This window comes from Ostrea edulis, chromosome 4 (genome assembly GCF_947568905.1).
Source record: "Ostrea edulis chromosome 4, xbOstEdul1.1, whole genome shotgun sequence".
NCBI lineage: Eukaryota > Metazoa > Mollusca > Bivalvia > Ostreida > Ostreidae > Ostrea > Ostrea edulis.
In genome coordinates this window covers 35,553,996-35,693,134 of record NC_079167.1, presented here as the reverse complement: position 1 = coordinate 35,693,134, position 139,139 = coordinate 35,553,996, and the positions used below count along the sequence as shown (strand labels likewise).

At 35.4% G+C, this 139,139-nt stretch overlaps 3 protein-coding genes and 2 long non-coding RNA genes across 13 annotated transcripts; 3 read left to right on the top strand and 2 right to left on the bottom strand.

Moving 5' to 3' along the window:
- Positions 1–5,015: 5,015 nt before the first annotated feature.
- LOC125671119 (transcription factor SOX-11-like) lies at positions 5,016–8,970 on the top strand. Its single transcript, XM_048906592.2, has one exon. The coding sequence runs from the start codon at positions 7,017–7,019 to the stop codon at positions 8,034–8,036; it is 1,020 nt and encodes a 339-aa protein (XP_048762549.1). The 5' UTR covers positions 5,016–7,016; the 3' UTR covers positions 8,037–8,970.
- Positions 8,971–20,453: 11,483 nt separating this feature from the next.
- On the top strand, positions 20,454–115,015 carry LOC125669810 (hormonally up-regulated neu tumor-associated kinase homolog A-like). 9 transcript variants are annotated; one of them, XM_048904614.2, is made up of 18 exons: positions 20,635–21,391; positions 22,021–22,149; positions 41,537–41,703; positions 76,231–76,289; positions 79,816–79,945; positions 80,765–80,910; positions 81,183–81,337; positions 81,795–81,824; positions 83,173–83,302; positions 84,358–84,420; positions 85,484–85,537; positions 88,485–88,696; positions 98,517–100,027; positions 100,137–100,252; positions 100,825–100,943; positions 106,828–107,110; positions 111,343–111,521; positions 111,665–115,015. In XM_048904614.2, exons 1-18 carry the CDS (start codon positions 21,281–21,283, stop codon positions 111,788–111,790), a joined length of 3,720 nt encoding a protein of 1,239 aa, XP_048760571.2. In that variant the 5' UTR covers positions 20,635–21,280; the 3' UTR covers positions 111,791–115,015. The 9 variants fall into 9 exon arrangements, with proteins under 9 accessions (XP_048760564.2, XP_048760571.2, XP_048760565.2 ...); XM_048904607.2 differs by lacking the exons at positions 81,795–81,824; positions 85,484–85,537 and having other exon boundaries at positions 20,454–21,391; XM_048904608.2 differs by lacking the exons at positions 81,795–81,824; positions 85,484–85,537 and having other exon boundaries at positions 20,714–21,391; positions 111,668–115,015.
- LOC130054086 (uncharacterized) lies at positions 23,029–35,824 on the bottom strand. Its single transcript, XR_008802352.1, has 3 exons — positions 35,441–35,824; positions 35,203–35,297; positions 23,029–23,304 (listed from the first exon to the last, which is right to left on the bottom strand). It is a non-coding gene; the product is annotated as an uncharacterized LOC130054086 (long non-coding RNA).
- On the bottom strand, positions 79,861–85,841 carry LOC125669812 (uncharacterized). Its single transcript, XR_007368027.2, has 3 exons — positions 85,734–85,841; positions 85,526–85,599; positions 79,861–79,943 (listed from the first exon to the last, which is right to left on the bottom strand). It is a non-coding gene; the product is annotated as an uncharacterized LOC125669812 (long non-coding RNA).
- A 3,161-nt stretch (positions 115,016–118,176) lies between the features above and the next one.
- Positions 118,177–134,253, top strand: LOC125668685 (vitellogenin-1-like). Its single transcript, XM_048903027.2, has 30 exons — positions 118,177–118,433; positions 118,934–118,954; positions 120,866–121,011; positions 121,228–121,376; positions 121,708–121,903; positions 122,133–122,309; positions 122,424–122,569; positions 122,783–123,005; positions 123,223–123,392; positions 123,889–124,054; positions 124,791–125,060; positions 125,301–125,492; positions 125,723–125,940; positions 126,025–126,116; positions 126,230–126,354; positions 126,440–126,607; positions 126,746–126,866; positions 126,973–127,231; positions 127,374–127,536; positions 127,653–127,784; positions 127,909–128,520; positions 128,661–131,237; positions 131,344–131,538; positions 131,741–131,896; positions 132,100–132,259; positions 132,361–132,521; positions 132,614–132,753; positions 132,848–132,956; positions 133,318–133,519; positions 133,731–134,253. Exons 1-30 carry the CDS (start codon positions 118,391–118,393, stop codon positions 134,009–134,011), a joined length of 7,770 nt encoding a protein of 2,589 aa, XP_048758984.2. The 5' UTR covers positions 118,177–118,390; the 3' UTR covers positions 134,012–134,253.
- The last annotated feature ends 4,886 nt before the right edge of the window (positions 134,254–139,139 follow it).

Below are 139,139 nucleotides of genomic sequence, written 5' to 3'. Positions count from 1 at the left end.
TTTTCCAAGTTTCGTAGAATTTCTTAGAAAATATTGCGCAAACAGTTTTCAATGAAGCCATGTCAAGGACTACCCTTTCTTATCAGATGTTATGACCTAAGTAAGGATTTTAATTTGATTACTTAGTGAAAATCTGTATTTAATCATATAGACTTTATATCTCTTTAACACGTTCATAATTATAATTTAATTTCATATCCATGTTTTCACGTGGTTATAGGTAAATGGAATCTTTTTTGCATTAACATTAAGTTAAAACTTATGGACTGACAAATGGATATATAATTTTCGTTTTATTTCCTGTTTAATATGGAAATTTAATTTCAAACAATGAGTAAATTGTGCAAATAAACATATATTTTTCAATGTTTTGCACCATAATTATTTTGTCACTTAAGGATTGTTAATTTGTAATTCTCTGTACTTTCGACGACGGAAAAACAGAGGACGGTTTTAGAACTTCGTCACTGCATGCATGAAATTGTATTTTTGTTTATTTATATAAACTGAAATCATTTATAAGCGCATAATTAATTGGTTCCCGAGAATTGGTTGAATGCTGATGCATTGTACATGTATTTATTTTGTTCGTGATAAGAATTATCGAACGTCATTCATAGAGGCATAGATCTTTTATCCGATATCAATGCTTGTAGCGCTAAGTTTTTGATCTTGAATACACTATATATCTATCTATCAAGAAAGATACTGCCATCGATCTGAATATTCCAGTGAGTTATAATGGGAACGTTGACTGGAGGAAGGGTAGTACGTCACGACTTTTTTATTATTGCATTTTCCCGATAAAGGTTTTCGGAGAACATTGACCTACAATCCCCTATTAACTGATCCGGAATGGGTCGGACGTTACCTTTCCGTATTCACTGGATTCGACATTCGCGTGAATGTCAACATTTATCGATATACCAGAAGACGCTGACAATTTCTTGGCAAATATATCTACTTTTAGGATCGTCATGTACCATCTTTCTATATGTAATTGGTGTGTATTGATTGTGTTAAAGATTTTAATGATCTCGTCATAAGGTTGAAATCCGCAAAGCACATTGCCCATAGCCCAATGGTACAGAGCGGCGTATTGGGTGACGCGGGTGTGGATTGTAGTGTAATTTCTGTTTTAAACACGCGTACTATTGTTCGGGATCAGCTTAGAACGTTAGAATAAGAGAAGTTAAATATTGACAAGAAGTCCTTCAATCTAAAATTTCCAATAAGGTTAGTTCTTCTGTAGAGCATTAACCTCTCCGATCATGCATTTGGAACATTCAAAACACAACAACGTCCGTTTCGTCGTTCTACATCCTAGAAGTTTGAAATATCAAAATAGCATGCGACTCGTTCAAATTCATTTGAGAAATCTAGCATTGTACTCGAAGTCTTGCCGTGAAGCGCGTAAAAATTCACACTATCAGCGATTTATTACATAGTTTATCAATATCATACTGAGTCAAAAATCCAGATCCTTGTCAATCATTCGATGACGAACAAACACAAGCATTTTCAAATTCATCCAGGTGCATGGGCAGGTGCCCCTTATATATGTCAGAAGAATTCGCGTTTGGGGGCCTTATTTACGCGTGCGTGTGTGTATTGTGTAGGACTATTATTCTAATAAATATATCGGACTGTGTAATTGTCCGAATATGATTTACAATTGTCACATGCGGTGGTCCTTGGTACAAAAGAAGGTGTACCTTTACCATGCATTGTCCTCATTATCGTGTGAAACTTAATACTTCATTGATAATTGATAAATCGATGGCTACAAAAAGCATCTTTGATTACAAAACGTTTCTAGGTTTTTTTCCTCAATTTTCTGCAAGTTATCTTAACGGCAGATGGTTTCGTTCCTCATTGCAAACGAGTTTCATTTACAAATAGCCCATTGGTAGCAGTCCATCTGATCGGGTTCAAACCACTGGAGATCAGGAATAAACCTTTATCCACTGGTCAACATTTTTGTTAAAATGTTTAGGAAGAAAATGGAGTAAAGAATTTTATTGCCATTTGGTGTGCAGAATCATAAGATACCATCAGAGTCTAAAGCTCTGTTGAGACAAAACACATCTGGTTCAACCAGCTTTATTTTCAAGGTGACCAGAATCGTTTTTAGGGTTTGTTAAATTAAACGAATAGTTTTCCCTTGAACTGTTGCGAATCGTGGAAATCTGAATAGGTTGATACCGTGGTAGAAAATACACTGACTTACTGTGAGGTCTTTGGTAAACCGGGACTTAGACGCGTTCTGTCTGTCTAACCCTAACATTTTCACCAGGCATTAACTTTGCACCAAATATAATATCAAATGAAGCAAGAATATTGCATGGACGCGACAGAGAGCACTTAACTCCAGAGATTTATAGCTGAACAGTTGCTTAAGCGTTAGCCGTCACGAAAACTGTGAGACTGTACAGCTCAAGGCAAATCCTAAAATCGTGTTTAAAAGGACAAATATGCACTTTGTCAAAGATGCAGTTATTACACGTATTAAATGGAGTTTATATGCAATAATTAAAGACAAATGACCGTATTGTTCTCAATCATACGACACCCCTAGTTTGAAATCCTGGAATAGACACAGAATCGCCTTCAGCAAGCGTTAACATTTGTTCCACCAGAAGCTTTAGAACTTCAAAAATCGCTGTGTATTCAACGTGTCATTAATATGCGAAACTTTGCAGTTTCGTCTCCTGCTGGGCAAAAACTCTCAAAAAACAGGCAATGTCAGCAAGAATTTCTCGCCGAACTCGAACACGGAAATCTATCTCTCACAGGGTCATGTGTCGAGAGGAAATGCGGGTTTGTTTAAAAGAAAACTTATTTAAAACAGCTGTCACCAGAATTTCTGACAACTTTTCGGAACTGTTACTTTTCAAAATAATTAATGTTCTTATCTTTCTGTAAAATGGGGTATTTCCTCTTTGGCGCATGGTACCATGGAAAAACGACACGTGCCCGAGGCCACGCTGCAGACGTTTGAAGCAGGGCGTAATTCGTCGTTTTTAATTTCAAGAGATTATTTCAATGTGTTATGGTATAGATTAGAACGTTGGCTAATGGGAAAGTGTGCAAATCTACGTACATAACACGCACATGTAGACAAGATGTCCGATTTTCAAGTAGATTCGGAACTCGGGGTAAAAAGATATTATGGCGACAAAGATACTCAGGGGTATATTCATATCAAACGTGTACATGTTTCACATTGGATTCTTGTTATTTTGATATCGATGTAAAAGATTTTATTTAATCTGATATTACCATGATTACGCTGCGCAAAGGCCTGGGGGTGCCGATCGGCTCACGCCAGCTGAAGGGACGCGTGAATTTCCGATACTTTCGATAATCAGATTTTATAGCCATTGATACGTAATTTGAGCTCCGGGTCTGTCTCATATCAAAGGGTGCTCGTGAGTGTTAAAACATCAATGACGGTATTCAATTTACATTGTTTGAAATACAGTATATGCACCGCAGTTAATCCGGTATTACTAAGTGCCCCCCAGTCGTGCCCACCCCAGGTATATACTGTAACACGTTGATACTATTTTAATTTCGTGCAAAGCGACCGACTCATTTGAATAATTATATTCTTTTCACTCTATACATCCTTAATCATTTTGATAGTATTAGTATGGCATAACGCTGTGCATGTCCGTTCGTCCGTCTGTGAGCACCTTGTAGATAAAAACAGCACATCAAATTTGGTGCACATTCCCAATGATTAGGGGTCGGTTGGTTTTATATTGTTTACTGTCCCGCTCGAGAATTTTTCACTCATATGGAGACGTCACCATTGCCGGCGAAAAGCTGCATTTAGGCCTATGCTCAGCGCTTATGGTTTTTTAGCAGGGAGGGATCTTTATCGTGCCACACCTGCTGTAACACGGGACCTGTCCTCGGTTTTTGCGGTGTCATCCGAAGGACCGCCCCATTTAGTCGCCTCTTTCGACAAACAAGGTGTACTGAGAATGTATTCTAACCCGGATCCCACTGATGATTAGGGGAAGAAGCCTATTATTTTTCAAGGTTAAAATTCAAGGAACCTGGGAAATTGTATCGGCACAAAACAAACTAAAGAGTACGAATAAAGCTAGAATAATTAAACTTGATACACATGTCATACACATACATCAGATCGCTACATAATATTACCGGAGCGGATCAAAGATCTGACTGTAATCAGTTCGTACTTACTCAACAACCACCATAGATATAATATATGGTGCAGTGTATCTTCTATCGTCCATTAGCACCTTGTGGGTGAGGTAAAAATAGTATTAAAAAGGATAGAATAATCAACCCTGGTGCACATATCCCTCGTGGATGGGTAATCATAAAGGAAAAATAGTACACTGTACTAATAAGGCTAGGGTCATCAAACTTAATGCACATGTCCCCAATAGTGTTAGTGCATAGTATATTTTGAAAAGTTATGATAAGCTTCAAAAGTTTTACTTTGTTTAACAACGTCATCGTCGTGTAGTCAACATTTTATTGATACTCTGCTATATTAACGAAAGTGTGGAAGGAAAACTCTCGGGGCCATTTTTTGACCAATGAAAGGTTAATTTGGTTTGATTATTTCTGCATAGCGTCGAATCGTTGACTACCAAATTATGGAATTTTAATGCAATTTTAATTCTAATGTAAATTTGTGTCCAGATTATGAAAAGAGATCGATTTTTATTTTGGACCAAATAACACCCTACCTGCCTATGCACTACTTCAATGATGGGTCTTGTTACAGCAACTAAACATTTTTTGAGGATGACTTAATGAACATTATTTAATAAAGTGTCTGTCAAGCTGAACAAATTCATGATTGTGTTGAAGGTGTTAGTTGGCAACTGCAGGCTTTGACATCGAAATGTATTGTCATCTACCCGGGTATTGCTGACACGTGGCAATTCGCCCTGCGACTCCGCTAATCATGCTTAATTCGTAATAAACATTTTTGCAAAAGCTATACCCAGAGTTTCTTACGAAACCCCAGAATCAAATTTAGGCGACAGATTGTTTTTTGCAGATCGGTGGCGCCCGGCCGGGAGGGAGAGCTTTTTGTGAATCCGATAATATTTGTATATAGAAACCGCGGCAGATGGCACGCGGACACAATCACCAACAAATTGTTGTCATTTCTGCTCTGCAAACATCTCAAAAAGGGGCAGGTGTTCCCAGGCCGCTTATGTCAAAATCTGTAGGTACCGTTACCTGGTTTTTAAGATATAAACACTTATATGCTAATATTTCAAGGTGTCGCGTGCCTTTTAGAGTACATCAAAGGAAAATTTAATAATCTGAAGTTGATGTAAGCGTACGCACGTCTCACCTGCCATCAGCGCTAATTGCCTGATCTCAGGAATGTTTTCCTTTGAATTTATTTTGAAATTTTCATCTCAGCATTTTTAAAACGATCTAGACCACTTTTGATTTGTTTTAGTCGTAAGATGCTGTATTTGATAAATGCATCTTTTAACTTTTTCGTTAAGTATACCAATTGCATGTAGTCTTTTTCATGCATTTCCGTGGATGGTATTGATAAACCAATTAGAAGTATGACTGAGAAATTGATCATTAAGGCAGATTTATAATTTTAGAAAGACTTATCGATGCAAAATATGGCGGACCGATTCGGCACATTGTCCTTGTATCACTCCATCAACATGTATCAGACATTCGCTGTCATTAATAATTGATCAAGTACTTCCATTTACCATTTTAAATTTTATACGGGTTCCCGAATTTGTCGCTTAAAAGTCATTGAAATAATGTGTATTTTCATTGGCTCCTTCGGTTGCCAGCTGCCACCGTCGCGTGCCCAACACAGATCAGTTTTGATTGACACAATACACCTTTTGCCTAGATAGCACCTGCCTGTGACGTCACTCTCACCCAAGTTCAAAGACTTTTTAGGCAAAATTGTTTCTTTTCAAAAGAAAATGTGAGAATTTTAATTCAATGCTATTCTTTCTTTTTTTTTTATGGAAAAATGTTCCAGAATCGGCTCTTAAATTTTGTAATGCTGTAGAGATTTGGGGTAGATGTGATTTTTAATCAAGAGATAATGAAAATTGGGAACATGGGTCGATATTTCTATTTGAAAGGAAATCCCCCCATTGGCTATAAACTTTGGTACAGATCTATCAAATTCGAAGACTGCGCGTGTATTAGACTTTGTCGCGTGCTCCGTCAGCGACGCGAATGAGGACGCTGCACGTGTCGAATCGATCTTTCGGTATCTGATAATTAAATCTGTTCATGCTCAAAAGTAAATTGCAAATTTTGGGAAAGAATAGCCACCAGTTTAATTCCCACGATGAGAGAGAGAGAGAGGGAGAGATCTAATATTTTACAAATATAGTATTTACTTTGGTTTTAATTTTAATTTGCATTTTCTTAGAACATTTTAATAGTTATTTGAAAGCAGTTTGTAATTCAACAAATTCTAAAAACGTTTTATTGAAAATCAAGTGAAAGATACCTTTAATTATGAAATTAAAAAAAATTAAATTCTTTTGTTTTGGGAATAGGATTAAACGATTAGAAATTCATGACTTATAACTTGACTTAAAATCACCACTTCCTTCTTACAGAATAAAACGGAAACATTTCGTTTTTTATTCGTGAAATCCTTAGCCTCAATATGTAGTTTAAAATCAAAATACAGCTTTGTCATAGCTAACAACTTCCCATTGACAGTTGACCTGGTTTGTAAAATAGGCCCCTCCCACTGGCGGGGCTAACCTAGCTGAGTGTTATTAAGAAACTCTAGATACTACAAGATCATTGGTTGAATATCCCGAGAGCTCACGTGACTAGAATCAGCGTGGGTAAATAAAACCGATTTCTCGCATGTGGTATGATTAGATGAGCTATCGAAGTAAAAGTGAACAGTTATAACGAACTCGTGCCTTCATTCGAAGGAACTGTGTATTTGGGATTAAACCTCCAAAGACTATATATTTGTGTATCCAATGTTTTAACTGGAAATAATGGTGCCTCAAAATAACACGATGTTTGGATCGCAGTCTATAGATCCAAACACACACACGCCATACACGGACGCCACTCAGTGCAAAAAGCAGAGTAACCACGTCAAGCGGCCAATGAATGCTTTCATGGTGTGGTCCCAGCTTGAACGTCGAAAGATTTCCGAAGTTTCACCCGACATGCACAATGCCGAGATTAGTAAACGACTGGGAAAACGCTGGAAAACATTAAATGACACCGATCGCCAGCCCTTCATCGAGGAGGCAGAACGCCTGAGACTCTTACACATGCAGGAATATCCCGATTACAAATACCGTCCCCGCAAGAAGGCCAAACCCGTGACAAAGTCTGATTCCAAAGTGTCAAAACCCACCAGTAAAACTCGCACCGATCGCATGAAACAGAAAGCTGCTGTCAGAAACTTTCTGGATGGGGCTAGTGAACCTGACCACTGTGTAGGTACTCCATACAACGGTCGTCTGAAACTCAAACTGACCGTTGACAAAAAATTTAAAGACAGTATTAAGGCCAGTAGACACGTTCCCGTGTCATCTTGTCAGTTGACTCCACCCGCCAAAGTGCCGTCCAGCCCTTCCGTGTACTCGCCCCCCAGTCCGGAATCCACCAGCTTCTATCCCGAAGAAATATATGATACTCCGGCTGCCTCACCCGAGGACATGAAGTGTCACCCCAGCAATATCACAACTCAGGGTAATCAAACTCAACAGGGAGATGGGTCTTCATTGGCGGATCTCGATAACCTCACCGACGTGCTTCAAATGCCCAACAACTGGCAGTTAGAGTTAGGGAACTTGGACTTAAGTAAACTCGCTGACACGTGTGATTTCCCCAACTTCGACCTGCATAATAACAATTCGAATGTGTCTAGTGCTTGCTCCACATCTAGCAATGGATCGCATTTTGAATTCCCGGATTATTCCACGCCTGAAGTTTCCGAAATTATTGGACTGGAATCTGAATGGCTAGACATTTCCGTTCTTGGCTCAATTGCTGCTCATTGAACGTTTCTCATTCAGTTCATTTCCTCGTTTCTCTTTTGTATGTGTGTGTTCTTGTTATGACTGATTGTTGATTATTCTGAAGGGACATGTGCAAATAATACATTAATCCAAACGAGCATTTTTCGGGAGGACCTTTCTGTCGGTATTGCGGACCACGTGGAAAGTCAGGACCCGAGGCGCGGATCAAAGATCCGTCGTGTCGTGGCAGAGACTGGTATAGTTGTGATGTATAAATATATTTATGAGAGATTTATATTCTATATAGACTGTGAGAACGAACTGATCCATATCAAGTATATATTTGCTGTGTGTAATATTCTCAGTATTGTAACGTAGAAGTGACTGTCTCCTAATATATCTTAGTATCAGTGAATGGATGTTTCTATCATTCTTCCATATTTGCATCAGTGTGTAATTTATCATACTTTGTGTCTTATTCCATAAATATGATCTGCAGGGATATTTTTTCATACAAAGAAATGTAGATATTTTTTACTATATTCTTTGAGAAAAAAGTACGTAAAAAGGTCACAGTGAAATCTCAATATTTTGCAATGAAACAGAATGGATTTTTTTTTATACAAGAACTGAAACCCTTTTCTATTTATATCGTTCTTTGCAATGATGTAAATCTCTTGTATGTACATTTGTTATAGTTAACAAAAAAAATGATGGGAGTCTATTTATATTGTGCTATTATCATTTTTGTTGTTGGAACAAAATATTCCCCCATCTTGAATTTGTGAGTATATATATTTTGATACGTGCGCATTAATCCAACGAACAATTTGTCAGGCGAAACAGGTGAAGCCAAATGTACATATGACATTTTATTATTATTATTATATTATACATGGCATGTGCAAATGATATTTGTACGATCGTTAATCTTAAGTTGTAGTCAAATACAACAAAAATTCTACAAAACTAAAAACTGTGTCGTTTGTTTATGTTGTGAAGTGATTCACGTGTTGAAAACACCGCCCACATATGTAAAGTTCATCTGGTTGAATGTCAATCAACATGAGAACTGCGTATGTGTATATATTAAATGTCCGTCCTATTCATAATCAAAACAATATTCATACATAGGTGTGTAAGGCTGCATTGTCCATGACACATAAATTGGGTCTGGCTTCCCTTTTGAGACGAACCCCCGTTGTTTTCCTCCATGGGGGTGCATTGTTTATGTACCTCTAATTTACACAGGATTGTGTAATGTGCTAATAGTGGATTGGAAAATTCGGCAGGACGTGTGTTAAATCACGGCACTAGCAGAGGGTTAATGAATGTACGGTTAAACCGAGAAATTTTCATACAAGTTATCTCGCTTTGCATATAATTGGAAATAACCTATAGTTGCCCGAGGAAATGTTGAAAAAAATAAATACATTGACTAACACTTCTAGGTGTAAACTGCGTAATTACGTGTCTTTCACTAATACTTTTTTTATACACACACCGGATGAACTTCCAAATATATTAGAAGTGTGAATTTGGGTCGAGGTTCGTTCTCACCTCAAGCGAAAACGGAAATTGTGGTTTACATTGAACTCCTTGATACCCATAGAGTGTCAAGCCAAAAGTTTGTTCAACACACCCAGAAATAGACTGCAGTTGTCTGCAATCGCCACGCTTGACCTACATTTTCTTCTTTAAGTTGGTATTAAGTACTCGTATCACTGATAAACATTGGTGATAGGAGGCATGGACATATCCCAACCAAGTCAAAATATGAGGATGTCATGTTAAAATTGTGGACTGTTCGTATAAGTCCGAAACGCAGAGATAGATATATTATATATAAGTTCTAAAGTCGCACCTTGCTGTGAAAGAACGCGCGACACAATAACCTAAGAGGGTAAATGCGTATAGAAAAGTCTCATCTTTTAGTGACATAATTATACAGTCTAGGGGTTATTAAATAGCAAGTCTGCTTTTTATATGTTAATCAGGCTTTTTAAACGTTTTTTTTTATAGGTACGGGGTCATTTCGCTGTTGTATAATTATCATGTAGAGAAATTAAGTAATTTTATCGGTACAATAGGGCAGCATACTTTCAGTTATTCCCGAAATGGGACACGTAGTCCCAACAATTTTAATATTTGACAAGCCCTAGTTTATGACGGCTTCGACTTAAACTGCTCAAAATCTATTATCCGCAATCACATGGTTTGACACAATTAATAGTTGTTACGGCCAAATTGTTAACATTACGCAACTTTCAAGAAAACAAAGTTTTACATGTTGTGTTAGCGTTTAGCGGATGCCAACGCACCACTGTACAAACAGACGGACGTCTGAAACCCTCCACCTGGCGATTTTTTTTTTTTCGGCAGATTTTAATCACTGCTCTGTGATCACGCCGCTGTTACCTATCCATGGCAAATCGTGTGCGTTAAACCCCCTTTGATTTCTACAAACAAAGCCATGTGTTCGATATTTTGAGATAACATTTTCCTTAATTATTCCTAATTTTCACCAATTGTTATCAAACTTTTAATAATTCAATAGCGTAATTATCAGAATTACTTAATCATGTATATTTAGCCCAACGAATTCAATAATGACAATTGATTTATTGGACACTGCCTCCGGATATACACATTAATAAAACACAGAAACTTGTACAGATATATATATTCGAATGGTTTCTCGTTGTAAATGTCAACTCTGTTACATTCTAAAAATCATGTCCACGAGGAATGATAAGATTTTCTGCTCAAGGTGTCGTCCCGAGTAGTCGTACTGGTATTGAGTAATTATCCAACCAATTTAATTCTTTTGACTTAGATGTCAAACAGCACCACTGGCGAATTTTGAATCTCACCAATTAAGTTAATTCTTTTGAGTTAGGTGTCAAATAGCAGCTCCAGCGAACTCAGACAGTGGGGGACAGAAGGGGGGGGGGTATCCAATGCATGTATGAACCGGTTTCCATGTGTACATAGTATGAATTAATTTATATTGAATGATTAAGATTAAACTGGAAAATTTCTTCCCGCTCATTAATGGCAGTTTATAGGGAGATTCCAAGCATCCTGCTAAGAAAGGACAAAAACTTATATTTAAGAATGATGCAAGTTAAGATGCAAACTTGTCGTCCAATTTTGAACATAAATAGTTACAAGGTGACAATTTATCATTAAGCAAAATTGTCTACCGAATCCTATGGTAAATTGATATAAATGATTAAAATCAGATTTTGTATAATCTATTTTGGTAATTATGATTCGATTGAATCTATCAGTGAAATGATATTCTCTCTCTTTCTCTCTCTCTCTCTCTCTCTCTCTCTCTCTCTCTCTCTCTCTCTCTCTCTCTCTCTCTCTCTCTCTCTCATCTGCTCAAATTCCAATGGGTGTTACTTTTTGCTAAAATCAGCACAATTTTTTTCCTCAGAAAATTGAAGAACCCGTCAAAATCCTTACATTTAAATAATCGGATAAAGAACGATTAATGTAATCCTATGTCCATTCGTCTTAGCTAGACAGAGACCTCGGTTGCAGTACTCCTCCTAGGCACCTGATCCCACCTCTGGTATATCCAGGGTCCGTGTTTGTCCAACTGTCTAATTTGTTTTCCTTATAGGAGTTATGAGATTGATCACTGTCGTTATCTTCACCTTTCACCCTAGCTTATCTGCAGAACTGTAGCTCTATGAGTCCCCCCCCCCCCCCCCCCCCCCCCCCCCCCCCCCCCCCCCTTCTGAGAGCTACAGTTTTGCAGCTATATCTAACAGATTGTAGTAGATCTTTATCATAAGTACTGTTCAAGGGCTCCGAGTAACATGGAACCGATCTAAAATATCCATTCAAGGGCCCCGAATTAAGAGCCCTATCCAGGTGATCCGAGTGCCATGGATCCGAATTCAGATTGCTAACCAAGGACCTCGAGTGTAGTAGATACTAACCAAGATCGCTAACCATGGACCTCGAATATAGCAGATCCTGACCAAGATTGCCAGCTCAGGACTCCCAATGTCGTGGGTCCGAACCCAGGTCGCTAGGCAGGGGTCCCAGGTGTGATGAATACAAACCCAGGTCCTTAGGCAAAGACCTCGAGTATAGCAGATCGCTAACCAAGATCGCTAGCGAAGTGTCCCGAGTTTTGTGAATCCGAAACCAAATCGATATATAGCCAAGGTCTCCGAGTACAGCAGATTCTAACCAAGATCGCTAGCCAGGGGCTCCGAATGTCGTGTCGCTAACCAATGACCTCAAATGTCGTGGATTTGTACCCATATTGCTACACAAGGGATTGTATGTACTTGATCCACACCCGGAATGTCCGAGTTGTTAGCTAAAGACTTCGAGTGCCATGGATCCGTACCCAGATCGTAAGCCAGGGGCCTTAGGTGCCATGGATCCGTACCCAGATCGTTAGCCAGGGGCCTTAGGTGACAGAAATCCGTACCCAGATCGGTAGCCAGGGGCCTTAGGTGCCAGAGATCCGTACCCATATTGTAAGCCAGGGGCCTTAGGTGCCAGAGATCCGTACCCATATTGTAAGCCAGGGGCCTTAGGTGCCAGAGATCCGTACCCAGATCGTTAGCCAGGGGCCTTAGGTGCCAGAGATCCGTACCCATATTGTAAGCCAGGGGCCTTAGGTGCCAGAGATCCGTACCCAGATCGTTAGCCAGGGGCCTTTGGTGCCAGAGATCCGTAACCAGATCGTTAGCCAAGGGCCTTGAGTGCCAGAGATCCGTACCCATATTGTAAACCAGGGGCCTTAGGTGCCATGGATCCGTACCCAGACTGTAAGCCAGGGGCCTTAGGTGCCAGGGATCCGTACCCAGATCGTTAGCCAGGGGTCTTTGGTGCCAGAGATCCGTAACCAGATCGTTAGCCAAGGGCCTTGAGTGCCAGAGATCCGTACCCATATTGTAAACCAGGGGCCTTAGGTGCCATGGATCCGTACCCAGACTGTAAGCCAGGGGCCTTAGGTGCCAGGGATCCGTACCCAGATCGTTAGCCAGAGGCCTTAGGTACCAGGGATCCGTACCCAGATCCAAATGTAACAGGGAGGAAGAAAATGCAACGGATAAGACCAGACTTTGAATCCGGGCCCCCTAGATCTCTTCAGGTGCTCTGCCAACTGATATATCTGGCCATCGGCGATCGAACCCGTCTGACCGCCTCATTCCTCACCTTGAAGACATAAATCTGACCGCCACGTTCCTCCTTCCTTATATATCAAGCCATCGGGATCTTTAGCCCCAGGCAGGCATTTTCACCTGTCAGTTCCAGGGGCTGGTCTCGGCACCAAATGTAACACGAAGGGAGGAAATGCAACAAACCAGCCCGGGTTAGAATCCCGGTCACTGCTGGTCCATTGCATTGTAGTAGATCGTGACCCAGATCGCTAGCCGTGGGCCCCAGGTGCAGTGAATCCAAGCCTAGGTCACTAGCGAAGGACCTCAAGTGTGGAAGATCCTAGTCAAGGTCACTAGCCAGGAGCCCCGAGTATAGTGGATTTGAACCATGATCGCAAGTCAAAAGTTTGAAGATGAAAGGGAAACTAAAGATGATGTCCACGCTGAAACCACTGCTATATTTATTACAGGCCGTGTTACAGGGTGTCGCTCTACAAGAAGTCAAGCAGTGTCCATATCAGATATTTCCTCACAATCATAATGCAGGAATTTGTGCTTCAAGGCGGGGCTATACGAACGAAGTATTACATTAGTTAAAAACAAATCAATGGTTTCATAATCTGTATCATTTTAAAGCAAAATTTCCCTTTTAAAATATGCAAATTTCTCGTGATCCTACCTGGAACTCAAAGAAGTTATGCTCTCAAGGCCTCTTTAATATTTTCTACGCCCAACTAACACAATATCTTGCATCCGCCCCTGATCACGTTATGATTAGCCACAATTTCAAGAAAGTAAGTACATCCTTTCAAACGCATGCCTGTTGTTCATTATTATCACATTTTAAACTGAAACGATTTGCGGATTTATAAGAAGTGCTGGTTTTATTGCATCTGAATTGGACCACCTTCCTCTTAGCAATGGCGGATTTAGATAAGCCTCCCTCCCCCTTTTGTGTTTTTTGGAGGGGACCAAACCAATTATTTGTTGTTATTAATTGATTTTATATTATGTAAAGTATAGCTAAAATAACCCATAAAAATAACATAAAAAGCCTTTTAAAAAACGGAGCTTCTTCGCCCCCGGGTCCCCCCTAAGGTTTTGCCCTAGACCACTGGGGGTCTTTTAAAAAGCGCCACCCAACCCCTACACCCCAAATCTCAGCTTATTGACCCTCTTTGCTCTAACAAATCCTGGATCCGCCACTGTTTAGCTTCAAAATTTAATAAAGTTACGAACAGGGGTATAGAAAAAGGTTACAGTCCAGACACCCACCGGAAAAGATTTTTTTAAGGTGGTAAAAGCAACAAAGTCTGAATGTTTTCGTTAACGAACTTCTACACGCGATGGATGGAAACATGGAACTTCCCGGAAAAGACGATCCAAGAATGACAACTTTCAGTATACTCCGGGACAATAGAATGCATCCCATCAATTTTTCAGCACACAGGTATCTTGTCGTGCTAGTACGTACAGACACGTGTAGCTAGATTTAGTTTACTGTGTTGCTATAACTCTAACATTATCAACATCAACTAATTTTTCAAGCAAACTATTTTTATGTAGATGTCCACAAATTCTACAAATTATTACCTACAGGAGAACTCGAACTCTCGTTTTTATTACAACGTATATTGAAAAGCATATTGCTAATCATTTTACTGTCTAATTCCAAAACAAGATATCTCTGGAAATTGCAATGATATTTCTTATTTTACATAGATATTTTATTTACAAAGATATCACTCCTCATACAAAAGATTTTTTTTCCCCCAGAAGATATCCCTCTCAGTGAAACAGATGTGTATCTTAAGTCTTTCTAAGTCGAAAGGATAAATTTCGTGATGATAAAGACATCTCTTTAAATTATGGAGATATCTTACTTTGAAAGAGGAGTATATATAAATATCTCACTTAGAGAGGTAGTACCTCTTTCAAATCTTTGATACGAATGACCGAATGAAAATATCTCCCATGACGTTCTACGAAATATTTTCCACATGAAAAGAATATAGACAAAATATGACTGAAATACATAAAGTTTCTGCACACACTAGCACACGGTGTGAATAAATCACACACACAGTTCCCCACTTAATTTTTTATGACCGTTTTTTGTTTATTTACATAGAAAATCCAATCTCTCCCGATCACCCCGGTAGTGTACAGTTCTACGCTATATAACCTCTCAGGCTCCTAAAATATCCGTTGTCTGTTCTCTCTCTCTCCGTAAATGAAGATAAATTTAACTGGCTGTAGGCCTATGTATTGCATTACTAAGTACAATATTTTCCACAATCTGGGTTTCATTGTTTATAGTAAAATAAAATGATCTTTTAAAATTGACCAGTCTACTTCTTAAAACATCGCATTTCATAGATAAACTCAATTCTGACAAAGAAACTCTCTCTCTCTCTCTCTCTCTCTCTCTCTCTCTCTCTCTCTCTCTCTCTCACGTGTGTGTGTACAGTGTAGGCTGTTTCGTCAATAAGAGAAAAGGTACATTGAATTTAGAAAGAGTGTTTTTAGTGGCATGCGTTTGTAATCATATATTCGATCTGCAAATGTCTGAATAGATTTATAGATTTACTTTCGGTTTTAGCATTTAGTTTGTTTCATATTTTAAGAAATATATGTACATGAAGTAATATTTTTTAACTTCGATATATTTACCAGTTGAAATGATAGCCATTTCCTTATGATTGTGGACAATATGCATATGGGTGTTGATAAATATAGTACGACTACTTTAACGGCTGGGAATATTACGATAAAATGAAAGTAAAATGTGTGAAAATAATTTTTTTTAATGAAGTGCAACGCTTCAGCCCAGCTTACTTTTCATGAAGAACTGCTTCTACTTCTATCAGCTTTTCATCTTTCCGTTGTCTGCCGTTGGCGTCGTAAACTTTTTCACAATTTCATCCTCTTTTTTTTCAGACCTACTTGGCCAATTTCAACTAAACTTGGCACAAATCCCCCTTGGGTGAAAGGGATTCAAGATTGTTGAAATGAAGGGATATGCCCCCATTCAAAGTGAGGATAATCGCAAAAATAGGGTGGGACCATTTAAAAATACTCTCAAGAATACTGGACCAGAAAGGTTCAAATTTACAAGGAAGCTTCCTGACATAGTGCAGATTCAAGTTTATTAAAATTATGGCCTCTGGTGGTAGGTTGGGGTCAAAATAGGGAATCAAAGTTTTACATATAAATATGTCGGAAAAAACTTTTAAAATCTTCATATCAAGAACCACTGGGCCAGACAAGTTAAAATTTTCACGGCAGCTTTCTGAAACAGTGGACTTCCGATTTAACTTTATTAAAATAATGACCCTGGGGGTAGGATGGGGACACAATAGGATATCAAAGTTTTACATGCAAATACATTGAGAAAATCTTTTAAAACCCTTCTTCTCAAGGACCACTGGGTTAGAAAGGCATCCTGATATAGTGCAGATTCAATTTTTTTTTTTAAATCGTGGCCCCGTGGGTAGGTTGGAATCAAAAGTTTTACATGCGTATAGGGAAAATCTCGAAAAATCTTCTCAAGGACCACTGAGCCAGAAAAGCTAAAATTTACATGGCGACTTCCAGACATAGTGCAGATTCAAGTTTCTTAAAATAATGGCCCACGGGGGTAGATTGGAGTTACAACAAGGGATCAACGTCTTACATGCAAATATATAGGGAAAATCTTTGAATAAGGACCAAGGTGACTTAGGTGAGCGACATGGCCCTCTGATTTTTTTCTTCTTCTGTGGAATTAACATGACCAGTTTTCACCATGCAAGGTCTAGGTCAACCCCCCCCCCCCCCCCCCCCCCCCCAGAAAATATATGTTCAGGCCATATAAGAGATCGTCCGTTTTGATTTCTAAAAAGAGAAAATGGCATAATCTTGTTATTCGATCCGCGGACATTACGATAGCATTTATTCCGTAAATGTGACTTTTAAAAACCGAATAAATAACATGATCAGTTCACATGTGTAAAAATATAAAAGTATTAGTATCTACTTAGTCCGTGTTCCGACTATCTATAATTATACATCTTTATACATATAACCATGATTACGATATTGTTAAGTACGCGGATCGAATAACATGGTTATGCCGAGAAAATAAAGAAGGGGAAAAAAAAAACAACAACAACCAAAAACTGATAGTTTTGATAAATGCTCTATTGTAAGTTATGATGATGACCATTTAAGGGCCGTGGGTCGTATGCATTTCTGGCTGAAGTATCATTTAGGGTTTCCTTAATAATACGCATACCGTTGAAAATGTAATAAAACTTCTGCCGACTAGGCACATATCATTAGAGTGAACCGTGAACTTTACAGGAGATTAACGATTTAAGCAAGAATAGCCCTTGACATATCAGATAATATTCGATAATGAAGTATTAAACACACAGTAATTTATGATATAACAATTCACACGAGGTCCTCAAAATTTGTAGTAGCCCCATTGTCAGGAGGACTTAGAGAAACGTGCTTCGTCGTGAAAGCGTGGTGTGCCCTGTAGGCAGAGATAATTGGTATACCGGTTATGCAATAGAACCTGATTATAAACCATATTGCGAGTTTTTGACAGGTGTAAAACTACGGAAGCTGGAAGGTGCCAGGATAAAAACTGGCGGCCACCACTTCATTTATGTGCGGTCGCCACCTATTTCACTGGCGACTACCACTAATTTAACTGTCTGACATAACAATTTCAATCGTTGATATTTACCAGAATAGGTAGTTAAATTTCCAAAGGACTGTTTCTACAAGTCCTTGAGATTTTCCACTGTGATTAATTTAAGTTCCCTCTATGACATCTAAGAAGGTCGATGTCAAGATGCATAATTCAGGGTCGCAAATGCATATATTGTATGGAGTGGTTTCCAGATTCTTGGAGAGGTGAAATTGATATTCATTATCTACCCTGGCACCTACCGGCTTCCGTATGAAATTTGGTTGATGGGGATTTCATGAATATCTATATCCAAGATATAATGCATTTCAATGATTGTTTTGGGGATTTGGAACCTATCTTCAGAATTAATCCCCCACCTAAAAAAAACAACTCATCGATGTATGGTATAGAAATAATGTAATTTCAATTTTTAACTTTTTATCTATTATCGTGATCTGGTGTTCGTCGTATATGCACTGATCGGTGCCTGTCAACAATTATATTTCAGTCTTCTCTAAAAATGTTTGCATACCCAGTCACCAATTTCCGATAGTGGTCCATCAATAATGTTCCAGTATGACCATCGACGCTTTTTAATTGGCTGAGACTACCCACAGAACGAATGCACTCTACGTCATCGTCATCGTCGCCATATCCGGTACAAATATTGCTCCAGTGGTCTCTAACAAATAGTATTACCTTTTGTTAAAGTTGTATGACCCGATGTTCATGTATTATTTTTGTACATAATTACTTTAAACCAAATTACGTTATAAAGTTATTAACGTTCCCTTAATTACATGCTTGAAAACATCTGCATGTAAAAGAAAACAGTGCGAATATTATTTAGAAAGTAAATATAGTGGGTACATATATAAATCATCCCATAATAGACCCATGCGCGTCAGGGGAATCCCAACATGATGTATTAGCTCGTACGCAACTGTCTAGTTTTAAAGCTGAAAGAGCGTAAAACAACGAATTACTAAGAGGTATTTGATATTTTTATTTCTATCAAACTTATGGTACGGTACTGTTATAACAAAATACACAGCTTTACACAGATAAGACCACCGATGATCTGAAAGTTTGAACTGGTCACGTGACTGTCACTTGAAATGGCAGCGTGATGCGGTTATTTGTAAACATCGATTTAAAATTCAAATAATTTGGGTTAAAACAGGTGAAATAATTTATAATATGTCGTACAGCCTCATAACTACATACGTGCGGTGATTTAATAGCGTTTTTACGAGATGGAAAAAAATATTGTAATTCGGACCATACAGCTTTAAGGGGTCCAACTACAATCTTGACAGAGACAAAATCTACATCTTTTAAAGAATATTTTCATGTCACTATACCTGCTATGAATATCGCTGTACCTTTTCATAAGAAGTGTTCTTACTTTCCCAAATGATCGGAATACTATAGTATATAGTCTCTCTCTCACCTTTGCACGCCAAGTTGTCAATTCAACGCAGGTGAGGCTCATGAAGTTAGAAAACGCCGGAGTGGAGCTTTACCAGCAAGACGCATCTAACTGTGAGTGTACCATATTAGTAGAAGTACTTCACAAACAATGGAGGACCCTATCTACTGAAACACTCACTGTACTTTGCAAGAGAGTAGATTATCTTAAATCTGTATTAAAGCTGTCGTGCCAAAAGTGCAAATGTGAAGCTGCAATACCGTTTGGTTTAATATTGCCAGCCTGCCTTTAAATACAGCACTGCATGCTGCATATAGCAAACTGCCAAGGAGACAATTAAATCCATGTGAACCTTCACCTAGAGTGAATGGGATTACACAGGACGACTAAGTAAAGGCGAAACCACAAACTACATCACCGACTCAAGTTATCGACGTTGGTCCTATGACAGTATACTCCATTTCTTGAACCCACATTGACCGCCCCAGCCAACGGGAAGACATCGTGTTGCATACCCCCACACCCACCCTTTAATCTGTTTAAAACAAGCTTATTGTCATACATAGATGTAATTGTTCACGAAGAATGGAAGTAGACACGGCTAAGGGGTATGCATCGTGTAGTGGAACCATTGCAACGTCACATAGCTACCCTGTATGATTAATATTACACAAAATAAAAGGACAAGCAAAACTTGTAAGGGACAAGTGATTATTGCATAAAGTTCAAAGTTGGTGATAGGAGAGACTGGTGTTTCTGGAATATCCCTTATGAAGCTCACCTGAGACATTTTCGCCCACTTGCTACAACTTTAAGATAAAGGAAGCAAACAACAAGTGAAGTGTATGTCCTGCTATGAATCGTCAAAAACTAAAAGCAAAGAGCTCTGGAACGTTACAACTGTTGTCCCAAAATTCCGAACACGCGAGCTAAATGAACATTTGTCGGCTGACATTTAAAGTAACGAACGTGGGAATATCAGCAAAAAGACAAAATTGCACGTCCGGTAAACCTCGCGTTCTTTTAGTGAGATGCGCGAAAGGAGGCGTGATGTTGTAATATGAATACAATCTGAGCCTCGTTGCCGAGAACCAGACAACGGTCAATGCAATGTAACGAAACAGCTTTATGACTTTAAACAGGTTTATCCCTTATTCTACTCTCGAGCTTTCGGCTCATCAATAATCCATGCGCTCTGTTGTATCAGATGTTGTACCCAAGGTATTGTGACACGTGTTAAAAATGTCGCCTGCTCTCAGCTTCGGTACCGAGTAGTCTCGCTTGGGGTACAGATGCTGGAACTATTGAATATTCATGCAACAGTAGACGTACAATGCAATATGTGGCGATAGAAAAAAATCGAACAAGTCCGATTGATGCTCTGTTGTCATGGCTTCGCAATTCCATCTACCATATTATCATATTAAATGCAGATAAAATTTTCATGAATTGCCGAGTCACATGACCATGCAGTAAAGCAATGTTCGTGAACATGCAAAAAATGGTCGAGAAGGATGCAGATTTTGTAACAAGTGGTTCGAAAGTCCTTCGTGTAGATGGGAAGCATCAACATTATTTTTTTGCGCAGGAAATCGAATTCTGATTCAAGAATAGTGTTAGTTCGCTATTGATCCGAAAAGTCCGTGGTATGCTGCATTCAACAAGCACACATTATTCGATATTGACGCGCAAAACGTCATGCGAACTGCTGGAATTTTGTGTGTGTTCGGAGTATTTATATGAATAAATGTGAAATGGAACAAAGTGATTCAAAAATATTTTTTCACGGGAATTCACTTCTGTAATCTGCGTTGGTTTCAGTTGGGTTTAGTATATCGTCACATCGTGGCCGGACCACTTAAACTAATGTAAAGTTCGCTCCTTGTGCATTGTACAAACAGAAAATAAAAGTAGCTGATTATGTCCTTTTATACGAATATACTAAGGCCATCGTATAAAAACAAGGAGGGATTTTTCGATTTTGATCAGGATTTATTTCAGGTATGGAATATAAGCTATCAGTGAGGAAGTCATGGGAAAGAAAATTCAGTGTTTGGGGCGGTACGTTATGGACTGCCAGACTTTGGGCAAGGGCAGCTTCGCCCGTGTAGAGTTGGCGACCCACGGTGTTACAGGATGCAAGGTGTGTACTCTTGTTACTGCAAAAGAATGCATGATAATTTCCATAATAACGAAGCGACAACGTGTTCGAAAATTTAATGGAGTATATAGTAACTGTTAAAGTATATTTCTATGTCGTAAATTGATGCTATTTATTCGTATATATACGATATATTGTAATCACACCATTGTGGACTTGATGGCGTACTGAACCCACCATATTTGAATTGCACTCGACCCCCATTTTATCATCAATTATGATATATGGGCCTATGGAATTGTGCCCATTGTGAAAATTACTAACTATTATAAGAGTATTTTGTGACGGAGTGCTACTTGCTTTTACTATAAGCCATTATCCTATATGATTAGGTCGGCTATACATTTCCTATACAGTATTAAGGTACAGGATCAATTTCTAGGAAATTTCTCTACAAAGCTTTCAGTTCTACATTGCATACATTTTGTTTTGACGTGGAGATATTTAATATTTCCATTGATCAACTAATTGACAAGATGTTACCATTTTTGAACATATTTATACTATATATTAAGTATTGTGCAGAAATGTGCACAACTTTTGCGTGATCCATTACGATGTAACCTCATGTTTCCTGCTGATCATGGAGGCCTTTTGTTGTATTTTATTAGGTTGCAATTAAGATAATTGATACCCGTAAAATTAAGGATGAATATTGCCGCCAGAATCTGCACAGAGAGGCCAGAATTTTAGCCCAGCTCCGTCACCCTAACATTATTCGCCTGTATGAAACGTTGAAGGTAAGAGACCGGGATCACTTCAGGAAGACTTGTCGTTTTGTTTTTCATTATTATCATCTTTTCTTTTTTTTTAAATTTAAAAAAATTTACTTGGACTGTACAAAATATTTTGGTGTACAAAGACGTATCAATGTCATACTAAGACTTGTGGTGTACCTGCTAAATTAGGTTAGAGTTGTGTGCTTTCTTCTTTTAATTAAATGCATCAGGTCAGAATATTGAATATACAAGGAACATACATGTACATTTTTAATTTTGCATGTATATGTATTTATGTGAAGATGATAGATTATCTATACCAAAGCAGGAGTTTCGGTGCTGAAAAAATGCTTTGTTTTTAACTTGGGGTTTAAAAGGCAACAGATTCACTTGCAGGCACATAACAGAAAGAAAAAAACCACAACTCTGGCCTCAAAAATTCCTTTTTCAGACCAAAGAAAATGGTGCAGTAACTGACAAATGATGTTAATATTTAATAAGGTTACAGAACGTTTAACATTCTGCAACCACAATTGAAGAGTGATTGATTTGAGATATATTATTTTAATATTAAGTTCAAAACATTATTTCATTTAAAAAAAAATTGGGTAAGCATATAGCTCAGCTAGAAGTTCTGCATAAGAATTAAAGAAGTGCCTGTGAATAGCTTGATTTTATCACTACATTCAATAATTGCAGTACTATAGCACCCTAGATTGAAGACTGCGAGTCACAGGCCTGTCCAAATTTTTCAGACGAGGGAGCTTACATTTTCTGCTATTCTTCTGTTGCCTTGAAAAATGAAGCACTTAGAAATGTCTCCAAAGAATCCGTTATTGGGAATCCTACATAAAAAAACCCAAACCCAACCCAAAACACACAAACACTAACTCCACAGAACAAAATGTACAGTTACTACAATGCCTACATTATTAGCAGACAATAAATTATGCATTCACACTACCAACCAAATGGATGATAGAAAGTGACACTTGACTGGAAGTATATAATGTAAGTCACAATTTAAAAACCAAGAAAATATCAGTGGGATGTGTTATTTTGTATGACAATCAATACCAAACTCCTGCTCTGATTTGGGAGGGAAAGAGGCCGATGACCGCAGATGAATAGTGCTCTATCAGGATGTACACTGGGTCTGGCAGTGCAATTTGGTTCCTGAAAAAAGGAGATGTAATCTTGTATAATTAAACAAAGTAGATTTATTGATTTTATAAAATAGCCAATTTATATAAAAGGTATAATGTAATGAAAATTATTTTTCATAAATATATGTCATATTAAGAAGGTCCAAAATGTATGCAAGAGAAAAAAATCATAGCTGTTACTGTGCTACATTCTAATATAGGTAGATACACTATATTGTATATGGTGTACTGGAACATGCAAATAATAAACTAATCATGTATAAAATAAATTCTCAATTTTCATATTAAGCAAGATATTTCATCTTCTCTCTCTCCATCCATTTATTTCTCTCTCCATCCATTTATTTCTCCCTCCATCTGTTTATTTATCTATGATATATATTATTGTGCTTACTGTTAATACATTCCACACCTTACTATTTTCGCATAGAGCATGAACCGCCCCATTTAGTTGCCTCTTACGACAAGTAAGGGGGACTGAGGACCCATTCCAACACGGATCCCCACGGCAACCAAAACAGTATTCTGACAGGGTTTTGACAAATAGTGCAATTTACTTTGGGTCATGTACAATTAGTCTTAGACTAAATCCCGACTAACTAGTTTGGCACGGTATACTCAGAATGTAACGCTATTATATAAATATATATATTCTCTCAAAAAAACTGAAGATTGATTTTGGAAATTTTGATAAATATTTATGGTCAGTGGTATAGTAATAAATAATAAAGTTAGAAAAATCATTTGAAATTATGGGAAACAATAGAACCAGCCGTGGTAGCTTAGTGGTAGAGCTTCGTGATCGGGAGGTCGTGAGTTCGAGCCCTGCTTGAAGCTATGGCCACGTCAAACCAAAGACATAAACATATGTATTGATTGCTCTTTCGCCAAACACTTGGAATTTAGAAATAAGAATCACAGGTCTTATAGATATAACCCTAAAAATGTTGCAGCAGGTGTTGGCATGTTAAATAACCCTCACTAGGACCATGAGCACTAAGCATAGGTCTTAATTTGTGGTACTTCACTTGCAACTGGTGATGCCTCAATATGAGTGAAAAACTCTCGAAGGGAAATAAAACAAAGAAAAACAAACATAAAACCATAGAAAACAAAAGACATTCTCTGACAATGGGAATGACAAAAGAAGACGAGATCAAGACATTGATACAACTATGCATTGTAAAGTTTCCAGCTGTATGATGTTCTGATGGATGATGTCATGGCTGTGCTTGGTTGTTTTTTTTTTGATTTTGAGAGAATCAGTACTTTATACATGCCACTTAAATGTACAAAAATGTTTACAAATTGTACAAATGCATACACATGCATACACATATACACATAAATGTATACATAAACTAATACGAGAGAGAGAGAATAAAAGGGATGGAGAGAGAAAAAGACTGGTGGAGATAGAAAGAAGGGTGGTGGGAGAGAAAGAGGAAAAGTAATGTGATATAATTTGATACAGGTATATTAGTATCGTAATATCAATCATATCTAGGTTGTGTTAATATAAAAATGCGAGATCAAATGTAAAATATAGATAAGAATAAGTGTAATTGCCAATCATTAACTACAAATTCATTCTTATTTGAAATATGGAAAGTAGACACCAAATTATGTTGTTTACGCAAAAGTAGTGAAGAAACAATTATTCAGCTGCATTGGGATTGTCCAAAAGTACAGGAGCTTCTAAGATCTATCATAACGTTATGAACTACAAAAGGTATCAATATTGCATTAGATAAAAAAACCTTTTATTTTTGGAATCAGTAGTTCTTAGAAATAAGCATTATTCTGTTAATTATAAATCATATATATACAGGAAAAGATGTCAGCAACAAAGCCTATCAATGCAGTAACTGCTGACTGATCTTACTAGTAAAACACATATAACTACACTGAAGTATACTGCAAATACAATGAATTTATGGAATACCTGGCTTCTTCACTTGGACAGTCCCTGAAGGGGTATTCTTGTTTGTATGGTATTTTCATCCCATTTGAGAATTTTTCACTCGTGTAGAGATCTTGCTAGCTGTATAGGTGAAATGCCACAAATTTTGATCTGTGCATGGTGCTCTTTTTCATGTCATTGCCTTACCATGACATGGGAACCCCATTTCTAAGGTCATATCTGATAGACCCGTGGGTTTCACATCTAATGCTGGGCGCTTGGCGAAGAAGCAATCACTACCTATGTTAGGGTCATTGATTTGATCCTGTGATGGGATTGAGAATTGAACCCTTTATGTCTCCTGTTTGTGAAGTGAGCACCTTAAACCACTCATTGATTTGACCCTGTGATGGGATTGAGAATTGAACCCTCTGCGTCTCCTGTTTGTGAAGTGAGCACCTTAAACCACTCATTGATTTGACCCTGTGATGGGATTGAGAATTGAACCCTCTGCGTCTCCTGTTTGTGAAGTGAGCATCTTAAACCACTATGACCTGTCACATGTCTATGTAAGTTGGGCTATTTCACATAGGAGAAAATTACACAAGAGAAAGAGTACCAAACCTGAATGTTTGGGAAATTCTTTAACTTAAATCTGCCTCAATCTGATGAATGAGCAGAAACATGCTATACTTTATGCATGGTGTGCCCTTGAGCATTTCTGCTCCTGTGGAGATGTCATTTGCATGCTGCAACAAACCTTGAATACACTGTATTACATTTATTCTGAAGATTCATTATTCTAGAATAAGCAACTGTTACATTCATACAATCTTTTCTCTTATATTTCTTTTGAAATTTTGAAATTGACTTTGCTTTCATCTGCAACAATGAATACTTGTTTGTTGCAAACTAGTTTGATCTGGTTTTTAGTACCACCTGTCTGCATAATCATTACCAAATATGGAGCCTCATCAAGGTCAAAGGGTGCATTGGCTGTTCAGTTTAACGTAACCATATAATATTTTAGTACTTAAATCTTGTTTAAATTTTTTTTAAAATGCATAAAAATATGAATATAAACAATAAAATGTCTCTCTGTTGTTTCATTGGGTGATGAAGGTAGCAATCATTGCAGAAAGAAATGCATAACCTGCTAACGCAATGCTTGCTACCTTCACCTGATGCTGGTTAGTTGTACAATTTATATTGTTTAACATTTCTCTTGAGACTTTTTCACTCATGTGAGAAGAGATCACCATTGCCAATAAAGGGCTGCAAAATTTAGGCTTATGCTCGGCGCTTACGGCCTTTGGGCAGTGAAGGATCAACCTGCTGTGACAAAGGGCCTCGGCTTTTGCGGTCTCATCCATTTAGGACTGCCCCATTTAGTTGCCTCTAACAAAAAGCCAGGAGTACTGAGGACCTATATCAACCCAGATCCTCAAGGGATTGTCCAATGTAACAACAAAGAAAGCATTTTATTGTTTAAAACCTAGTCAGTTTTGTAACCATGGTTCAATGTAACCATAACCAGGTACATGTAAGTTACCACCCAGCTACAAAATGGGCATTATTTTCCCGTGGGCTTGTAGTGAAGTCAGCATGGTTCCGCCAACAGTGACACGAGATAGCTTAGTTGGTAAAGCTAAACTTGAGCTTTGGAGAGCCTTATAAGGTCAAGAACCAAGTCTTCCTTCCCAGCCTATTACGATAGCTTAAACTGCAGTTCCTATGATAACAGACCCATTTTCACATATTTTATGATGAACGTATTGAACCAACCAGTCAGTTAATAGTAAAAGTTGAAGAGGTAAGGCTCTGCTTAAGCTTTTACAGGCAAAGGATGTACAAGTTTGCTTAAGCTTTTACAGGCAAAGGATGTACAAGTTCAAGAAAGAAGACAAATTTTGAAATTCATTATTTTTGGATTGAGGCAAGGTGTTAAAATTGAGACATTGCCATTGAGTAAACTAGCTCAGATAAGTAAAGATTACAAACTCAGATAAGATTTAATTGCAAACGTAACCAAGGTTTTTGAAGACTAAGCAGAGAGATATCATTAATAGCTCAAACTCTCGTTGAATAGTGGACAAATCACTGAGGTAAGAACGGCTCTTGAAGTTAGTTTACTTTTACTTGGAAAGAAGCTCTTAGGATTGCACATAGTAAACCAATTAGCCCACATTGTGTTTTTTAAAGCCCAAGTTGTGACATGGATCACATTAAGCCAGCAGGACTCTTAACTATGCATTATATGGTTAAGCTGATACAATATGAAATGAGCTATTTGACATTAAGCTTATTTTATTAGCTTATCAGATGGGTTAAGCAGAGATTGAACAGGGAGCATTTTGGACAGTAAGCCCATTAGCTGAGCATTGATTTTACTGTGAGGTTGACTTGCATGACCATTGCACACCAAGTTGTTTCTGTTTCTATTGATTTCCCCCCTCACACCGGGCTAGCAGACATCACTGCCAATGACTTAGTATATCAAGGAAATATAGCTGTATCATGTGATTATGTGTGAGGTTCCACCATATTCAATCTTTCTAAGGATGAACAGCTCCGTTAGATTTGTTCTACACAATGGCTGCTTTAATAATCATTTAAATTAAATGGCATACTGGTTTCATGCCGCAGGCAAATGAATTGTTTTTGTTTTATTGAAAGTTCAACATCATTATCAGCAAGCAATTAGCAGTATATTGGTTTTTGTATGCTTTTCACAGTTTAATATTTCAGAGAGGTTTTTATTGCAAATTGTAATAGCCTACTTCCATTTTAAGAATATCATATCTACACACTACGTCATAATTCATATTCTTGGCTTGGGAATTTGCCATATTAGATTTCAAGGCAGTACTATTTGTTGATTGAATGGCAAACCCTGATAAGCATTTAATTTTCAATAGTATTATGTGTTTTTGTTGTAATTCACTGTAGGGCAAAACTGAAATTAAAAACTGCAATGAATACATCTCTATGGAATAGCCATAGAGAAAAGGGTGTTTAGACAAGAAATTCGTAAGAGTATACAGATACAAATTTATTGCTGTATACAGTACTTATTCTGTCTCCAGCTAGATTTGAACCGGTTGGTTTAGAGGTCATCAATGATTTACAGTCATTGACCTCCACCATATTGATGAATATTTGCTTTGTAAAGATTGCAGATTCCTTAGACTAGAGCTGAATATCAGCACCTGTCACATTTAGCAAGAATTGATCTGAGTCTGATGATTAGGAAAACAAGTAATTATGATTATTACATCATTTTCTCTGCTTTATTTGCATGTATTCAGTTGAGCTAATCCTGTTAATGTCCACAGTGCAGAAGGCATTGTAATTTTCATGATTGAGTCCATGGTTGTAGGGAAATAGACAATGGTGGTAATCTTGTGACATCCAGCCCACCACTGATCGGGGTGGATATTGTTTGCTGCAGACACAAATTAAGTCCAATTGTGATGGGATGACATTCATCAATGCTTTTAGAGTGTGTGACTGATGAAATTTACCAGTCCCCGTGGATGGCTTAACTCCCCTTGCTCCGGTTCTGGTCCTGATAATCAGGGGCTGCATTCATTTGTATGTGTTGTTTGGTGCAACTAGGACTATTTGCAGCAATATTGCTAATTGTTGGGAGTGGTCTTTTGGGTATACCTGACCTTTGATGATTACGCTTTATATTGAAGTACATCAATAATATCACATCTTGTGCATCCTCGTGCACTGTGTGTCGTGTAGTGTCACAACGTCTGCCATCAGCTTTTGTCAGCATATGTTTTGAAGTTATGTCACAAGAATTATATTTGTGGTATCTCCGTCTCTTTATTGATTCAAACTCCTTATATGTGTCCACAAATAATTTGATGAGCTGCATCAATTCTCCCGACTCATGGGAAACTAGAAACCATTAATGGTCAGTGGCTTGTGAGACCAATATGCTTAATTCAAAAATATCAAAGAGCATTGTTGACACTCTCTGAATAGGACTTGCATACAATAGATAAATTACTAAGAAATTGGTTCTTTTTTTTCTTTGTTCCCTCTTGGCATCTGCAGACCTGGGTTAGATAGGCCAAACAGAAATATCAAATACACTCTTGCAGATTCTCTGCACATCTCTGGACTCTGTTTTATGGTCTTCAAATCAGTACTGGTATCAATTATTGAGGGCTAGCTAACTCAGTTCCTCCCACTGGCATTGTAAACATGATGTGTTTTGTTAGATACCCATATCATAACCTTAATCAGGCATCAATTTTTTATGCCAAACATGCCAGTTTATAAGCCTGCCAGCATGAATCGTGGACGCTTGTCAGAATTGGAGGACCACAGTAGGTTTGCAAGGTTTTGGCATCAGACTCAGAAGCAATGAAAACAGGAAATATTGTATAGGATAATAATCTTGTATTTACTGAGCTTCAGAAAAGTAAATATAACATGATCGAATCGATTCCAGAATCATATGCAGTTGATATTGGGATTATTTGATATATAAGTTGATGGTCTCATCAAGGTAATGAAAAAGATCTATAATGGTATTTGAATAGTACTCTGAATTCATGCACATGATCATGTGATTTGATGAGGTATCAACACTTTTTAAGATGACCAACCATTGAAAGGGATATGAAAAAATGTGTTTCTTTTGTCATTAATATGATTAAACTGAGTGAAGTAATTTCATTTTAATTTATTTAAGGTGAGAACCCAGTAAGTTGAAAGAACTTGTGTTCAAACGATTTGTATAATATGCACTTATACAATAAAATATGTTCAAATCAAATCAAGTAAATTTATTCAATGTTTTGTGCCAGGTAAATTTGTCCAGCATACGGTTAAGCCTCCTTTAGACTTACTTCAGTTTGCTTTCTCACGATTCTGTATTGAAAATTTGGGTTGGTAGGTAGGCTGGAGGAATTGTTTTTTCATTTCAAAGATATTGTTTACTGTCAGTGGTTGAGCTTTCATTAGGAAAAACACCTTTTTTTACTGAGGAAACTATGCCAGACACAACCTACAAATTTCCAGATGAAAAAGATGTGAAAAAATTTATTTCTTCTTTCATTTAGTTGGGTGACAGCAAACATATAACTATGATGTATACCACCATAAGCTTCATACAATATATGCCACCACAAACAACAGTACTAAGAGCATTCAACACTGCACCACAAACAACAGTATTTATATCATTCAACACTGCACCACAAACAGCAGTATTTATATCATTCAACACTGCACCACAAACAGCAGTATTTATATCATTCAACACTGCACCACAAACAGCAGTATTTATATCATTCAACACTGCACCACAAACAGCAGTATTTATATCATTCAACACTGCACCACAAACAGCAGTATTTATATCATTCAACACTGCACCACAAACAACAGTATTTATATCATTCAACACTGCACCACAAACAGCAGTATTTATATCATTCAACACTGCACCACAAACAGCAGTATTTATATCATTCAACACTGCACCACAAACAGCAGTATTTATATCATTCAACACTGCACCACAAACAGTATTTATATCATTCAACACTGCACCACAAACAACAGTATTTATATCATTCAACACTGCACCACAAACAACCAATAGCATAGAACTCCACCACATTCAGCAATCTCAATAGCATAGAACACCACCACAAATAGCAATACCAGTAACATAATACACCACTACATACAATAATCCCAGTAGCAATAGAACACCACCACAAATAGCAATACCATTAACATAATTCACCACCACATCCAGCAATCTCAGTAGCATAGAACACCACCACAAATAGCAATACCATTAACATAATACACCACTACATACACCTAGTCCCAGTAGCAATAGAACACCACCACAAATAGCAATACATGTACCATTAACATAATACACCACCACATCCAGCAATCTCAATAGCATAGAACACCACCACAAATAGCAATACCATTAACATAATACACCACTACATACAATAGTCCCAGTAGCAATAGAACACCACCACAAATAGAAACAATAATATTTACCACAGTGGCACTGCCATCATCAACAACATATACCAATACCACCACAAACAATAATATCAACATATGCTGCCACCACTGTAAACTATGTAGCACCACCACAAACAACAATATCAACATATGCTGCCACCACTGTAAACTATGTAGCACCACCACAAACAACAATATCAACATATGCTGCTACCACTGTAAACTATGTAGCACCACCACAAACAACAATATCAACATATGCTGCTACCACTGTAAACTATGTAGCACCACCACAAACAACAATATCAACATATGCTGCCACCACTGTAAACTATGTAGCACCACCACAAACAACAATATCAACATATGCTGCTACCACTGTAAACTATGTAGCACCACCACAAACAACAATATCAACATATGCTGCTACCACTGTAAACTATGTAGCACCACCACAAACAACATCAACATATACCATCAACGTATACCACCAAACAAGCAAACACCGCCATCTATAATAGTAATCCACTACCACAAGCAACAACAAACACCACCTTGACCATCAGTAATATGAAAAGTGAAGATAACAAGCATTGATCAATCTCATAACTCCTATAAGCAATACAAAATTAAGAGTAAGGCAAACATGGACTTCTGGACACACCAGAGGTGGGAACAGTTGTGTAGGAGTAAACATGGTCACACCCACTGTGAGTCCTATATTGTATGAAACATATCGGACAGCATTCAACTTATGGTGGGTTGTATTTACAAGTAAGATCATTATAACAACCATAGAATTTGTGAAATGCTGACTTCAAACAAAACTGTTAAAACCTCAGTAGCATCAACTTACTTTCAGTAGCTTGACTGATATTTAAGAGTTGATTATATGCAGAACATGCTCTCACATATTGAATCAGTTGAAAGGCATAAACACTATATTCAGTTGATAATGGAATATTGCTACATAGATATATGGGAAGTGGAATATATATACATATCCACCACCATCACAAACAACAGTAAGAGCAATATGCACCACCATCAACAACAGTCGTTTGAGATATCATGTAATGGGTACTAAATGAAGTACTGATCAACTGATTATTATCCTTGAATACTTAGTCATGTGCAAAATATGTTATACATACAGAACCTTTTAAAGGGTAATTCAAGAACTTCAGTTTTCTAGCCTCCTCATTTTTCTGAATCAAGCACTATCTTTAACAACGATCAAGGTTAATTATCTATTCTTATGAAATGATAAATAGAAAATAAGAGAACTTCTTTTTTACCAATAATTCACTGTGTACTGCCTAGCACAATGCACAATACAATCATTTATTCATCTCTGTTTTGTCCCTGATCTTCTCCGAGGAAAACACCTACATTGTGAAGCTTTAGTCAGGTGTCTAGAAGTTTTTTTATACACCATTGACGTTGTTTAGCTAACGGTTAGGTGTCGCCTTCTATTTTCTGTTGCAAATAAGATAAAAATCTGGATTTTTTTCTTCTGCTAGACTGAGTCCGTTAACAGCATCTTTTGAATTGTCTGGTTAGGTCTATTGTTTAGGTAAGCATTCCTTTTTGTAGTTGCCAATGTGTGGTGACCAGCCTTATAGAGAGTGTTGACACAAGGATTTGCTTTATGCTTAAGCACGTTTCATATTTTTAAAGAAAATATTTCCTGTTTTCTCACAAACTTCAAAGACTTTGATAAGGCAAAGAATATAAATCAATTCAGTTTTTGCAAAAATTCTGCCTGACTTGAATGTCTACATAATACATCAAAACACTGCATGAAATAATATGACTGATCAGTTTTCATTGATATGAGAGGAAATTTGTCATTTTCTGCAGTGCTATATCTTTCTTGAGTGTGTCAACTGGTTTTATTTCTTTACTTTTCTTCATTCTGCTGATATTGTTGTAGTAATTGTGATAGTGCTCCAAAGCATCTTCATCTGCAAGACTGTGTGTAATGGCACAGTGAAAGTAAATTCCAAAATGCACGGTGATAAGGATTCCCGAAAACCCATCTAGGGGAGTTAGGGTTTAAGTCGATCTGTTAATGTATGGATTTTTCTTAAGGACACATGCATTATTTCTCAATAATGTATAATTTTATGCAACATTTCAAGTAAAATTCACATAAAAACAGTAAAAATGTAAATTCAACTCTTATGTATTACAGAAAGTTGTATATGTTTGTGTGTTTATTGTAGCAAAGAAGGTTGAAAAATTAATTTGATAAATTAGAAATCAAACCTAAATTAGAAATCAAACCTTGGTTAGTTAAGTGATCTAACCTGACTGACTGACCAAGCAGATATATGAAATATAGTAAATTAATATATTACAATACAATATAAGATTTAAACCTTTTCTAGAAATTATACAAGAACTCTTTGTATTGAGGAGATGGAAAATAGTATTAGAAAATATGGCAGAAACATTGCACCTTAATTGCCTTTGAATATTGGAGATGTTTTTCTGGTGGAACATTGAACACTTTGTCTATGAACATTTTAAGTAGTTTTTTATGCCAAGTGATATTGCAGTAATGAATATTTCAGTTTTACAATAAAGTGGAAGAAGTCATGACTTTTTAATGTTGATTATCATCATGTTTTGTATGACAGTCAGTATTTTCAATTTCAAGACCCTATAGATAAATGAACACTATGGATGTTTGTTATTTCCCTTAGTTGATGATAGTAGAGCTTAATTCTAATTGTTGTATGCACCACACTCAATTGAGTCCATATTCTCAAAATATATACTCCCAAGAAGTTAGAATTTTCAATTATAATGGAAATTTTATTGATTTGGCTCATTGTAGGTTATGCTTAAGAGAACCAAAAAAAAAAATCACCTTGTGTTTGAAGATACCATGTAGTAAGCAATAGCATGCTAAGGTTTTATTATAGGTCCCCAGCAGAAAAGAAAGTTTCCCATCATGCAATATTTATCAGACCAGAATGGCATATGAAGCTGCAGTAACTATAGATAAAGGCCTCTCAATGACTATAGTCTCTAGCTTGGCAATTTCATGTGGGGAAAGATGAGCAGATCAAACATTCATAGGAACTTCACATGTATCTGTCAGGCAAGGAGACTTTCTACAATCAGTTAAAAGAACCCCAGAACTTTCATTTTTCATGCTGATACAGTATTACCGTACATGTTTCTTGGCAACAATAGTCATCCTCAGCTGCTTGTTAAAAGATCTGCCATATATCTTCTTAATTAAACGTTCTAGTTGATTGCAACCACTGTTAGTTATCACTATACATTCTTCATCTCTTTGTATATCATATACTATTTTTTTTTCACTACTCATAAGATAATGTTGCAAATTCAATAATTTAATAAATATTTGCTAGTCACACACGAAATTGTCACCAATTTAGTGACTGAATGGGCAGTGAAGCCTGGACATATCCAACATGATAAATTTTCTTGGTTTGTTGACACTCTGACAAGACTAAGAATTCAGTACCTTTTGAAAATAATTACTTTTTATATCTGAAACAGAATGATTTTTGTGAAGAAATTATTCTTTTACTGAGGCTTGTTTTCCCGTTAATAACATGACTACCCTCAAAAGTCTTTAACTTGTATTTCCAGCATTTAAAATGTATTTCAAAAATTTAAAACCAACGAAAAGCAATGCTCTGTAAACATTTTTCCATCCACCCTTCTTGTAGTGCTGACTTTCATTTGACTGAGTGTATTGAATAGACAAACTGTTACAATGGTGTCTGAAAGGGACACAAAGTGACAATTAAATAAGCCCTCGATTATGCCTTGTTAGTAATCTCTCCATACACTATTTCATGTTGTCACAATGTAAATCTCTTTACCTGATGTTGACACAATTAAAGGATCAAAGTATACCCCCACACTCTTTTATAACCCCAAACCTAATATTCTGTGTGTTTTTTTCCAGCGCAGATGAAAGTGTTATTTGTAAGTGTTAACCTGCGAGACTTGACACCCAGCGTACAGCCCTCTTCGTCTGTCTGTCTACTCATTTCGTCAATTTATCTGTGCCTCGGTTTTCAATCTACAAAAACCTGAAAGGAAAAACAGCTCAGACAACAATATTTAAGCTGAAAAAAGTTTTAACCAAACACAATGCTTAATTGTTTGTCAAAATTTGTAAATTGACTATATTGTGCCGGTGCTTGAAAGTTTATATAGAAGGGAGTTATATTACCTCGATTGACTCTAACATATAGTCCTCTCATGGTTTTACACCTTAAACTTGTACTCAGATTTGGACAGCTTCCACCAGAAGGTTTCCTACTTAATATGTCTGAAGTTGCCATATCAAATGGGATGTTACCGCTTAAATCGCCAAGCTTAACTAGTCATCTACCCAACAGTGAAGTCTCCACTTGTCAAATTGTTCCAAAGTCAAGTGTCTCTCAGTCTTTTATGTGGACCATGGAATAAGTTGGCAGAAAAATCCTTTTACTCTCTACAAAAGTTTTCATTAATTCTGTACAGAAAGTGTCAGCTTTCTTTCTATTTTTTTTAAAGAAAATGCCAGAAAAATTACAAGATTTTGGTGTAACCAACTGTAAGGCAGAGGAAACGGGAATGAATTCTGATAAAGTGTTTTTCTGAGTATACAATGGCATTGTCATTATGTATCACTCTATCAATTACATATTACCGATTTTTTACACTCAGATAAACCAGTATCCATGACACTTTGAACATTTTACCTCGAAAAATACCTGTTGTTATTCTCCATTTTAGGTACACAAAACTATCGTGTTTAAAAGACATTTTTCATCTTTACTTTTGTGGTCAATTAAAAAAGCATAATTCAGTCGATCATGCTTCATATGTTGTCTATTGAATTCCAAGGCAGTGCCACAGTAGAAGTTTAATGTTAGTCATCTAAATTGATACGTTGTACTGCTATAATTTGGAGATCTGATGTTATCTTTCTCTCTTGGGTAGTAGAGGGAACTGAAAGTAGATGATAACTTTCTGGAAAATTTATGTCCATACACCTGTATTTTATTGAATTCGGAGCATATGTTTTATGATTTTGTGATATCACATTTCATATTGTTGAATGCCAGCCCATAAAATATTTTGCTCTGGAAGCAACCTTTTTTTCTATCTTTTCTTTCCTTGCCAGAAGTTTATACTACTTAATTTACCCTATTTTGCTGTCTTAATTGTGTATTGAAAATGTTTGCAATTTATTGCCAAAACTTTCTTTATGGGAATTAAAGAAAAGATCAACAAATCTTCAATTGTATTAGGCATGAATAGACAACATTATGTCATTTCTACCAAAGCAAAGACTAAGCAGACCTTATTTGCAGTGTTTCTTTTTCATCATTGGAGCTAAATTTTATACAAAAAGGTACATTTATCAAAACTCAACCAGAGAGAGTTTTCTTATTTCAAGTTCTGAAAAAAATTTGTTTCTTCTGTCTTTCCAGAACAGTCCTTTGATTAATTATCAATAATTATGAAAAAATCTGTATCTTTTTAATCATGAATGGTAGAATTATGATTTTGTTAAAAGTGTGAAACCTAGAATTTGTGCCAAATAATGCAAAGAGCAGAGGTAAATTGTGACACAAGAAAGACATTCTTTGAAATGTCAGCATCTCAACTTCTGGAGGTATGGAAAGCTCTGTGATATCATCAGCTCTTTAATCTGATCAACAGTGTCTCTGTCCACGAGGTCATCCACTTGATTCACAGAATGATCTGAGATTTGAATTTTATATACATGTGTCATTGATTGGAAAACTGTATTCTAGTGGTGATTCCTGGATCAATGTCATTTTCTATTTATCTGGGGTTTGTTTTTTTATGTCTGTGAGAAAGTCATTTGCTTCATTACACGCTCTATGTTAAATATTTCATAGGTAAATTAATTCTGTGAAGGCATTTTTAAGATTTTGACAGGTTTTAATGAAAAGTATGAGACTGTTGTTACATTTCTTTCTTTGTAACATTGTGTATAATGCTATCCACAGGAATGGGTCTAGAGTCTTGAGATTCAGAAAAGAGCCCTTAACACCATATTTTGCAGAAATGACGTTTTAGGTGACAGACTGTGTAAACGAACTTGTTTATATCATTTCAAGTGAAAATTTAAATCACTGAGTCATTGACCATATTGAAAAAGTAATTGCTTTAATTCTGAAGTTAGATAATTATTGAACACGAACGATTCATTGGTGTTAATGCTGTAATGTACATTGATATTAGTTAGTGTTATATAGTGGTTTATGTATGTTACAGTGGTTTTATATTGTGGTTCATGTTGCATTAGTGGTCATCGGTCGCGGTAGCTCAGTGGTAGAGCATTCGCTTCGTAACCAGGAGGTTGTGAGTTCGAGTCCCACTCGTGCCATGACTGCGTCAAACCTAAGACATAAAAATATGTAGTGATTGCTCCTTCACCAAATGCTTGGAATTTAGAAGTGAGAACCACGGGTCTTTCGGATATGACCTTAAAAATGGAGGTCCCGTGTCACAGCAAGTGTTGGTATGCTAAAGAACCCTTTCTGCTATGGCCTTGAGTGCTATAAGAGGGATGCTTACTCCTCCTAGGCACCTGATCCCACCTCTGGTGTGTCCAGGGGTCCGTGTTTGCCCAACTATCTATTTTGTGTTGCTTATAGGAGTTATGAGATTGATCACTGTTCGTTATCTTCACCTTTATAGGAGTTATGAGATTGATCACTGTTTGTTATCTTCTTCTTTATAGGAGTTATGAGATTGATCACTGTTCATTATCTTCACCTTTATAGGAGTTATGAAATTGATCACTGTTCGTTATCGTCACCTTTATAGGAGTTATGAGATTGATCACTGTTTGTTATCTTCACCTTTATAGGAGTTATGAGATTGATCACTGTTCGTTATCTTCACCTGTCTAGGAGTTATGAGATTGATCACTGTTCGTTATCTTCACCTTTCATAAGCATAGGTCTAAATTTGTGGTACTCCACCTTCAGCTGGTGATGTCTCAATATGAGTGAAAAATTCTTGACGGGATGTGAAATAAACATATTGTGATATGTTACACTGGTGGTGTTATATTGTGATATAGGTATGTTACACTAGTGGGTGTAATATTGTGATATAGGTATGTTACATTAGTGGGTGTAATATTGTGATATAGATATGTTACATTAGTGGGTGTTATATTGTGATATAGGTATGTTACATTAGTGGGTGTAATATTGTGATATAGATATGTTACATTAGTGGTGTAATATTGTGATATAGGTATGTTACATTAGTGGGTGTTATATTGTGATATAGGTATATTATATTAGTGATGTAATATTGTGATATAGATATGTTACACTGGTGGGTGTAATATTGTGATATAGGTATGTTACACTAGTGGGTGTAATATTGTGATATAGATATGTTACATTAGTGGGTGTAATATTGTGATATAGGTATGTTACATTAGTGGGTGTAATATTGTGATATAGGTATGTTACATTAGTGGGTGTAATATTGTGATATAGGTATGTTACATTAGTGGGTGTAATATTGTGATATAGATATGTTACATTAGTGGTGTAATATTGTGATATAGGTATGTTACATTAGTGGGTGTAATATTGTGATATAGGTATGTTACATTAGTGGGTGTAATATTGTGATATAGGTATGTTACATTAGTGGGTGTAATATTGTGATATAGGTATGTTACATTAGTGGGTGTAATATTGTGATATAGGTATGTTACATTAGTGGGTGTAATATTGTGATATAGGTATGTTACATTAGTGGGTGTAATATTGTGATATAGGTATGTTACATTAGTATGTGTTATATTGTGATATAGGTATGTTACATTAGTGTGGTGTAATATTGTGATATAGGTATGTTACACTAGTGGGTGTTATATTGTGATATAGGTATGTTACATTAGTGGGTGTAATATTGTGATATAGGTATGTTACATTAGTGGGTGTAATATTGTGATATAGGTATGTTACATTAGTGGGTGTTATATTGTGAGGTGTGTATGTTACATTAGTGGGTGTAATATTGTGATATAGGTATGTTACATTAGTGGTGTAATATTGTGATATAGATATGTTACACTAGTGGGTGTTATATTGTGATATAGGTATGTTACATTAGTGGGTGTAATATTGTGATATAGGTATGTTATATTAGTGATGTAATATTGTGATATAGGTATGTTACATTAGTGTGTGTAATATTGTGGTATAGGTATGTTACATTAGTGATGTAATATTGTGATATAGGTATGTTACATTAGTGGTGTAATATTGTGATATAGGTATGTTACATTAGTGGTGAAATATTGTGATATAGGTATGTTACATTAGTGGGTGTTATATTGTGATATAGGTATGTTACATTAGTGGGTGTGATATTGTGATATAGGTATGTTACATTAGTGGTGTAATATTGTGATATAGGTATGTTACATTAGTGGGTGTAATATTGTGATATAGGTATGTTACATTAGTGGGTGTTATATTGTGATATAGGTATGTTACATTAGTGGGTGTAATATTGTGATATAGGTATGTTACATTAGTGGTGTAATATTGTGATATAGGTATGTTACATTAGTGGTGTAATATTGTGATATAGATATGTTACATTAGTGGTGTAATATTGTGATATAGGTATGTTACATTAGTGGTGTAATATTGTGATATAGGTATGTTACATTAGTGGGTGTTATATTGTGATATAGGTATGTTACATTAGTGGTGTAATATTGTGATATAGGTATGTTACATTAGTGGGTGTAATATTGTGATATAGGTATGTTACATTAGTGGTGTAATATTGTGATATAGGTATGTTACATTAGTGGTGTAATATTGTGATATAGATATGTTACATTAGTGGGTGTTATATTGTGATATAGGTATGTTACATTAGTGGTGTAATATTGTGAGGTGTGTATGTTACATTGTGTTGTTATATTTTGGTGCACTAAATTTAGTATTTTATGATCAGTATAAACAAAATAAGGATAGAGCATCAATATGGTCTGACTCTGATAGAACAGTGATTTATGACTGGCCAAAATAGGTTTTGACCTATGGTAATGTAGTGGCAGTGATACTGTACAATTTTGACCTGCACCATGATCTTGACCAGTGTGGAGCGAGTTGATTGTCAGTCATTAAGATTTTCTTCAAAATCCGGACACTGCCAAGGTCACCCATCAAAGGTCAGATGAAAGAAATTCTTTCATGGCATATGTGGATGGACTTTCGATAATTGTAAGATGGTGGGAAATGGAGGCTACTGGGGTCAAATGTAAATGATTTTCCATAATGATGATATATAATCTTCATCAAAAGACTTCAGAGACTTGCTATCAGAGTCTACAAGTGCAGCTGATTTGGTAAACACGGCAAAGGCACATATAGTAAAGGCAATGGAAATTGAATTTGGGATAAGATGACTACAGCTTGAAATGATGTATGTGTGCAAAGCATGGTAGATGGCAACATAAATTGGCATGAAGATAAACAGAGCTCGTGACTTCAGATTCTGAATTATTATCCCATCTAGGCCACAGCAATCTACTCTTTTGATTGTTCTGATGAAGAATTCATGTACTCCAGAGGATATAACTAATTTTCCATGTCAGAATTAAACCATAGAACATTTAGAACTTATACTGGCAATCTAAAGAGACCATGCATCTAGCAGATGTGCATATTTGATCAATTTATGTTGCATGCAAGCTATGCACAAGATTGAAAGTAGTAGTGTATCTAGTAATTTCTCACTTTGAAAAACCTTTTATGTGTTGAATTAATGTGGTCTTTTATAAACCTAGCACCTCATTTTTCAAAAGATGGGTTAATGAATATCTTAATTGCTGTGGAAATATGAAACTATCAAGGACAAAGGTCAAAGAATGCCTGAATCCACCTCTGAAACAGACAAACTTTAGAATATATAATAATTATTTTACTCAAAGTATAAAACATGAAATATCATTGTTGTACAAATCCTTACAGAACCACCTTTTTGCATTTTCACCGTATACATATCATTACATATTTATTCCCATGCAGTAAAAATGGTAATCTGGATGTTTTGCAATGTTGTGTAAACTGTATATGTATTTCGGTACCAAAGTTTGAATTGTATCGTAAAAATCCTCTGTATTCAAATGTTTAAGTATGTTGGATTAGACAAGTTTCACTGTATTGCATTATATGACCAATATTACTTTCTGATTTGGTGACTTGGTAATTAAGTCAGGTAGATCTATTTGATATTGAAAATGTTCTGTATTTTGCAGGCGACAACTCTCTACTGCCTAGTGTTGGAGGGTGCCCTGGGTGGAGACTTGATGACATTTATCAGGACTCACAAACAGTTCTATCTGCCAGAGGACAAAGCCAGAGACTTCTTGAGACAACTTGTATCTGCAATTCACTATCTCCATGAAAGAGGGGTTTCCCACAGGTAAAAGAGAAAAGAAAATGTTTCTTGTAAGCTGATTTGAATTATAGAAGAATGGCACTTAATTAAGTCGTGTACATTCAGGAACTTCTATGTACATGTGCTGGCATTAACAAACCATAGTTTGGAAATTATCTCCTAAGTTGCCATATTGAGGGGACATTAACGCTGCATAATATGAAGGACCTGTTTACATGTATGTAAATTTGATGTCTGGATTACACAAGATTGATAAGAGATAAAGATTAATCTGCTGACAGGTGTGATATAGGCTTATCAAAAGGCCCCCACATAAATCTAGGAGGTCAATGGTTTGTCAATAAACACTAAGGAAAGCATTCCAGCTAATTAAGGTGGATGATAAAATGCAGAGAGTCTGAGTGTCTGAATTTTACTTTCAAATTAATGTCAGATTCCATCTTGACATTTCCATAGATTGCTGAAGATATGTATATATCAGATTATGACATAATCTGTGATATTGCAATATTGTAAAAATTAACAAAATTTAAACAAGTTAATTTTCAAAAACAAATTTCTTTGAGAATTTCCCCCCTCAAATTTTTTTTTTATTTTCATCAAATCCCTCTGAATTTGTTGGATAATCAGAAGGTCCGACAATTTGGATAACCTAAATAATGCTTGTAGAAAGTATAAAAGATTTATTGAGAGAACAAGAAAATAATCCCCTCTTTTCTATAGATTTAGTCAAAATGTAAGAAATTTTTGGAAATAAGACATAAAAAGTGTCTCCTTGTGACAGTTGCCTTTCCTGTGTGTTCCGATGTTCTCATTAAGTTGAGCGTAGGCAGCTGCAAAGCACAGTGTAATGCTGGAAGCAAAATCTGAATTAGCATGAGAAAATGATGCTAGAAACACTAAAATTTTCTGCACCTTTGCTCCCATGGTGTCATACAGAGGAAAGGCTGTAACAGCAATTATGATTAAACAGTAAAAAAAAAAAGAAGATTTTTTAATTGGGTAATTGTATTTTGGTATGGCTTAAGTCTCTTGTACTTAAATGTTAAAACTGCTTTATATTTTTAACTCAGAAGTTCTTGACAGTGTAGTAAATCTTGACAATGGTGACAGAGACAAACCAAGAATCTGTTGGATGAGATGGAAGATTTAATTAGTCTCCCGCCTGTAGTAGTGGGCCTCTCTCTTTCTCTAATAACAGGCTAATTACCAAGAGAGAGGTAGCAATCTATAAGGACCTTGATTGTGTAAGGGAAGGATTGATAAGTTAAAATTTGTGATAGGTGACTAGATAATTAATCTAAAGATATTTTACATTGGAGAGGCTGTAGCTGAAAAGGGAAAGTATCCCCCCAATAAAAACAGGTTATGGTAAATGAAAAGGTCTCGTAAAACACCTTTGCTTTTTGTTTACGTCATGTTGTGATCATCTTATATATGAAGTCCTTCTAGAACAAGATATTAAGTTTTATATTTTGTGCACAGTTCCTATCCTCATGTTAATTCAATTTTACGAGGCTGCCAGCTCAGCTGATCAATACTTATTGATTCGTTATTGTTGTAAAGGCACGAAAAACAATATGTTCTTCTCTGAGCTTCCCTGTGAAAGGGACTCCGCTATTAAAACATTTTTTCGTGTTAAATTTTCTTTCAATACGGATAAACAACCATGATTTTCATGGATGAGGAATCATGGCATCGACTCATGGATTTTTCCATGTTCCATAAGTCTGTTGACTCTACATTCTGAGGGATGAACACCCCAGAATTGTCACTATAGAAACAGTAAAACTGTGGTTGGCATCAACAAATAATGGAACTGTGGGCAGGAAGATCCTCAATCTCGTTTGTGTGCTAAAACAACAAATACCATTTACAAAATATGATTTGAAAACATTCAATAGCCTAAGCAATGAGTAAAAAATTTCACAGCCAAGAACAAGTGAAAACAAAACTGGATACCTTATATATCATTTTACAATTTTCTAAGTCAACATTGTGCCATAATAGACATAATTTTCCTTGAAACAGATTAGGACCTGTTATTTGTCCATTCAGATGCAGAACATCTGTTTAATTGCAACACCAGTTGTATGAATAAAAGTTTTACTTAAAAGTATTGTCCACCTATTTCATTCACATAACTTGACCGCTCAGCATAAAAACATGGGACAGTGTTAATTATTAGTGACAAGGGAGCCATAATCAGGCACACAGCAGATCGTTTGCATGCTCTGTCATAACAAACATGTGATATACGATGTTTAGGCCCCTATTTAATGTACCTACAATACATCATACTTATTTATAGACAGGACACATTTCCTTGCAGTGTAGACTGCGATTCTGTGCTATTATCAACAAGTATATCATGACAATATCGTCTAATGTGTTGGATAAGAAATGAAGGTGCTTTAAAGTATTTTTGAAGCTTTTGTATACTATAGTACTATCATGACTTATCTCTCCTGCCACCCAAGTACACCTTCAAATTTCTCAAAACTTTTTTGATATACAAAGCAAAAATCTTGAATTCCTCCAGAGCAGAATATCAGCAATTAAGTAGATTATCACTTCATGATAATCTGTGGCAACTTTTAGGGTGGTCAGGCACATTAACCTACAGACAACAGTAATCATATGTACATTGGTTCTACCCCTTCTCCAATTTCACTGTAATTCTTTACTGCAGCGGGACTGAAGAGAGTATTGTATTTGTTTAACAGTATATGATAGGTAAATAGGCACGGTGTGTTTGACATTTAAACTTAGACTCTCGACAACTGTGTTGCGTGTTTTAATTATTTCAGACAGTTGTCAATTGTGTAGGTTCACGATCCGGTGGCTGGCCACAAAAAACCTATCACCGTCATGCATGGAGTGATAGAAAACAATATGTTAATTACAATTTTGATTATTTATCCTTCATTTAAGGCCCTTCATTAAAGTAGCAATAATTTTTTTTTTAGAAAAATATAAATTCTTAATATCTAACAAATAAGGTAGGTGAATTGTCCGACTATATTGCCAATTTCATGCGTCTTTTGATCTTACGAGATGATAAATGATGTTTCCTATGTGTTGAATGCCTAATAATCAAGTTCTGGTCGCCTCTTTATTTCTGTTTTTTTCCCTTTCCACTGATTTTTTTTTTGTCAGACAAGAAGATTTATGGGAACACTTACCTCATGTATATAAATCCATTTGTCTTTCAATTACAATTATATAAATTTGACAATTAATTAGAAGTGGCATGTTCAGTCAATGTCTGCTAAAATCCTCAAGTCATGCACTGGCTGAAATTCTAGTACCTACTGACTCCCAAAATTCAGAGCCTACAAAATTATAATTAACCACTTGAGGACATCAGATTATAGTGTTCCCATGTGAAATTTCCTTGCAGTGTAAAGATCAAAGTCACAGAAAGTTAAAAATGTTACAGGTTATGTGTCCATAGAAAGTCGTTGGCTGTGTATATGCTAACTTGAATTTAAATTGAATCAGATATTTATTTGTAAGAATCAGTATGATGGACATACTTTTACATTTGTAGATGTCTGTCAAATTGTCGATTGTAATTCATCTTTGCAGAAACAGTGGGTTTATGCTATATTAAGCTGATCTGTATTAATGTCAGCAAATACTGTAAAAATTGTAAAACCTGGAAGCAACAAGGACAGCATCTGTATTAATGTCAGCAAATACTGTAAAAATTGTAAAGCCTGGAAGCAACAAGGACAGGCAATCCTATTTTGTTATGAGCGTAATTCATTTTATTTACTGAATTTACTGATTTGCTTAAACCATGAGCAATGTAAATCACTTTGTCATCAGCAGTAATTCATTATATGCGTGTTCGTTGTAACCATGTTTTACTGTATTTGTATTTGATCATTGTAATTCCAGTATTTCATGGCATACTAACCATAAAAATTGATTTTAAAAATATTTGACTTTTTCGGATAACTTTTGCAACTATTTGTAGTTGGTTGTTTTTTTTTTTGGTGAATTATGAACAAGCTTTAAGAAACAGAAACTATGTAAATAATAAGATTTGTTCATTCCACACGGCCACAATTAACTACCAGCCCTCAGATCTACCATGGGTCAAAATTCATAAACTTTAACTCTCGGTACCTTTTGTATAATCCTGCTTACTAATATAAACAAACACGCAAAGGAACAAACTGCACTAAAATCTCTGGAGAATATTGGTATGATGTTGTCGAATGAATCCAAAAGCTTTGATCCTTGAAGGATTCGTTCAGTTAATGAATTCACTTTTGACACAGTTCCATTACAACTACCAGTACAATGATGGATTCAAATAAAAATTGAATCAAACAACTTTACAAACTTAATGCTTATAACTTTATCAATCCATGTTAGTCTACATTTTTGTTACATATATATGGCATCATGACAGAATCAACTCCAGTTCAATGATAAAAAAAAAAAAAGAGGGTAGGTTGGGAAACCAGAACCACACAATTTTTTTTTTTACACTTGTTGACTCGCGTAAATGTCAGATACCATCTTTCAGAGAATTTTTTAAAGAAATGGACATTTGATCCGTGGGATTGAATTTTGATCAGAATGTCCATCAATTTATTACCATTTTTTTATCAGGAGTTGCTTTTGGTTGTTTACTGATGTGTCCTAGTGGGGTTTTTTTTTATGGGAATTACAAGTAAACTTGGAAAAAAACACACCAAACAAACATACCCACACTACAAACACAATCCTTTTTTAGTATATAGTGATTATCTAGTGCGCTGTTGCCACCCCTTATGTCATTGATTTAAAAAATATAGATTACCAATTTACATCACAAATCAGGCTTATTCTTTGTGAAATGTTCATAACCACTTTAAATAAACATATGAAATGATGTATTCAATTAATATACATATATACATATATTTTTGTTAATAACATCTGGATAGTGGTAAATACTTGATATTTTTAAACTATCACTCTTATTGATTGTTATTGATTAAAGTGACATTAGTGCATTAGAATACTGTCAAATTTCATGAACTTTGCAGCAAGAATTTTTTTGGGGGCAGAAGTATGGTGATTGAAGTCAGGCATAGACAACAGATTAGAAAATGACCCCTCCAAAACTAACTGATATGCAGTATAAACAGTAAAGTAAGAAAAAGTGCTGACAGGGGGTGCTTTAAAAATTCTTCTCAACAATAACTGAACCAGAAAAGCCCAAACTTGTATGAAAATTTCCTTACATAACGTCTGACAATTCAAGTTTGTTCAAACCATGAGTCCCAAGTTTAGGTTTGGGGCCCTAAGAGGGTTTCAGAATTGTACATAGAAATACATGTATTTGAAGAATTCTTTAAAAATCTTCTCGGGGAAACCACAAAGGTACAATATCTTAAATGAATATGCAGGGCAGAGTGTATTTACTATGACCGACACAGTTAGGGCTGAGCAGCAAGAGGGGGTTAAAAGATAAAGGAATATTAGAAATATCTCAAAAATCACAATGGTGCAATTTTTCAAATTGATACTTAAGAATCCTCAATGAATTAAGATTCAAGTTTGCTCACATCTTTACCCCAAGGTTCAATTTAAGTTTGGGGTCACAAAAGGAGATATGATGTTTTTACATGGGGTGGGGGTTATATGAAAATATCAATTAAACATCTGAATCCCAGTCTTGATCAAAAAGGGTGAACTATAGATAGAATTGAAAAAGCATGCTTGACCAGAGAATTTATACCATGGTGAACCATTACACATCACTGATTTTAGCTGGACATCTGTGTCATATTCTTTATGCACCATGCAAAACTATTAACTGAACTTTAAATTAACAGATATATAACGGTGTTTAATCTTCCAAGAACCATAAATTCAATTTATAATGCAGTTGTTTAACAAATATTTACATTAATGTGTGTCTTGTCGATATCTTAGATAGCCCTACAAGTTAACAATCGTATGGATTTTCCAGTATATTGACAAATACGACATATGTTACTGGGATGCATCCTGAATATGAAATAGTCAATCACATGTTGCCAATCAATTTATAAGCTGCGGTTACAGAACAAGGCATATAACCCCAGACCCAGAATACAATATTCATTATAGGTGATGGAGTAATGGAAAGGAGTGCAGGTGTAAGGGGGGAAGACAATTTAAATAATGCTTGTAACTAAATATAAATTATTACCTTTCATAAACTCCTTCGATCTACAGTCATTATGCATATATTCCCAGTCATTATGCATAGATGTCTTTGAAATATAATCTTTATGTATAAATCAGTTATGTTACTGGTCAGCTTTGCAGGACAAATTATACTTCTGTCATCACATTCTAAAAACACCTTTCAAATGCAACTGTCATGTACTCTGCATTTTTGATTGGTTAATGAGGTTTGAGGCAGCTAAATTATCATAATAGCTTTTGATTGTGACAAATTTTATGAGTAATATCAACAAATAACAGGTAAAGCTCCCTGCTTAAGATTTGAGGTCCTTATTGTTGGTTTTTACCAGATCCACTAAAAACGTACAGCTAGTTTCTGGAAGGTTACCACTGTGCAGGAACACAATTATTTCACAAGCCTATGCATAGTTTTCTGAATAATTTACATTAAGTATAAGTTTTGCACTCAGTCCAAAGCGCTCATTCATTCAAATATCACCAGTGAAACATTCTGATCCAATATTGAATTTCCAAATAATTGAAACAGAAAAATTTATGTTTGGAAGGTGAAGCATCTTAGTAATCAAATCCAAATGAATGTAGCATCACGCACAGTCCATTGATTGAAAATTTTATTTGTGCCGTCAGACATATCCAGCTTTCAGTTTCATTTTTATAAAGATCGAAAACAATCGATCTTAATATTTACACTTGAAAAAAGATTGAATTTCAAAAAAAAAAAAGGATAAATCTTTAATAAAGTTCCTGTGGAGGCAGACATTGCAAGTCCGATATCAAGCATTTACAATGGATTAAGATTGATCTTTTCAAAACGGATCTGGTCCTACATCAATCTAAATCTCTTTGAGTAACTGGGGTCTAATGTGACTGAGTTGCACTGTAGCCACCACTAAGTAGAGGGCCTGTGAAAAATAAGATCAAAGTGAAATTTTAGACCCCTCATTTTGAGAGTTCAAGGCATTGTATGATGCAGTAAGTCTCAGATTTGATATGCCACTCAGAGACATGCAGGCAACCTATACTCATGTTTATTTAATTTTCCATGGTCTTTTCATCATGCTCTTATTTTTGCTCACCTGAGCTTTTTTGATCGTCTTTTGTCTGTCATCTGTCTGTCTATCAGTAAACTTTTCTCATTTTCAAGTTCTTTCCCAGAACCACAGGGCCAATTTAAATCAAACTTGATACAAATCATCCTAGGGTGAATGGAATAGAAATTTGTTGAAATGAAGGTCCATGCCACCATCCTAGGGGAGATAATAAAAAAAATGGGCAATAATAGAGTGGGGTCATTTAAAAATCTTCTTTAAGAACCACTTGGTCAGAAAAGTTGAAATTTACATTAAAGGTTCCTGACATAGTGCAGATTCCAGTTTGCTCAAATCATGGCCCTTAGGGGAGAGGGTGGGGTGACAAAAGGGGATCAAAATTTACATATAGATAGATGGTAAACTTCTTCTTAAGATCCACTTGGCCAGAAAAGTTGAAATTTATGTGAAAGCTTTCTGACATAGAGTAAATTCAAGTTTATTTAAATCATGATCCTGGGGGTAAAATGGGGCCACAATAGATTTATAGGAAAAATATTTTAGAATCTTCTTCTCAAGAACAACAGGACCATGATTAGTCATGTTCATATGTAAACAACTCTAGGTAGTACAGATTCAAGTTTGTTCAAATTGTGGCCCTCTAAAGTAGGGTGGGGCCACAATAGGGGATCAAAGTTTTACATGGAAATATATTGGGAAAATCTTTAAAAATCTTCATCTCTAGAACAGCAGGACCTGGATGATGATTAGTTATATTGATATGCAAGTGTCTTCAGGTACTAGTAGTTCAAATTCAAGTTTGTTCAATTCAGGGGCCACCAGGATTGGATGGGGCCACAAAAGGAAATAAAAGGTTATATGGGAATATACAGGAAATTGATTTAATCAATTCTTTTCAAGAGTAGCAGAGCCACACTAGATTATGTCAAAATGTTCCCAAGTAGTGTGGATTGAAGTCTTTTTTATGCCCCTGTGACTATATAGTTGACATATTTTTGCTAAATGTCCTTTCTGTCTGAAACTTTAACCTTACTCAGAACTTTTGAATGGTGAGTGATAGGGCTTTCATATTTCATATGCACTTTCCTTGTGACAAGATGTTTTCTTGGTTTTTCAATCTTGTAACCTTGACCTTGGAGTTTGACTTACTTTTAAGAAAGCCTATCCTATTGAAAAATTTCTGAACTATTTAAGGTAGGGTTTTCATAAATCATATTTAGATTCCCTATGGTAAGGCCTTACATTTCATACATGATCTTTGACCTTGTAATCTTGACATTGGAGTTTGACCCAAATTTTAAAACTTTAACCTTATTCATAACTTTTGAGTAGTGAGTGATAGGACTCTCATTTTATACATGCATTCCTTGTGACAAAACCCTTTTTTGGTACCAAAGTTTAACTATGTGACCTTGACCTTGGAATTTGACTTTTAAGAGAACCTAACCTATTAAATATCTCCTGAACTATTTAAGGTAGGGCTTTCATGTTTTGTATATAGCTTTTTTATGGCAAGACCTTTCACTTGATACCATGGTGTTTAACTTTGTGACCTTGACCTTTGAGTTTGACCTACTTTCATGTAAACTTAACCTATTCAATATCTCCATATGAGTGAAATATTCTCGAGCAGGATGTTAAACAATATCCAACCAACCAATCTCCTGAACTACATGTAATTATGGCAGTGTCTTTATATTTTGTCTATGGATTTCTTATGGCAAGACCTTTCATTTCATACTATACTTCATGACCTTGCCCTGTTTCCAGAAGAGCAAGGTTACAATTAGTCATGTTGAGACAGACCCATGTTGTGTGAATTCAAGTTCGGTTATGACATGCCCTTTAGGGCTAGGTTGGGGCCATTACATGGGGTCAAAATTTTTCATGGGAATAAAGATTGAAAAAAAAAAATCTTTAAAAAATCATAACAGCTGTACAATGGCAAGGCCAAGGTGGCTCAGGTGAGTGATTTGACCCATGGTCCTGTTTTAATTTTTGAAGTAAGAAATGAAATATGGTGAGCAAAAAGTCTAATTTCAAGGACATTCTTTTGCAGACGTAATGATATATGATGAAATGTGTTGAAGTCATTTTCGTTTTTGGAACCCTTTCTCCTGTCTGGGTTTAGATATTAGTACACTAAACACCGATATGAATTCTGTAAACATACACGTACCTACAAACAAACCAGTGAATGAATTGGAGCAAAACTGTAACACTAATTACATTCAAACATCGAAAACAGATTATTAGTGTATATTGCACCAGGTGCATGTACAAGTATTTTATATGAAATATATACACTTATAGTAAAAAACACTTTTAATTCAGGCCAATAAACAGTGATTTTCTTTACTAATAGAAATGATCAGTAAATTTTCAGTTGAAAATATCTGTCACAGATTAGTGATAAACTCTTTAATCTTATGTTTATTTTATATATAGAGAGAGCTTCATTTTCGAGCATTGTGTGTATGAATTTCACTTGAATAAGCCACAGCACTCAGTGATAACAGCACTATGAATTCAGTGCTGCGTGTTGGTATTACAAGGATTGGTTTAAAATAGAAAACTAAACACCCAGTAGAATAATAAAAAGAGTCCTAAAACTCAAGGAAAGATTCAATAAATGTTTTTCCTCTTCAGTTTTAATACACACATTTCTATCAAATTAATGACTTCATTCTCACTTCTGTGCAGCTTTATGAGACAACTGACACTTTTTTCAAATGAAAAAAAAACCCATTTAGTTTGTTTAGTAATATTTCAAACATCAGCTATTTCACTCTCATACACATTAGGCCCTGTTATGTATTTTAGGCAAAGGCATACGACAAGGAAATTTTGACATCTTGAAAATCTTAATCATCATCAGGAAATCCAGCTAACTTTCATCTTCACAGAAAGAAAGATTGAGATTAAAGATTTCTTCCAAACCCCCAAACTGTTTATGAAATATCAGTGGTGAACACCACATGAAGAGCTGGCTGTTTTGTCAGTGCTAATTGTACAATTAAGGCAGGGAAATGTTTCCTTGTATTTTGTCAGGGTCTGACAAAAGATGTAGGTTTCTTGTCTCTAGTGAGGGAAATCCTGGTCCTTGCTGGAGACGGGCAGATTTATTAGCTGAAACCACAGGGTATAAACTGACAATTCTGGTGTGATTTATTTATATCTATATGATGGGAAAGTAAAAACAGTAGGTAGTTATGGGGATTGGTCATTATAAGAAAAGATGTTTACAAGGTCAATTACTTTTGAATCCAGAAGTTTCGTCTAAAGTTGAATAATTATAAAAGGTCAAGGTCAGTTTTGGAAAGTATGGAAACATTCTATGAAAGTCTTGAAGGTCACAAACAACAAACCATGGGATCAATGAGGTCATTGAAATATGAAGTGATGCTAGTCTTATTACATTTAGATATTCTAGTCATCATAATGGTGCATATATATCAAAGGTTTCACACTGTAAATCATATCACCTGGGGCTCATTCATATAATATTTTAAAATGATGTTTAATGTTTGTGGTCATTTTTCATTCATTGTGAATCACAATGGGAGTTGTGATTTAGCAACTGGCACAAATGTGGAATTAAGTCTGATCTTTAAAAAAGTTTGTTTGAAGTTAGACTTCTGTTAAATGACATCTGCTTAATGGCAATGAAGACGTTTTATGTACACCCATTTTAAATAAGTCTCAACTCTACTGCCTGATAACGTAAGCTAGGTGTTGGTATAAGCCCATTTTTAGTCTTTTTTATTGCAATGGACTAAAAGCAATTTATTTTAGCATTGCCCTATTACTTATGGTTCACAGATAACACAGCATAATGTTGACACCAACATTGTAAGGTCAGTTTGCCATCCGCCCAGACGAGATCAGCTAATTAATAAAAAAACATTCTGTAGACTCCCTTGTTTTTCATATTGTACACCCAGACCTTGTGCATTTGGACACCTTGTAAGATGCAGGTGATCATTGATGATCGCTTTGATGGAAAGTTTTACTGGTTCAAATCAAGAGATATTTGTCACTGGGGATGTAAACCATTGTGTTTAATGCATCTGTACATAAACGTTTGTATTTGCTTTTCCCCTTCCTATTGAAGTTTCTTTTAAAATAGAGCTTGATATTGCCATTAGTGTAGAGAAAAGTGCAAACATTTGGCAGAGTACTTTAAGCCGTGGTCATGCATATTACAATGTAATTCTTTGCTCTTCATCTTTCAAGACAATAACAGAAATAACCAGATTAGACGACAATGGAAAATATGTTTTTGATTGGTTCAAATTCAAGTTTCTTCCATGGCTAACCTTTAGTTTACCATGTGAAACCCTCTAAATGTGAAGTTTTATAACCCAGCACTGCAATAAATGTTGATATGGAGGTCAAGCAAGGCTAGTTGCCCACTGAGAATGCCCACAATAATTCCTCCCAAATGCATAATGCTTTCAGAGAGTGTTCTATTACATATACTGAAAATTATTTTGTTATTATGGTTGAAGTTTTCACAGAATGTTGGGTCAATTTAAATGGTTAGACTGCTGTGCAACCAGACCAACTAAATCAATTGGAGGTGCATGATTTGAAATGGTGATTTTCTTTGTAAAAACCCTAATAACTACAAGGGTGAAAGCCAGGTTTTCCTTTTCATTTAAATCAACTGTGTTATCTATGTGAAAAATATTTATTTATGTTCCTAATGGCTTTTCGTGAATTAATCAATAATAAATGATTAATTCTCTGTGTTATTTTGCTTTAACAGCCACTATTGTGTTATTTTCAAGATACTTTTTCCTCATGGGGGAAACAGAATCAATACTGGACAGTGATTAGGCATTGGGGGAAATGGGATTTTTTTTTAATTATATAGACTTGACCAAAGTAGCAAGAAGAAGAAGGGGGGGAAAACCTAATTGAAACCTGTACAAAGCACCATAACCTGGGTATGTGACATCTCCATTAAAACTAATTTCATGGCATTTGAGTAATGTTCGCCCTCCAAAGAAATCAATACATTCACTTCAATGTAAAGATTGAATTTGGTCCCAAGATACATTGCAAGCTTTTTTCCAGCTTCTGTTATAGAGTCATCGCGAAAATCCAATTTTGTTTCTGTTATAGGATAAAAAAAAAGTGGGGGTGGGTGGGGGTGTACCTTGATCAACATGAAGACTAGGAGTGTTCAGAAGTTCGAAGAATTTTGTTTTTTTGCCAAATTAGCAAACCCAAGGAGACTGCATGTACTTTCGGCATGACCTTGTAAACAATAATTTAAAGGAATAAAGTTCATTTGACAGGGGTCAATTAGTTTTAATTCAGTTTCTGTTGTACTAAATTTTAGTTTTAGGTTTGAAATCAAGGAGTTTGGCTGCAGTGTAAGAATTTTTAAGTGCTTCTACTAGGTGGCATAATAAATCTGATGCATTTGGAAAGGTCATAAGAATAAAGATGAAGTTTATGTTAGGGATACTGTAAATAATGAATAAGAATGAAATTGGCACTTATGAGTAAAAAAAACATCTTGAAATTATCCCTATCTTGTTTATAGTTGTGTGTAAGTTTGAAATTTAAGTTAGTAAATTAGTGAGAATCTACAGATATGTAAATAATGATAGCAATAGAATGATCATCTCAAACGATGGTAAACCAGGTGAAGAATTCCGTACATGCTGGACTGAATCATTCTAGAGAAGCTTTTTCTGATTACGCAGGTGTTTCAGAATACACAGTCTTCCCAGTGTATCAGGTGTTGTTATTTGGAGACTATACATTGTTGCAATCAGCATTGATCACTGATTAAAATAAAATTTGTCAATGAAAACCGATTAAATTTTCTACCTGTTTTCATGGCAATTCAGAACGAGTTCACGGGTTTTAAAAGCCTTAAACGTTATGTATGATAGGTAGCTGTTGTTATCTTTACTTGCTATCTGGACGTACATTCTAGATAAAGTCATCAATACCAAAGAAGTTGACAAAATGTTAGAAGGAGGTTTGCATATCTTTTTGAATTATAAACGTGTGTCGGAGACATTGTGCTGATGAATATCGGTGTGATTGTTGGCGATAGGAAATTTTAATCCACAATTTGCACAATTCACCACTGTGCTAATCTAACCATGTGGGAACAAGTATTTACATCTTTTGTAAAATTTTGCTAGTTTTTAATCGCTAATGATTATGTCCATTAAATCGATACTTTCCGTAAAAATTGTTGATCTTGGCTAAACAGAAATTGGAGATGGTGGCCCCAGTTAATGCCCGGGTTAGAATAGGATTGTCATCAGAATAGTATTATTTATATAGAAAAAGAGAATGTCATAAATTCACAATCAAGATACCATCAAACAAATGAATACTTTGTACCTATATGTCCGTTCTCCACTGGAACAATCATATCAACTCAACCACCCGAGTGGTTTCCGCTCATAAAACTTTAAAACAAATCCACTTCACTTAAATTCTTGAGGTGTTCGATACAAAAGATAGGGAGTATATTGGTGTGAGAATGCTTTAGAGCTTATCTCTCCATGGGTATATTTTGTAAACACACATATAGTTGATCTATCCAAGGTCTGCATTAACACTGAGTCATCTATTTGATATTTTAAAATTTTTTCAAGATGACAAATTTTTTAAAGCTTGGAATTTCTAGGTCGTATTACAGAGTGGCTAAAGGTCTTCTTGCTCTTTTAATCTGACATATATTTTTTACATACAGGTATAGTATATGTAATTGATTGCTTTCATGAATGATCAAGTATGGCTCATAGCATTGTCATTTAGCATTGGGTTTGGAATGCATGATAAATTGGCCTACAGTTTAATTGAAATGTGAACTCTTTTCAGTAGAGTATGCAAAAAGAGATTTTTTTCCCTAGATGATCACAAAACTTTGAAAAATTGCACTTGCTTTAGCTACCCTTGAAGTAGAGTATTCACGGAGTCCAGAGGGCAAGGTGAATATTGTACTTAGAGGGTATAGTTATAGCAACATATTGACTAAGAAAATGTCAAGAACTGTTTTATTATATGACTGAATGATTTAAAAGTATAGAAACTGGCTACTAGAGCCTACGAAACGATATTTGGTTGGCCATCTTTGTATACAGCTAGATGCAAGACCTAGTCAAAATTGATTAGAGATGTGAGTTTTTATTTTTTGTATGGTATGACTAAAGAATTTAGCAATCAGTGGTAGAGCGTTTGCTTCATAACAGGGAGGTCGTGAGTTCGAACCTCGCTCATGCCATGGCTGCATCAAACTAAAGACGTTAAAATAAGTAGTGAATGCTCCTTCGCAAAACGCTCGGCATTTAGAAGTGAGAATCACAGGTCTTTCGAATATGACCTTAAAAACGGAGGTCATGTCGGGCGGTGGTATGCTGAAGAACCCTCAATGCTACGGCCCTTAGCACCAAGCATAGGTCTAAATTTGTTGCACTTCAACTACAGCTGGTGATTCTCAATATGAGTGAAAATTATCGCGGGGATGTAAAACAAACAAAATAATTTAAGACATCGAAATTGGCTACTAAAACATGTAGAACTTACCAAATAATAACTGATCAGTATTTTTAGATCCGGTTCATTGTTGCTATAATTCAACAATTTTTACTTCAGTTGGTTGCAAGGTAGTCAAAAGTTGAATGTCGAAAGTGAGTAGAGGTGCAAATTTTCATTGAGTGACCAAAAAATTATACTCAGTCATTTAAATTTTAAATTCCCAATTTATTTTTGGCCTAAAGTTGGGAAAAATCAAATGCTCAAAGGCAGGTGAATATAACATTTTATTTCTCCTAGGTTGTGGATATCAGCCAATTTGAAAGCATGGAATTTTTCAATCATATAATAAAATGTGTTGTCCATGTCATGCATTTATCTTCTGGTGCAGTACATGGTGCTCAAAATCACATGGCCTCTCACCTCTGTCGGCGTGGGTTCGAATCCCGCTCGCGCCGGTAAGTGAGAAAGTTTCCCAGTTTACTTTCGGAAGGTCAGTGGTCTCTTCCCAGGTACATTGTATCTGGGTTCTCTCTTCCACCAATAAAAACTGGGTGCCACCAGATGACTGAAAAATTGTTGAGTGTGGTGGAATGCATCAATCAATCAGTACATGGTAAAGGTAAAATAAAAGCTAGGGTACACAAATTTTTTTCAAAACTCTAATGCATTGGTTCAAGTCCTAATGTAACAAATTATGGTTATTTTCTCAAAGTAAACTATGTATTTGGCATGTTACAAGTAGTTAAGATGCTATCAGGGGTGGGTGTTTTTTTTTGGTGTTTTTGCAGAATATGTATTACACTGCAGGTGCTTTACTATGTCTGCACCTTAGAAGTGTAACAGGATTTTTTTCCTTATGAAAAGTACTTTCCATTCAGACAAAGATTCAGAACTTCATTTCTTATGTGTCTTTGATAAGGCCAAGTAAAATTAATTAGTAGATTATCATTCCCGCCTGCCCCTCGAAAATCGCCCTGCCCCGATTTTTCAAAATTACGATTTCCGGATATTTTTATGTCCAGTCCGGTATCGTAAACGTACTTTGTTTCACTTTGCCTTATAGAAACCCAAATACACATGTAATTATGATTTATAAAACCTTTTCTCAATGAGAGAAGGCATTTTCGAGGTCAAGAATACCATGGCGAAAAATAAGAAATAAAAAATAAAATCCTCCCACCCGCCCCATTTTTTTGTGAAGTTTGAATGATAATCTACTAATTAATTTTACTTGGCCTAATGAGAAAATTTCAATTTATATAAGAGAAATGTATACAATAGAAATTTGCACATAATCAGAGTGAATCATTTATACCCAGTATATTTTCTCACACAGTGAGACAATGCAGAGGTTTCATGGGGAACTGTTTTCTTGCAATAATCTTTTTATCAGCTGATTTTTGTTAAGAAAATTCTTCAAAAATCCTATTAGAAACAAATTTGTACAAACAATTGCTGATGGCCATGACGCAGTGACTCACCCTGCAGTATGATATACCAATACACAATTGGCGGTATTAGTAAGCAACTTTAACACTAAAATGATCTGTAAGACTTTGTGGTTTTGTGTATATAGAAACAGTGAATGAGTCAGGCATACCAAAGCTCCTGGACCCCACACACTATGTGCTGGATGGCCACGGTCTCTTCTTGACACTGGGGATGTCAGACTAGAGGAATTATAATTCCAGATAAACTTCAGTCTTTGTGTACCCATCTTGACCCCTGAAAATCAGCTGGATTAGACAAATATTTTAGTGGTTTCTAATCCTGTAATTGCTCAAAGGTGTATGTCAGGTTGACTGTTTTGTGTATTGTACTTTCTGCTGTTTTAAAAATAATTGGAAAGTCTTCTCGTGATCCGATCAGATAGACATATGTAACAGATATTATTTCTACCTGTTCACCAACTCTGAGCCTCCTGAGTGATTCACATAAGCTCTGTTACCTATGAAAATATTTTCCTTTCAGTGGCTTGATTTTAAAGTGTAAGATCTCTTCACCATAAATCACTAAATTACCGTTTTATCAATAATATGAGTTTTTGAAATTATTTCTGATGAATTTTTAAAAAAAAAAATTGTTTTTATACCTTTTTCTACTTTTTTTGTTCGATGTTGTTAAATGACTTTCAAATGTTCTGAGGAGTAGATTTAAATGTTTTGGTCCATATAATCAGACGTTGTACTGTCATAATAGATAAGGTTGACTGCTGCTTTGGTCTCTTGATATATTTGAAGTCTAGCCAATATGAACAGGATTTTTTTCTTGAACTCTGACAAGATTGCAAGCTCTAAACACTGTGTGGTCTTAAACAGGAAAAAAAAAATCGTAGGTGCTCATAATATCAGAGGTCCATATCAGTGCAGGGGCCATCATCTGCCAAATCAGAATACTGCACTCAGCAATTTTTGCACCTGCCTAGGGTCTGCCCATTGAATGGATTTCTGGGCCAGCCTCTTGTCACTGTCTGGGTTGAACTTCCCCAATACACAATTGATATCCTTGAAAAGCAAAAGCCTCCATCAATTTTAGGTTTTTTTTCTCGTTCAGACAAGGCTTTACAGAGTTCATTGATGTTGAAAAATGAGACGAAATTGGAAATTATATTCAGCCCCTCGAAAGTTTGAAAGCTAATTTTACTTGTGAGTGAATTTTGAATTGTGGGCTTCTAAGTCGCCTTTTCATGGACAGAAATTTAGACTGGTCATTGAGTAGAGTCATACAGTTATCCCAGTGGGACTGTGTGGCCTATCTGCTGGCTAAATGAAGAGATTCAGAGTAATACAAATTATTCAAACCAGCAACAGATGAACAAACAGCCCCTAGGTAACTAATCAGAAAAATTTGGGCCAAAAAGAGCACATCATGCATTATCTATGAAGAGTCTAGGCTTTGGATTTGATTTAATTCAAACAGACAAGAATAGTTTGTTGTTGCCTTTCATCTTGCTTGATGTAGGCCTGTTAAATTTCCTGATTATTTTCATATTAAATGACAGAACCGCTTTGTGTATATTTTAGGATAAGTAAAAAGTTGAATGTTAGGTTGGACAAGAACAAGAGAAAGTACATCAGATTTTACATGCCTGGACAACTTGTCGAGCAGATAGATTACGTGTTTGTCTTGTTTCAAAGAACCCAAGTCACGAGCTCTGAGTAGCAGAGCTCTAACAACCCATGTAAAAATTTTATGTATATATCCATGGATATATGTAGAGGCTTGTGATGATTTCTCTAGTGTCACAGAGAGCATTGCTGCAGCCTGCCTCAATGACTTGCAATGCTAAACTGCCAATTATCATACTTTTACACATGCAGTGTTAAGAGCTTCTCATTATATTCACATGCCGTGTGAATTCGTGGAGTGCAATTCATCAATGCAGTTTTAGGAATCTTGTCTCCAAGAATAAACTTCAAGTGAATCAGACCAGACATAGGACATGAACCATTTGCCCTCTTTGTACTCATTTCACTGATTAATTATATTTAAATAAATTTAAACATTGTAAATCCCTTGAAAATTTTGAGCATAAATGAGTAAAGTTGTCAAAGATGGACAAAGAATGGGAATTTATAACAAAAACATTTCTAAAAGCCACCCCAAACGGTTCTACCCAGGTTATGAAATCTCTCTGTCAGCATTTTTAACTTGTCGAACGAAGAATCATGTAAATTCTATTGATATTTGTATTTAAATTCATTCAAGAAAAATGGACTGAGAAGGTAAACAAGAAACGAAGGTTTGTGCCCGTCTTACTGCTTGTATGTGGACAGTGACACCCCAAATATTTGTTTTCTACATGTGATACAAAATAGCAAGGGTCTTTTAATCAAACTTAGGAAGAAAGAACGCAGAATATTAAACCATGAATGAAAAATTACCACAAATTGTCACCATCACCTTACAGGTTGCTAAATGAGAGATTATCTGCAATATTACAGGTGAAATTGCTTCCCATGCACACATGACCTATGACTGTGTTATCTGGTATTAGTTGGGAAGTTTGAAATTCTTGATAAAGGTTTTCATGACTTGATCAAAGGGTCCTTGAAAAACCATAATCTCTTCTAGTTTCTGTTTGACCCCAAATCAGCAAGTGAAAGCTGATAAAGCACATAATACCTATTTATTCTTGATTTCTTTAGCTTGCACATCATTAAATTATTTTCTTACAGCTAGTGTGAAATATCTGATGTATAAATTTCTAAGTCAATGATCACATTTCCACAGAGAGTTTTATAATTACTCAATTTTTCTCATCTTCGTTAGCCAAGTGTTTTTGGTCCACTCCGGAGCAAGGAGTGTAAGGAGGGAGGAGGTTCGATCGCTGGTGGCCATTTAGCTCAGTTGGTAGAGCACCTGACTAGAGATTCAGGAGGCCCGGGTTCGAATCCTGGTCTGGTCCGTTGCATTTTCTCCCTTCCTGTTACAGTTCAATTAAAATATACAATAAAGGACTTCGTTGGTACAATAGCCATTTCTGGCCCTGAAATGTTAATATTCTTCATTTAGTAAGAACTCAGTAATTTCCAGTAATTTAAAAACCACACTTATTTCTATTTTGAATTTAATGCCACAAATTTTGTGTGAGTATTGACGATCTCGAAAATATTAGCAATCTAAAATGTCTATTTTGGGTCTGTTTGTCTAGAATGTCTATTTTGAGGCTTTTTAAACTTTAAAGTCATAGGTGTCATGTATTTGCAACATTAAAATTTGTAGTTTAAACATATTAATTTGATTGCAATTCACACTTGGCAAACACATTTTAATAAAGTCAAACAACTTTTTAAAAATAATAATTAATTGTTATCAGGGCTTTTGGAAATTTTATGATGTCATACAAAGTAAAATCAGGATTTAATGCTAAAATTATGATTGATTTTATATACAAAATCAGTTTGATAATGAATATTTGCCGTAAAAATTTCTGTTATCTTTGTAATTCAAATTACTGTCCGAATCGGGGTCAAATGACATTGCTAGTGAACTTGGTTCTTTGATTTATATAGTTATAAAATTGTCTGGTCTGAGATAATGAAGTTGGAGACCAACTGTAATCCATTGAGATTAATCACCCAGAATTATTGATAATGGCTATGGCTGTTATTTTCTAGTGGCAATCTTTTTCTTTATACTTCACAAATGATGAAGTTGTATAACTTGGAGTTGTTTTACAATATCAGGATAATGAGTGGGAAATGAAATCGACACAGCTATAAATGAGATAACAATGTGTCCTGATGGATCTTTATTGGGCTTAGCTTCCAATTCTAGGTATCTTTGACATCTATTAAACTCGATAGAAATACTATATAACAGAAAGGATTACTGTAAACATGATGTATGTGTTAGATTGATTTTTTGGCACGATTTTATGTCCCTTTCGAAAGGACAGTTTTATTTTCTCTCACCCCCTTGTAAGTGAACTTTTTTTCCGACAGACATGGGTATTTAAAAAAATAAGTGTAGGAAGTGGGAAGAAGAACTGAAGTAAAGGTGGAGATGTGGTCTGTCAGTTCCAAGATAAAATTAATATGTTCTTTGCATCACAAGGTACAAAGATTCTTCCATTTTACTAACACATTAATATATTTTTTTTTATCTTGACTCTACATATTTATCTCCCCCTTCTTTCTTACATATCTAGATGTTCAATCTCCCTTGAATGTGAACTTACGGTGAATTATTAGAAATTTGATGTTTGAAACACTAGCAGTTACATTTACTCGAGTATAAGTCATTCAGGCATTGGTTCTACCAATACTTGTTCTATGTACCAATGGTGTAATAGTCTTACCATCGTGCAGGTCATCCCTGTGTGTAGGTTACTGAAGGTTGAACAGTGAGCAGGGTGGGTACATATTTTCACACAATTCTCTTATTATGTACTTGGATTAGGTTGCCGTAACAGTGTTTTACAAAGTGCATGAATCTATATAATACCCCTTACATACATGTAACTTGGTAAGGTCAGAGATGGGAAGACTGAGATGCACTCAAACAATAGGGGAGTTGTTAGGCCCTCTAAACCGTACATGCAGGTTACCGGGCTATCACAAATAGCTTGTATACTCTGATTCCAAAAGCATGTAATGTAAAGCAATTTTATATGGGAAACTGAAAATTGACATGTTGTGTAATGACCCCTCACAACAAAGCAATAATTGTCAATAGTAAATAGTGTATTGGGTACTGCAGTAATTATTAGGTATGTAGAGTGGAAGGGGAGAAGTGATATATGAAATAGGGAAATTTCTGTCTGCTATTGCACATAGAACCACCATTGTCTAGGCAGATGTCCTCTGTCATCTCTGAAAGCATGAAACAAAATTTTCCAAGTGCAATGTCATCTGATTTTTTTCTGGGTTCAGAGTGTTTCATTACTAGGAGGGCATTGATTGTATTATTTTGTCATTGGGTAAAAATGTGGCATATGGCATCATTATATTTGGTCCTGATGTAGCAGTGAGACTCGGTGTAATTCAAAACATTATCTTGTAGAAAGTCACTTACAAATCAATAGTTTTAGGAGTCCAAGTGATTTGTTATGGGCTAATTCGCCCAGTAAAATGATAGTCCTGTCATTTACGACACACTGCACAGTAAAAGCATGAAAATTATCTATTTCTCAGCAGCCCAAGAGAGAATTAGCCATAAAATTGAGAACAAACAAATATATAAATCAAAAATTTAAATTTTTCACAAAGAGCAATTATAGACTTTTCTAGGTCTATTTACAATCTATAAATTGACTACTTAGACTTTAAGAAGATGATAACACTCTAGGCATCTAACTCATTTATTGACACTTGAATCTGTATGATCAAGATTTTATTTACATGCTGGATAATCTAGCCAGGTTTTGCAGAAATGACTGACACATTTTTGTTCTGAAGGAACATTTTGTGACAGAATGAAGGTGCTACTTATTGGAAATTACTGTTTACCTTGTACAAGCTTCTGCTCTTTAATTATTAGACTACCCAGTGCACATCACAAAGTTGGAAAGAAATATTCAATTGGGAAGTGAATATGAAAAATGGAGTTGACGTAATTACATGGTGCTGATAAAACTGTTTGAACCACCACCACCCAAGTCTAGCAAATAGAAAGTGTCGCTCAGTCAATGAACCTGGTTTTCTCAATACTAAATTTCAATCCCTTTTCAATAAAAAATTGAAATACATTGCGAACAGCCTTGTAAAGTCGTCAGCCCTGTAAATTCAGACACACAGGTGTTGTTCAGGGCAATGTGCTAATAAACCAGATCATGTGATTTATATATAAGTTGTATTCACAGTGAGTAGGTTACTGTAACAAATATGACAAGTTTATCAACCCCAGAAAGTTAAATTTACGCACAGGGATTTTTTTTAAAAAAAGTTTTAATATTTATAAAGCTTTCAGTTACATTTTTTCCCTAGATAATTCATCATATCATAGGTGTACTTAAAGTGAAGGAGATGGGCTGATGGTATTGACAGGCAGGAAGATGGAGAACAGGTTTGACTGCTTCAGTAGCTCTGCCACACCGTTACAGCAGCTTTGCATCCGTCTCTGTTAGCCTGGGTATAATCTTTGATGACATGTTTTACAACAAGTCAGCAAATATTTTAATTTGAAAAAAAAAGAAATGCAGAGCTCTCACTTGTGTTCCATGTTCCAAACCACTGAAAGATAAATATTTCATTTTAAGTGACTGAAAAACAACTAGAGGGAGGTAACTCTTGCAACAATGTTTGAGAGCATGTTTCACATCTGTGTGTTGGTGCTATCAGGACTTTTGTACTGTTGTGGTTTCTTTATAGTTTTATGGGGTTATTAGATAGTACTAGGAGAGGGACAGTGTTTATTACATGGTTGCCAATCCTTGTTTGTTTGTTCTGGATACCCTACTTCTTTATAGTCTAAGATAGGCCATTGTGTGTCTTACTTAGATCCCTACAGTACTCTGATAAGTCCTACAAACTTTTATAGTTTATTTTGGACACCTGCTATCATACCATGATAAAATATGGGATTAGTAATCCTGGAAGAAGCAGGCTACAATAATTATGTAAAGAGGTGTAACAACCTTTTGAGATGCTCATGACAATTAGCTTGAGAAGCCAGTGTCAGTGGATCATTTTATAGATAGAGTTCAAAGTAAATAATGATTGAGAACTGTCACTGAGAATAAAATTGTAGTTGACTTCATTTCTTTTTGAAAATTATCCAAAGCTTATTATATGGAAGTATCAAATTTCGCATTTTAAAAATTCTCTCCATTTAATTTTTCCATCAGTCCTTTGACAGTTTAATGATGCCTTTATATTTCCTTATATCAGTGTACAAAACGGAAATCTGCCAAATTATTAGCTGTTAAAGGGAGGGGAGGGTACGCCGTAAATTATACTAAATAGTTAATGACATCTAACACATTTTGTTTGTATATTTAGTTACATATAAGATTTCAAGAATTCATATTTTCGAACATTGTGTGCAACACAGTTGTGGTAAATCAGGTGCAATAAATAGCTTATAATTGGCCCACTGCATCAAAAGCAATACACAGGGGCACGGAATTCCACAAATTTTGTTCTGGTATTTTGAAGTACTGAAATTCAACCAAAGTTTTGTTTGAGTGTAGATTAAATATGACTGAAAGGTGATAGAAAGTATGATTATTAAAATTCACTGCAATGTCGATAATTATACATTTTATGTTTGTCCAATGAGCTGAAGAATCCTACTGCAGATTGCAGAAGTCATATAAATTTACAATTCCAATGTTTTTGTCTTTGATATCTTTACAAATTGTGATGGTAGGCATTTCCACCTGAATGCGCTGCAATTGTAAACTGTGCATATGAAAACAGAACTATACTTGATAAATATCATCTTCACAAGTCAAGGTTTTGTGATTACGTACCAGACCTGGGGTCAATTATTTTAAAATGTAATGTATTAAATTACAATTACATTGGAATTTTCACCATTACAATTACCATCACTTTCATTCATGTAAGTAATTAATTAAATTACAATTACTTTGCTAAAGTAATGAATTACATTACACATTACAATGAAGAAAAAAATACAAAAAAAATTTATAAACACAATTTATTTGAAGTTAACTTTTAAATCAGAGTGATTGTCAATCACACTATGACTATGTATCAAGATCTGTTCTAAACAAATACTTTGCTGTTTATTCAAATACATGTAGTAATATCACATATTTTATTTCCAAAGAGGTCTAAATTACGGGGGTTAGTAACCTCCTAATTTAGACCTCTTTGGAAATATATGATGTTGATATGTAATTCAAATGTAATTGAAAAGTAATGGTCATTACTGGCATTTTTATGAAAGTAATGCATTACATAACAATTACTTGTAATTCAAAAATGGGTGCATTACACATTACACCCCATTACTTTAAAAAAAAATGTAATGATTACAATGCATTACCATTACACATTACCATTACCCCAGGTCTGTTACCTACTCTCCACACATCCTCACAAGTCAAGAAAGCATAGAAAGAAAAACCAAAATGTAAATATAAGGATTAAATATCATATTTTTCAATGAACATGACGTTAAAAACTGCAATTGCTTAGCTAGCACATTTTCTATGATGGGTGGTAGGTAGCTCAGTGGTAGAGCTTTCATTTTGTAACTGGCAGGTTTTTTTTTCAAACCCTACTCATGCCATGGCTGTGTCAAACCCAAGATGTAAACATATATAGTGATTGCTCCTTTGCCAAATGCTCGGAATTTAGAAGCGAGAATTGCGGGTCTTTCGGATGTGACCTTAGAAACTGAGGTGGTGGAGGCATTGGCACATTAAAGAACCCTCACTGCTACGGCCCTGAGTGCTAAGCATAGGTCTAAATTTGTGGTACTTCACCTGCAGCTGGTGACATCCAAATATGAGTGAAAAATTCTTGACGGGACAGAAAGCAACCAACCATGATGCACGTTAGCAACTGCAGTTCATAACGTCATGTTTACTGAATAACGTTATTCTTTTCTTAAATATTTTATTGTTATCCATATGTGGCTTTTATTTTCAGTGTGTGTGGAAGGGGAAATGACCATATTTAATGTCCAGAGAAAACTAATTATAAAGGGCTTTTACCATACATTTGTGTATCTGTTCATGCTGAGTTCATCCAGTGGCTTTGGACATATATAGAAGTTAGGGATTATCAGTGTCAAGTTACAGCAATAAACCGCACTGGCCGACCTCCTTATAACCCCAAGGTGGACCTTAGATTTAAATCCATCTCTTCATTTCAATAAAAACTGTTACCTTTGAAGTAGGTACATACTCTATTGTGGCCTCAAAGTTGAAATACTTAGCTGTAATTAATTTGAAATCATTAAGTTGGATGACAGACAGAAAACTGTGATCGGATAGGATGTTTAGTGAGGAAGGGGTTGGCTACGCCGGATGATTAGATGGCCATAAGAGCCAAAAATACAGGCTAGCTGTCACCTTCAGCTTTACTTGTGTTTGTTCAAGTTTTATGTGGCATTATCCTGTGTTCACTCCTGCAGTTGTTGATGTTCTGTATTTTTCACATTTAATGAGATCAAGAAATGATATGGTTTACAAACTTTAAAAATTCTTTGGTCAGCATTATAGAGCCTTAATAACAGCCCAGTTCCAGATTTAATGTTGTCAAAGAGAAGGTGAACTCATTAATCCTTTGTCAATTCTGACCCCTGCTACATCTTTCAGTGCTGATAGCTCACAGAGTTCTGAACTGAAGTGAGCTTTTGTTCAGCATCTGTCAGTCTGTCTGTACCCTGGTGAAGAGTTTTCATACTCATTACTTCTTCTCCAGAATGCTTTTAAAATAAGCTTTGCATAAAAAACATTCTTTTGAGAAATTTGCTTCTTCTTGAAGAACTGTAAGCCCCCTAATCAAAGAGGTAAATATTGAAAATAGTATGAGGTAATAGATATTGTCCTCTTGATCAACATTGTGCCAGAGATGACAAAATTTCCATAAAAGCTTTGTAATGCATTGTATGATATTCAAATTTGCTCTTCCAATGTCAAGAGTGGGTCCACATGTTTAACATAGAAATATAGATCTTTTAATAATTTTTGATATTGGTTTCTCAAGAACAACAAAATGCAATTTCTCACATCATTATCTAGTATAGACTGAAGGTTTTTTGAATTTGTGACCTTGACAGCATTGGGGTCAGAATAGCAAGGGGTCCAAAGTTCAAGATATGGAAATGTATGAAGGAAAATCCTTTATCTCAAGAGTGACATGTTATAAGTAGCTATATTAATATGTATAGCATCTTTTATTTTAGTTTGTTCAAATCATAGTCTTTAACTATGTCTGGGGTTTTTTTTTTTGGGGGGGGGGGCACAATTAATAATCCTAACAGAGCTGGGTGATTGAAGATTCAGGTGAGTACTGTGGCACATGGGCCTCTTGCTTCTTCATTTGATATGTTTGAACTTGCTGACTGAAACTTAAATATAATTTTTCCCCATTCCATTTCACTTCAAGTGACGGTAAGAATTACTGATTTGATGTTTCCGGGAGATAAATCCATATGAGGAGAAGGCACTTTTCTTAATCTGCTTGCTTTGTCTAGGAAGGTTGTGCAACGTTTACTGGCATATAAATTCTTTATTACCCCGTCTGTGAATTTTAATTTAAAAAATCCATTGACATTGACCCTAGCAAAAAGTAGATGTACTGTTTGACCATAAATAGAAATTTTTAACTGAAGTTAAGTTTCTTCCAAGAGCTTTTCTCCTTTTATACATACTTGCAAGCACCCACTTCACAACATATTTTTTAACAATACTTATCCAGAATGATGTTATGTACTATGCACATTTGCAAGTCTATGAAATATTTGAATTAAAAGTGCACAGAAAAAAATCTTTTTAAAAAATTGGAGTTAATGTTCCATTATTCTTTTTTTTTCCTTCTTCTGATAACGATGATTTGTGATTTTTGTTTCACATCTGCTGGTGCTGCTGCAGAACAGATTTAATGTAAAATGGCTGATATAAGCCAGGTTTTGATGCCATATCAAATCATATTCACATTAGCCTTTAGCCTGCTAAACAAATGAGGCTATCTTGATAAAGTTAATAAACTCTGACTTTGACCTTTACTAAAAACATTTATTTTGAAATTGAGATTCACATTGAGCTTGTTTGACAAAGATGCATCCTTGGATAGAGTCTTCTGCTTTTTGAAAATATTGCTAGTTCTCTTCCCCCCCCCCCCCCCCCCCCCCCCCATGTATTTTGTAACTAATTTGCCCTCTATCAGGTAAAAAAAAAATCTTGCTGAAAAAATTGATGTCTTATTGAATTTAAACAGTTAAGAATGATATGAATTGCTGTCTATCCTATCAGGAAATAAATAAGAAAAGGGCAAATTAGTTAATTTTCCAAATTCTTGTTAAGATTACTGAGAAATTGGTTCAGTTAGTTCATTAAGATTTTTGCACTTGAAGGAAGCATCTTGGGACACAACATGGTTTTAGAGGAATTAATGTTGTCTACTAGTTAACACTTGTTAATTGTAATCACACCAATGTTTAGTTGGATAAAAAAAATCTGTGTGACATTGATTTGGAACATTTAAACTGATGTTTTAGGCAGAGGTAACTAATTATTCTTTTATCAACATTGACATTAGGATACTTACGGCTTGCACACATGTCAACGTTTCATCCTATTTAAAGTAATCAGAGAATAACCTTTAAGTATATTACAGATTTATCAATAGTTTTTATCATTCAGTCAATAAATGTGTATTGCTTTTCCTTTTAAAAGATTAGCAGAAGACAGTCCTGAACTAAAAATAAAAGCAGTTTATTTTATCAAACTATTGAAAAGAGAATATTCTACCCCAAGGAAGTTTTGAGACAGACTTTCAAGTTTTTCTTGTAATATACCTAAAGTATTTATCTAGCTGATCCTCTATCATAGATAATAAAGATTAAATGTCCTTTAATAATGATGACCAGTCAAAAGCTTTTCTACTAAATCTGCAATATCTTTGAAGTTGAGGTGTAGATATAGTCCATAATCAAATCCCCCTAATAATTTGTTGACATTTATGTGTACCTTGTAAGTGACAAACTGGTGTCCTTTGTCATTCAAACAATTGGAGAGATTTGATATTGATAAGTGTTCCCTTGCCAGGATTAACACAATTTGGGATATTAGCTGGCTCCTTACATTCCATGGTGTGTCATTCCTTGGCTTACCTGCAGGGAATTAATTGACAGAAATTAAAAGTTTGTGACATCAGCATTTAAAACGGAGAATGAACCCCTCTACTGTTCTCATATTTTCAAAGATGAAAGACAAACTACTTGACAGTAAAGTGTAAGCCCCATGCCATATCAATACAATTTGCCAATTTCATAAGATTCAAGTGTTTAAATAAAATTTTACATTTTAATTGAACAAGTACTTCTCAGATTGCTGACAGATATCTTTTGAAAATATGAAAGCCTATTGAAGAAAATTAAAATCCACTTTGAGCAGCCCATTTTGTTCCATGATCGATTCTGGAAAGAATACAATTGTAACAAAATTGTTGAAATTATTTCATATTCTTTCATTAAATAAAAGATTTGCAAATATCATTGAGAAATTTGAGAAATGAAATTGAGTAAACACTTGTCACTTGGAGAATTACTAAGTTTGTAAACAATTCTTTTGCCATAGCCTTTTTGGATGTTTTTTGATAGACTACTTGCTTCCACAAGACTTCAGGTTTTCCATGTATGAAAAGGACCTTCACTTATATTTTTTGATAGATATAATGACTTAATAGTGCAGCTTTTCACCAAGAGATTTCTTTAATATTCATTTAAGATAGCTTGCAGAAATTTTATTTCTTCTTAAGACTATGATAGTTAATAAACAGAGAAAGTGATAGTTTGGGTCTGTCAGTGAGTCTTTTATTTATCACGACCTTCTCAAAATTATACCAAGGTGTAGTGCTCTACATCACCAGGAATAGAAATGCATTATGGTCATTATACAATATGTACAAGAACTCTCAAAAAGTTCAACAACATAGTAACCTTCAAAGATTCTCAGAGACAGCCAGTGACTATAAATGTATATTGTTTTCTAGCTTGTCCATACAATTTGCTGGTCAGATAAGCTCACAATTAGCTCTACTGAGAGGGAGCTGTTGATGAAGATGAATGGCCCTGTTAATGTGCAGGAAGCCACTGGGGATATGTCAGACTGATTGGGGATATCCAGGATGTTTATTTATCGTTTGTGATCCTTTTTCCCCTGCTCCCTTTGACCCAATTGTCAGCCTCCCAATCAGTGGCAAACAAACTGAGGACCTGCATCGGCCCTAATGACCACCAGCTTACATAGCATGTCGCTAGCTTCTACACACTTAATTATAAAGAAGGTCTCCTGTTAATCATTTTCTTGAAACTGTGGTCTTTAAATAATGATGATGTTTGATCTTGAAATTTCGGTCTTTGAATAATGAGATTTGACCCTTTTGGATGATGACCTCTCCTGCAATCAGAATATGCTACCTAAATTATGTGTATCATCACTTCTAGTAATTGCCATAGAGCAAATCAGAACCATTGTAAGTATATGTTGTCTCCACAATGGCTATTCCTTTTAGTTTGTGCTCTTTGATGTGTGAAGTTGTTTATTTCCCTACAGGATCTTCATTCTCCTCTTGACCTGCTCACAAAAAGGGGGAAAACATAATAGAGACACACACTCTCTCTCTCTCTCTCTCTCTCTCTCTCTCTCTCTCTCTCTCTCTCTCTTGAATACTGCTAATGAAGACAAAAATTATTGTTCAACAGAGTTATCCTTTGTGTCTATTTTTCACACATCAATCTCTCAGTCTGTAAATAGCAGAATACAATATCTTGATGCTCTATTTGCAAAAAAGAAGCATATTGAACAGTGCAGTATAGGTTATGATAACCTAATTTTCTTGCACTGAATCATGCCTTCTGCTGTGTCCCAGTAATTTGTGTCAAGCGCTGGGAATGCAAGAGGATTTCCAACGTTTCTGGTTGGGTGTTGGTTGGAATAACCCAGAAAATGTGGAAGAAACATTGCAGAAACATATACATAGATGTACTATCTGTAAAAGTGATCAGTGGGAGATGGTATCAGTCGGAATATTCTGGAACACTTGACATGTGCCGAGACTTGGTTTCATGGCTCTCGCTGGCACTTGATGGTTGACAGCAATTTTAATTGAATTATAATCAAATCACTACAAAATATGCTGTTTAAATGTTGGAGAGGATGCTCCATAAGAAAACACTGGATGCAGCGGTGGTCTAAACTGCCAGTCTGTGAGGTGCAACATTCTGTCCTTGTGTTGAACCATGTATACAATCCCTCACCTTGATGGCTGTAATGTGCTGTTGATTTAATGTAATTCCCAGCAGAGCTGACTTTACACCCAGCAAATCTCTATCATAATTCTGTTAAATGTCTTAAGTCAGATCTATCAAATTTGCAAGCGAAAGGGCTCCGATAAGAAAGTTGTTTATCTTTGTCTTCAGTAGCCTAATGACCCAATCAGCAATAAGGTATATTGATTGATACGGAAGGAGATTCTGTTTGATATCAGTTAATATCTTCCTCTCTACTAATTAAATAAAAACAAGAGAAACCATTTTTGCTCTTACTGATATTTAAACAGAAGTTAGTTTTTCAAAATAAGTTTGTACTTTGCTCTGGTCTTTAAGTTCTTGCAGTGCTTCTGGGCACTGGGAGGAGGTTTGTAGGGTCTAGTTTTATTAGTGTTGATTATGCAATTTGATGGTTGTGGGTATTTTTAAAATAATGGAAAAGCTCTTCACGTGCATTTTTTCTCCAATATATAAAATTGGAAAGATAAAAATGGTGTACCAGGGAAGTATACTGTTGAGACAAGACAGGCCACAAGATAATGAATTTTACGTTCAAACTCGTTTGTTGCAATTATTTTGCCGACGGCCAGGTGCGATATTCCTCACAACTGGTAGATAAAATAGAATGATGACTGTAACCAGTCTTATGCCATTTTTTCCTCTCCATTTATTCTCCTTCAAAAAGCTTGATGAACATTTTGTGTTATTAATCCCCCAAATAATTAATGGACTCAGTGGTCCCCAATAAAGATATATCTTGAGAGCCATTAGAAGATTGTTTGAACAGATACTCTTGGAATTACATAAACTATAAATTAAAATTCTTTTCTGGGAGGGGTCCATTGCTTTGTTGTTTTTCAATGGCTTTGTTTTTAAGAAACCACAGCAGAAAATTGTGATAAGTTTCATGTTTCCTCTTAGCCCCGGCATAATTCATATATGTTCAGGCACATCATGAAGTACTTTTTGTATTCTGTTGTTCTGTTCAAATCTAGAAATCCGAATTGCTCATAAATTTATCTACCATCTTGTAAAGGTGTCTAGATAACAAAAATGTGCTTGCATCATCTTATATCACCAGTGATTTAATTTACTTCAAAACAAATCAACCTGCACATGTGATAGGCATGCATGCATGTTCTGTGCATGTTTTATTCTATTCTGCTTTTTATTCTCTTCGCCATTACATTCCTGGTCTCATCTAAAGATCTTTGAAACTTGAAATACCGAGAAGTTTTGACAGTGGTGATCTGATTTGACAAAGACAAACACTAGAAGGGAGATAGAGTCCTGTTTTATAATTCAATTACATAACGGGGGGGGGGGGGGGGGGCATTTATTTTGATTATTTCACCCCATAATAAAACCAATCTCATTAAGTTCTGCATAATGTTATTCCATAAAAATAAAACACTGAATGATTTTTTGAGAAAATGCAGTAGAAAAGTATATTCAATGTAATATCATTGCTGATGTAAGGGAAGTTTGATAGAAGAATCATAAATATCTGAATGAGTCGGTGATTTCTAAGTAATGGTGGAGAAAAAATACTAAACTGAGCATGAACTATAAGACAGTCTAGTTTGCTTTATATCTTTCCATTACATTTATTTAGATATTCAGAGACAGTAAACTTGAAATAGAATTTTTTATTTGCACCTTTTAGATTTATTTAAAAGCTTAATTTGGTTCATCATATAGTCATTGAGGGGAGGTGTTTATGTTGAGATTGAAAGGTGAAAGTTAAATTAAAAACTCTTGTTCCCCACAGGTAGTGATTACAGCTCATTAAGGTCTGAGAATGGTGACATTTATTGTATGGTTATTGGGGGTAATCAAAGTTTGAAGACCCCATACCTATGGCTTATAGCATGTAAATATCAAATGTCAATTAACCTGTGATTGAATTAAAGGCTGGACACTTGACCAGTGTTGTCACTGATTAATGACAGGGTTGGGAATTTGAACCTCCTGTAAACCTTCAAGCCAATAAGATGATATGCATGTTCACTATCATTTGCTGGTGCCTTGATGAGACTTCATGGTTGGTCAGCATACAGTGTTGACCCCTTTGACCTCCAATAAATGCCGAACCCCTGTGGCTACTGATGATACTGGTGATGTCAGCAATCCAAATCCATGTTTCCTGTCTGCCTGCTAGTCATTCATTTAATTTGTATGCTATCTCCAATTTCATGAAGGAGTTTTGAAATATTTTGTTTGGTAAATGTCTCCAAACTGTAAACATTGTCTGTCTGTCTGTAATTTCAAATTGTTGCAGTGAGGTGCATTGTAAAATTTTAACATTTTGTATGATGAACCAGTAAGTACTAAAACTCCAGCACTTTTTTAGGGTTATATAATTAACTGAAACACTAATTTGTGGTATGCAAAAAAAAAAAAAAATACAGCTTGCTTTTTTCCCCATACAGAAAAATTAATGTTGTTACCACAACATTACAAAGTGTACATGTCCTGATTGCAGCGTTTAAACACTCCCTGTCTCCATGAGTCTGTTTTTGAATGCCAGATTTTCACTTTGGTCTACATTATTATGTACCATACATACAGCTCTAATTAAAGTAAGAAAACTCCCTCTTAAATGCCAATATCTCTTGAAATAAGTGTAAGTTAATTTGATAAAGAACGGATTGAAGCAGCTAAAACAGCACAGAAGATTTTTTTTTTCCTGTGGGATGAAGAGCGCTGAAAATAGTTAAAAAGCAAAAGCAGTATGGGGCTTTTGAATTTTGTTTACATTCTTAAAATATTTCGTCAAGGTAATAGCAGATAAATGGGATGTAGACCACTACATGTAATATTTCAGACGTGAGGGTAAATCTCTCTATTGATTACTCAATCAAAATAAAGCCGAAGACTTCATGTATATTTTTGCATATAAGCCCATGGTTTTTGAAAGGCTCCAAGTTGCTGAATTTATTATTGTTTTTAGCAGTGACGTAACATTGTTAGATAGCCCACTCTCATGCAAGACTTAATCAACAGAGGGCCAAGGGAAGGTCTAGGATTTAATGAAAATCAAATATTGGTTCATTTTTAGTCAACCTGAGAGTAAATGTGGTTTTGAAAATATGAAGACTCTTATTTATTTTGAATGATTAATTCTGATATACTGAAGTATATAAAGAAATGTAGTCTGATGCCTGAACAATGATTGCTGTATGGGAGATAGATGATCATTAAATGTTGGCATCGCTCAATACTGAATGCCAAACACACTGTTAGCGTCTTGCACTGTTATAAAGTGTCTTAATTTGAGGAGAATTGATCAATCTGTGTGCTTTTTTTCCTGCGTGATTATTTAATTTTTCCAGTCGGATTTTCTGCATCATGTTTTGGCAATTGCAGAACATTTTTTGTTGGAATATGCCAATTTAAAGGATACAAATTGCAGATATGTGTATCAAAAGTTAATCTGCCAAAATATGTCATAGATTTTATAAAAAAGAAAAAGAAAATGTCTGATTAAGACACCTGTAATCAGATGATGCTCAGTTTTATGAACTTTAATGCAAAATTATGAGCTATGAATGCATTAAAAATAACTGATCAACTCATAAACTCCTATTCCCATGGTCATTTCTAACTACTGACATTTTCTCCTTCAGAGATTAATGCTACATGAACAAGAAAAATTTTGCATGCTTTAAGTTTAAAGGAAGAAAACAGAACTTACAAAAATCTGTTTTTAATAAAGCATTTGCTTCAGTAAGCAGGCTTATGTTTGTTTTGAGGTGAAAATCCTGATCAGAGTTCAAGCCTTCTATTCTTCAAAGAAATAAATCACCAATCTGTTCTGATTTGAAATGGTCAGGGACCATAAATTATTGTTTGTTAAGTTTGTAACAATAAGCTTTGAAGTGCCACTATACCTGTGTGGCAACAAAAGTTCAAGCAAATGACCAGTCAGACAAATTCTGACTGATGTAGTGATGATTTGTTTGTTGTGTATTTTTCTTGCATAATTAAGAAAAATGACTTTGTGAAAAGCATATTAATCAACATCCAGTATCGGGGCAATGGCTTACAATGTGTTCGAAGGGAGATAACTCTCTTCAATTAGTAAAGTAGTCTGATTCCATAGATCCATCATGTGATAAGAGACATTTATCTTTGTGATATTAATCCACCAGGAGTTTCTTTATCTATATATCTACCAAAAATTTATCTCCTCAACACAGTTCTATGTACCCGTTTCTTAGCTCCTTGATTTTATATCCAAAATATCTGCCCATATTAAAACAGCATTGATTCCCTGTAATTGTACCCCCATTGATCACCAGAAGAAAGGGCTTGACATCCTATATACAATCACAAATATGATAACAAGTTTCTCTTTTTCTTTTTGTAGGGATTTAAAAATGGAAAACATCATGCTGGATGAGAAGAGAAAGAATATCAAAATAGTGGGTAAGTACTTGAGGACAAATTGAAAGGTTTGGTAGACATTGCCTAGATACAGACATTATCTGCATTGACGTAATTTGAGGTTTCAAGGAAGTTAGCCTAGTCCACATGTTACTGATATGAGCTATCTTGGGATTTTATCCAATTTTCTTCCTTCTATGAACTTTTACTGTTTGCAATTTATATTATTCAAAAATGTAATAATTAGGTCGAGGAAAAATATTTATATGAAAGTCAAGGTTGTATAACTTAAAGATATTACTTACATAAATCGAAAAGAAATGTTTGGGGATTTCATAAAGTGATTCACCATTCTGCACTTAGGACAACACTGTATGGTGAATGTAATGGTATTTTAAGCATTTCTTCAATTAGATATGGGTGATCTGAACAAATGAAAAGACCTTTTTATCATATTGTATGTTGACTTGATTGCTTTGACTTGCACAGCATGTTAACGGACAGGGACCAGGGTCATTGACTGATTCTCGTTTTTTAATGACCAATGACAGATGGACAGGGGACTATGGCAGGATAATTGATAATTTTATGGGCCAGGTCCTACCAGTCCTCTTGCCAGTGAATGCCCCCAGCCTTATAGGCCCGAATGGAGAGGTGGAGGGTGCCCTGTAATTTATCAGACAGCTGAATGGGGGGAAGGAGGGTTATGCATTAGCATAGCAATGACATCTATCCATGAGGATTACCTGAGTGACCTGTGGTGTACAGTTAACCCTGGGGTCAATCAGTCAGCCAGAAATACATTTTAACTTTTGCACTTATCCCCTGTTTGATGCTGTGAAGGTGTTTAATTACATTCTCAGTCTCTCTGTGATAAGCACCCCTCTTGAGACTGTTGGTTCTGTGCTTTAATGTCTTGAGGAACTCTATGTACAATCCAGAATTCACAGTGTACAATAAATGATTCACTTTTTTTCTGTGCACATCATAAACTCTTCAGAATGGACAGAGAAGTTTGTATACATTTGTAACCACTTGTAAATACATTTATCAAGTTGATATATACAAAATGAAGAAAGGTTTGACCAGTCAGCACTGGAAAACTCCACATATTGATGGGAATTTTTTTTTACATGCCACACTAAAGCAGACTGCAGTTTCACTTTTGCCCATCTGTTTGTTTATCCTTGTACAGACTTACTCTAGATTTTCTTTTCATGTATCTTGCATATACAGATGCTGTGCACTTGAATTTTTTTCAGGCGAAAATCTCTCTTGTTTTCAAGGCCAGTCACTTGTATTTGAAATAATGTTTTCTGGTTATGCATGTATGTTATATGCAGAGTGGAAGTAAAATACTTTGTTATTTTGAGTTGTGGTGCATTTTTTGCATTCACAGACTAGTATTCCATTTATAAAACTGACAATGCGGAGGTCGATGCCTAGATTGGAATCTTGGTTACTTGTCAGAGTCAGATTTGTGAAAAGCCTGCAGCACTTACAGTCTCAAGCACAAGGGACTCTGCACTAATTACATTGTCTCTAATCATCTGAGAACTAGTACATATAAACATTAAGTGGACCAAAATATCTCAATTGGATGTTTATAGAAACATACCATCTGTAAACAAATCAATAATTGATTCTGACATGTTGGAAGCCCCTGAAATTATTTAGACAGGCACTTCTGTATGGGAGAAATTTCCCAATAGGCAATAAACTGTGAGGCTCAGTATACCTTCATCAAACATGGTTCCTGTAAACAGAGATGGGGTAGAGCTCTCATTGGCTATTGGCTGTTGTGTCCTCTGTTTTCTGATCTACCTGATTGTTTATCAATATAGTGTACATGTCAATTACAGACCTGATGACAAATAACAAATTTTTAATTTTTAATATCATAGAGTTTTACAGACATCGATCTTGTATGGCTTTTTGTCAAAGATGATGAAAATGCCTGTCAATTTTAAGATTAGTTTTGAGTTTGATGACTGTAAAGTTGATCTAAAGGGGTGGGGATCTCTAGTTGCTCAGACATCAGATGGTATGGGTGGGGTAGATGAACTCAGTATGAACTTCTGTGGACAATCAATCTCCTATCTAATGAAGGAGCATATCCGGAATGAGGGAAAATTGTTGGAATTTGCTGATAGAGTATTGATGGCTATGTCAATTTTATTGGAGGTCCAGCATCTTACAGAGGTTTAGCTGATTGTGTTGAGCTACCCTACCCTGACCCGAGAGATGAAAGGCTTACTTTATCAGTGAAACTCCCTGTCTGTGTGGTGGCACTGTGTTCTGTGTTGATTGATAATTCTCTAGAAAACCTATCTGCTTGCTGCTGCCAGGGAGAGACTTCTAATTTTGTTGCAGCATCAAATTTGATTTAACATCTGTTTATAGATTATTAAACCATAGGGGTTCCATTATTTTTTTTCTCAAGAGTTTGAACCAAGTCAATTTGGTTAATTTTTTTGTTTCATTTCAGTAGTAAAAATTTATGGTCTATGGGGGATAACTCTGATTAGAATTTTTGTATATAGAGTATCAGGTTGATACATATGTATCTTTTAACACTTGATTTAAAGTCTATATTGCTAACTTAAATTTTCATGACCCATGTGACGTCATGCACGCTATTGTGCCACAAAATGTAACACATCATTTTTTTATTTTGATGAAACGTTGATGTCTTTTTTTTTTAAGCAATCAGTTGATCGATGTATTTTGAAATTCTTTGTAAAAGAATAAAGGCTATATGTTTATGAATATAGCTGTTTCTTAGTTTTAAAATATCATTATAGAAAAATTAAGATACCCAAACTCATCTAATTATTAGATTTCTTTTGAAAAAACAAAATGTAATTGCAATTTTATGAAAGAATGCAATTGTAAAATAGGTGTCTCAATTATTGAATTTGACAATTTTTAAAAGATGTATACTTGGAAATTATACCCTAGACCATTCTTATTATTTTTGAATTATGATTTCAGGCTTTCTTTTATTTTGATATCTCTGAATTTTAGTTTAAGTATTATCTATTAATCTACATCTGCTCAAATATGGTTATTCCATCATTTTTAGCTCACCTGGGCTGAAAGCTCAAGTGAGCTTTTCTGATCACATATTGGCCGTCGTCTGTCTGTTTGTTCAAATCTTGGTCCCCTGAGGTAGGTTGGGGCCACAACAGGGGATCAAAGTTTTACATACAAATATATAGGGAAATATCTTTAAAAATCTTCTTCTCAAGAACCATAGGGCCAGAAAAGTTTGCATTTACATGAAAGCTTTCTGACATAATGCAGATTCAAGTTTGTAAAAATCATGGCCCTGGGGATAGGTTGGGGCCACAATAGGGATTAAAGTTTAACATGTGAATATATATAGGGAAAATCTTTAAATATGTACCAAGGTGTCTCAGGTGAGTGATGTGACCCATGGGCCTCTTGTTTAAATGCATCTTAGTGTGAAGAAAGGGTGACAATATCTACCCAATAGTATGAATTTGTGACAGTCTGATTTATATGTACAACAGAAGCTAAACTCTGTATACTTATTTTCTTAAAGATTTTGGTCTCAGTAACACATACAACAAGGACGAGTTGATGAAGACTCGGTGTGGCTCCCTGGAATATGCAGCTCCAGAGCTGTTTCATCCTTCAGACAAGTATGGGCCGGAGGTGGATGTGTGGGCACTGTAAGTAAACAGTATATGTATGGGCACTGTAAGTAAACAACTAATTGTATGGAAACTAAGTAAACAACTAATTGTATGGGCACTGTAAGTAAACAACTAATTGTATGGAAACTAAGTAAACAACTAATTGTATGGACACTGTAAGTAAACAACTAATTGTATGGACACTGTAAGTAAACAACTAATTGTATGGACACTGTAAGTAAACAACTAATTGTATGGAAACTAAGTAAACAACTAATTGTATGGGCACTGTAAGTAAACAACTAATTGTATGGAAACTAAGTAAACAACTAATTGTATGGACACTGTAAGTAAACAACTAATTGTATGGAAACTAAGTAAACAACTAATTGTATGGAAACTAAGTAAACAACTAATTGTATGAAAACTAACTTAACTTACTTAATCCTCTTCGTGCTAGGAAGCACATAAGGCCGTATGGAAACTAAGTAAACAACTAATTGTATGGAAACTAACTTAACTTACTTAATCCTCTTCGTGCTAGGAAGCACATAAGGCCGTATGGAAACTAAGTAAACAACTAATTGTATGGACACTGTAAGTAAACAACTAATTATATGGGCACTGTAAGTAAACACCTAATTTTATGGGCACTGTATAAGTAAACAGCTATCTGTATGGGCATTTTAAGTTAATAACTATGGGCAATGTTAATGAACAACTGTTTGTATGGGTATGGTCATTAAACAGATCTTAGTATGGGCAATGAAGTAAACAGTAATTTGCATTTGCCATAGGAAAAAAAAGTTTTTTTATGTAAGTAAAAATAGCATTTCTTCTATCAATTTATTACAGAGGTGTTATAACATATGCAATGGTGATCGGAAAGCTACCCTTTACTACACCATACACAGATCAGTATAGAAGACAGAAACTTCTGCAGCAGGTAGAAAAAGGGATCACTGAACTTCAGCTCAAAGAGATGTGTCACTTGACAGAAGGTGAGAGTACATGATTATTCTCTATGTACAATCAAGTTTGTGACATTTTGTTACATTAAGGATTTTTTTCAGTCATATATCTGAAGCTTCAGTTTCTTTTGAGGAAACCTTATTTTTGAATACTTGTTTTTGTAGCTCAGTTCAAATGCTGGCCGAGTCATGTGAGGCTGCCATAGCAATATGTGTATTTGCTGTTCAGATTCAACATGCATCGAGTCTGACGTCACAAAAATAATTAGTAGTTTTTTTATTGCTAGATGTATCTATTTCAGAACTGAAACAGTTGCTTTGCAAGTTATTGGAACCAAATCCTAGTCATCGTCTGCCTCTCATGGATGTGGAGATACACCCTTGGGTGACCTGTGATGCCAAAATGCCTTTCTACCCATTTCATGCCTTTCCAAGGGACAAACTGCTCAAGTCCCAGGTATTTTCAAATTTTATTCAAGTGAATTTCAAGCATTGTTCCAAGAAATGGAAGTAAAGTTAAGATGATTAAGTGGTGCTGAATTTAATTAATTAAAACTCCTTGGTAGTTCTCATATTAAAGATGCTTAGTGTTTTGATCTGTAATCAATCATTTCATTGAAAAATACATTGTTATGAATGGAAAAACCATGTGTTGTCTGCATGTGGTGTACAAAAAATTTTGCACAGCCCACATGAGAATGTACATGACACAGTTTGAATCATAGTTACTAAGATGTATTCAGACTCACAGTTTGTTTATATTATTCATGCAATCGAAAAACAATGTTCAAAATCTTTGGCTTTGTGGCATCTTACTTGGATTGTATTTAAGTGTAAGAAAATCCAATAGATATTTGCAAAATATATGTCAATCCTGAATCTTCACATACCCCATTCTTTTCTTGGACAATCAGGAAGCCATTTTAGAAGAGTTAGAAAATGAGGTAAAAACAGTGCAACCATATTCATGTATTTTGTGTCAACTTATACTGTCATGAAAATCTTTCGAGTCTTTCATTCTCAAGTTAAGCACATGATTTCTAAGACTCAATCTTTAGTTGATGTTTTATGATTGTCACTGTATTTCATTCTAATATATGATATGTGGCACAGAGCAAAAAAAAAAAAAAAAAATTACAATTAAGACATGAATTTTCATTTCAGGTTTTCTTCTGTTTTCAAAAAGATGTTTTGAAATTTTTACCTCTGCTGACAGCATTGAAGGCTTTATTCTTTTTGTCCTTTGTAAAATCTTTGCATGAATTATGAAAATGCTTGGCTGCTGAATGGTTTTATACATATATGTCAGTTTTGTATATTGAATTTTTTTGAACTTTAAAAAGCATGTATTGATGTATCTGTAATTATTTATTCAAATAATGATCACATCAAATCTTTAACTTTGAAGAATCATAAGGGGAGGAAATATTTTTTTTAAAAACCAACCAGCAGCCAGGTGTTTTTATTAAAGCTTGGCAATTCTGCCACAATGATTGAAGAAATGTTGAATTTTTACATTGTTTGCATTTCACATATTTTTTTTTTAGATTGTACTTGTTGAAAACTTTTTGATGTGATCCTATCTGTTTTTCAAGTTTATATATAATGTCACGAACAAGCAGTATTTTGATTATAGTTTTGCTCCATAAAATCTTTGCCAATACCACATGTGTTATTTTATAAATTGGAAGATTACTTTTATAAATCTATTTTTATTTCACTAAAAATACATGTTTAACAGATTTTATTCACAATCCACATTCACTCATGTTCAGTTTATTTATTATTTTAATTTTCTTTTACTTAAATTTACATATTGACCCAATGACTAAAGTCCTAGATTGCCCACATGGATTGATATTGACTGTGGACATAATTATCTACAGTTCTCTAAATCATTATTCGCTCTACAGTTTCTAGTTCATTTGTATAGTACAGTAGTTTTGTGCATCATCTTCATCATATTGTACTTGTCCTTAGAAACTTTTTAATTTAACTATATAGCATTATCAGACATAGTTTCTGAACTTATTTTTGAAATTGTATTCTTTTCTCAATGTACTAACAGCATTGAATATGTATTGAAGAGAGCAATGTGGGCATGTATTTAAGAATGAGTATTTTTGAATGTCTCTAAAAGTATTCAGAAAACTAACAATGTAATATACATGACTCATTTTGCACTGTACTGCCAGTACTAACAGAATAACACCCCCAGCCTGCACCCTATCTCTTTGTGTTGTTTCGAATGGATACTTTTACATTCTAATTGGAGTTGGAATCTGTTCACAGGTTATCGATGAGTTGACAGAAATGATGAACATGAACAAGGAACAAGTAGAGAAAACAGTTCATGAGAGTAAATGTGATGAACTGTCTGCCATGTTTAACATGATGATGGACAACAAAAGGAAAGAGAAGGGTAAGTGTGTTATATTGGATCTTCACCAGCGTAGCACACTTCCGAGTTCAATTATAGGTCTGTACTGCTACTGAGGTCTCTCCAATCTCCAAAATCTATGAAGAGTGACCAAGTCTTTTGTCATCCGTCACAAGTCTTTACTTGATTGCCAAGGGCTTTGAATAAGTCTTATATTCAGAATCCATCATGATGATCATGGATTGGATTGATAGCACGAGTCACTTGTATATTCCTATCCTCTACGATACACTTCAGTATATACTTCAGTTTATTATATACCCATCAATGTTTTGTTTTTTGATACTGTGGATTTCACAGAGTGTGATCCGATTTTCCGGATCACCACACTGTGGTTTTCTGATTCTGTATCAGTATCCTTTGAAACTGATGACGTATCAATGCAGTGTTTTTTGTGGAAATTATTGACTGTGTCGAAAACAAAACTGTGTACACAAAATATAATTTCACTGTATGTCTGTGTTTTTAATCATTTGGATTACACATTTATTTTCTTATTAATGTAAATTTTAAAAATACACAAGAGAGTATATGATAATATTATCATTACTACAGTAATTTGATCCAAAGAGCTGGATCACGTCTCATTGACAGACATGGGTCATCAGATCAAACTCAATGCTTTGCGTCTCATTTGATCTGATGATCTGCGCCTGTCAACTTGACCTGATCCGACTCTTCGGATCAAGTTACTTTTACAGTAGTAATAATATAGATGTATTGAAGTGTATCTTAGAGGATTGAAATATATATACAAGTCTGATTTTACAGTAGTAATGATATAGATGTATTGAAGTGTATCGTAGAAGATCGAAATATATATACAAGTCTGAATTTAATGAGGAAGACTGTGTAAGGTCATTGAACTTTATTCAATTTCTTTGTAATATTTATTTATTTATTTTTTTGAATTCTAGCCTAGATGAAAAAAAGTTCCAAGATAATATTTTCCATTATATTACACAATCTTGTGTATTGCTATCTATCGACAAAGCTTAAACACTCGCAGAAATACTGTATAAATTTTAATTTTAAAGGGGTATTCGACCTGGACTACACCAGCTTCCATGAAAGGAGAAGAGAGAAAAGAGAATCTAAAGGTACCAAGCATAAAAAGAAAGTTATACAAAATCAACCGATTCAGTCAGAAAGTGTCAGTACTCAAGAGGTTGATTTGGAGGAGGTCAAAGGTAAACAAGTACTTAGTGATTCCTGGTGCACGCCGTGGTTGTCTAGTGTACACTGGTAAAGTCTAGTGTGACTGTTGGTAAAAGCATGTCAAGTCCGTTCTAGTGTGGCACACAGGTCACAGTTCCCAGTTGTGAAGAATGAAAATCAAGGCATGTTGAGTCCCAGTATCTTGTCATTTGTTGTGAAATTACCCATAAAAATGATCACCCAATTTCAAACATGTTGCCCATGCATGTAAAAAAAAAACCTACTAATTTACATATTGAAATTTGTTCAGTGATTTCTTTTGTTTTCAGATGAAGGTAGGTAGTCTTGAAAAACAAATGATGATGTGAAAACTCTAAACTTTTGCTGCAAATGGCATAGAATTAAAACTATTGTATTTGATAAAAAGATGCATGCTAGCGTATTCACACAATCTCTAGAAAACTTCCATCCACTGATGATATTATAGACACGGCTTAACATCTACAACTCACTGGGCTGCTGATAAATACTGATGTACACTAAATACTACATTATAGACACTGCTTAACATCTACAACTCACTGGGCTGCTGATAAATACTGATGTACACTAAATACTACATCAAAAACACCTCACCTCCTAACACGGTTAAAAGAATATCACAAATACTTTAAAAATGAGTATATATTATTAGACGTCTTTGTTTTTGTGTATATTGGATATTAGATATATTTCCTTAGCTAGAGTTACCTCCTCTTATTCGAATTATCTCCCTTCTGTGTGTATGCGTGAAATTGATTGAGTAGTGTTTGTAGTCACACCAACCAGATGTATGAAATACTTTTTAATATTTCGTCGTATATAAAAATTCAACTTTGAAAGTAACTTGGACAGTTTTACTTTAAATTAAACGATTCTCATTTTGTCAAAACATTTGTTGACAAGTTTATGATGATTCTTATGTGGAGTATGAAAGACTGCTTATGGGATGTGCTTTTTATATAGTCCAGGACGACTGCCAAACTGCCAACCACACGCATAGCTTACCACATATAGAAGGTAATGGTTTCTTCTGCTTTCTTGAGTGTTCCAGTTCTATTTGCTAGATAATTGATCAGCATCTGCATACAGAGAAATCATCAATCAGTACAGTACGTGGGATAGAAATATCCAGTCACAAGTTGTGAAAATTTGGGATAAGTAAACAATCATCTTGTGATTTATATCTTAAAAAGAGAAAGAGTTTCGTATTTACCAGCATTTCAATCTTTTATTTAAAATTCCCTTGCACAATATTCATATACTGGCACAATCTCCTTGATATTATCATAAAACAGTTTACATCTACCCACCAGTCGTCACAAATCTACTCATTAATCAAAAGATGCACAAATTGAAATCAGCTGTTTCACACATTTATCTGCTGCTTCACACACACATGTATATATAAACTGATACGAGTTCATGCACATATCTTCTGGTTCACTCTTAATCTATTTGGTTTTTCATGCTATGGTACACTCTTAAATGTGCTGGTTCACTCAAACTCTACTGGTTCACATGGATTCATCAGACGACTTGTGTTCTATCAGTTCATTGGATCATTCTACTGGTTCCTGTATACATCTGCTTGTTGACTTCCTTGTTTTTCCATGTTTTGATGATTATTAGAAACTGGAAATTACCTACCATTTCATTCCATACAAGAGATCTTCAAGCTGATTTCAGCACATTGATATCGATTTCACCCTTGAAACACCAAATTGCCTTTTCTCCAGATATCCAAAATAAAAACTATACAAAGGAAATTCACTTTTGTGTGATAATTCAAATTTTCAGATACATTTAGTTTTGTTGCTTAGATAACTGCTTAGATACAAGCGATGTATATGAATATACAAACATTGTTGTATACTGTAAATAAGTTGCCATATTTTATAGCTCGGAGGGAAGACCCCATAAAAGGCTATTCTCGTAGTCTGCCACAGTTAGGAGGTAACATTGTGTGTGGATTTTCTGTGGACCTTTTTCTCATACTAACAAGCAAATATTCCATAAACTTTGTAATGATTGTTAACCCATCTAGCCACTCTTCTTACTCTCCTCTGGTCTTTCTTTTCTTAAACCTATAGCATTGTGTGAGGTTATCTGTTTTAGAATGACGGTATTCTGTTCGATTAAAAGTCCATTACTATTTCCAATGTCTTAATTTTGATCTCTATCTCTAAGGTTTATTTCTGCATGCAGCAACTCAAATTGATTGTATGTGGTGTGATAAGTTGATAACCCCTTAAAAGTTCAGTTAAAGTTAAATCCTTCCTTAGCCATAGAGGCTGAAACAACCGTGGCTGCGTTCCAGTTTCCTGGGTGCTATGTGGAGGAGAGGCGTCGACTCCCCCTGGACGGACAATAGTCCATCTCAGATTTATCCCCAGTCAATGTAGGTATCTAGGAGGATTGAAACAATGCAAATCGGGTGTCGTGTCTAAGGACACAATGTGCAACCAAGTAGCAATGTTGGAATTCAAACCAGGATCCTTTTAGTTACCAGTCTGCAATGACATCACACAGAAATATAGATTTAAGCCTAAGCTTTGAAGCTATGTCACTCTCAGGTTTTTTAATGATGCTAGAGACCTCAGTTTCAAGATATTTGAAAGACCATTATAAACTATTACTTTCCAATGGTAATTGTATAATCTTTGGATCAGGGTCACCGACATAAACCACAGACGGGTATTGATCATACAACCTCCCACTTGTAAAGTGATCGACCTTGAGCTCTAATGGTGGTCAATCTATGCTATTTGCTAAAAATATTAGCATCATATCAAATAAATTTCAATAAGTTTTAAAAGTTATCCAGTTTTACTAAATACCAAAGATCCTACTTCACACATCTAATCTGATGGAAACTTTTCAAAGAATTACTATTGATACAGAATGGAGTTGCATTTTAAGGGCTTAGGCGACGTCTACATTTTTTCTAAAATTATTTTTTCACCTCCTCAATATGAAGAGTTCTTGTATGATTTCTGGAAATAGGTTTAAGTTTTTACTGTAGCAATATTATCATACTTTGTATATTAGCCTTGGTAGCTCAGTGGTTAGATTATCTACCTAGTAATTCAAGGGTCCCCAGTTTGATGCCCTATTGTTCCAATGATTTATCTCTCATTTGCTACAGTAATGTCCATTGATATCACGTGCTGTAATAAATAAGAGCAAACTGAGAATTTTTACTCGCAACAACCAGGAACTATCAAGATGTGCTAATCCTAAAACAGACATTGTAATATACCCAAAGATTTTTTGTAGAAACAAGATTGGATGCAAGTGAGTTGTATTGTGTAATGTCACAAAAAATTATATATTATTGAAAAATGCTGTGTGTGTTCTGTGAAAAAGATAAATAGATGTGTACTTTGTGAAAAAGCTACAAATTTTGTGAAATTGATAGAAATAATGTGTTTCCAAGTTGAAAAGTCCTCAAGTTTATGCTTGAATGCTTGCTAAATATCATATTAGTACATTACAGTTTGGTGTGTGTTCATACCAGTACATGGATTTTGTTTTTGGGTGCAGCTGACTTTAATAAGAAGATTTACACATAATCTTGTTGTAGTTAAGTCATAATCACTTGTGTGTATTTCTAATCTCTTGAAGAGAGTTTAAGACTTTGGAGTGGTTAGTGGTATAAGAGAGCCCTTATGAGATATGATTTCTGTGTTACAAAATGATCGGGAAATATCACCAGGAGTATTTTTCTCAGCAGCAAACTTATGCAAGTTTGTTGGGTATGTTTTTTCCTATTTGGTGTCAAATCAGTTTTTACATGTATAGAAATGTTTTGATTGAAGTTTTAGATGTAATAATTAGCCCACATGCAACATACTTCTATTTGATACCCCAGATGATGGAATTTTTGCAGTTTCAGCAGAATTTATTTCTAACAACACGAAAAATCTAGTAAAGAAAACTTACTTGTTAATATTTGATTTTACAGCTGCTACCTCCAACCCCAGCCTACAGAAAGAAGGCAGTGGTACACAGATGACAGAGGCAGAGAGACTGCAAGCAGCTCACGACCACAAAGTCAGCACTGCATTTGACTTCATGGCCCTCTGTAGTGCTCCGACCTGGCTAGAAGGAAAAAAGAGGAGATCTCGGAGACGAAAAAATCCGTTACAATCTCCACTTCCATCTGCTGCTGCTGAGGTAGTTTAAAGTTCACTTTTTAGCCCACCTGAGCTGAAAGCTCAAATGAGCTTTTCTGATCACCTGTTGTCCGTCTGTCTGTCTGTCCATCTGTAAACTTTTTACATTATCAACTTCTTCTCCAGAACAAATGGGCCAATTTCAACCAGACTTTGCAAAAAGCATCCTAGGATAAAGGACTTTCACGTTTCCTCAAATTAAGGGCCATGCCCCCTTTAATGGGGAGATAATCACAAAAATAGGATGGGATCATTTAGAATTCTTCTTCTCAAGAACAACTGGGCCAGAAGAGGTGAAATTTACATGAAAGCTGCCTCACATAGTGCAGATTCAAGTTTGTTAAAATCATTGGGGGGGGGGGGGGGGGGGAATCAAAGTTTTCCATACAGATATATATAGAGGGAAAATCTTCTTCTCAAGAACTATTAGGCCAGAGAAGTTTACATTTATATGAAAGCTTCTTAACATAGTGCAGATTCAAGTTTGTAAAAATCATAACCCCCAGGAGTAGGTTGAAGTCACAATGGGGATCAAAGTTTTACATGCGAATGTATAGGGAAAATCTTTAAATATGGGCTAAGGTGATTCAGGTGAGCAATGTGGCCCTTGGGCCTCTAGTTTTATTTCGTTGATGGTCATTCATTCGTTGGTAGAGTAGTCCACCTTTTCTTTTTAAGTCACCTAAACAAAGTTAGGTAGACTTATTTAGGTTGATAATGAATAGCCGGATGGATGAATGATAACTTAAGTAAACTTCACATACATGCCAACTTTAAAAAATCCCCATGGGGGATTTTGCGCGCGACAACCTTTTTTCAAAGCTCAAAATTCACGACATTTTAGCATGAAAATAAATATTTGTCTTTTCAAATAAAATATCAATCAAATCATTGTAAATGTATCATATATTAACACAACATCAAGTGTGTTTGACCATGAACTATAAAAAAAAAAAAAAACTTTGAAAGATATACATAAATATTTTACTAAAATCATCTATTCAGCAAAAAATCCTCTCCAACAACAAGTCACATACATATTATCAAATAATACTTAAAGTTGCATCCTTTTACACCATACAATAAATATTGGCTGGTCTATATATCAAAATTTAAATTAAAGCACATGCATTTAGGTACGACTACAAAGGCGATCTTGCTTGTCTGTAAACATGGGCTTGCAGAGTCTGGTGGAATAATCTGCATTGCAACCAGAAAAGGAATGATCTGCCCTGCTATGAAGTTTGCGAACAAAACCTTTGCACCCATGACATCTGAAATAATTACCAGGGAAAAAACACATCAAAATATACGTTTTTACTTGTAAATTAAGGCTACTTGCTAATTATAAAATTCAGTACAGACTTGTGCGAATTATGCATCATAAAGTCTATTGAATACTACACTATATAGACTATATAATACATTGCTATAGACGGATAGGTTTGGATAGCCTATATTATTATAGTTGGAAAAAATATATATTTGACGTACCTTATTGCAAATTTTGGATGCTGTCAGCGAGAGGCAAAAATCGGGAATGTCCGATTGTTTGGTGGTGACACTATCATTGTTGTCATTCACGTTTGTGTAAAGGATATGTCAATTTGAAATCCGTCTTCCCGATTAATTACTATCAAAACATGCTTCGCACTGTCCAATAAACACCCGACACAGGAAGACCAACCCGATACCATGCAACATAGGTAAACAGCAATGGCTGACTTTGTCCCGATTTCTGATTGGCCAGTTCAGAAATGACGCGGGATTTCAAATTCCGGTTGGAAATGGGGGTTTGTTGTCGTAAAATGGGAGATATTTTTAGAAAATCGGGATTTCGGGGTATTTTTGCAATCCCGATCGCGATATCGGGATTTGCCTTTTCAGTTGCTTCAAATCGGGAGAATCCCGCACAAATCGGGAAAGTTGGCATGTATGACTTCAGTAAAATCATTTTAGATTTTGGAATGTTGCTGGAGACCCCTAAATAGAGATCAAGTTGGAATTAAACAGGAATCACTTTGTCATTCTCAATTTTTGCCTCTTGATAATGCATACAATAACCAATTTAGTCTCTTGATAACTTGAAGAAACCTTGATCAAAGGAATTTGGACCACTAGACATGGACTGAGTTTGAAAACTGATGGATTCTGCTTTGTTGTCCCAGAGTTATGCCCCTTCATAAATTAGGCATATAATATATGTATGAGATTATTATGAAAAAAGTTGAAGGTATGAAAAATAGCCATAGTAGTTTCATGATCATAACTTCAGTAAGCCTTGACCAAATGATTATATCCCAGGTAAACAAAGTTAGAAGGTATAAAGGATTTTCCATTCTTTTGTCCATACCACTTAGAGATACAGTGGTGCTTTGTTAATCCGGACACTCTAGTTCCTTACGAAATCGTCAGGATAAATGAAGCATCCAGATAACTGAATTGAATATGTTATATCTCCATATAAGTAATGAATATGCTTACTTTGTTGATATGTAATAAGAAATAAACATTAACAATTTGCTTTATTAAATAGATTTAATTAATGAACATTTACATGCATTTCATATACTAAAACTGAAATATCAATTTACTTGTAGATATTTTCATGTATATTGATTAGGCCATCTAAGTTTCAGAACTTGTGCCCAATCGTATTGATGTTTTATCAATAAAATATATTCTATTAAAGGGACTGGTTCACGATTTTTGATAAAAATATTTTTCATTTTTGATGTTAAACATTAGAAATATAACTCATTTAATGTTGACAGCCAAAATTTTGACCTTCTGAATGCATGAATGAAAGCAATATTTTAGCCTTAAATATGTGTTATGTAAACAAAGACTCGAATCTTTTTATGTAAACAAACAAACAAGTGAAATATTGATTTTGTAATATAATGCATCTTAATTTTACATAGTCACAAATTTTAACTTTTAGATAACACTTTTCACCCCAAAAATGCTTGAAAAATGAAAGATATAATAATACTTAGATCGATATCCATTTCTTTTGAAAATTTCGTAAACAACATATCGCAATCTTTGTTTACAAAACAAATAATAAACTCTCTAAAATGAGCTTCTATGATGATGTATAACCTTAATTTTCATGTGAAATCTTTCAAACACATTAGACAGTAGATTTTGATCATTAAAAGTGAAAAACAAAATTTTGGGTAAAATCGTGAATCAGTCCCTTTAAAAAATTGAGGACTACAAAAAATATACAAAACTATGCACCACATGTACTAATAGCTGACAGGTCATTGAAAAAATAGAGGTTTAAATTCGTAGTCTTTAATCATCTAAGCCCGTATCTGGGAGTGCCGGACAAAACCGTTCAAGCTTGTTATTACTGACTGCCATCACTTTGATATGACCACTCACACTTATTATTTTGATCCACAAATAAGCATTGCAAATACAATGTACAAAAAGTATCAGTACAACATCTCATCACATAGATATGGTAACCATTTCATTAGAGGTGAAGGGGTGTGTGTGATAGGACAGGTATATTGTTTTGCTCTGACAGCTTTTCTTATGTTTTCTTTAAGAAATGAAAATTATAATTCTTTCTTTGATGCATGTATCAAATGAAAAATTGGATGGAAAACTTCATATTGATGAAAAAGTTTTCCATCCAATTTTTCGTTTGATGCATGCATCAAATAAAGAATTATAAGTTTTATTTCTTATCATTTAATTATGTTTTTAGAATAAAAAAACAAATAGTTTCTCTCATCAAAAAGCTTTAATCAACGTTTTTGAAATGGTGCATAGGAATACCTAGATACGTAACAATGAAAACAACAACAAAACTGGCTGTGCGTTCAGGTCAGTTAGAGTTACTGTGCAGATTTAAATGAATAATACACCAAATTAAAAGTGCAATGGTTAAAAGCCGCAATAGATATAATGGAAGAGAACAAGTGGTGACTGGCTGTATGTTGCATTGCGTTCGAGGAGACGTTGAACACTGGTTGTGTCTTGGGAACGGTGGAATGCGACTCTGCTCCATTTCAACATCAAGTAAAAAGCTTAACACCTCTTCATCTAAACTGCCCTTGTTGACCCCCATATAACCCAGTTCAATTTCATTAATATGTCACAGATCAAAAGTCGCTGCTTGCTCTGTCATGTTATCGAACTAAAGCAGACGATACATACGGGGAACTTGTGTTTACAATCTGTCTACTTCTACCAGTCAGTGTCCTACGTCATCAAGTTGACTATTCTGCCACGTCATCACTAGGCCTATGTGTGTTGTTTCTTTAAATTAATTTGTATTTTATTTGTATCGTATCTTTGGTAGTGTTTATTTTTGGTAGCATCAAACGAATACATTTCATTTACAATGCTTGTGTGGAAATTACCGTTCTATAAATAGCACTAAAATTAGAAAAAGGAAGACGCATTCCAGAGAAAAGTAGTCCCGCGTGCTTAGCGCAGATGAAATCTGGACAAAAATTTTTTTCATTTAAGAAATCAAATGAATTTTTCATCCAATCAGCATCGTTGTTAAGTCATCACTTTAAAAGTCATTAAATGATTTACAGTTTATATCTTACTAAACTTGTCGAGTTTGATCTTCTAAGAAAGTCACTGTCCAGATTGATAATACAATTTTCAATACATTTTGAAGTGAAGCCTGACCATCTGGATCCGGAACGTCAATTTCTGGATTAACAATACGAAATAATGTGTGAAAATTCAGTTCCTTCAAAAAATTGTCCGAAAGGTGAAGCATCCAGATTAATCCTGATTACTGACCCTGCCATAAGTTTGTAATGGGTTGTGTTTAGAAACTTTAATTTGGTATGAAATTTGCTTATGACTAGATGGTGTGTCATGATCCAAAGCCAAGGCCATTTGGACAGGGTCACTGATAAAATAAAGTTCGAAATTTTTGTCCTGGCTATGAGCTAGAAGCTGTTAAACATTAGAACCTCATACTTGGTATAAAGGTTGCTTACTTGCATATGACCCTTTTCCAAGATCAAGGACAAAGTCACTGGGAGAAAAAGGTTAAATATGCCCCAGTTTGAGGGGCATAAGTCTCATTAGGACATAATTTGAAATCCGAAAATGTTGTAAGGTACCACTGCATGTATATGTAATTAGACTACACTGAAATCTGGACTATTTCTTGTTCTTCATTTTTTATGTTCCCTTGATTTTATGGAAACCAATTTCAGAATATGCTTTGGTATTCAGTTTGATACGATTTCTTCATTATAAAGCATTTTTTGTGCCATCTTTTTATGATGATTAAGGTGAAGGTATACTTGACCGTGAAACATAAGCATACCTCTGACAGGCTTCTAGTATATTGCCTGTATTAATCAGATATTGTCAAGTATTCATGGAAATAATTTTCCAAGTCTCATCAATTCTTTTATGACCTTTCATACATTTTTATTTGTCTTGTACACAAAATAAATGGATGAAAATTGATCCCCCTGGTAGAAGAAATTTAGGTCTGGGATATGATTATGTGAATGTTTATAACGTCAAATTCCCGTAAACAAAATTATGTTAATCTCTAGTTTGTTTAATTACTCAACTAAAAATGAAAGACTAAAGCACATAATCTTCTTATACCCACATTTCCCTGTCTTTTGATATAATCACAAGAGATTTGAGGTTTTTCAAGCTAATCTGTTTTATACACTACTTTTTAATCCTTTTGCTACACTTATTTATCCACTGATTTGGGATAAGATACCCATATGAGCCCTACTTTTGTGAAAGAGGTCAAATTGTAATGACATCCACAAGGTTTGCATGACTCTCCTGCAGGCTGCATGGAGTGTCGGGAGTTTCTAGTGCTAAGTTGTTTAAGGAGGTACTCTACATTGTCATAATGGCTGACTTCCTTTTAAAACATGGATGAAAATATAAATATCAGCAATATTTGTGTATTAATTCATTTCGAACCTCAACGCCTAGCTGAGTAGCTCAGTAGGTTAGCATGTCGACTACTGAACTGTAGATCGCAGGTTCGAGTCCAGCAGGGGTTTTTTCAGATTGGTTTCTACTAAAACTGCATTTTTTGACTGAATAAAGTAAATTTGAAAGTTTTCATTTTCAAAATATTGTACATATCCCCTACTTTTCACCCATATCAAATTTCTCCGTTGTAGCATACCTCCTTAAGTGGCCTGTAAATCTATAGAGATATCATATGTAAATCTATAGAGATATCATAAACAATATTCCATGAGCTTGGTGCAGCCCATCCTCACAAGTCATGTACCCTCCACACAAAAATGTATGGAGGGTACATAATCACAAAACGTTGAATTGTAAGGATATGAGGTGGGTACGTAATCACGAAACCTTGACTTGTGAGGATATGTAGTGGGTACGTTATCATAAAACCTTGACTTGTGAGGATGTGTGGTGGGTACGTAATCACAAAACCTTGATTTGTAAGGATGTTTCATGCTAGTCCCTTTAGAGCAATGCTGGGGAAAAAATACTGTAAATGTATTACATTCAGCTGTGTATTCTATTAAGCACCTTTCGTGGAAAGCAGCTATCGCTAAATCAAGTACATCGCTACATGTCTTGCATATATATTTTTATATAGCACATTTTAGAAAGTGCTAAATCAAATTTGTGCTAACTTGCTAAAACATCAATTTCTGTCAAATTTTATACATGCTAAATATAATAGTATAGTATAAGGATATCTTGTATAATATAAGCATTAATCAATGTCTGCAGGATTAACCTGCTCTTGTTGCTTACTCAGGCACCTTCAAAATAGTCATGAAAACTTTTAAAAGAACATCATATGGGCCCAAAAATCAGAGAAATCCACTGCAGGTAGAAAAATTTGGATATGTGGTCAACTTTAGATATGTCTGCTAAAATCTCAGATACCAGAGAGTGTGTGACCCTTTAGTTGAACAGACTTGAATACCAGGAGGCTTGACAAAAGGATGTTTTGTGCCAGAATTTGGTTGAATTTGAATCTAGAGCAAAATTTGTGAATGTAAACTTTGAGCAATATTTTGAAATTAAAACCTTCAAATTCACTTTATTTAGTCAAAAATGCAGTTTTGGTAGAAAGTAATCTGAAAAAAATTTAAAACCCCTGCTGGACTTAAACCCACGATCTACAGTTCAGCAGTTGACGCACTAACCTATTCAACTATTATTTTAATTTGAAAAGGAATAGACAAATATTGCTGATGTATATTTTCATCCATGGTTAAAAAGGAAGTCAGCCATTATGATGATATACAGTACACCTCCTTAACGACACATTTCCACATATATCAAAATTCAAAAAGGTATACATATACATACTGCTCATCAGAAGAATTTCAAAAAGAAATTTCATCTATAATCATATGATCACTTCATTGCCAAATAATACAATATATACATGGGTGGGAGAGGGATCTTTCAAATGTAAATGAGTGTGAACAAAGAAAAGGGGGAATAAAAGAAAAGGACTCCTGTCTTACCCTCGCCATCTAACCCAACTTTAAGGGGAACCACTATTACTGACAAAAAAGAAGCAAAAATTTAGAGTTTATTTGGTTCAGAATGGACATTTTAGTGTTACATTTGTAAGTCTGTTTGAAGGTTTTTTAAATGACAGGATGTGCAGATTGCAGTTGTGGTGTCAAAACATATGTCAACAAAATATAAACTCTTTCTGGTATGATAAATCAGTCAATTATTTCCAAGTACATCGAGTGGCAATGATGTGCTGAGAAGCAAAACTATGTTCACATAATAAACTCTCTTTAAATAACTGTGGAAGATTTTCTTAGTAATGAATGGAAACTTATAACATGTGCAATTTTAAAACTACTATCCATATCAGTAAACACAGGCCTGTAAATAAGAACAGTTTTTAAAGTGTTTTTCTCCTGGATCAGAAATTTCTTCTTACCCTGCTCCCAGATTCTTAATTTTTATGCATCTAACTTTTAGGGCTCCCTACTGAAGATGTATAAGAATGCAAATCTGGTTTGACAAGACATTGCATACACAGTTTGACAAACAAAATTTTGGTATTTAAAAGCATATATTCACATTTCCTTTTTTCTTTCATCTTTCATTATTTTTATTTTATTTTATTTTTTGCTTTTAATATAATTACAAATTTTATTGACAGACATTTCCTCATGAATGTGCTGTGTTTGTAAACGATGCACATATGAATACTGAACTACTTTATGAATATACAGTGTAGGTACATTCCGACAGAAATGAAAGTATAGAATGTAAATAAAAGAAATGAATTTAACTTTTGAAAATACATGAAAGTATGAAGTGTGACACTTCATCACGCCTGCTGATTTCAAGAAGCATATTAGCGTTTCATGAAAAGTATGTCGGCATGAAGCTTGTAGTTCATATACTCATTTTTGTTTCTTTTATGAACAAAATAGAGTTTATGCAGAACCCAACTCTCTCTCTCTCTCTCTTTCTCTCTCTCTCTCTCTCTCTCTCTCTATATATATATATATATATATTCTTATATATATATATAATATATATACATACATACAGGAAATTTGAATAATTACTAGGGAGAATTGCTTTTTATTTTGAAATACTGAAGTACTTCAATGTAAAGTACAACTTGTTCAATGTATAATCTAATTGCAAAAATTGATACATTGAACTTCTGTCTTATTGATATTGTAACATATTTATACCACACGCAACTCGTTGTGGAGGGTGTGTTTTTGGCCGGTCTGTCGGTCAATCAGTCCTGTTCTTGTCCATGCAATTCCTCTGAAAACGCTCAACAGAATATCATGAAATGTAAAAAGGTTATTTCTACACAGAATGAATATCAAACGTATGCCCGCCCTTGGTTGTTGTGCTGTAGCAGACCTGACAACTTCAGTCTGCTTTTATTTCACAATATTCAGTCAATTACCCATAAATATATATTTTCAGGGACAATGTAGAATATATAATTATGGTATAAATATCATACAACTGTCCAATTTACTGTATTATGTTTAGTGTTGTAGTTGTGTGTGCAACATCTAAAAATGTATCAGAAATAAAAATGGCAAGACAACAATAGAAATTAAGTATTTAACAGATTATACTAGTCTCCTATTTAGCAACCATATTCTTGACACATTATGAATTAAAATTTTAACCCGTACTTGTTAACCATGATTTATAGGTTGACTTTTTGAATACATGTAGGTTCTAAGCATACATATATAATGGTTATATGTAGGATTTAAATGTATCAGTGAAAATAAAATTTCAAAGATAATCTTTTTCCAGACTAATTCACATTAATAGAATTATTAGTTCAAGTTGCATAGGGCTTTTTAACCTCTTTCAATGTGTCAGACATACAAGGATGCAGCAGTGCTGTAGTCCCATCCAAACTTTTCAAAAAGTAAATTGAGTTGTGTCCCTTTCAGGGGTCAACCCAAAAGTTAAAAGGGAATAACATAATCTTTCTCCTCTTTATGCTACCAAATGTGTGGTGTGGATATGCTGTAGTAAATTCACGGACGTTTCACACACAAAAAATTAACATGAGTGGCCCCACCATGGTGCAATCCAAATAAAAGATTCAAGCATTTTTTTAAGTCGAATGACAAAGTTACAAACTCAAAAGTTACAAAGGCCACTTTTAGAATCCTACAGGTTTTCCCCTAAAGATGGTGGCCAAGGGACATAACTTTAGCAAAGTGTGGATTCAACATACAGGGTTATTTTTTCTCCCTTTTATTTTATGGACATGTATTACATGTTTCAAAAAAGCAAGTATGTATCAGAAATAGTGAAAAAACTTTATTTTGTATTTCTAGGCAGAATCTGTTCAACATTCAACAGAAACCCTGATTGTTTCTCAGGGGACTCCAGACAACCCCAATCTGCTATCTCCCGGTCAGGCCCAAACTCCCTTCAACAGACGCTCCCTCCGACGGAGGTCATCCAAACGGAGGACAGGGCCTCGATCCAGTTCCTATGGCCCAGGGCAACGGAGGACAAATAGCATGAAGGAGCAGAAGTGTTCCTCACAACCCAACAGTCCCATACTGCTCATTAACCCGGAAATCAAGATTGATCCTCCAATCAGTGCAAATCAAACTCCAAGGTCTGCCAGGACACCTTTCCATTCTGAATCTGTGACACTGTTGGTGCCCAATCAGAAACAGCACAAATCCTGCAGTGATGTGACTGATGACTCATCGCATGATGAAAGTGATCAGAATTGTTCAGATGCTTTCTGTCCATATTCTGCAAGTTACATTCATTCTGATGAAATCATTCCCGTGTTAGTGAGTAAAACCACCACATCTACTGCTGAAATACATTCCAGGCAATCAAAACCATTGTTAGAGGCTGTGCATCAGGATTCTGTGGAAGCCAAAATTGCTTCTGTGGATATTAAAGCAATTGTGAGACCTAAAAACAGGTTAATCTCTCCATCGAGGAATGGGCAGATTCATACTACCGTAGATCATTTTGCAAGGAATGAAAAAGAGTGCAATTATTCCTCTTCTGGTTCTTGTGATGAAAATTATACTATGCAAAAGAGTGACATTCAGGTGATGTCAGAAGGCGATAGTCAGGATGAGGCGTGCGGTGGATGTGACCATGTGGATGGCAATATTCCAAACATGTCTCAGGATGTTGGAGTAGTTTGTCTTTCAGATATAGAGTGTTCTGAGGACCAGTCCGATAGTCGAACCAATTTGTTAAATGTGGTGAATCCAAGTTCAGTGGTGAAGGAAATTCATCATCCATTGAAAGGGAGGAGGATTAATTCGAAAGATCAGAAAGTGAATACCACCTTGATTGACCTGAAACCTAGTAAAATATGCACACCTCAAAAGCTAGACTTAAAATTGCCAGTGGTGAAAAATTTCCCTGTCGCACAAAGTGTTCATGCCAAAGATATTGCCAATGAATCCAGTAGTGAGATGAATGTACCAGAGTCTTCTACTCACCCAAATCTTCCAGAGGACAAACTCAGTCCACTAACTCCATCAGAGAGCTATTCAAAACACTTGTATAAGTTTGCTATGCCCAATACCCCAACTAGAAACATGTTCAAAACCCCTCTTGCTCGTATCGAGAGCTTCCATAGTGATGACTTTGATTTCTTGCTTACCAACCCCGAATTGAAATCCACAGCCACGACGCCTTCCAGCTGTGTGCAAACCCCCACCTTGCCATGTTTTGGCTACAAACTCAACCTGAAAAAGAAAAATGCAAAATTAAAGTCTGACAAAGCCAAGCAAAAATCCTCTCCTTCAAATTTGCAAGGAAGCACAAAATATGCAAATGAGGAATCAGATGTGCTAGAATGTCAGTAAGTACGACAGTTTAACACAACCATTCCACTACTTAGTAAAGTGAATGTGTCTGTGTAACATTATGTTACATTGAATTTTTGTCAAGTGTTAGAATTGGTATTTCAGGAGTAATTCTGCTGACCCTTTATCTGCTGGTGCAGGGACTGACCAGAGTAGAGCAGACGATGGATTAGAGAAAGGTTCAACTGTCAGCAAGGCCAAAATACACCCAATGGACAAGGGTAAACTTTTACAACCATTGTGCATCCAAAGCCTGCTTGTGCTTTAGCCCTACCTGACTAAATGGTGTATTAGATAGAGATTTAATAGTGTTTGCTTTGTAGAGCTTTGTATATCTTTTTACTTGTGTCAAACATTTTATAGATTACTTTTATTCTTTTATTTTCAAGGATATTTGAAAGTCATGGTAAATTTTTTGAAAAAAAAAAAAAAAAAAATTAATTTGATTGATACTTGTAAAACTCATTGTGAATTTCTATATATTTAAAGATAGATGTTGAAACTCGTGAACTATGTTTTACAAGATAATTAAAAATTCTAGATAAATTTTGCTTCAAGACAACATACTAGCCATTTACATGTATCACTTGAAAATCTTTATTGACCATCTTGGTAGGATTTCTCCCATAATAGGATATCATATAGATACTTACACAAAAACTCCAGTACTTGTATGTATGGATTTATTGACTATTGTTAATGTGCTTTTGATTCTCTTTGTTATTTTTGAAATTGCTTAATGTTTGACCAGAAGAACAGTGACATATAAAGTACAAAATGTGCTTCATTTTAGAAGACCAAGAGACAGAACTGTTAATCAAAGGGTCCAAGATTTCCCAGCCCAACCAGAGGAATCGCTGCCTAACCAATTGTGACAGTACTGACAATGAAATCAAAGGCAAGAACACCCAGGTCAGTGCTTCCTAAGGTCTGTCCTCATTCTGTTTGTAGATAACTGGTGCTGCGAGATGAGCAATACATCTGTATCATGACTTAGTTTTGCAGTAGTGGATTCAGGGATGTCTAGGTGTCATAGTGACACAGTGACAAGTTTTATTTTGAACTATCTATATAAGGGGTATCTGGAAGTCTTTTTAAACACTGTGAGAACGAGAAAAAATATCTGTAAAGAGTGGAATAGCTATTTATAAAATGATTTTATGAGCTGGAATTTGATAAATGTATACAAGTCATCTAAAAACCCAAAGAACTTCAGCAATTGAATTTTTTAGCGTTATTATAGAGAACCGAGAAGGGTAACCACGGTTTCCCTGATTCCACTACTGATTTGAACTTGTTAGAAATTTACACTGCATCCGGTGTCTGGGTAGACAGCATAGCATTATTTCATGTATTTAATGGTAGATATTCCTTTTCTGAGAGCTTCATTGTCTGTGATAGTTATCCAGCATTTGTGGAAAACAAGAAGTGTTTTGTGTCTTAAGATTTTCTTTATTGCTTACTTTTATGTAGTCTGCTCTTTTCATTTTTCAACCATATTAAATCACGCAGTTGATTTTTTTTTTTAATAAATCCACCAAATTCGAATACTCTGGGTTCTTGTCTTTTTATTTTATTTAAATTTTTGTAAAAAATGAAAAACAGTATTAATGTATGTCCTACACAATTATTTTGTCAACACCACTAATCTCTTCTTTAAACGCCTATTGTCTCTGGACTAATAACCACAAATAAATTACACCAGCAACTTCTTTCTCTTTCACGAATCCATTCAAGCAGCAAATGGCCTATTAATAACAGTTCCATAAGGTAAACGCTCTATCTTTAGTGTCATGCCTTTATTTGTAACGTATATCTAGATGTTCTCTCCTCTATATAAAATGTATGTTGACATGATATATGCTAAATATATCATGTGCAGGCTGTTTCCAGTAGTTAGATATGTGGAAACAGTTGACTGTTTAATGAGTGTTAAAAATTTCAATGCTTCTGTGTTTATTTCAAATTTTGTTTGGCATTTTTACCCTTTTTTTCTTCATTGCAAAGTAGAGAAAAGCATTAATATTGTAAGAAATATATGTCATTTAAAGGAATTCTGTTGTATTGATTTACCATGACAACAAATTTTTCCTAATGATTTAATATATGATAAAGAATTTTCATGTCTTACTATAATGTTCAATACAATGTAAATACATATAGTTTATGGTACAATTTGTCTCAAGTTTAAATAATTTTCATTTGAAAGCAATTCGAGAGCTGAAAGAAATGTTTGAATTAAAAAAAAATATTTCTTACCAACAGACCTATATAAGAAGTTTACCTTACTAAAATTTCATTTGCAGGTTGGTGTTAGGGGAGGGGGGTGTATATTTAATTAATTATATTGTTCATCCACCCATGGATGAATTGATGTTCAGGCCTTAAGGTCATGAAAAGGTGAAGATAATGAACAGTGGTCAATCTCATAACTCCTATAAGGAATACAAAATTAAGAGTTGGGCAAACAGCATGGACCATCAGTGTGCCAAGAACGGCCTAACAATCAGTATGAAACACATCAGACAGCATTTGACCCAATGACAGGTTGTATTGGCAAACTAGATCATTATAACAACCATAGAAATTGCGAAATGCTGACTTTGAACGAGACTGTTGAAATCCCTGTAACATCAACTTGTTTGTTAGTAGCCTGCCTCGATTTTAAAAACTGATCATATGCAGAACAAGCACTTGCATATCAAATCATTTGATCAGTTGAGAGACATAAACACCATATACAGATGATAATGGAATATTGCTACATAAATATGGGAAGTTGTCATTGGAGAAGCTGAAGTAATCCTGTTTGTTATAAAGTTGAGTCGTTAGTTTGCCGTGATGTTTCTGCCATTTTTTTCTAGAACTATTTTTTCATCTCTTAGATATGAAGAGTTCTTTGTCCATATATGTACAACCTTCTGTAATACATAAAAGTTGATTTTACTTTGCATCTGCCACAAACAGAAACTATCAAAATATGCCAATTCTAAAACAGACCTGGTAATATGAAGTTTTTTGAGGTCACTTAATAATAATAATAAATTCTTTTATTTAGACAGGATAGCACAATTAGTACAAATGACTAGTTTACATTGTGGTCCTGTATAAAACATATTCACAGACAGATAAATGAGAGAATAAAAAAATACATAACATAATATAAAAAATATACATGAAATACACACACGATATCACTGGGGGAAAAATAAACATATATATATACACATATACACACACACATACATATATATATAATATATACATATATACATCACATCTATATATCACTTATTTGAGAAATAATGCTGCACTTGAGTAAACTTATGTGACCTACTGCAATTGGTGAGCATCCGATGTATCCCGTTGTGCATCATCTGTCGTGAGTTGAAAATTAAACAATTTTAACTTCTTGATAACTACCATCCCATTTTTTTTTCAAATAAACATGTAAGCATCCCCACATATCATAGATTCAAGTTTGTTCACATGATCATGGAACCTAAGACCAGGACAGCTAGGTCTACAATGTGAGTTTCAAGTTTTAAACGTTATGTTAGGAGAATGTGGCCTAATATAGGGGTAGGGGTGTTGATATTATGGTGGAGGCAAAATGGTCAGTGTTTAAATGTGTTAAAAATTAATCGAACATTCATAACTTCTTAATAATTTCCATTACATTTTTTTTTTCAAATTTGGTATGAAGCATCTTTGAGACAAGAGTGACATAAGTTGTAAATTTCAGGGCTTCTACACCCATTGGGCCTTAGGGGCAGTGTAAAATTTGCCATACATTGAAAAATATTGAAAAATCTTCTCTACAACTGCACACCTGTAAGAAAAATTCAATGTATGGTGATGTAGAGCAGGAAGGAGGGTGGGGTCAAAATCATTATAGTGATTATTTGTCTTTATCATTTGAAAGACTTCTTTAAGTTTACTGATACAGTATTTAAAAAAAATCCTTATTTAGGAAAATCAGAAAAGGATATACTAAAATTGTGAATTTCGCAACACCAGGAATTTGACTGTAAAATGGATCATATTGTATTGATGTAAAGCCTTTCACCAGTATAGGCACTTTTGGGGACATTTAAGTTTTAAAAACACAAAAATACTGTTGCTGAATATTAGAATTTAGCATAGATATGCAGAACAGGAATTTATTTTAGATTTCATAACTCTTTGGGCTTAGTGAGACTTTTAACTAATACTCAGGTGACTGATATGGCCTGTGGGCCTCTTGTTATAGAAACAAAATTGTGATTTATCTTTTCACCTGGAGTCACCAAATTTCACACACAGATTTGTAGTGAGATGAGGATGATCCTTACTTATTTAGAGGTCAAAGGTCAAGCAGTTTCCAGCCTTTAAGTATTACCCTCTTCACCTAGAGTCACTACATTTCTATAGAGATTTGCCATGGGATGAGGATGTCCCAAATTGATTTTTGGGTCATTGGTCAAGCGTTACATAGACACTGATGTAGGAAAATGGGTTCAGGACAACAATTAAGTGATTTCTTTCACATACTTGAAATCATCAAACTTCATTCATAGACTGGTCAAAATTCAAGCAAACAGAACTCTGAGATAGGAAAATGGTTTCTGGGTTACAAATGGTTCCCTTTCACCTGGGCTCAAAATGCATAACTGTCAAATAAGCATATCACATCTTCCATCCACTGTCCTAATCTGTCCCACTTCAAATGTGCTCAGTGGCAGATATATCAGTCCCACTAGGATGGTTCTAGTTTATTTCAAATGTTACATTGTCCATTATTGCACTATTTTTCCTAACCCCTGTATATAAATGCTTAATTAGAGTTTAAAAAACAAAAAAAAACCTGTATTTTGTTATTATACCTATGTCCTTTCTATGTATTTAATTATTTCTAAGGGTTGTTTTAAATTGTTTCATATGTTATTAGGGTAATCATATCATTACATTAGGTGCTATATATTAATAATAATTATGCATTTTAATTCCGACACTATGAATATTTTATTCACATGTAAGTGCACATCGATTTTATCTTATCTTTTCTTTCACATTTGGAAAGCACTTTAGAGAACTAGTGTTGATAGGGTGCTATATAAATCTTTTATTTACATTTACAATTATTACGTATTTCCCAGCATACTATATATAACCTGTATTTCCCAGCATACTATATATAACCTGTATTAAACACACAATGTGACCTCCGCACAGAGGTGACCTTTGAATAGAGGTTTAAGGATTTACATGATACTGATCATGTACAATAATTTGATTCGACTCGAGAAGGAGACAAAATATTCTGTTATTTCTATATGTATATCCTATATTGAGGGAAATGTAACATTTTATATCAAATTCAATACCAAAACTCATTATCTGGGTGTTTTTTTTAAAGAATAAACTTTTAAGTGTTTTACTTTTTGAAAGAAACTGCAGTCATTTAATTTTACACATTTACTCCCTAGGTTTATATAATTTAAAAAAAAAACCCAATGTATATACAGTTCATTTATTTATTTGCTTTACCCAACTGTATATGAATTCTTTATCATATGTAATTAAATCGGTTTACCTACCCCTCGCTTCGCACACTTCATCATTACCAAGCATTCAGAATCCCGTAGTATTCCAAAATTCGATCCATGTGACTCATGATCAGCGAAATGGACGCTAAATTCAAGGTGAAAAACAGCGACCACCAACCATGCTAGATCAGTAAAGTGTCACTTCAAACCGTTGATTTTTATTTGGCCGAAAAAATATGACTGCATGATAGCCTAGGTGACCATTTTGGCAAGTTTGACTGTAGTTTATGAATTGTTTATGAATTATTTAGATATTTATAATCTACTTGTTAGTTCAAATCATTTTCTGAAGCACTTCAATATGAACTTGTTGAGAAGTTGACACAATATGTTGTTTTTATAATTGAAAGCAATGTACATTTTTCATCAACATAAAACTAAGCATCCTGTACATGTTGTTTTTTACATTATCATAATATTTGTAGTCATCAGCATGACTGCAGTAGGGCATGTATTGCTTATCATGAATATAGTATTTTACCTATATGCTTATTATTATTGAAATTTGATGCATGTCACAAAATTAATACAGGTTTTTCTCTTTCTCTATATTTCTCTCTCACTCTCTCTCTTTCCTTCTCTCTCATTCAAATGTGCAGGTCAAAAGTTCACAATTTTCAGAAGTTCTTGCTAAGGTGATGTATATAGATAGCTGTGCAGTTCTTCACTATAACATGCTTGTTATCAGTTTTATTGAAGAAATAATAGAATTCTGTTTGCATTTAGTGAATTAAGTGTGCATCAAACAAAACAGATTTTACTGTCCTTGAAAGATTGATATAATTGAGTTGTACTGTATATAACAATATGTTGCTACATAAATATTGGTATGACATAATATATATTTATATAAATGTTACTAGCTACAAAGGTAATGTGTGCTAATACGTGAATCAATTTCAATCTACAGTGATTTTTTTTTAAACTAAACAATTGATAAGTATTACAAAGTCTATGCTTTCATTGAAGTTGTAACACATTTTAAAGGAGAGATAAAAGTGATATAGATTCAATTCAAGAATATACAGGGCTTTGTAATACTTTGTATATATTATGTAAATGAATTGAAAATTGAAAAACTTGATCCCAAATTTACTACATGCATTATCAATTTATTATTTTCTGTGTAGGAGTGTTACTGTCACCTCTGATACGTAAGACGTCCGCTAGACTCTCCTGTTGAAGCCTGGTTTTTCTCTTCATTACAGAACTGTTCTGACAAAAATGGTAAACACAACACAGAAACCAAAAAATTTATCAAATGTTCACCCTGGAAACATGGCTTTGTACAGTTTTTAAGGAAGAAGAAGCCCAGTCATCCTCATCGTGGTCAAAACAACAACGATTCAGTGCATTCCAATCATCATGTGGACACCCGCAATGGACACGCGAGGCTGGCCTGCAACAGTTCTCTCCTTCGACCTAATCAAGATGACAGCAGTAGTGAGATGGAGACTGCCTTCTCCCCTTCCCCTATCCCTGTGTTTTCGGGTGAGTTATCTCTCTTGGAAGAACTCTTTTGTATAAAGTTTTAAATATACTGCTAAACTACTGTCCTTTAACAGATGACATCTTCTGAGATAAACTGGTAAAGGATATCCATGTACATAGTGTGAGTTTAGATTTTCTTTACTTAACAAATTGAAATAGTATATGTATTTGGAAGGCTTGCTCTATCTACCTCATACTCATAATCACTTGGATTTCTTGCTATATCAGTAAGTCTCTGATTTAACTTCTGCAAGGTTACATAATCATACATGCCAACTTTTAGAAATCCCCATGGGGGATTTTGTGCGCGCCGACCTTTTTGCAAAGCTCAAAATTCACGACATTTTACCATGGAAATAAATATTTGTCTTTTCAAATAAAATATCAATCTAATCATTGTACATGTATCATGTATGATCATATATTAACACAACATCAAGTGTGTTTGACCATTAACTTTAACAAAACTATAAAAAAAAAAAATACTTTGAAAGATATACATAAAATCATGCATCTATTCAGCAAAAAATCCTCTCCAACAACAAGTCACATATATATTATCAAATAATACTCAAAGTTGCATCCTTTTACATATAAACATTGGCTGGTCTGTATATCAAAATTTAAATTAAAGCACATGCATTTAGGTACGACTACAAAGGCCATCTTGCTTGTCTGTAAACATGGGCTTGCAGAGTCTGGTGGAACAATCTGCATTGCAACCAGAAAAGGAGTGATCTGCCCTGCAACCAGAAAAGGAGTGATCTGCCCTGCTATGAAGTTTGCGAACAAAACCTTTGCACCCATGATACCTGAAATAATTACCAGGGGAAAAAAAGACATCAAAATATACGTTTTTACTTGTAAATTAAGGCTACTTGCTAATATAAAATTCAGTACAGACTTGTGCGAATTACGCATCACAGTCTATTGAATACTACACTATATAGACTATATAATACATAGATTCGGATAGCCTTTATTATTATAGTTGGGGAAAAAATATTTGACGTACCTATTGCATATTTTGGATGCTGTCAGCGAGAGGCAAAATTCGGGAATGTCCGATTGTTTGGTGGTGACACTATCATCGTTGTCATTCACATTTGTGTAAGGAATATCTCAATTTGAAATCCGTCTTCCAGATTAATTACTATCAAAACATGCTTCGCACTGTCCAACAAGCACCCCGACACAGGCAGATCAGGTAAATTACACCACCCCGATATACACCACCCCGATACCATGCGACACAGGTAAACAGCAATTGCTGACTATTGTCCCGATTTCTGATTGGCCAGTTCAGAAATGACGCGGGATTTCAAATTCCGGTTGGAAATGGGGGGTTGTTGTCGTAAAATGGGAGGTATTTTTAGAAAATCGGGATTTCGGGGTATTTTTGCAATCCCTATCGGGATTTGCCTTTTCAACTGCTTCAAATCGGGAGAATCCCGCACAAATCGGGAAAGTTGGCATGTATGCGTAATGTTATAACCATACATATGTACTTTAGTACCAAGAAAATAATTTATCCAACAGGCGATATACACCACATGCATGAGATAAGTACATGTACAGCATTATCTGGTAATAACTAATAATAATTATACACATAAACCTCACTATTTTGAACTCGATGGGGCCATTAGGAAAAAACTTAAGAGATATCTGAATGTTCAAGATACACATTAAAACAATAAAGAAAATGTAGTTGGGACTTCAAACTCACTTTGGTATACCCATGGTATTCAAGATATTGATGTTTGTGATATTGAAGTGCAACTATATCCGATGTCTACAGAACTTAACATAACTTTGAAATTTCTATTAAGCATACTAATTGTCAAGGGGTTTAATGGTGATTATATACACAACAACAACTGTTCATTTCCTTATTGAAAATTCTCCAATGAATTTCTCTTACTCGGTCGTTATATTTTAAGTTAATTAACATGTACTATTGTATAATTGAATTGTTATGCATTCTTCTATTATATCTCACAAAAGTACTTTTAAAATACCTATGTTAAATCTTAGTTCATCTAAATGACATCTTCGCTAGCTAAGGGTTTACGATCCGCTTCGCTTCTATTCAACCCTTAGCTGTGTTAGCACAATTTTCATGTCAACAATTTCCTGCATATGATTGGACGCAGGCCAAGTTCCCTGCATCTAATCAGACAGCGTGTTATGTTACACCACGTGCAAGACGAAGGAATGTGTAAACAATTAGTAATCGTCTTCAAAACGCTTCCATTTAATCAGATTTTCAGTTTTCATAGAACATGGCGTGTGTAGACTGTGCCATTAGGCTTTGTCTGTGAAAGTACGTTTATTGATTTTAAATGATTCGTATATAACATCGTGTTACTCACTGGGCACATCCATTTTTATTTTAACAACACAGTGTAGTTGAAAAATGCATTTTCATTGGTTGAACATGATGTAATCCAAACAGAGTTTGTTGTCTCCATCCGCTAGAGGACACAACTCAAAGCTACGAAAATTGTGCTAACGCAGCCAAGGGTTGTAGAGAAGCAGAGCGGAAAGTAAATCCTTGGCTAGCGAAGATGCCTGAATGAAGGCTCGGGTTGCAAATTTTTCACCTATAATTTTTTTTCCAATACCACTAGATTAATATCAACCAAAATTGGCAAAAGCATTTTTTGGGTAAAGGGAATTCAAGTTTCTATGTCAATTGAAAAAACACATCCCTTTTCCAAGGGAGATACATGTAATTACAAAATTCAGTGAGGTTGTCGATTCAAGAACTACTGAACGAGAAAAAGTGGACTTTTATACTGGTAATGGAGATTCAAGTTCATTCAAAGCATAACACTATATATCATACACTGATATTTTACATCCATGCACCTATATACAAATTTTAAAATAAAATTCTTATATCAAAAACTAGCAAGGATACAGTTAGTCTTATTAGCATGGAAGGTGTTAAATTTCAATTATTCCGGCCAAGACCCTAGATCCCATTCAAGAATTTTTCACCCATGTGGAGACCTCACCAGCTTTAGGTGAGAAGTGCCTCAAAGAAGTAGGTACAGTTTCTAAAGTCATCTGGCCCAAAATATCGATGATTTCACTTGGAGCTCAAACCCTGGCATTCAAATAAGGGATAGATTAGCAAACCCAAACCCCGCTCAGTTTGATCAGCAAAATGATTTGTGTCATATGACGAGAGCTTAAAGTTGGCATAAAATTGCAAAATTGCCATTTTCAACAAAAATATCCACAAATTCAGGTGGTTTTCCTTTCAGAAAACATACAGCGCATGTGTCGAGCAAATTCATATTCAAGCATGTTTTTCATCTTATAATAATACACTATATATATCATTTTCATTTTGCTCGACAAATGTGCACATCTTTTCCTGAGCAATAATCTGTATGACATTTGACAGTTTTCAGGCTTATTTTGAAAAAAAGGCGGGAAATGTCTTATTCATGATGTCATAATGCTATTCAATTAGGAATATCATTCTGATTTTGTTGACATAGTATACCTGGCATATATTCTACTTTCTTAAAATGCTGATTAAGGTTAATTCCAGACACATTTTATTGAGGGAAAATTTTTGGGCCTTTTTATGTATACAATCGTACCCTGTTCTTTGGACCTGTGCATGCCACTTAAGGCCATAGCAATGAAGTTTCTTTTCAATGACAACCTCAAATGAATGCTTACCGTAAAATGGGGCCTCCGATTTTAAGGTCATATTCAAAAGACCAATCACTTGCACTTTTAATGCTGGGCGCTTGGTGAAGAAACAGTCATTGTGAAGCGATCGCCTAAACCACTAGGCTACCGTGACCAGTATGTGTATGTATGTGATGAGCATTGAATTATGTTGTCCTGGGCTAGAGTTGGCATACAATAGAAATTTAAAGATTGCTATGGAATCTTTTTTTATTCTTTTTAACTAACAATATGATAAGTGCAGTATGTGAAAATAATATACAAACATGCATAGAAATGTAGTGTTTGTAGTGGTCCAATAGTAGGACTTGACTTATTGTTAAACCATTATTTGTGTTGCAGTAAAGGCTCTGTGATTTAGGTGAGATTTGTGGCCCTTGGGCCTTGGTTATTTAATATGTAATGGTAGTAGATATTTCTTTATTTGTTACTGTTGACTTTAGAGAATATTGTCTTGTCTTGTTGTGAGATTGCTGAACTAGTACTGTGAGTAAGTATGTACAATTCTTTTTGTACAGATAATTTAGAGGTTCGTGCCTCACCTGTTCCCGGTCATATAACCCCCTCCTCATCAGCCACCAAGGTCTTTGATTTCACTGTGGTTTCCTCAGAATCTCCTCAAGCTAAGTCGTGCCTTCTGAGTTGGAAAGGGTGTAGAGACTGTGCTTACAGCGACGACCAGCAGTCAGATGATGGTGTAGGTGATAAGACATTTGCCATCCATGAAACAATCTATTTCAGTCCTCATTAATTGCTCAATACACAGTGAAATTAAGGTTGGTTTTCCTTTACTTTTGACCACTATAGGTGATAGTTGACCTTGTTTGTTCTTTCTATTAGCAGGGGAGTGAGTGCACCTTCCGTTTTGAACAAAGCGTGGATGTAGCAATCAAAACATCTATGGCGATTAAGAATGTACAGGATGCCAAGAAGTATTCTGCCTACAAGAAATATGCTCACACATGAGTCTGTCAATCTGCAATCAGCATAGGAAGAAGTACAGACAATGCAAGCTTATGTACTTGTGATAAAGTGGCCTCGTATGTGTTCAGTCTCTCCATCTCTTACAGTTTTGATTGTCATGGTGACAGGTTCAGAGAGAGGCAAGACTGACAGACCTTCTCTGTGTTGACAAACAGCCTCAAAGTTGACAGGCTTTTCACTAGACCACTTTCTATAGTTTTCTCTGAATCTGTCACTGGGTTGAGAATGTTTGTGTAACATCTATCATTCCCATTGATATTTTTTGTTTAAATGAATGATCATTCCAGGTTTGATTGTCATACATTATATAGATAACAATTGTTAAAGAGCATGTTTAGCTCTTTTTTTTATACTGTTCATATTCTTCTTTTTTATCATATATGTATATACATATATGATGACACCTGCACAGGAACTGAGTGGGGGGCATTTTGATCACATCATCAAAATATATTATAGTCTTGTACAGCTTTAACTTTTTGTATTTTTGTACATGTTTAATCATTGAACTTTCAGCATCCTCATGTTTCTATCAATCAACAGACCACTACAATTCCAGTTATGGTTGATGTATTTCCCTGCCATGTCACAGTTACATGTTCCTTGTACTTTACTATGTTGTATTTAAACAAAAACAGTTTTCTTGGTTGTGAAATCCTAATCATTTTATGTAATCATTGTATTTGTTACTTAAACAGGGATTTGCAAATTACTTTTAAGATGTATTTGCAGGTGACCATTTTCTATTTTTAAATAAATTTAGAAGCCTATTAATAAGCAGTACAGTAGAACACTGAATTTAGTGCAATATCGGTCTGACATTCAATGTTTTAAAGTAATTTAGCCTTTTACTGTTCTTGAAAAGCTTTGATTGTACAGTGAAACCTGTCTAATTCAACATCCTCTAGGAGATAAAGTGTCGGATGAGATTTGAGGTCGGAATGCACAGTGCAAAGAACATAAAAAAAGATAATTAGAAATGAAACGGGGGGTCAAAATTCACAGTGAAACAGTAAAATTTAACAGTACACAGTTGTTGAATAGGACAGGTTTTACTGTACGCAGTGAAACAGTACACAGTTGTTGAATAGGACAGGCTTTACTGTACACAGGGAAACAGTACACAGGTGTTGAATAGAACAGGTTTTACTGTACGATGTCTGGTACTCGTCAGATTCACTGCTACAACTGAGCACAAAATGGATCACAGTCTTATTCACCAAATCTTCATAGTTTTCAGGATTTTTTTGGACTTTACAACTTTTGGGTATTAACAATTTCTCTCTATATAAAATACAATGCAATGAAGACTCAGAATATCCTAATTTCAAAGATTTTGATCTCTACAAAATTTCCATTATATATAATACCATTTTATATACTGTAAAATTGTATCATTTTTGGTGCTCCAAGTTTGTCGGGGGGAAACCCATCAGAGTACCACTTCTATTGTGCTTCCATCGAATGCTCTACTTGGTTTTATTTCCAGGCATTACTCTTTGTGTATGTCATTACACTTTGTTAAAGTTTTGGAAGTTTATGTTATAAATCTGTGATATGTTGATTTGTACAGTCTAATGAATATGACACTTCTAAGATTATTTTTGTTTGGTTTTTAAAATGTATATGATTTCCACTATTATAGGTTTACATTTTGTTATTATTATTGATGGCAATGGAACTGTTGTCCTTCCTTGCCAGATTAAGTTTGTTCATCCCTCAGGTTCTGAAAATTGGAAAGTGTAATTTAGTTCCTGTTCATCATATTTTGTCAAAAGACTTTGAAAAAAGATTAAATGTTTAGGTTTAATTTCCTATGGTTTCTATCAACTTTGCAAGGATATGATGTCAATGATTCACAAATGATAGCTGCATTTAAAAAAAGATACATGTCTCTGTTGAGATTTGAACCACCACCTTCCCACTTAGAATATTAATGTCTGAAAATTTACTAGTGCAGTATGATGTCAGATAGTTATTAAACAGGGAGTAATTATTCCAATATGAGATGTATTGAGCATTACCAAGGGATTTACATCATTGAATTGAATTTTGAAAATGTTTCTATTTATTTAAAAGCACCTTCATAGATTTTTAAGAACAGAAAGAAATGCAACATTCAAACATATTTGACATTTACTGATCAGTATTTGTCCTTCATCTTCCTGAAAATCTGTAAATGCCACCAGGATTCATTACCTTTTCCAAAATTGATAATTTGAAAATTCAGCATCTTCGTGTACAAACCAATTGGAGACATTATTCATTTAGTTTATAAATAGAACTAATAAGAATTCAAGATTTTGTGACCATTTCTGTTTTGGAGAATTAAAAAAAAGAATATGTCTGTAAACTAAAGAGCATATAAACCACATGACCGATTGTTAAGATGCAGATCTTGCTCATTCGGATATCTGTTCTGATTATGATGATAATCTTTGCATTTTAATTGATGTCTGACATGGGTGAGCATTGTGAACAGTCAGTCATGTGATCAGTTCATATAATGCACGCTTTGTTCCATTGTTTACATTCAAGATTTGCAGTACTTTTTTTAAAAAAATTTTTTTATATGTTAGTTGTATATACTTCATATTGTTTGGACTTTTGTCATCATTACTTTGTCTTTTTGCTTAATATAGTGTATAATTTTTGTGTGACAGAATTATGCAATGTACATTTAATAACATTTGAGCCAAGACGACATATTTATAGTGATTAGAATAGTCGAAGTCATACTATTGTCTGTTTTGCAAATTGTATGTTCATTTCTAAGAATGTATAGTAAAAGTGTCTGTAACATAAACTTGACCCTTTTTCAAATATATTCATTATTTATAGTTGCTTTATCCACCATACTTTACAATTGTGATATTGTATGCTAACATAGATATGGAAATAGCACACAAGTCTGTGCAATCACCATCGCTACAACGAGGGTGTGATTCTGTCGGTCAAGTAGTAAGTCATTCCTCATGTTTTGTGAGTTAAATGTTAATTGTTTTCAACATTTCATGTGATTTACCCATTTCTTTCAAAACTATATATACCAGTTTATACATCTTTCCAATTGTACTATTGTGTTTTGTCATACTGTGTGACTTCTGACCACTGACGGGTCATACTAATGGATTTGTTACAATTAACCTGTTATACTGATATTATATGTAGACATCATGACTATTATAATAAAAATACTGTTCACATTGTTATCTTCTCTATTAATGAAAGGATATCAATTTTAGCTCAAATGAGCTTTTTGTCCGCTGTTGATCCGTCCGTAAAAATTGTTGTCTAAACAACAGTAAGGACATGATTAGTCATATTGATATGCAAGTATCTTCAGGTAATTCAAATTCAAATTTGTTTAATGTAGGGGTAGGGGGGGGGGGGGGGTCCACAATGGGAGATCAGAGTTTTATATGGGAATATACAGAAAATTAATTAAATTTTTTAACAGTCTTCTCCAGAACAGCAATGTCATGTTAGTCTTATTGGTATTGAGACATCCCCAATCTAACTAAAATTAGATCTTCCATCCCCTCCCATGTTTTTGACCACACAATATATGAAAACCGGGGAGCGGATGGAAGATCTAATTTTAATTAGATTGGAGACATCCCCATGCTGTGTGAGTTCAAGTTCAGTTATCCCATAATCTAGGTTTGGGTAAGATATGGGGGTCAACATTTTTCATGATTAAAAACTGTCTTTTAAAAACCTCAAAATCTGAACAACAGGGCCAGAGTGACTTGGGTGAGTGATGTGGCCCAAAGGCCTCTTGTGTGTGTCGGATATTGGGTGATCTTGCAATCCAGCTACCATGATGAGATCAGTCAGCTTCAAGCTGGTTGATTAGTTCCTGTTCAATGAGTGGGTAAGAAACTTAACATTGTAATTTTTATGGAGCACCAAATGAACATAAACTCAAATAATTGAAGATACCAATTCAATATGCATGTATAGCTGTGCATCAAATCAATTATTGCCCCCACCAATTCAATTAATGAGAGCAGTGATTGATCTGATGCCTGCTTAATTCATTAGAGCTATGATTGATTTGATGTGTGCATTAATTCAATTGATGAGAGCAATACATTGTAATTGATTTGATACTTGCATCAACTCAATGTTTGCTCTCATCCATACAATTGATGGGCGCATCAATGTGGCGGAATTATTGCTCGCAAAATTACATTTGGAGCTCGGTATAAATGATTTAGTGTGTATGGATATGCAGTGAAGTACAGTATGTAATGTGTATATGCAGTAAAGTACAGTATGTAATGTGTATATGCAGTAAAATGCAATAGGAAATATGCAGTAAAATGTGATGCGTATTGTGTATATGCAGTAAAATACAGTACTGTCAGGTCAGCAGATACCTAGTAATCATCCTGCAAATCATCGGAGATTTCTTTGCTTCAGAATATTCTTTTCATTATTGCGTTTTTCAAATGTATGTGCACAGCAACCATTATAAATATAATGAGCATTGTTTATAACTCATTCATCGAATCAAATCACCCTTTGGTGCTTTTTTCACCAAACTAAAACTATTTTTAATAGTTCTTACAGCACATCGTCTTTATTGAAGTAGATTATAAGTATCATGTGTTATCCCTGTCTTGTATTATCCATTATTGAGTAGAAGTGTATATGAGTATTAAGATGTTTAACTGAGAGCTGACACAAGTATATATGTACTCTGAAGTAGATATTAATAAGATACTGGAGTTCCTCATTGACAATATCTATGTGGTCCTTGGTGATCAGGTCTTCCAACAGTCAGATGGATCCGGGTTAGAATATGTCCTCAGTATCCCCTTGCTTGTCGTAAGAGGCGACTAAATGGGGCGGTCCTTCGGATGAGACCGCAAAAATCGAGGTCCCATGTCACAGCAGGTGTGGCACGATAAAGACCCCTCCCTGCTCAATGGCCATAAGCGCCGAGCATAGGCCTAAATTTTCCAGCCCTTCACCGGCAGTGGTGACGTCTCCATATGGGTGAAATGTTCTCGAGCGGGACGTTAAACAATATTCAATCAATCAGTCAGATGGAATTCCCATGGGCACAAATTGCGCTCACCTGTTTTATATTCTTATGAGGCAGATTTTATTCAACAGATTCTACACAAGAAGGAAAAAAAATTGTGGCCTTCAACTCCACATTTAGATCGGCGACGTTTTATCTATCAACAATATTTATTTTCATTCATATGTCGATTCATCCCAGTGAACTCAAAATAAAAGACAGCACAGAGTCTTCCATATCTGCTTCATACTTGATATCTATTGAACATATATGTTGACGGCAAAGCAACAACTCAACTTTTTATGACAAACGATCATCTCGTATCCATGTAGCAATGAACCTGCAATAGAGAAAATACCAACATAGGAGTTATTGCCTTTGGCAACATTTTTCAAGATATATATATATATAGAGAGAGAGAGAGATAACCTGGATTGTTTTATCTTACTTGGTAAATACAATATTTCTATCATGCACAGAATTTAGTCGATTAAAGATTTCGGATACATGAGGGTAAATCTAAGACTGTAAGTTTTGGTCATACTTAAGCACAGTCTTGGACTTAAGGAGCCCCAGGTGAACAAAAAAACCGTCTGTCTTTTATAGACATTAACAAGTTTACATAATGATGCTAATGCATAATGTTAACATTCTGTTTAAACAATTATTCTTTTTTCAAGGCTGCACAGGAGTACTTGTCTACAAATAAACGTATTCTTCCCTCTAATTAGAGTGTGCATGTCATTTCGTAGCTTGTCATATCTATGCAAGCAATTTCTTTTTTACATTCACAAATTTACACAAGAAATGGACGAGGTCTGGTGTCGTATAAAACTATACCTTGAATTGATAAAAGAAGTTGTTAGGAATCTAAAAGATTTCACAAAGAGATTTAAAAATACCATTAATAAAATCAAAGCATAACGAGGACAGGCGATTAGCGCGTTTTGTCGCTATAAGTTATTGGCAATGATGAGTTTGATTTGAAGAATATCAAAACAATGGTTTTTCATTTAGTAGCCAAAAGGTTACCTTTTTTTCATGAAGGTACTGACGAGAAATTTTCAAAAAGAAAATAAACACTTTGAAATTCTACATTTAACACCATCTCAATCAAGTTCTTTACTAATTAGTAATTAGATTTCTCTAACAATTTCTAACGATTTTCATGTCGCACGAATTGTACCACTTGTGGTCTTTTGTTGAAGGAGAGTTGTATGATGCATCATATAACCATAAACAACAAGAAAATTACCTAACAGCAACTTGTCAAAACCTGAAGAATTGTCAAAATGTGACACAATGCTGCAAACGCATCTAATATTCCCAGAGTGTTGGTGCACTCCCAGAGGTAGCGGGGACTGAGTGTTGTGACATGCCGTCCCAACAGCTCTCCGCTGTATCTACCAGTTTCACACGAGGATTTCCATAACAAAGTATCCAAAAATAAGCAACCCATCGCAGTTTTGTGTGGGTGTTCGGACGTGTGGGGCGGAGAATTCTGTATAAAAACTTGGTGCCGAGTACCGACCAGGCATACGTGCGAAATGTATCTTCTGCTGGCAGTAGCGGCGGCCCTAGCGGCATCAGGTAACATCAAGTATCTTATCTATTTTCAGTATCCTTTTTAAATCGATGTTGTAAAATTTTATCATAAAGATTGTCAAAAGCTCAAAGTGGTATAATGTAAGCTTACATTTTTCGGATTGTCGATGAAAAGCCATGCTTCGAATTTACAATAATCTTTGCATTATATCCTTCAACTGATATGCTATTGTAAAAGACTAAATTTAGTCAAAATGAAAGGTTTCATGGTCGACAGGGGATGCTTACTCCTCCTAGACATCTGATTCCACCGCTGGTATATCCAGAGATCCGTGTTTGCCCAACTCTCTATTTTGTATTCCTTGCGGGGGTTATGAGATTGATCACTGTTCGTTATCTTCACCTTTATAGGAGTTATGAGATTGATCACTGTTCGTTATCTTCACCTTTATAGGAGTTATGAGACTGATCACTGTTCGTTATCTTCACCTTTCATTCTTTGACCTGTTCGTGTACATTGTCTTATAGTGATCTTTTTATTTCAGCTGCCCAGAGTCCAAGTCACGGTAAGCTCTTACTTTTTACATAGGAGATTTTGACTGGGTTCAAAAACACTATATATAATTACCTACATGTCCTGGTGATCAATATTGACCTAGGGAGGGATTGTAACGGCCCCGTGAATTTCTTTTAGTAGTTTAAGTTGTAGTTGGCAATAGTACTGATACGTGTATATTATAAAAGTATGATCTATTGTTTTCAAAGTAACTATGGCTCTGCGGTTGCCATAGTAATATCATTTGCCAACGATCCGTAATAAATGCCATGTGTATTTCAAATGGCGTATAAATTTGAGATAGAAAGCTACAAATTTTATGATATTTTTCAGATAAGGCTTTATATTAAATGCAATTGATATTTTCATTTCAATTAATATAATAGCACAGCTGCTTTGTAGAACTATTTGTGATTTTAACTTCAAAGCCTGCAATTTGTACCTTCTTATGTAACAATTAAGTGATCTGTTTTATGCTATACATATTGTAACCCGTTAGAGGTAATATTTTAAAAGTATTTTCAAAATACAGATAAATAAAATTTCAATCATGCGCAAAAAAAGTTGCACTGTAAGACGAAGTTTTTTTGGTTTAAACCAGGAGTGGATCTGTACCTCTCTGGTTTATCCAAAAATGTTACCAAGAGAGCTACAGTTCAGCAGCAACTTTTCTGATAGTTATGACGTCATCGTCGCCATAGTTACTCCCTGTCACCCTTCCAAATTGACTGCCACGGGTGTTTTGGGTGGTGCTATGTGTTATTAGTGAGAATAAATACACATCTTTGAACACGTATGAAACATCAAAATGAATTCAAATAGAATGAAAGGCACTCCCCCTTTAGAGAAGTTTTAGCTTTATAATGTGTTCCTCCTTTGGAGAAGTTTTAGCTTTATAATGTGTTCCTCCTTTAGAGAAGTTTTAGCTTTATAATGTGTTCCTCCTTTAGAGAAGTTTTAGCTTTATAATGTGTTCCTCCTTTAGAGAAGTTTTAGCTTGATAATGTGTTCCTCCTTTAAAGAAGTTTTAGCTTGATAATATGTTCCTCCTTTAGAGAAGTTTTAGCTTGATAATGTGTTCCTCCTTTAAAGAAGTTTTAGCTTGATAATGTGTTCCTCCTTTAGAGAAGTTTTAGCTTGATAATGTGTTCCTCCTTTAGAGAAGTTTTAGCTTTATAGTGTATTCACCTCCAAAATAACAATCATTTTTTCCATTTTAAATAAGTTTGAAAAGACCCTTTGTCATTTCACATCACGAGAGATATCTGTTCACACACACACACACACACACACACACACACACACACACACAAAACCGAATACATGATTGAAGTTTTTATGAGCAATATTCAAGACACCGAAGAAGAAATCGGACCTTATATTTACAGGGTTTTTGTTGTTTGTTTGTTTGTTTTTTTATTTTTATTTTTACATGGAATCTATTCAGAAACAATATTGCATCAACTTGACCATCATTTTCAAGGTCATATAACCGAGTTAATTACTGACATTGAAACTGAAATGAAGGACAATTTGTCCGCCAGTACCCAACAGAATTTCAAATAATTACTTTTACTTGACAGGGGAAAGTTGTACTAATTTTTATTTATGACAGCCAAAGCGTTACATAATCTATGTAAGTTTGAAAAGTCATTGTCAATTATGACCATGGGACCCCCCCCCCCCCCCCCCCCCCCCCCCGGCCTTTCCACGTAAGTGTACAAGTGACTTCCAATGATTTATAGCATTTGGAGTTACTCCCCTTTGACGGATAACGCGATTTCTCTCTCCCCCCCCCCCCCACCCCCCCCTCTCTCTCTCTCTCACACACACAACAATTCACTATGCGGTGTTTATAGTCGCTTAGTGTAGCTTATTCGCTGTACATTCAAAGTCTGCATTGAGATTTATGAACTTTCAGCGTATGAGAGCAATAAAGAGTACATCTACGAGTATGAAACACAGGCTCTCACCGGAATACCTCAAGGAAGTACCATCTACTCCGGTATGAAAATCAAATCCGATATCAAAATCCAGTTCCGTTCCAGATCCTCTGCCACCTTAAAGGTTGGTGTTTTCTTTCTCAAATCTAACCTTACCTAGAAGTGTATGTATCATACTATTTAAAGCTGCGAGTTATGTCTATATTCTCATGATTCTATAATTATTGGTTGAACAGAGAATGGGTAAATTCCTACTTATAACTATTCATGGACGATTGGAGATGTGGGAGGATCATCCACGGCAGAAAAGTCTATATTTAATTCAGTACCTTGGTTTCAGATGGACAAAATACGCATAGGCCGGATCAATGATCCGATCGAGTCGGTGAACCCAACCCAACAGCAGGTGCCTGAGGAGTATTTTAGACCCCTCGTGGGAAAGGACGCCGAACAGATGATAAAGGACTTGTCTAGACCCATCAATTTCAGGTGAGAATTGTCTCAATTCTGTAATAGAGACCATTTGCATTAAGTTGGCACTTTCAACAGTAAACTTTATGTGTTAGTCTTTGTAAGGTGCTTCTAATTACTTATTTTTTTATTATCCAGGTAATCCAACAAAACAAGTTTACCATAAATTATATCGTACAGTCATATTTGCAAGTTTCAATTGTCTTTGTTTTATGCTATTGATGCCAAGTTTAATTTTCCAGAAATTAGATTATATTAATTTTAATTACTTACTTTCTTGAAATTACTTTGCATTCTTGTTTGAATTTGGGTCTTAGTAGTTAAATTGGAGATTCATTTCCTTCCAAAGATACATCCGTGGCAACGTCCGCGATATTCAGCAAGAAGCAGACGACCCGGAATGGTCCGTCAATGTTAAGAAAGGTCTGCTCAGCATTATGGAAATGAATCTGGAGAAAAGAAAACGACTTCAACACAGTAGTTCCATTCCTCAAGTTCTCCGTCCCATGTCTTCCAATGAGGGTTCTATGTATAATGTTATGGAGGTATGTAAGTTTTTCGTCCCCAGTCTTTCAATAAGAGCTCTGTATACACGCTATACTTGCAAAGGTCGTCCTGTGTGCATGTAAATTTCAAGAACGTGTTCATATCCTCTAAACATGTTGTCAATGACGTTTACGAAAAGAATGAGAGAAAAATACATAATTATACATGTACACGTAGTTGTTGGAAGTACATCGCTCTAACACTCTTGCATGATTCTTACAATTGAAGCCTAGCATTGGCGGTGAATGTGAAACTTTGTACAAAGTCAAACCTCTGACATCAACCAGTGGTGATCCCCAAATTCATGTGACCAAAGTAAGAAACTACGACAACTGCATAAATAGACCGAAGTATTTCGCCTCCATATTTCATGGGAAACAGTGCGCTGAATGTATTAAGGCACGGGTGAGTATTTGTGTTTATATGAACATAACATGTGTTTTTAATAGAATTTGATTTGAATTATTGACATCAATGATAGTGTGGATTAATGAGACAGTTGTTCTGTTTTACTCGCAGTCTGAGCCCCTGAAGTCCGTGTCACTGGTCCGATACACACTGATAGGAAGTTCTAGACTGTTCCAGATCCAGAGCGCCATCTCTGAAAGCCAGCACGTATTTACTCCATACTCTGACAAAGGCGGCAGTATCGCTACTTATCTAAAGTAAGTCAAGTTCGTCATAGTCCGGTACGAGTAGTATGTACCCGGTGGTGTCATGTTTCCCTTGCTTATCAGTGATGTTACTCTTGCTGTTCATCTGTTAATAAATATTCGCTGTACATGTACTTAGATTGTATTGCTTTGCTAAACCTTCGTACAAATGTTTCATCTTGTAATATAAACACTGTTTCAAAGCCATTTATTATGAATTTGTAGCCAGACTTTGAATTTAGTCAAAGTTGGAATTGTCAAAGAAAGTCTGTCGCAGCCAAAAAATCGAATGAAGGTAAACGATGGACTACTGTACGCATCCCGCGAGATTGAATCACGCAACGAACACTCTGGCAGCTCACAGCAATCGCCATCCTCCAAACAGAGTCCCACACCAAAACCAATCAGCCAGCTTCTGCAGAAAACGGCAAACCAATCAAAAGAAAGGGTATGTAATATAGCCTTGTAGTCCCTATCATCATTCACCACCACCACCACCACCACCACCACCACCATCATCATCATCATCTTTCTCCAAATGGAGAAAACAAATACATGCTCAGATGGCGATGGAGGTCCTGCACATTTCGCTTTTACATGAGCCATTTTGATAAACCAGTCACTGATCTAATACAAGTTAATACATATCTGGATTACATATGCAGATAAGGAAATTATTGAAGATGTTGGAGGAGTTTATGAAGCCCTATATCCAGGAAGAGGCTGGCCCGCTAATGATGTCGCTATTGGAAGAAATCCGAAAGGCTGACGTCGAGAGTTTGAAGGCGGTATTCCGCGAAACGGTCCAAACTGCGTCCTCAGACAAAAAGAAATTGTAAGTTTAATGGGTAGGAACTTCAATGCATAAGCTATTTTTCTACGTCATTATAATCCTGCAACATACCTGGTAGCTTTTAATCGTTGCGTAATTTCCAATTTTTGTAAAAAAAAAAAAAAAAAATAAAAAAAAGTATATCATCCATAGTTACGCCACAAGAAGTTCTGTCGCAAAGTTATTGTCTGACATTTGAATACATCGATGCGGAAGTGAATTGTTTGATAATAACGAGACTTACATCGATGCGGAAGTGAATTGCTTGATCATAACGAGACTTTCATGTTATGTGAACAGCTTCCTCAAAATCATTGATAAAAATTGCAATAGTATTAACATGCTTATATTGATTGTTATTATATTTCCCATAGCTATTAGACTGCTTTTCGTTGTTTTGAAATGAAAGAAATTAAAAGTACTCCTTAAAAGTATGGTTTCAGTCATAAACAGACGATTGTTTAAATGGTCTTTCATAATTGTCAACGAAACCTTACAGGAAGATGCTGATGGATCTCCTGCCGTCTGCTGGGACCGCCCCCGCCACAAAAGTGCTTGTCGACGCTATCATGAATGATCAGATCTCAAAGCCGGAGGCCATCATTGCTCTAAATATTCTATCCTTATCAGCCCGACCAGAAGTTCTCATCGCCAAAAAACTTTTGGTAAAATACAATTTTACACTTACCGAAGTAAAAGAACAAACAGGTTTGAGTAATCAACGGTTAATAATTTCATGATAAGTCCTCGTAATTTGTAAACGGTCATTTAGTTTCCTATGGAGCTGGTGATTTGAGAAAAGGTTAGGATAACACATTGAAGACTTTTTCCAGTTTCCCTGGTTCTTAGTTCGTATTTGAGGCTCCTAAAAGATATATGCGCTAATATGAGAACAAATTCTAAATCAACGAAAACCTCTCTCTGACAGTGTTTACACTGTTACTATCTCTAATTCACAATGCATGCGATGCATAGGGTCTCTTTTTCAAATTAAGATTTTCACACAGTACAATTTTCTGATTTTATGTGGGAAAACAAGTCGTGGTCAGCCAATGATGACAGAGCTGTCTACTTGCATAACAGTGAGCTCAGTCTTTATCGGCGGGCTGCGTTTGTTCTAAACGCCAATTCTTGCAAACTCTAGACCTTTTCTGCACTTTTCTTGAAATATATGCAAGCATCTCTATGAAATGAATTTTGCACATGCATACACAATTCCTACTAAACTCCGATATCAGGTTTAAGTGAATCGTCAAAGAAATACACCATTCGAAGCTAATTCATGTACTGCGCATGTCTGCCAACATTCGAAATGGTTAGTTAGACATTTATACTGATATGTAGACCCACTTTATATGTTCTTGTATCTCTTGACTCACTGCTAAAATGATCCTTAAATAGGACCTTACACAGAGCAGCAAACTGTCGCAAAATCGAGTTTTGAAGAGGACAGTCTTTCTCTGTTTGGGAGCAGTAGCTGGAAAGCTGAGCGAAGAAGAGCGGGAAAAGTATCGTGAAATTTCACAACAAGAGGTGACCGTACGGACACTTCTTGCAAAGGAATCAAATTCGCAAAGCAGAAAAAAATTGAAGTCGAAGAAGGTGGAGTTGGAGGATAGGAAAAAGAAGGAAAAACGCATTCACGCTCAAATCAAACAAGAAATCGTTAAGGTATTTATATCACACGAAACTTCATCAGCAATTGCCTGTCCAGCGTCAGAGATACCTTGTTTAAGATGGTCTGTAAATACGCAATAGAGATGTCTTTGGATACTAGCATTATTATCTGAAAAATTCATTTTATCTAACATAGACTATTGGGTTGCGTATAAGTTGGATTGCACCTTTCGTAACATGATTTTCTCTCTGGAACTGAAACAGTCGTGTTAATAAGATGTCTTTGATGTTTAGGAGATCCAGATGTTAATGAAGTCAACTGTATTGGATGATAAAATGTTAAGCTTTAAGACTGCTGGGAACGCCGGACTTCGTGAGTTGATTCCCAGTGTCAGAACTTACATCGAGGATAAATCCCAACCACAGATCCTCAGAACGCAAGCCATCTACAGTCTTAGAAAACTCACCAGTCGATATCCCCACGATGTAAGTTACATCGTACAACACTGTCTTTTCCCATGTCGTCATTGAGAGAATACGTGCCATTTCCTATTTTTTAAAGATTATTTTCCTACGATATTTGTGTCTAAACTGAATTGCTGCATGTATTTTTAAGTTGTAGTTTCTCCATACTTCAAAGAAAAGAAAGGACACCACGTATTATGTCGAATGTCTTTTAAGGTTTCATATTTTGTAGACTATTCATTACACTATAGATTCACTCAATGCTGCTGCCCAGATATTTTGATCGAACAGAAAAAGAGGAGGTTCGAATATCCTCATACTTAGTTATGGCATCCACCGACCCTTCCCGTCAGATCCTAGAGATGGTCGCCCATTCACTACACAAGGAGACCAATCCACACGTTGGGACATTTGTTTACACACACCTGGAGCAGTTGTCCAATAGTACATACCCCTGCCTCTTGTCTTGGTATATCTTTATTTTCATTGTGAATCTCATTTCCTTGAGGTTTTGCTGTAAAATATGTATTTATTTTTCAAATTTATTTTACAGGGCGAAGAACGCAACATTTGCTCTGCGTTTTGCGAAGAAATTTAACCCAATGTTTTACTACTCCAGATTCCTCCATCTATCTGGATATGCAGGTATTTAAACTTAAAAATACGTTTATTCAGAAAATATTCATATATACACGAACAGAGTGATAATACATGTATTTTCCATAATCTCTTAATTCGCTCGTTTTTGTGTAATATAGATAAGGTCAAAATGGGAGCAGCTGTAGATCTTGGTCTCATTACATCTCCAGAAGAGTTCATTCCACGAGCTGGTGCTGTACATCTTAACACGCATGTTCTTGGGAGTTCTATTAACCTCGCTGAGGTACACCTGTTCTTTCGCTTTTACTACACATACTTTTTGGTAAAATAAAAAACACACATCTTACATTATTTTGGTTTATTTTTAGGTCGGATTCAACACTGAGGGATTGCAAACACTTGTTTCAAAATTGATTAGTCCTCTAAATGAACTTACAAAAGACAAATCAGTTGTAGAAGTACTTAAACAACGAATGCGCCGCAGTACACAGACGCAAGAAACTTCCAATGATCCTATAAGTCAAATTCACCAAAAGGTAAAGCTACTTTAAGAATCCTTTGCTTATATTCATGATCATTATCAGTTTGTTGCTTTCGCTTCTGCTCATTAACAACATCGAGTTCAGTTTAAAGTCGCTTGCTTCGGAATACTTAATATCTCATATTTTCAAAAGTTGAAAGTATCACCTCGCACAAGTCCTGACCCCAAAGGTCATCTGTACATAAAACTGATGGGCAATGAACTACAATATCTAACTCTGGATAGCAACTTGGTAGACACATTGCTAAAAGAAGGTAAGAACATTAACAAAGATATCAGAACACTTCTATAGAGAAAATTATGTGGAGACTGTCCTTTTAATCTTAGCAATGCCCTTGAATAGTTGATTTCTTTCGATAGGGAAGATTTTGCTAGGTGTGACAGAGCAAAAGTTGAGCAGTGGACTGGACCTCGACATACACAAATCCCTGGTGCCTCTTGATGCTGACACTATGATTCCAACTGAGTCTGGTCTGCCACTCCGCATGAAACTCCGTGGAATGGCTGCAATAAAAGTAACGGGCAAAGTCAGTGTGTCAGGACTTCCTTCCATTTTCAAAATCATCCGTGCAGACCAACTTAAAAAAGATATCACTTTGAATTTGGAACTGAGACCAAGGTATCTTGTGTATTATCAGTTACCTTTATATACAATATTTGTTTCTATCTTCATTCATTCTAATAAGTCCAATATTTCAAATAATAGATGAACTATTGGCATGTTAGCATGTAATGCAAGTACCTCTTCTGTTTACTCCCAGCGTATTTGTTGACATCCGTGGGGAAATGGAAATGGATGCAGTATACTTTAAATCTGGAGTTTCTATTAAAACCATGGCACACGTGGAGACGCCTCTTTCAGTCTCTGCTTCCGTCAACCTTCCAAAGGCCAAAGTTATCGCTAAAGTTAACGTTGAAAAATTGGTAAGATATATCAATTTTAGATGATAGTAATTGTTTCATTACATTTAAGATCATTCGATTTGCGATGTTGACTGTAACAACGGACGACTTTTGAATTTTTGAAATATCTTGAATAGAGTGAGAGAGTGGCTAAACTGGAAATTTCCCCATCAGCATATTTGAAAGAAGTGCCGTCTGACATATCAAAATATCCTAGACCGAGAGAATTGCAAGACATCAGGGCTGCAGAAGGAGCGAAAGTGATTCCAGTAAGTTTATAGTCAAGAAAGATTATTGCATTAACGAAACCAAACTGAGGATAAACGGTAATTCAATTATAGATAAGTACGTTTCGATAATGTGTTTGTAAAAATGATATAATTCACCTTGCAGTTGTCGTTCGCAATTGGAAAACGTATTTTGGGTCTTGAAGTAGGAATAAATGGACAAGCTGTTGTCAGTGATTTTGAGATGAATGTTCCATACTACCCCATGATTGGAAAGCAAGAACTGGTTATCACTCTTTCTCCAGGACTAAATCCCCAGAAATATCTTGAAGTTCAACTTCAAGTACTGACCCCAAAACCAGAGTCTACCCAACAACAATCAACCTCAGATAAAAATAAGAGTTCAAGTCAAGGAGGGATCCTTTCTTGGCTCGGAAGTTTAGTAGGTAGCGATCAACCTTCTCAGAGTCCATCATCTTCCTCTTCATCCTCGCCTTCTGCTCCTCCAAAGGACATCCAAGTAAAAGATCCTACATTAACAGCACTCATTGAACATTTAAAAGACTCGCAGTCTGCCCAGTCTGAGAAATCAGTCGTATCACGCAACAACAGTGTTGGAATTCTTCTAAATGTCTTAGGGATAGATGAGTCAAGGTCTATCAAACGGCATCTTCAAGTTAGTGTTGCAGCTGGATTGGATATCAACTCGAGGACAACCTCTATTATCTTGTCTCTGGATAGGTCTCCTGTTCCAGAGATAGAAACAAAACCGTGGAAGGTAAGAATAAACTGGGCGTGTTAAGAAGTCATCGAATGTCCTGTTTCAGTCAAGCATTTCTCTTCTGTTTTATTCTTCAGTTTACATCTCTTATTGAAGATGGTATTAAACCACTATTATGAAATATCATTTTTTTCCAGATTGATGTTGCCATCAACGTCAATTTACCAACAAGACTTGTAGATCCATCGGAATTGTTGTCCAAATCATATCAGAAGGAACTTGAAAAACAAATACAGGTTCATATAAGGAGGCATGGGGAATCTGAATACCATAGGCAGATCGACCGAGAAGTACCGCGCCAACAGACTAAAGTTCTCCAACAACTATTAAGTTCAACAGACACGCAGCAAATTATCGATGAAGTCGTGAACACTGAAATCAGTCAATCAGAGGAGCCTTCGCTGAATACTCAAGATAAGAAAATTAACAAACTTATTAGAAAACAGAAACAAATTTTGAAAGAAGTGAAGAATATCCATCGAAGAGCATCAGATCCGTTAAGAGTTAAGAGTGTGAGATCAATGCTGTCATCGGTGATGAGAAAGTCAGAGAGAGTGAAAAAAGACGTAGAAAAAGAAATAAGATCTGTTCCAAGCAATGAAGAATCTGACACTCTAAATAAATATTCCGTTTTACTTCAACAAATAGTTGAACAAATATTGGAGGAATCTGTTCGTTCTTCAAAGCAATCGTTGTCGTCGAAAGACCAACAAGCTGTGGAGAAATCACTAGAAACAAGCAAAGAATCATTGAGAACGATACTGCAGCAACAGAGTTTACCCCTGGTGAAACCGTCTCATTCTCAATCCGGTACTGTTGATCCCCAGTCTCCAGCTGAGTCTTCACAACAACAGCAAAGACAATCAGAACAATCACAACAGGGATCAACGCAACGACAGAAACCAATGCAAGAGTCTCAGCAACAGTCTCAAGACGGAGTGTCTCCATCTAGTCCACAGCCAGGTGTACAGTCTTCAACATCAAATAGTCAGTTCCTACCAACCAGTAGTAGTCAGTCTCCTTTGACCAAGTCGGTGTTAGATCTTCTACAGAAACAGACGGAAGCGATTCAAGAAATTACAAAATCAAAAGAAGCGGAGGGAATGAAAAGCATTGACGAGAAGAAAATAAAAGAAGCAGTGTATTTAGCACAGGGTGTTGATGAAAAGATACGTGAAGAAGCTTCGACCTCATCTCCTCAAGATTTTGAAAGACTAAACCAGAAGTTGTTAAAATCTGTTATTCAACAACAACAAATTACAAAATGTTTAGAGCAAAGAATAACAAAATCGTATCCTAAACAGTCCGAAAAGCAGAAGAAAGAGATCAAGAAATTAATACAGCAAAGCAAACTTGAAACTGATAAAATGTCAAAGATAATGGCAGTGTCAATCCAACACGAGATAGAAAAAGAGGAAGCAAGTAGAAAACATTCACATGATGATCAAAAGGCACTCGAACATCTCCGAAAAGTCCATCTGTCACAAGTAATCGCTTCCCAACAGTTGTCAGCTGCAGAATCATCATCCGAGAAGTCCATGGTGGCGGGATCAAAATCAATTCAAAGGTTGCAGAAAAGCATGAAAATTTTAGATCAAACAGATAAACAAATAGTCTCTGTAGTTAAACAAAGATATATAAAAGACCGTCCTATAGATGTTATCAACAAACTTATAGAGGTTTCACAAATGCAACACAGTTTGCTTGGATTGGTTGCTGAACGCGCAAGAGAAGAACTTGTTCAATCTGTTTCCAGAACTGAAACAAAGGACAAACAGATTGAAACATTGGAAAAGAGAGCCGAGGCAGAAAAATTAGATTATCTCCAGATGGTGAGAAAAATATTAGCATCCATATCATCTAAAAGATCTTATAGAAATCTAAGTTGGTCTGAAAGACAGTCACTACAAGGTGTCCATAAGGAGTTAGAGAATATCAGATCAATGCAGATCAAACTCGAAGAAAATGTCAGAAACATGGAAAGAAATCAAGAGAAGTCCGTTAAAAAGGTTGATTTATCTTCCATTAAAAAACTTGTTGCGAAATGTAAAGCCATCCAAGACAACATTGAAAAGGTAGAAAGCGGCATCAGATCAAAACGCCTTCATCAGATGGTGGATGACACTACCAAGGAACCCCAATGGCGAATCGAAATCCAGGAACAGATTGTTGAAAAGGTGAAGGAACTCATACCAGATTCGGCAATGAGTTCAAAAGAGAAAGAGTCCGTCCAAACGTCGTTAAATCATCAGGAGAATAAATTAGAGAAACTGCAAGAGAAGCTCCAAGAACTTCAAATGCAAGAATCTCAACAAAATAGCAGTTCGTTAAGCTGGTTCTCACCAAGTCAGTCTCCTCAACCTATCAATACACAACAGCAGGAGGACGAACCACAAGTTGTGATGTTTAACTCCCAAGATAATGCAGACTACGATGATGAAGACGATGACTCACTGCCAGTAGATGAAGTGCAAAAAAGCACACATAAGAAATCTCAAAGTTCGTTACAACGAAAAGGAAAGAGCCTAAACTCCAAGATTAAAGATTCTGCCAAACAAAAATCTGTCAAATCCAGTGGCCGTAAAGGAAGAAAGAGTTCAAAGCAATCCTCGGCTCGTGGTGATCTACTAGCAGAAACCGAAAGGGAAGTTCGTATATCAATCAAGGCAGAGTACGGGTCACAGGGTGAAAAGAAGAAATATTTTGACATCCAGGTTAAGATTTTTTTAAAATCATTTTACTCCCTTGTGATACATGTACTTACAGAAATTTTGTTGTTTTTCGATGACTATATGTAATTTGAATTGTTCATTGTTTAAGATTCTTGGAACACCATCGCTGGAACAGCTGTTATGGGAAAGGGCTCAGATGTCACCATTAGAGAGAAGCAGTATAACAAAAAAATATCTGAAGGAAAAGAGTGATGGTTCCGAAGAAGTAACGGCAGCTTATCTCAAACTCAGCTGGGAACTTAATCTTCTCCGTCACTTACACGTCCGTGCTCATTATGAGAGGGTAATGGATTCTTGATAAAATACTAGTAAACTGAAGTGTAGAGTTTGTAGATAAATCATATAACTGCAGAATCAGATTTGTATCCTATTAAACATAGGGAAATTCAAATTTACTAAATATTTTATACCATTGATTGATTTTCCAATAATTGTTTACCCTAGCAATCTTCTACTGCATAAGAACATATCATGTTGTATTTTAGGAAGAAATTCCTCGAGTTGTTGAGGAACTTGGATGGTGGACCCACGAAGCTATCAAAGCTTTACTGTATCCGCACTTGTCTACAGAGTACCCCCACTCCTTCCGTCCGAGAGACAGACTGGAAATTCGCATGGACTTCAGGAGAAACAACAAACAAGTGAGTGACCACTATGTAATCTTACCAAGTGTCGGGTGTATATACCGGTGCTAGTATTCCATTACCAAGACGAGAAAATGTTCTTTGGTTGACACTTTTTTTGTGTGCGTCTGCTCTAATATCGAAGGAGCTTTTTTTTCTAACCTCCTATGTTCAGGACTGTGGTCATTCAAAGTAATGAAATATTGTATATTTTACTCTAGTTTGATATAGAATTAAAGCTTCCTGAGGAATCCAACTTCTTCCGAGGAATTTCGATACCATATGTTGGGCCATTCTTGTTTGAGTCGACAGAAAATATCAGGGGTGTAATCCATCGTTCCTTACAGAAGACGTTGTCTAGCTTTACAAGCCGTCTGCCAGGTTAGAAGCAGTAATTTAATTTGTTATAAAACTAATGGTCTTTTGTAAAATAAAATTATTGTTTCATGGATGAAACTTTGATGAGGAAGTATTAACTTCAGGACAATGTGAGGTGAAACAAAACCGCATTCGATCACTGGACGGCAAGGAATACTATGTACCAGACACAAAGGATTGTGAAGTCGTTTTGTCCATGGACTGTTCCTCCTCAAAACAGTTTGCCGTTAAATCAAAGAAAGATTCGTCCGATCCATCAAAAAGGGTAAGTAAGTCTGCTTGAACGCGCTGTCACTCGACAGTAGTGCCAATATTTCGAGACATTCCCACCGAAAAACTTCTTTATCATTTTAATAGTCCCTTGAAGTTCACGTAGAAGGCAGAATGATAGAGGTTGTTCCGAGCAGCTCCTCTGTAGACGTTAAAGTTGATGGTAAAAAACAAGATGTTCCAAAGGATTCATCCATCAGCATTAAGATATCAACTTCTTTTAGCAGGTACAAGTATCTCATCCATTCGTATTTCATTTTTTACAATTCAAACATTACACTTCCTGTTAACCCCACCTTAATTTCCTCTTTACTTTTACAGCAAAGAAAATTCAGCAATAAAAATCAGCCGACACCAGAGCGGGGTTTCTATCTTATCGTTACGAAAAGGAGTATATATTACATCAGATGGCAGTAAAATATCTATCACGGTATGTTTGATTACACCTCTGTCGGCACGGGTTTGAATCCCGCTCGCGCCGGTAAGTGAGAAAGTATCCCACTTTACTTTCGGAAGGTCGGTGGTCTCTTCCCAGGTACATCGTATCTGGGTTCTCTCTTCCACCAATAAAAACTGGGCGCCACCAGATGACTGAAAAATTGCTGAGTGTGGCGGAAAACATCAATAAAAGAAAAAAATGTTTGATTAAGAAGTGTTGTAACCGCCACCTTTTATAAGCTTAACGTAATTCCCGTTCTTACTGTATCTGATGTTTTCTTTCATATCTCAAGTTTTCAATATTATCATTTAATGGGTTCATTGTCTAAGACAGAAACGTGGTAAATTTTCAGATATCCCCACTCTACTACTCTCAAGTTTGTGGAATGTGTGGGAACTTCGATGGAAGACAGGAAAACGAATACCAGAGTCCTGAGAAAGTGGATCGCATAGACCCTAGCTGTTTTGTCCTTGATTATTTGTTTCCAGACGGTAAATGTGATTCGGAGAGTGTTCAAAAGGAATGTCAACAGCCCCAGGTTTCATTTTCATCATGTAAGAGTCCTTTTAAATATCATTTAATGCCATCATAGAATTTTAAATAGATATATATATACATGTACCTTTCTCATTTTTACTTTAACATTGACTTCAACCTCCAAATTTCCATAACCGCATATACTAGTATTTCTGGGCTATTTTCAATTTCCATTGTATCTGAAACATTTAAAAAACATAATGCTAACATCATTTATTCTATTAACAGCAAGATGTATGCCAGAGAGTAAAACCATACGTAGAACGCGTCTGTATAAAAATAAATCACAGCTCTGTCTCTCCCAAAGTCCTGTAAAGAGTTGTCCGTCTAACTGCGAGCAGAAGGATACAAAATCCAGGGCCGTAAAAATGGTGTGTTTCTCTCACGAGAGTGCTAAAGCCCGCGCGTGGGAAAAGACCAGCTTCAAGCGCCCCCTAACGGAGTTGAAGTCTCAGCAAGCAGACTACACAGAATATGTACAAGAACCCAACAGTTGCAGAGAAATATAGACGGTTGGGGCTTTATATCACTTATAGTTTTATGATAAGCGATCCATTATAAAACTAGTGATTCTATAGGGCATGGAAGATGTACAGTCATATCAACAGGTCCTTGAGGGCTGCTTCTTTCAACGGCGCGTCCGTGCATTAGTTTGGTTTCCAATGTATGCAATCACTGTGTAGCAAGTTTTATCAGGTTGTAACCATTGTATTTGCTTTCTTTCAAATAAATTTTGCATGCAGCTGTAAAATTTCTTATCATTTCATCTTCCAAAACTGCCAAGCAGAGGTCGATTTGGAATGGGATGTTGTTGAAATGGGTGTAAGAAAGGTGGAGGAAGTCTTAACTTTAACATATAAATGGTTCCATAGTCAATAATGTTTTGAAAAACTTTTTGTAATGTCAAACTATTAGACACTGTATAGCATTTCAACGACTTCCGAAAGATACGTATACAACTGTCAAGTTTGGTGATGCTACAGCTGGTCAAAGAAACACAGGATGTTGCACAATGGAAATGGTATTCGATGTCTTTCAAACTATAATTTGATATGGACTATTGATAATGTATGGAGTTTGAAATCCTGTCCATTGTACGATTGGAACGATGACAAATCATCGGACTATCAAGACATGCGTGCTAGGGTCATGGATGGATATAAAGTAAATAAAAACTGTAGAGGAAATTCGAATTATGATCGAGGCACACCCCTCCCTCCCAAACTGCGTGATGCCGAGTTTTATTTTTGTTTGTTTTTTTGGTTTTTTTTATTTGGTCAATATATTTTGCTTATATATACTGGTATACTATAAAAAAAATAATTGGTGCGGTCCATTTTTAACCGTTTGAATTGGTATTTTAGGATTTGAACTTTATTTATCTACAGGAGCCGGTAATTTTGTCTGTAATGATAATATAGTAGGGGTCTATACCATACTATCCTCTAATATATTTTTTTAATTTGGGGGTGGTATGGTAGAGACCCCAACTATAAATTATCAGTTCCTGTGGTTCAACTTCCTTAGGCCATCATGCACTGCGCGCATCAATGTATTGCATAGGACATTGGCGTGGGCCCCTTCACATCCTTGTTTTGTTTGAAATAGAAAACGATCTTCAAATTATATAATCCTATAAGCTAAAATTTAAAGCAAATAGAGCTTATTTCACTTCATGAGCACTATATAAACGGATGTGTTCGTTTACCAAACTGATCGAAAAGGATATTTGACTACGGATAACTCCGTTTACCTGATCAAGATATAGGGCTCACGGCGGATGTGACCGGTCGACAGGGGATGCTTACTCCTCCTAGACATCTGATCCCATCCCTGGTGTGTCCAGGGGTCCGTGTTTGTCCAACTATCTATTTTGTATTGCTTATAGTTATGGGATTGATCACTGTTCGTTATCTTCGCCTTTCATATACAGGAGATTGATCACCGATTATCTTAACCTAGCTGCAGAACTGAAGCTCTCTGAAAAAATATTTGTTCTGTCAAAATATTTTTTCAGAGAGCTACAGTTCTGCAGCTAATGAGCACCGGGTGTTATATAGACATACTTCATTGCTGGTTAGAGTGGTTGAAGGTTAAAACATACTCCACAACACGCCTATTAAAGTCAACCAATATTAAACGCAAATTTAGAGAACGAATAAAAAAAACCCAGTGGAATATTCATTTGAATGCTCCCAGGAATACATTCTTATAGTTTAACTAAAAATCAATATGATAGTGGGCAAATATTTATATAGTCTCTATTAATTTACGTTATCCATAACACGAGCGCATGTGCATCAGATAGACGTCCAAATATATGTTTCTTTCCACCAATTTAAGCTCTGTTTATGTTTTCCATGGTACTGCGTATCCCTGATGAGGGGAGCTGGGATCAAAGCGAGACCCCCTTGTATTCCAGAATAGAATACTTCTGTGTTAAAGAGTAACGCAGAACGTGGCGGGAGAATATTTCTGGCCTGGAAATTATAATTTTTTCGAGCACATTTTCATACTCAAATTCAAACTCCATGCTCTAAATCAAACTTATCCTCAAAAGTGAAGGGTGTAAACTTTCATAAAATCATTCTCATACTCAAATGGAGTACATTCTGAAGAATTGTCGAGTATGCTTCGGAACGTGCCCAGAGTTGTATTCAAAACAAACAAGGCTGAGTTTAAGTATGAGTACGGTAAAAGTTTTTATAATCTGCAGGCCTGATTATTTCATAAAAATTGTTTTCATGCAAAAATCTTTTGTTGAAGATTATAGGATTTAATTAAACTGCAACTATCTGAGAACGACATTGGTATATTGCAAACGTACGGAAACCAATAGGTGCCAGGGTATAGAATTAATATTTATTTAACTGGCGGCCGCCACTTAATTTATGTGACGGCCGCCACTTAATTTAACTGGCGGCCGCCACTTATTATCTGGCGTCCGCCATATAATTTAACTGGCGGCCGCCACTTACTTAATTTAACTGGCGGCCGCCAGTTAATTTATGTGGCGGCCGCCTATTAATTATCTGGCGGTCACCAGTTAATTTAACTAGCGGCCGCCATATAAAATAACTTGCGGCCGCCATATAAATTAACTGGCGGCCGCCACTTAATTTATATGGCGGCCACCGCTCAATTTAAATCATTTATATGGCTGTCACCAGTTATTTAACTCCTCTCTCTTTCTCTATCTCTCTCTCTCAAAATGAAAGGGGTGCAATCCCTCCCCAATGCTTAGTAATATGTATGTGATATATATATTGTTTTTTCGATTGTACTGTTAAATACGTAGAACCACGGGGCTGACCCTCCATTTTTTTGGACATCGTTCAATTTCTGTTATTTTCACATGCAAACTAAAATTCGCACGACTTATTATCTCGTTCGCACGACATAATATCTCGTTCGAACGACTTATTATCTCGTTCGCACGACATAATATCTCGTTCGCACGAGATATCTCGTTCGAACGAGATAATATTTCGTTCGCACGACATAATATATCGTTCGAACGACTTATTATCTCGTTCGCACGAAGTAATATCTCGATCACACGACATCATATCTCGTTCGCACGAATTATTATGTTGTTCGCACGAGATAAGTTTTTGTATTTTTTTCCCCACTTTACACTTACTATATAATTAACTGACCAAAGTCTATGGTATTCAGAAGTTGACTTCAGTATTTAATATGGATGAGGGAAAAGTTGGAAATTTTATTCATGTACCTCTAATAGTCATCTTTGTTTAAATGGAATTAACTAGTTATTTCTTCGAAAAACAAAAGGATCGTTGCAAAATAAAAGAAATGAACTACATGTACACATTTATCAAAAATACGTTATTTGATTTCTTTGAGCGAGGGTGGTGGCGTCAAAGTTAAAAAACAAATGTCATGAGAGTGTAACTTCTGCAACTTGAATTATCCATTCTCTACATAAAAGATATGCATGAATTCACTTGCACTTTCGTGGTGAACATCATAATTGACCAATTGATTGGTTATAGCTTATTTTCCCTTATAAGATTATTTCACACAAAACAACATTATTTTTGTGTATTTTATACATGTATTTTGGAAGCCAACAAAACAGGAATATATACCTTGGTAACTAATTTAAAATGAGTCTCGCTTGGATTTTTGCACCCCTCACTCATGGTTAAACTTAACCTTGTTTGAATATGAAATAATATAATAAGTCGTTCGATCGAGATATTTTCCAACATAAGAAGGGAAAAAATATACCACCGTAAGTTTCCTTTTCTTTGTAAATATTCTATCGTCCTGAGGAAGGGGCAGGTCGTCCAGAAAACCGAAAATTCACCATTGTCCGTGAATATATATATATATATATATAGGATGACTCAGTACACAAGAATTACATTACACTTAGCGCTTTCGCTGTGTAGTTCGGGTCTTGTGTAACAATTTTTACAAAAAAAAGTACAATGTACTTGTTATGACATTTTAGTAAAGACGTCTTAACTACGTCATAACAAGTAACACAGACCATCGCACTTTCGCGTGACCTTTGCACTTTAGAGTTCTTACATATGTATATACACAGGGTTTTGACACAATCCGAGCAAACTGATATATTATAGTATAATACTGACTCACTATTACACTATATACATTGTATACCAGTTTGCTCAGATTGTGTAAACTGATATATTATATATAGTATAATGGTGACTCACTATTTATTTTATACTATATACATTGTATATCAGTTTGCTCAGATTGTGTCAAACCCCTGTGTGTGTGTATATATATATATACAATGTATATATATATAAATATATATATATAAAAAAGACTTTTTTAGTAACAAAGAAAATTAATAAATGGTCATCCGAGAAACCTTTATCAAGCAGATTTACACATACACCGTTCAACACTTGACAGTGGTAGAAGATAACGAGAAAATATAGTGATATTTTACCAAAGATACATCTATGTAAACCCGTGCGTATTGACGTACTTTTTCATTGCGACATCATAAAGTATCACCTGCACAGAGGTACATCAAGAGTTATCTCCCTGTTATTGCAAACGTTACCTTAATGTGTAAAAAAAAATCATAAATAGATGAACAAGATAGATAAATAAACAAGAGGCCCATGGGCCACATCGCTCACACAAGTCACCCTCCCTAGCCCATATCTAAAGATTTTCCCTATATATTCACATGTAAAACTTTGGTCTCTATTGTGGCCCCAACCTACCCCCGGGGGCCATGATTTTTACAAACTTGAATCTGCACTATGTCAGCTCTCATGTCGAGTAGTACTTTCCTGGCTCAGTGGTTCTTAAGAAAAAGGCTTTCCCTATATACATGTATCTGTTTGTAAAACTTTAATCCGCTGTAGTGGCCCAATCCTGTCCCCAGGGTCATGATTTTAAATAACAAACTTGAATCTGCACTATATCAGAAAGCTTTCATGTAAATTTGTCTTTCCTAGCCCAGTGGTTCTTGAGAAGAAGTGTTTTTTTTTTTAAAGTTTTTCACTATATAACCATATGCAAAACTTTTATCCCCCATCCTAATATATTTATAAAAAGAAGCCAGTTTAGTTACAAAAATAAGTAAAATGAATATAAAACACCTCTATAAAATTTGTTTCT

Coding starts and splice junctions, on each gene's coding strand:
- LOC125669810 (XM_048904614.2), top strand. CDS start 21,281: ATGGGAAAGAAAATTCAGTGTTTGGGGCGGTACGTTATGGACTGCCAG. Junction 81,338..81,794: donor ACAAACTGCTCAAGTCCCAG/GTATTTTCAAAT, acceptor TTGGACAATCAG/GAAGCCATTTTAGAAGAGTT. Junction 100,253..100,824: donor AATACACCCAATGGACAAGG/GTAAACTTTTAC, acceptor GCTTCATTTTAG/AAGACCAAGAGACAGAACTG.
- LOC125671119 (XM_048906592.2), top strand. CDS start 7,017: ATGGTGCCTCAAAATAACACGATGTTTGGATCGCAGTCTATAGATCCA.
- LOC125668685 (XM_048903027.2), top strand. CDS start 118,391: ATGTATCTTCTGCTGGCAGTAGCGGCGGCCCTAGCGGCATCAG. Junction 123,006..123,222: donor CAAACCAATCAAAAGAAAGG/GTATGTAATATA, acceptor TTACATATGCAG/ATAAGGAAATTATTGAAGAT. Junction 124,055..124,790: donor TCATCGCCAAAAAACTTTTG/GTAAAATACAAT, acceptor ATCCTTAAATAG/GACCTTACACAGAGCAGCAA.